Genomic DNA, 144179 nt, shown 5'->3' on the forward strand with positions numbered 1-144179 from the left:
GCACTGGTTGATGAATCATTACCACCTAAATGGTTAATCAGTGTTTGGGAACGTCTTCAAGCCACATGAGGATTCACTGTGGATGGGTTCAAGTCACAGAGAGAATTTGTGTAGGGAATGAACATAAACATAATCTAGTTATAGAGACAAGAGAATTTTGCAGAAATCATGCCTTATGACTATCACGTGATAGGGGTTTGTTGCCAATAAAAACAATTGTACTAAATGAAAGCATGGTCGCAAAAAATTTTCACAATTCATTAATCAAAAACCTATTGACAGATATTTTAATTGCAGACCTGGTTTAGAAAGAAGCTCATGTGCAGTGATGCTGGAGCAAAGCAAAGCAATAAATGTGTGAATATATCAAAATCAGATTATTCAAGGATATTTGCGGGAAAATTATGATGATGTAATCACTGACAAAAACGTCTCCTCTTTCAGTACTTCCGATAGTTTTATTGCAGTTCACAAAAACAGCACGGCTACATTTTTTTTATCCTATAAGCAGTTAAGTGCTATAAAAAGGTCAAAGTTACCAAACAATGTAAAGCACCACTTTCCCTCGTCATAAATGAGAGAACTGTCCTTGTCGTCAGCCTGTGTTGACCTTGGAGGTGTTGCAGACCAGTCCATAAAGTATTGTATGATCTTTTTCCTGTTCTCAGTTCCCCTGACTCCACTCCTCAGTGACCTTCACATTTTACTTCCACCTTAACCTCCTCCATTTTGCTCTAAGCTCATCTATGTGCTCCCACCTTTTTGTGGGCTGCAAACTGTCAGGCTAAGACACTGCCAAAGCCCTGCAGCAGTCATAAAAATCCACCAATCTGGCAATGCCTTTGAAGAGCTTACATAGTGATTTAGTCTTTCTCCCCTGCTATGTGGTGTCAGATCTGACATTTAAAATTTTGCATCAAAAATTCTGCTCCTGGTCAGCACTAGCAACATTTTTCAGGCTAACCTTGGGGCTCTTTTGTACTATTCTCTACAATGACTCCCTGAGCCCAAAATGAAGTCCTAAAATCACATGAGCAGACTTAACTTGTGCCCTTCTGAACCCATCCCTTTCATAGTGGCTTGGACTGTAGAGGCTGATTCCCTCTCCTTCCTGCTTGATTTTATCAACTCTGTCCAGGCATCTGGCTGTGAACATCTGTCTTTGACTCTTTATAGCCCTGGTCTCACAAAAAAAGTCTTCTTGACCACACTGACATCCATTACGTTACTTTCACATTCCCTGCCATGAGCTGCAGTAGTTTGCTGCAGTAGTTTTTAATAAAATCTGGACTCACAGTAATGCTTCATAAACTAAAAGGCTTTTTAGTTACCTTTTTACTAATAAGTTTGTTATGTTCTTTTAAAAATTTACCTCAATCTTTGTCTGCCTCAAAGCATGTGCTCGTCTCGTGAGGAAGGATGGAAAGTGAAACCTTCAAACCAACAGCGTGAGATCTCATGATACCAGACCAACACACATACCTGGATTTTTCATTCAAACGGTGATCATCCTTAAGCTCAGAGAAACCTAGAAGAAACATCAAAGGAGAAAGTAAAAACACATGTGAGAATCTGTATCTCCAAATAGTCTTTCTTTTACATTTTCATCAATATGCTTTAGCCAACAATTTTGTTTCTTTGCTGTGTTCTTGGGGAAAACTTTGCTCTTTGATGATAGTAGTCCAAATCGTACAAAATAAAAGGTAAAAGATTACATTAAACATTTTGCATGGGGCTGAGCAATTAATCAAATGAATAAATAAATTAATAATATTTTCATTAATAATCATGAAATTGAGGATTATTATAAATCCTCAGTTTCAAGTTTAGTCCTGTCTTTCTTAGTTGTAAACCAATGATAATTTGTAATTAAACAACTGACACTGTTATTATTAAAATGAGATACATAGAAGCAGGAGCCATTTTAACCTTTATTTGATGCTTGTTTGTAGAATATCTTTACAAATGTAACTGAAGGGACTTTACTTTTTATATATAACAGGATAGGAATAAAAATGGAAAGATCATCCCGTTTGAAAGACTAACAAGCAGAACTGATTAAAATTGTAATTGTTCGATGTGTGCTAAAAAAAATTGCCATATTGCTGAGCCGTAATTTCATATTAGGAATTTCTTGATAATAGGCCTAGGTTTAGGTAGCGTACAGTTCTATAACCTCAATCCATAAATGTTTTATTTGATGAACAGAGTGTTACTGTATTAATTCACATCAAAACACAGCTGCTACCGTTTCCTACTTTATCTCGGTTTATCCCTCTTTCTATGGAGATTCTGATTTTTCCAACTTCACTTGAAGTCATGATTAATGTCCAACTGCAGTTAAGTTTGAAAGACTTTTCATTGTAATATGTTCTATGACTTCACTACAAATACTAGCCTAAAAAGATAAAATTTCACAGGAGTGATCTACCTTTAATTAAAGCACTATCAGATTTCCAATTCTGGACTTACTGCCCTCCTCCTGCCACCCCCCATTACACCAGTCTAAAAATATTTCATTTATATACATTTGCAGTAACATTCTCTAACCATCAGAAATGAAATAGCATAATTTCCTATCAAGCTACACCACTGACTCACTAACCTCAAACTTGAATAAGAATAAAAAAAATTTAGTCTAACTTATAAAGGTCTAATAGACACTCAAAACAAATACAAGGCTAAAAAAAAATTAAAAAGATCCCAACATGTTAAAGCTGATCAGCAAATAACTTGGAAATCTCGGGCATGCCAATATCCAGAGGTGCTAGAGAAAAGCATGCTTTACCAAGAATGGCAACGATCCCACGGTCCACAACGATCCATTGGTTTCACATGGCCAGTGGCATGAGGTCAAGGTAGGTTTCATCTGCTGTTAAAAAGACAAGCAGAACTGTATGGTGTATTAGGCTAATAAATATTGTACCGTATGCTTTTAACCACTTGGTGTCGTTAGCTTTAGCAGAACAAATATGAACAAAATGTAAGAAGTATAATAAGTATGTAATACATACCAAGTCGAAGTATATCACCTTTACAAATATTTAGAAAATGTAATGCTTAGACCTAATTGTTCGGGGTTATTCTTCCTTTGATCTTTCTCATGGCGTTTGAAATGGAGGGAAACAAAAACAGAGAATAAATCACGCGAGGGTTGTGGGATGGAAAAATATAGCATAATCTTCCCACATAATACCTCTTTCGTGTGGGTTTATTGAGTAAAGAAATAGAAGAGCCGATTATAAACCTAGCCAACCCAGGAGACATAAATGGCCTCACAGCTGTAAATAATCAATTTGAGGAAATTTTATTTGACTTTACGTGCTATTGTAGACTACATACAAGATCTAAATCATATTCAATATTAAGCTTTAATATGCTAGCTCAAAAATCATAACCCAAGAGCAAAACTTTTCAGGATTGGAGTGGGCTACAATAGAAACACGTGCCAATGTACCCCCTGGTGGACGCGCCTCAAAACCCAACATAAAAAATTGTGTTTGACCTACAAACTACAGCAACGTCAGTGATCTGATATTTTTTCGCCTTAATAATCCACGCGATTCTTGGAGATCAGTAAATAGTTTTAAAAGTGCACTATGTAATTTTTCTTGTCTAGGGTGTGTTCCCCGCTTCTCTCCATGGAGATGGGTTCAAAACAAAAGGTGCCTTCATTGAGAATCTACATTGTAAAGAATCATGCAAATAAAGAAGAAACATAAATTAAAAACTGTCCAATCTTTTGACTGGTGTACATTTTAAATTCCATATAGGCTATTAAATGAATAAATAAAAAATATATAGTTTATTCTTATGTAAAATACACCAAACTGTTAGTGTCCCCTGCATTTTTTATGAAAGTAATTACTGTAGAGAGGCCAATTTCTTTACATACTGCCTTATGATGAATTGGTTTAGCGATTTGTTCCACAACTCATATTAAAATGGCATCACATATTGATTACTTTTATTAAGCATTCAGTGTATTTTTGCTGAATGCAGCACTAGAATCTTCCCACACTTTTATAAGCTTCACTGGAGGCCTTAACCCTCTAGCAATCAGCAGTAGCATTTAGTGTTTATTGTGATCTTCTCTGTATTTGTGTTTTGAATATCAACAGACTCATTGATGAGATATCAGGTGAACATAGCAAAGGCACATATGCTTGGCAGGCTCAAGCTGGAGGTTTTAAGTGTTCTGTTTTGAACAGAATGGGCACTGAAATTACAGTGTGAGTGGGCCTTAATCTGCAGAGCTCTGGCCTCATTCCAGTCATTGATTCTCATTCAAGTGAATATTGATTGTCCCCATTTGGAGATTTCAAGCCATTTACAACAGTACCAGTCTGATAACTTCACCAAGTCACTTCACTTGTAAGAGATTCTATAAAACACACATACAGCCTCACCAAATGTAACAAGTGACTTCCATTTTCATATTCATATGTCCTCAAGTGTGTAATGCTGACTGCAGTGCTGTGTGTATTTTCCCATACACTCGAGTGTCACTAGGAGTAGTTCAGAGATAATAAAAAATAATTAAATAAAATACAACATCAGAGCATTGTAATGTCTGTAAAGCTTCTCTTATTACAAAGGAAACAGGAGCTACAGTGCTGCGCATAATTGTAACTATAGTGCCATCTAGTGACAATGTGTAGTGTTGTTTTTATTTGCTCTTTTAATTGTCCGAAAGGGGAATGTATTGAAAACTATAATATAATTATTTAGAAATAGTATGAATATTTTATTTAACAATATTTATATTATAATTATGTCCTGTTGATACTTTGATGATGTCATCAACATTCCCTGGGGCCTTCCCCAGTCTCACCATTTTTGTTGATTATTTTAAAACTTATTTGGCATTGTTTACTAATGTGTGCATTGTGTCACCATGGTAACTGCTGAACAGTGCACCATAGACATACCTGTACCCCCCCAGTGATATGTCACTGCAAAGTATACTTTGCAGTGACATATCACAATTAATAATTTATTGTAAAATTTTATGTCCAAGCAAAATTCCATGGAACTAATTAATAAAATGTATTCACTTGCTTCCTTGTGGGTTAATTGATAACAAGAATATTTATATTTCATCAGACACTTTGACCATGGTCACATAATGTTTATTAAGTTTATTACATTTTCAATAAGATAATAATTCATCTTTGTACTTACGTGTCCCTACCTCTTGACCCATCCTCCCTGTGGCACGTGCTCCACAGAAATGCATTAAAGACACACCTCCACCTGACAAATCCACCGTCACAAGTACCTGGAGACAGAGCCAGACAGGGACAAACCTGCCAGTTCCACATTACTGTCTTGGCCAACTGAAAGGATGTCTCGAGATTACTTTGGATTCTCCTACGTCAAGAATGCTGGAAGAAATGGCACTTATGCTGCGCTTAACAATCCGCCTGATATTTCCGTCATTGTGATTTATTTTGTGGTTGTGCTGGCCGTTGGAGTCTGGGTAAGTCTGTCTGTTGACCATACAATGGGGCCTTGTCTCTGTGAATTGTTAACTTTTTACTCAGTTTCAGGTGTTTGAGTTGCTCTTTTGTACTGTTAAAGTAAAACTAATCAACAGTGTGGTGGTTCATCATTGTATATTTCCACATTTCAATTATATGGCACAGATGTGATTTCAGTTGATTTACTTAAATATAAGGAGACTGAAATTGTGCATTCGCAAATTATTAAGCAAGTCAAGAGCTACCCCTTTCAAAATTATTTTATTGCCCATCAACTTGGAAATGGAAACTATCTGATTAAACATCAAGAAGCTTTTCATAAAGCTAACTTCCAAAATAGATTGAATGTCATAACACTATGTTTGGCTATTCTGTTTTCAGGCTATGGTTCGGACCAACCGATCCACAGTAGGTGGCTTCTTCCTAGCTGGGAGGAGTATGGTTTGGTGGCCGGTGAGTACTGCTTAGAAAATTTGTATGAAAACATGAATATGAAAACATGAATTAATATCTGTTGCATGTGTTCATTTACAGATTGGAGCATCTCTTTTTGCCAGCAATATAGGTAGTGGTCACTTTGTGGGAATCGCAGGCACAGGTGCAGCAGCAGGTATTGCGATTGGTGGATTTGAGTGGAATGTAAGTGTCTTGTGCTATCTAAATTAGTCACTTACACAAATGTTTTTATTACGTGTCACAGATTTAATGACCATGGCTTTAGGACAGACTGGAGAAATAGATACATTATCATATAGGTCACACCATATAAATTTAACACAGATCTACCAACTGTATCCCCACATGACCACTAAGGACTCATTGCTTTGTTTATTGCAGGCTCTTATCGTCGTAGTTATTCTGGGATGGCTGTTTGTACCTATCTACATTAAGGCTGGGGTAAACCACAGTACACATTTAATTTTAATTGAAAAAATATTTAATTGTACAACAAAGTGTGTTGTTTAGGTTGTGACAATGCCTGAGTATCTGAAGAAAAGATTTGGGGGCCAACGTATCCGCATCTATCTGTCTGTACTGTCTCTCTGTCTGTATGTGTTCACCAAGATCTCAGTAAGTCAAATTGTCTGTGGAAGTCTAAGTTTTTACATGCTGTATATTAAGTCGTTCTTTCTTATGTCTCTCTCTTCCAAGGCAGACATGTTCTCTGGGGCCATATTTATCAATCAGGCTCTAGGTCTGAATATCTACATAGCTGTTATTGCGCTGCTTGCAATTACTGCGCTATACACTGTCACAGGTAAATATGTGATCGCTTCCTCTTTCATTGAACTCCTACAAACTGAACTGTATCCAGAAGTCTTATCAGTTTTTATGAAAGGACCCAGGGCTTGGTTAAAGTCTTACCACATCCATTTGTAGAGATGTGTCTTGTTTATTGGCTTAGTGTTATTGTGGTTAATCTTCCGTGACAGTGATAAGCAGGAGCTGGCTTTTCTCTTGCTCTAATGCTTGCAGACATGAATATTACCGTAACAGAGCAGCTATGATATAACTATGTGCACTGAAACACAATGATACAAACCGATTGGCTAACAATAATGAATTAAAAACTGAATTTCACAAGAAAAAAAAACCCTGAATCTTCATTAGAGAAGTTTAAGACGATGATTTATGTCTCTATACAAATCTGAACATGGTGTACTTTTAACACATTTGGCATGTTGCAGCTGCATAAAAAGTAGAAACAGAAAGGGTTATGAATGTTTATATTTTCTTACCACAGTTGTGTTGTGTGTGTTGTATTTTAGGTGGGTTAGCAGCTGTGATCTACACAGACACTTTGCAGACCATCATCATGATAGCTGGATCATTCGTCCTCATGGGATTTGGTAAAATGGCATTTTAATTTGGAACTTTTTGGTTCTTAAAGAAAGTTCTTTTATCTACAAAGGTCTTATTTTATCTTGTGTCAAGCCTTTAATGAGGTGGGAGGCTATGAGCAGTTCCAGCAGAGCTACATGACAGCAGTACCTTCCAACACCTCTAACATCAGTGAGCAGTGCTATCAGCCTCGTGCAGATTCTTTCCACCTTTTCAGAGACGCGGTCACAGGTGACCTGCCATGGCCCGGACTGGTGTTTGGGCTCACCATTCAGGCCACGTGGTATTGGTGCACAGATCAGGTCAGTATGTTAGCATGAGAGCAATACATGTAAGTAAATGATTGGCAGCTGATCCAATTGATTTGGTGATGCTTTTATGCCGTTGCCTAAGTGCACACTGAGTGCTGATTACCTGTGCAGAGAGAGCAGCTATTCACTTAAACCATAATGGTCTGTTGGAGAACATAATAAGACTGGGACCCACTTACAGATAGTTGTAAATGACAAACATATCCATATCTGTATCAGATTCTAATACCAATCCAATATGTGTACAGGTTATTGTGCAGCGTTGCCTTTCTGCCAAAAGCTTGTCCCATGTTAAAGGAGGCTGTATCCTGTGTGGTTATCTGAAGCTGCTGCCCATGTTTCTCATGGTATTCCCTGGCATGATCAGCAGAATCCTTTATCCAGGTACAAGCTCTGTGCGTTGTCTGTATAACATTGTATGACTGTATGACATTGTAAAATTGGTTTTATAATGAAAAATAATTACTCAATTTATATTGCTTCAGATGAAATTGCATGTGTTGTACCAGAAGAATGTGAAAAATATTGTGGGGCCCGGGTGGGCTGCACCAACATTGCATATCCTAAACTAGTGGTGGACCTGATGCCTAATGGTGAGTTGTGTTACAGACTGTATATTTACAATAAAGTGAAAGTATGGTAGAAAAGATAGTCATCTGGACCATCTTTTTAGTATCAAGATGTTTCAGCTGCCATCTGGATGCAGTTGTTAGTCTTAAAGTACTGGTCTGAGGAGCTACAGGGGCACTAGATTAGTTCTGCCCTAGGGGACAACTTTCACCTATAGACTGTATGGTTTTACCCTGAAACATCCTCTGGACATGTTTACCTTCTCTGTATCTGACAGGAAACAATTATGTCTTGTTTAAAAAAAAAATACTATGAACCTCTCCTGCACTGACCAAAGTTTGATGGCACTAACTAATCCTAAGTACTATGTTTTTCTCATTTAAATCTATATATTGCAGGTTTGCGTGGTCTGATGTTGTCTGTTATGCTGGCCTCCCTCATGAGCTCACTCACCTCCATCTTCAACAGCGCCAGTACTCTCTTTACCATGGACATCTACACTAAGATACGCCGCTCCGCCAGTGAGAGGGAGCTCATGATTGCTGGCAGGTAGCTTTGGAGTCTGTGATAATGAATAAAGAAAAGACCTTAACCGAAACAAATTTTTGAAAATTAAACATATCTGCTGTCTGCAGAATTTTCATCTTGGTTCTGATTGGTGTGAGTATTGCTTGGATCCCAGTGGTGCAGAATGCTCAGAGTGGGCAGCTCTTTGACTACATTCAGTCTATCACCAGCTATCTGACTCCTCCAGTGGCAGCCGTCTTCATGCTGGCCATCTTCTGCAAACGTGTTAATGAGCCTGTAAGTAACAGATTTACTAACCTTATCTCTCACTCATTCCTTAGAATGCAGTAAATCAGTAACACTATCTCAGCAAATTATTATGTAATACATTGAAATTATGCCAGTCTCGACTAATAAAATAATTGGTACATTCAAAATGTTAAATACTGGCTTGTATGTTTTGCAATTCAGTAATAAAGACTTATTATGCTCAATTACATCTTTATTGGCTACTAAAACTGCTTTTCGTCACATTGTCACCAATTTGTATTTTATGTTTTAGATCTTAGAACCGTCTATTATAGTGCTATAATGTTGTTATGGTGCTATGAAAGTGGCCCACTAGTTTTACATTTATGTATTTCTTCTGTTTCAGGGTGCATTCTATGGTCTGATGATCGGCCTGGCCATTGGGCTGTCCCGAATGATTGCGGAGTTTGTCTACGGGACTGGCAGCTGTGTAAACCCCAGTAACTGCCCCACCATCATCTGTGGGGTTCACTATCTGTACTTTAGCATCATTTTGTTCACAATATCTTGTATCCTCATTCTGGGAATCTCCCTCATGACCAAACCCATTGATGACAAGCATGTATGTGACCAAACATAACCAGATATTCATTTGAAAATGTTGCCAACAACAAATTAAAATTGATGTTGTGTTTTGTCTTGCCCAGTTGTATCGTCTCTGCTGGACTCTGCGGAACAACACAGAAGAGAGGATTGACATTGAAGTGGATGACTGGATTGACAATCAAGATGACAAGAAAATGGAAATAGAGGAGAAGAAACATGGTAAGTCAGCGGCTTTCTGTTTAGCCCAAATATGCATTCTTCACTTAAGTACTGTACTTGTTAAGTGCATTTGTCTTTTTGTGATGTACAATGAACAGTTTTGTTGCTGTTGGAAGACCCCTTCATGCAAATGAAATGTTTGACTTTATATCTGCTCATAAGCCTCTAATGTAGCCAGTCTTATCAGATTTGCATTAGCGTTGACTTTTGACCTGTGTAGTAACTTTAGTAAGTTATTTCGTTATTTATTATTGTATCATGCTGATAGAGTTAACCATATATACAGAAATATTGTATATTTCTGCATCTGGGTTAATGAATTCATAATTCATAAACTTTCCTATAATTTCCGAGAAATATTTTAATAATAAGACATGGAAAAGTATCTAATTTTGACTTTTCTGACAAGTATGATGATGACAACTGCTAAACTAATACAAGAATCCCACAAATGAAGAAATATGTCGGTAGGTCATAGATTGTATAAAAGGGAAGGGTTAGCAGAGGACAGTAATAATAATACGTTTTTACAGAAGAGAACAAGCCTGGTTTGTGCAAGAGGGCCATATTGTGTTTCTGTGGCCTGGAACAGCAGAAGGAGACTGTAAAACTGACCGCGGAGGAGGAGGAGGAGATGAAGAGGAAACTCACAGACACCACCGAAGTACCACTGTGGAGGAACGTGGTCAATGCCAACGCTCTCATCCTACTTTGTGTCGCAGTCTTCTTCCATGGATTTTATGCATAAAGCCAGTGGATATTACTTTATTTAAATGGTGTTACCTTTAAATGTTAGAAATGGCCACGAAAGGACATTTTAGGAAAAAAATATTTATTCAGTTTTCTAATATTTAGTCAGATCTCCTTTAAGATGTCACAAACTAACCTACTGAATGATTAATTAATAATGTAAATAATACAAATTATTAAAGAAAATGTATATGCTGAAATATTCAAACAAGCGATATATATAAGCGATAAGATATTTAAGGAAACCATATAGGTAAGAGAAGAGCAAAGGACAAAACAGTTTTAAGCTTTTTAAATCAGAATGACATAATGCAAGTGGCTATTGTACACGCTGAAGTTCATTTTCAATTTTTGACCATTTTAAAGGACCATGGTTTACTTTAACTCTGCTGGTGACTTGGGTTCTAAAAGTGGTCAAACATATGCTCTTTATCATAATTATTTTAACATTTAATTGTGCTTTACTTTTAAAATATAGACTTGCCTATTATTTTCCTCTTTTATCAATTATAATTCAAAATTCTATCTTAACAGAGTCGCTTGTACTATTTGCTACCTCATCTGTGTTTCAATCTCAAAGTCCCTGAGCCTCTGTGTAGTTCTAAGTGTTAATGAATAAAGTCATTTTACGAATAAGTTGTGGCATGATACTTCCTGCTTACTAAACACGAGTAGGAAAAATATGTTCTATCTGATTTATATTAATTGTTTAGTATTGCTTTAAAATATTTGCCTGACAATTCAAGTCAGAACCAAATGTGATGATGATATTTTCTTCAGGATAATAAAGTATCTTACTCCAGATGAACAGCGTTTAGTGCTTTACTCACTGATTCTGCAGAAATTATATAGTCACTCTATTTCCCCATCTAATCTTCAATAAAATTGGCATATAAAAATTCTGAGTTAAACAAATTACCAGTGAAACTTTCAGATTTTCACCAACAGGTCCTCCTTTACTGGAAACATAATTTTACTCCTCAAAATAGCCTAGTGTGGAACAATAGGTTCATACTGGTTAGCAAATAAAAACAATTTTCATTTAGGAATGGTTCTCTAAAGGAGTATGGGCTATAGCTCACTTTTTGGATGATGGACTTATTTTACAACATGCTGATTTCTGCCAGAAATGTTTAAATTAGTGTACCAAAAGAAAATATAACCACGTTATAATACATATTAGAACAATAGTCAAGCAGGATGTGTTGTATTCTGAGAGTTCTCCTGGACTGAGACAACTTTGCATTGAAAGTGTTGAACTTTGTGATTCAAAGTGCAATAACACATTTTTGAGATGTTCCTTACTAAATTATTGTTTCCCCAAGTCAGTAAAAAGAGATTACACTCTTAAAAGACATTTTGAAAAGAAAGAAATTAAAATGATTAAAACTAAGTATCTCTTCTGCCCCTGAAATGAAGGAGATAAAATTTAAAATTTTGAATACAATTTATTCAACCAAATGAATTTTTAATACAAAAATTCAAATTTTCAGACAGGTAAATGTGTGTTTTGTTTGTTTTTTGACACAGGGGAGGAGGATTTGGAACATCTTTTCTTTTTATGTGAGTTTTTCTTGCTACAAATTTGGTATGATTTTCAGTCTTGGCTTCAGTCCAACAGGAATTAATTTGCCCCTCTAAGCATAAAGAAAATACAATTTGGTGTATAAATAGATGATAAAAGAGTGGAATTTGGCATCAACAACTTATTGATTTTAGATTTTTTTTTCACAAATGTTTTTTTTTTTTAGATTAAACCAAACATAACACACTTGAAGAATGGCCTGAAACTTTTTGCTAGCTCACTGGGCCTAACTGAAAGAAAAGAGACTGGTTTTCTTATGTCTTTTCTGCAAAAAAATCTGAAAAAAAAAAAAATAAAATAATATATATATATATATATATATATATATATATATATATATATATATATATATATATATATATATATATATATATATATATATAAAACAATAATAATAATAAAAATTGCTGATACTGACCAGACCATGAATGTTCCTGATTTGTGGTAACCAGACATGTATTTACCAAAGACAGTCCAGGGAGACTCATTAGTGACCAGACTCACATTTTAAGTAACCAAAGTAATTTTGGCTCCTAGGCATATAAATGATACTTTATCATGCTTATCTTGTTCTGTACGCTTTGGAAGCATTTATTGGCATTGCCTTGAACTTGTATGGACTAATTAAAATCTAAATTAGTTTATAACAGTTTTATCGCTGGTGTCAGGAATAGTGGCTTCTGATCAAAGCAGTGATTCAGCAGAACAAACAGATGACAAAGGCCACCAAGGAACCTTCTCTTATCTAACCTGTGGAAACTGCTTTTTATTGCAGCAAAAGAATTGTCAGTGAAAATAATATACAGTTTATGGTGGAAATGTGTTTTGTATGGTTATTGACAATATCACATAATAAAATTTAAAAAAAAGTACAAACTATAGTTAGGCCAAAAGCATTGTTTCATGGTAATTATAATATTTTTTCATGACTGGTGGAGAACATGCCTCTGTTACCTATCATTGCTGGAAGAAAATGCACAATGACTTGACTTCAGGATTATTCGAAACAAAATGAAAATAATTTGCTGCTGAGTTCATTTCTGATTTCATAAAACATGTAAAATGTGATTGTGAAATTAACTAAAATAGAAAAATTGCACACAAATCAGCGCCAGAAATGGGGGTAAATAGGGTTAGACAATAATGGAAAGCTTGCCCTCAAGTGGATAGTGCTTGACACTACATGTTTGGGCAAAAATAATAACAGCATCTGCAGTTTTAGAACATACAATATTGTATAATAAATGCATCTATCCTTCAACTTAAGCAAAAGATAAAGGAGATAAAGGCTTTATTTACAAGTATTGTTAGGCATAAGTCATGTGGCCTATGCAAATATTGCAGGCCTACGTATTTTTTGTCCAAGTTCAGAGGTGTCGACGTAGTACGGTGGCATGCAGTAATCAGGAAACCGCACAATTTCTATTCATGTAGTTGCTGCTCAACCCAAATGTGGACATGTAAGTAATACTGATATTATTCAGTTAATAAGTCTGTTGTTTTAAAATATTATGAGAATCGAGGTAGACATAGGGCCTATTTAGTCAATGTAGTCTTGTTAAATGTGCAGGAAGAAATGTTCCTGTTGCTTAAGATGTTATGGCCCCATCTTATCTAGCTTCGCAATTGTTGCCTCTGTGCTTTAGCTTTGAGGACATCTGCGCAATGTAAATGTTAAACGTGCCTAGATGTTGTTGCTTTGTTATGATGAGTTGTCATATTGAGTAAGCTACTGATGGGGGAATGCCATTATAACATGGTTGAAACCTCATGAAAGTCAATTTTGCATAATATGTCACTTTAATGCTGAAAAAGGTTGAATCTTCAGACCAAGCTTTATTTTCAGTTTTGCCTCTATTTTTCCCATTACATGATGCACCACAATTATGTAACATAACCCTCTTAGACTGATTGAAAATTGACATCACAACATGTCTTTTTGGTTTTGATTTGAGGATTAGATATTATGCAACATCCTGCTTATATAGGTATCCAAGCAGGGCTCTTTGTGCTGCCACTGCAGTTTTTTGGACGAATTGACAGTTACTCGGGAACTCAACAATGTTCACTCAATTGTCACTCAAGGTTTTGCTCAAAGTCTAGAAGAGGCCTCCTGAATGTGAGGCAGTGTTATACAATAGGGTCCTTCTTTGAAAATGTGTTACAATATTTTAACATTAAATTTCTTTGATGTTATTGTTATTTAAGGCCTGGCATACTTCATTGTAGCAACTCAGCTGTAATGTACTTCCTCTGTGGTGCGTTGTGGCGGTGCATTGTGGCTCTGCCCATATGTTTGTGCATGTGTTCATTATGATGGTCCAATTTTATGTTTCTACTCTGAAAACAACGTGGAGGTGGTTTGTGTACAGAAACATGTATGAGTCTGCATGCTTAAGATGGGGATGGGGGTGGTGGGGAATATTGGTAATGCGCCTCATTGGTTGAAACAATTCTTCAGCAACTAGAAAATGTGATGCTGTCTGCAGAGGCACTGCAGTGCAGCGGGAGAGGAGGAGTGAGCAAGAGGAAGGGGGAGGGTGACAGGCACAAGCAGCCTGCACATAAGGCTGGGGCCAGAGCACACAGAAACTGTGTGTGTGCGTGTGGAGTGACTGCGCATGTGTGATGCAGGCTGGAGCCCACGGTGGAGGCTGGAGACATGAGCAGCAGCTGAGAAGAGGAAGAGAAGCGGGACAGGCGTGAAGAAGACTGCACTGGGGCTCAGGTATAACACTGACAACTGGATACACTCACCTCTCATGTGAGACTCTGGATGCTGAATGAGGACTGAGGAGCTGAGCAAATGCCGAGGGAGGGACATTACGGCAGCAGACCATCTCACTCCTCACATCCCACATCCACAAAATGACGGCTTCACCTCTGCCTCCATCTTACATCTCCTCCATTTGTGCTCATCCCTGCTGTATGTGGTGGAGCATCCTCACCCACTCACACCAGCCTCACACATGGAGCTGAGCTTTTGTTCTCAGACAGGGGCATGACTGAGGCCAAAGCCCTGGAATGATCTGAACTGCGTGTGTACAGGCAAACAGGTGATTACAAGGCTGCATGCATCACCTTTATTCGTTTATACTGCGTGCATCACTTTTCCTCCTTTATTCTAATTGTGCTATGACACTTAATATTCAAATATTTAAGGTGTGGCTGAAATCTCTTTTTTTTCCCATTCCAGTATAATATATGTATGTGCCTTGCTTTACATGACTGTTGCATCATGAACGTCCATTTTGCTGGCATGAATGGAGACACGCATTCTCATGTATTGTAACTTATGTCTTATGAAAACGTTCTCTAAGCAGGCAGAAACACAGAGTAAAGGTTAACATCATGTCTAAATGCCAATCTTTGTTTGCGTTGTTACCACGGCTCCTATGGCATGACTGATAACCTATGCAAACAATAGTTATATATACGAATAGGTCATGAATGTGCTTGTGTGGAATCAGATTATGACAATAGCTGGACTGTGTGTATAGACAGACTCTAGGTGAAGGGGAGTGAGGTGTGGTGGGGGTGACTGGGACAGTACAAGAACGGTGTGTTCTGTAGGTGTCAGCAGCATTGGGGCATCAGTGGTCGTACAACGTCGCTGCAGTCCGGAGCCGGGGCTGCACACCATGCTCCGATTGCATAACCACCTCTCCTGCATGGATGCACTCCTCCCACAAGCACCAAATCCTCTCCTCTTTTTCTTTTTTCCTTTTTTTTTTTTTTGAACCTGCCCAAATATTTTGTCCACCTCATCTGCTCTTTTCAAAGTCACAACATCAACAGTCCACCTTAAACCTGTGCTGAGGCAGTCACCTTAACAGAAATCAATGTTCTTGATCAATGGAGAGACTGTTGTTATTGAAGACTTGGGTATTTGTCGAGCATTCCACTCATAAATCTTACGTGAGGTCTTCTTATGTGCAAAGGCGACTGCAGTCAAGCTTCTCTTTTAGCAGCGAGTAGCCATGTCAGTCTGATGGGAGCTTACAGAGACAAGAACAAAGAGCACTTGGTTTAAATGAATAGAGAGGCAAAATGGCTGATGGTTGGTGTGATCAAGAGTCAGATGAATTATTTAAAAAATGCACCACCTTCTCTATGTTGGGGGCATAGGAGAGGATAGCCATGGTTTATTTTTTAGAGTCCTTAAAATGTATAAAATATGGATGATGTTTTGTCATTGATTATGAAGCAACACATACACAATACAGATGGACAAACAGAATCAAATTTAGATTTTCTTGTAATACAGGAAGAGATATAGCAATGATAGTTGGGCCAGCATGCTACATCACATATGATCCAAGGAAGATACCTGTTTATGCTTTATTATACACAAAGTTAAATTTGAAGTTTAGTTACAAACTTAGACATTTGTCATACTACAAATGTTATTTTAATGATTTTTAGCATTACAGCAACCATATAAATATCTTGCACTACACTGGCCAATAATCAAACCAAGTCTACTCTGATCAAATAGTACTTAGCTCTACCGTATGAGCCACATAAAACAAATCAATCCACCGTAGTCTCTTCTGTCCTTGCTTCCAGTCTCTATTTTCCAACTGTTACTATATAATTCTGTAATCTAAAATACCGTAAATCTCCGTAAATCTGACAGAGGTCATCCCACGTTAACGTAATCTGGACAAATAATTATATCCCACCCAGGTCGGTGCAGTACGGGATGTGTATAGTGGCTGCGCTTTTTGCCAGCTCAGGCACGAATTTGAATCCCAATCTCAACATAGCTGACATGCCTCACATACTGCCACCATGCTGTAGAGAGGAGCATAGTAAATGAGGTCCTCTGTGCCTTTTACAGAGAGACTTTGTTATTGGAGATTGGATGGAGAAGTTTTCATTGATAGGCGTGTGCATGCTGGTCTATGACTCATTCAGAGAACAGAGCTGTTCCCCTCGTTGTCTGCAGCACAGGTGGTGAGCACAGGCCTGAGAATGGGGAATGTTCTGGATATTTCTGCCTCTTTTGTTTGGCCTTGTTAGTGTGGGTATAATCAGCCCAATAGTAGGGAGACACAGTGATGTTTTGTGTTGGCTGGTATGTGATGAGGGCTGGTAATAGAAATGCATAGAGATGACCAAATGAGAGTGTGGTGTGTGTGCGTGTGTGTGATTGTTTACAAACATACGTAGAATGGATTTCAACTTTAAAATTTTTAAAGGATATAGTGTTCACAAGCCATATGTAGTCTTTGTTCTGCAACCAAGCCCAGTGAGAACGATGTCAAAATCAATATGCAAATCCCTGCACACTCGAAGGAAGACTGAAAATATATCATCCAGTATGTGTTACATTACAGAGCAGAATACTGACATGAAATACTGTACGAGTTTGAGAATTATATAGATATTAAAGTGGCTTCTGTCTGAATATTGTCAACATTATGAATTTATATATTTTCATTATTCTGTTATTCTGTTGTTATGAATCGTCATGTACCTTTTCTGCTTATGGGCTTATTTTGAATAATATTACTCTTTTGAAGTACTCTTCCTCACTCTGTTCAATTGTGAATATAAAGCTGTATAGCTTGAATGGTATGAGGTATAGTTGAGAGGTGGGTCAGTACATGTGGTCAGCTCCCTGCTCTGTCGCTTGTTTGTGATGACAAGGTCAAATGCTTGTCATGATTTCATTAGTGTAATAATTCATGTGTGGGGAGTGCATCCAGTGCTATAAACACGCATGACATCTGAGTCGGTGCACTGTGCTAATATGGCGGCCACCCGGGCCGGAGATGAGCTCCTTACATAAGCATGGAGGGTTCAGTCGATTAGAGGAGGAGGTTAGCCCATCATCAGGCCGCTTGCATCACTTATCAGGCCTTTTCATAGAGCTGTCACCAAATTAGAGGGTAATTTTAGCTACGCCGCCTCCCTGGGGCTCTCACAGATCCTAATGCAGTCTGGATACTTTATCTACTCAACCCCAGTTTCCAACATGTATTTTAAAAAGTTTTTACACACATAGTGTTTAGACCTGGTATATTTGACTGAGAGAGATTATTATGATATGACCATGGGCCACGACTGAGATTACAGTTATTATGTGAAGGATGGGTGTATCTTTTCAGTTTACATATTGGCCACATTGCCCTAAAGATCTACAGGATAATGGTCACTTGTGGAAGAAGTATGTGCCTGCTTTGTAGTTACAGTGTATCACAGTCTGAGGTATTATCATGATTTATTTGTATTTATTTGAGTAAAACTTCTACAAACATGTATTTACATCCTGATAATAAGTGCATTCTCAGTGAGTCAGCAGAGAGCAGCATGAGTCCTTGCGCTTTCTGCTGGCCTTTTGCTTACACAAACAAAAAGGTAAAAAATAAATGTACATGTTTATTTTAAATCATAAGAACAAGACTAAGTTTCCAGATGTAGTTTTAAAGGCCTGAAAAATACAAGACCTTTATTATGTGTTGTTACAGCCCATTAAAAAAAAAAGCCCTAAAAAAAAGCCCTGTCTCTTGTTTATTGTCTTTTGTTGTTGTGCTCTTGTGCCCATTGCTTGTCCAACAAGAATTTCTCCATGAAGAGACAGCAAAGGCTAATCTAATCTAATTAATGTCCCTTAATAATAAGTGTAATACTACCAATCCCTGATTTATCAAATACATAAGCAAAGTGAATATTTGATTTTGTTGTCACTGCAGAGCAAATTTGTGTTCAGATCTTTGCGCCATCATTGTGTAATGCAGTGGACATAATGCTATAGAAACACATGCAGACACGTCTTCCCTTAAATGGACATTAGCACTAAGTCCTGTGTTTTGCCTCTTTCATACCTCCTAACAGCTTGAGCCAGGGAGGATGAGAAAGTGATAAAAAGGCTATTTTGGGGGAAGCGTTGCCATAGTGCAGCTCTCAAGGATCACAGTTGTGAGGATGGAGAGTGATTCAGCTCAAGCTGTCTGAATGTGTTGGAAAAGGAACAAATGTAGGCCCTTGAAAGTGAAGGGCATAGGCAGAGTAAATAAAGAACTGTTGAACAGAGATGGTTGCATTTTACAAAATCAGTCTCAGCTTTGTCCAATCAGTTATCCTCCTTAGCCATTCGGCTCTCTTTTCTCCGGTACTGCACTCTTCTTTCCACTACTCGCCATTCAACCATTGAAAAACAATGGAGAAATTACTTTTTGAAAAGTCAGATAAAGTGTTAAGTATAAGATTGGTTTAAAAACACAATGAAATTAAGTATACAGTACTGATTCCTTTAGCATTTGTGATGGTTTGATCTGTTCTTATATGTTGTTTCAGTTTTACAAAACAAACTGACTTTGCAATTTATCACTTGAATGAAAAAATTTATGAAAAAAATGGAAAGACCTTGGATAAATAACAATAAGAAACAATTAATAACAATATGAATAGACAACCAAATAATTCCTAAGATAGCACCAAAATAGGTATTTTTTGTGTGTTTTCTGACTACCTACGTGCTATGCTATTGTTTAGCCCACGCTGTTTTGTATCAATTAACATAAATGGAACTTAAACCTGATTCACAAGGAAAATGAATGGGTTTGTCTCGTCACAGTAGTATAAATAGAAGTATATTGATCCGTTTTGGTCCAAGCCACACACAGACAGATAAATTGTGTTATTTTGGGGCCCCAACGAGCTGAGCCACTTCCTTTGTCAGGTGCACCTCTGCCTAGGGCTTTTTGAGTTGGGGGTCGGATGCAGGAAAATCACAGAGAAGTGCTTAGATAAACAAACCATAAATAGCACAAGCTTTGTGTCCCTCCTCACATCTCTCCTCCTCTCTCCTCCTCCGAACCATGTAGGTCACCTCTTGGCTGTGTACTGATTCATCAGTGTACTGTGCGCACACTGCCAATGATGTGTCATCCCATTGTGTCATACTAACTCCAAACTCTGGGCTATTCAGTTGTTTGAGCCTAACCCACGCACACTCTCTCAGAATAGCAGCGCTCTGTGCTTACTGCAGCCAGGCCCTACGCATGTCAGGCACATACAGGGGCGCAAGTGACGCCATCACTGCTTCTGTTGACAGGAAGAAGGAAACAAAAGAGACTAAGGCAAAACTATAAATCCTATAAAACCACAGTAACCTGCTCTTGGGACAGGCCACTGTCAGATATAGGGGCTTTTTGTTTATGTCTGGTTTAATTCTAGGCTTGTATTTCTATTTAGTTGAGTAGATTTTAATAGTAATTTTTTTATTGTTATCCAGTTGAGTACATTACTTTTTGATTAGTATTAGGCTGGATTGCAGGCTAGCTTTACACCTGAGTTAAATTGTAGTGAGTTGTACTATATTAACTAAAAGGGCATATTAAATGTCAATGCAACTGTGAAATCGGAAGCATGTATTTTGAGGTCTGTCTGGTCTAATGTTGTTTTTCTTTTTCTTTCAGATAAATGGAGCCAAGAAGAGCAAAGGAAACAGTGAAGCAATGCTCAAATAAGCACAGCTCAAGCAGCTATCAACCCTTGGCTGTTTAGGAGGACTGTCTTCTCCACTCCGTCCAAACAGGAATTTAGAAGCTTTGGACCAAATGAGTCATTCCAGCAGCTCTTTACTACACCTCCCTGTTCTTATCAAGAAGGTTTAGGAGGGTCAGAGGAGGTCAGCTGACCACCCTCAACCCAGCAACCAGAGAAGGAGAAAGCAGTCACCCAGGCTCACCAAAAACAGGAAGTTAAACATTCTTTCATGCAAGAAAGAAGCAGGAGTTTGCCCTGATCGCCAACTGGACACAGTTAAAGACAACATCGTCTGGACATCTGTGGACTGTCAACAGCATACCCCTTCAGACTATAATAACCTCTGTACTGTATGTGTACATGTGAAGTGTGTGCATTGCTTATTCGTGTTATGAGTGAGATGTGCTGAAGTGGTCCTCTTTTTAAATCTCTGCAAATTGCCATCAGAAACTGCACAGACCCTGAACAAGACTACATAGGTACTACCACTGTTATCTATACAAAGTTGGTGCTATTTCTGGTGCTTCAACTGCACTAAACATTAAAAGGACTGAAACATGGACAAAGTCTTGCGCCCTCATGTCCCATCCAATGGCTAACTTCAGAAAAAAAGACATCCTGTGGTCCCTTGAACTCTAAGCTGAGCCAAAAACACTTTCTCTTTAACCACCAACTAAAGACTGCGAATGTCCTGCCTACGGCGCCAGCCGGTCACCATCCCCATGGATACTGTCAAAATCATCCAATCAGAGAAGTTTCCCCGGGAGTGCCCTGTGCCAGTCACCCAACCCCGCTATGCCCCGCCCCCCAGAGTTGCCTGGGACGGTGGTGGAGAGGGGGAGATCATTGTGAATCAGGCCTGCAGTGATCTAACCCTGGACCTAACCGGCTCCCCCAGGCCCATGTTGCCTCCTCCGGCCCCAATGATGCGCAGGGAACACAGCTTCCTGGCGCAGCGAAAATCCAGTGCCAATGAGATCTGCTACCACCAGTTCCACTACAATATGGACGACGTCATAGTGAACCAATACGTGCTGCGCTCCTCCTCCACCTCCTCCTCTACTTCCTCCTCCTGTTCGTCCTCCTCGGGGCCAGTTATGCCGTGTGAACCCCTGGACTGCCCCACCTGTGGGCACACCTACAACTTTGCAGGGAAGCGTCCGCGGATCCTGTCCTGTCTGCACTCAGTGTGTGAGGAGTGCCTGCAGATCCTGTATGAGTCCTGTCCCAAGTACAAGTTCATCTCGTGCCCCACCTGTCGCCGGGAGACGGTGCTGTTCACTGACTATGGCCTGGCTGCTCTGGCCATAAACACCAGCATCCTGAGTCGGCTGCCCACTGACCCAAACGGGCCAGTGCAGTGGGGGGGTGAGGCGGACCGCAGCTGTTATCAGACTGTGCGCCAGTACTGCCAGTCAGCCTGCACTTGCCACATCACCAACCCCCTATCCACCTGTGGCATCATGTAGACACCTACACTGTATGTAAACATGGTCCGAGTGGTACCTGCTCTGATTATTATTGCCCTCTATTCACTTTCTCTGAGCTTTAATATCAAATACAGTATGTAGGAACTAAAATTTATGGAGGATGTCTAGTCACTGGAGGATTAACAGTTTTAACAGTACTTCTGGAAATGTAATCAAAATGTCTTTGATCTGGATATAATTTATTGCAAATATTTCTATGCATAGATTTATGGTAGTCACAAGTGGTAAACAAAAACTGAATGCATTGTAAGCTGATGAACAAAAGCTCTGATTAATCAAGTAAGATGCTTATTTCTATATCTCTCATACTCCAAATAGCAGTATAATGGCAGCTCCTGTAAATACAGAAAATTGCCCTCCTTTGTTAACTAGATGAGACCTGTCACTCTGACCATCTTTATATACAGTGTTGGTGTTTTAACAGTTGGGGGTTCTGCAGGCATGACTCGATGCTGCCCCCTGTGGCCACTCTGATATAAGCTCTCCCCTCACCACCAGTTAATAAGCCCATCCACACGTTATCTTTAATAGCACAGAAGGTTGCTGTGTGGGACAATGGACGTTGCTGCTGGACAAATATTAAGTAAATAAATGTATTTTATGTATGGACTGAAAATTTATTCACCCTCTCTGTTTGGTTGGACGTGTTTGTCATTGACATCTCTTTACATGCGAATGCCAGGGGAAATGTGTCCCCCAATCTAGGTGAATAAAGATATAATATATTATGAATCCTAAATGTGTGGTTATATGTATCAAATTATAATTGAGTTTGCAAGGTAATATTATGAGTGGTTAATAAGCCAACTGGATAAAAGACACAAAGAGCAACTGTTGTATCAAAAATAGTTACAAATTAAACCATGCCAGGAATTAAAGGTATTTTATTTATTTTGCTAAGGATGTCATACAGTCCCCTCCTTTCAATGTGAGATGAGCTAAAACCAAAATATTGACCCTGTTGCCATGGCACCGTCTTTTTTTGCTCCGCATTGGATGGATTTTGTCATGCTTTAACTGTGATAGTTGCTTGCTATTTACTTGATTATATTTTATTAAAGGATAGATTAGTAGAAAAATTACAGATCTGAGTGGAACACAGTTGTGTCTGTTGCAAAGATACAACTGTTCATTTCAATTATATATATATATTTATATATATATATATATATATATATATATACACACACACACATACATTTTTTCATTAATGATCAAAGAAGAAACATTAATTATGTAGAGAAAGTGACATTGTTTTATTATTTTTTGTTTAGCAAAATATTCACGAGACAGTTTTGACTATGTTGTCCACTGTTCAATAACCAAAAGTATCAATATTAATCACACCATTTTGACACGAATTTACCAGTAATTATAAAAAACACTATGGATAATTGGTTTATAAATAAAAGGAACAATAGCCAATCTTCCAAAGACTGCTTTTCTAAATCCTGTAAATTTAAATCCTAAATTTTCAATATCTCCCAATGCTGCCAGAGCCATATAAAAGAATTATGTAGATTTAGAGACAGTCAAATGTATATTTGACAATATTTCAGTAATACATACACTTCCATAGGAAATGTGGAGGATAAATAAGAATCTGTACAGCGCATAATAAATAAATAAAAAAAAATATATATATATATATATATGTGTGTGTGTGTGTGTGTGTGTGCGTGTATGTGTGTGTCATTACTAGCAAGACACAAGACAAACAGTCCATTTAAATAGGTCCCGTTTTCCTTCTTCTCCTGAACAAGTGACTCAGCCTCCTCCGAGTGGCGCTCGGCAGCATCTGTGGGCTTCACAGATAAAACATTCATTAGACACAGAAGAGTCCTGAGGCAGTGTGCACCAAGGACACAGTGTTCATGAAGAACAGATGCATGTGCTCCACAGACTCCTTTTCATCTACTGAGCATTACGCCAGACCCACTGAGCTTGTGGCTGCCTGCCATGGCAGAGCTGCACCATACGTCTTGTAACTGGAAGTAACACTGCCCTCCACTGGTTAAAACCAAGAATCTCACCTCTTTTTCTCATCCACCTTTCTCATGGAACCAAACTTGAATCTCCAGTAGTTTTTAGACTTGTTCAGATCATCTTTCAGACAGTCCTAAAAACATTTACAGGAAATCAAGCCTTAAAACAAGTTTTAGCAGTAACTTGAAAACATTTCTAAATAGGACACAAAATAAACATGTGAATATTTTCCCATTATATTTTAATAAAACAATCAATCAGTACAGTAAAGTCAGTATACTGATCTTGATATTGTTCCTAACACAACACAGAGGGACAAAATCATTTAGATATTTACCTGATTCTCCTGTTCCTCCTCAGCAGCTGTCTCCTGTAGGTCATGAGCGCTTAACTTGTACTCTTCATAGTCAACCTTTAATCGTCCTGAACATACAGATACACATAATAACTAATTATAATATATACTTAATTAAAACATTTATGTGTGCTCTATAGCCCTGACTTCAAATTTAGGAGTTCTTTATTTCTCTCTCTTTCTCTTTCCTCCGTACTAGTTCAGAAACAGAACCATTGGGCGTTATTACAGCGTAATCACTAATACAGCGGAACACAAAGCATTCAAAAAATGGCAGTGTCATCTCGATATGGTCGAGTATGAACTTGTGTGGCCTAAACAGATCTTTCCCCAGCAAAACATATAACTTTTTTGATGCTTTCTTAAGAGCAAGTGCGCGAGACTATTATCTTTCAACGTTCACGTAAAGGGATGCAAGCACCACCATGCGGGGAAAACAGGTATTACAACGAACAAACAAAAAATGAACAAAAATACAAACAGGATTTATATTAATTATTATACTTTCTGCTGTCATGTGTTGTTGAGTAAATATCTAAGCCTTACGTAAATGCAGGGATGCTAAGTTTGTGTCCGAGGCTGATCTTTGCCTGAAGTGGCCAAAGGGTCTCTCTCTTTTCTGTTGAGGCTCACTGGACGAGGGTTCCACTTGTGTTTTCTCCAAATTGCGACACAAGGGCTCTTCCTTTTCGACAGTCTCAAAGTCACACGTCCCTGCAACCTGGTTGAGCCAGGACATAAGAATGACAGTGCTGTTATGACACAGTTATCTATACAGCTCTGAGGCACTGCTGAGAAGTCTTCATCAGTGTGTCAATAGCATGTTAAAATCACCACAAGAGCTCATATAAGTCATTGAGTATTTGTTCATACTTGTTCCTCCTCTATAGCTTCGGTGTGCTGTGTGTTGTGATGCAGTTGCTCTCGGGCGTATTCCTCCAGCATTTGACAAACCTGCTCCAGATACTGCAGGCCTGGACTCAGCTCAGACTTCTCTGTTAGGACCTGTGCAAAATGTATGACACAGTCAGGGGAAGAACAGCACTCAAGTCCTAACCATGTGGTTACCATTCATACTGATCCAATAATTGTCTTGCTGCTGTGGCCAATAACTAATTTGCAATTTTCATATACCAGTATCAAGATTTTTAAAGGACCCATATCGTGCTAAACACCTTCACTAGAATCATTTCAGCCCTGGTATTGCCAATCTCTGCTGAACTAAAGGTAAAAGCTAGCTTTTAGCTTGAAAACTACCACTACATGACAGCACAAGGTAGAACAGAGCATTTTCCTCTTTGGAGTTGTAGATGGCCTAATAAAGATTTAAACAAACTTGTGTAAATGAAACAAAACACAACTCCAGGTATGTTGTGTGGAGGTAATGGCATTATAACATGGCTTAAAGCTCACAAGAGTCAATTTTGCGCAATACAGGACTTTTAAATATGATAAGGTTCATAAGTTGCTATTCAGTTGTAGTAAAGTTGCACACAGTATCCTTTTCACTTTCTTCCTTTGTAAAAAAATAAAAACAACATATATATCAGGAATATGAAATAATTAATTGCATGATTGTAAATATATAGCCATATTTTTATTTCCATTTCATCTCACTAATTAGTTTAAAAAGACACACCCGAGACTGGGGTAGCTTAGAAAAAAATATTGGTGCAAAATATTAGCTAGATTTTCAATATCAGACATATTTTGATATCAGAAAAATCAGCCAGTCAGCCAGCCAATCAGCCCTGTATACGAACTGTTTCTGTCATAGTTAGTTATTATCAAAAAGTGCATTGTTGATAAGATTTCCCATCAGTAAAATGACTAATTAGATGTTTAGATTGTTTTTTCCTGCTGTAAAACTGAGCTGAGTCGTTTTGGCTCCTGCACACATTTTTATTGCCCACTTAAAAGATTATATTTCCTGTGACTCTCAAGTGTCTATTTGAAACCGGTCTCTCACTTGTCATAATAGGCCAATTATTGTTGTTTGCAGGTTTGATTTCTTAAGTGTGCTTTTAGCTGTCTCCTTTAGTAAATCAATGCAAGCACGCCCTTGAACTAAAGAAACTGAATTAACTGGAAGAGTTACAGTTAATCTAGTAGTTTCAACATCTCTTCTGCTTAATGCCTGGCAAAATGCAATTAAATATTGGCAAAGATCTAAAGACGGAAGTAGTGGTTACAAAGCAGCCCTCTACGATAACAATGACAAAATCTAAGATATGAGATTTGGCTTTCGCAACATGTGAAAATTTTGCCCTTCCATTGAAACAACAGAAATTCTTTCAGACCTTCACCTCCAATCCCATGAAGCCGTTGGGTGTATTTTACCTGGGCAGACAGGTTTGTGATGCTGCAGACACCCTCGTGAGCATGAAAGAGATCTCGTGTGACTAAATGACATGCCTGGCCTACTTTGAGCACGACACTGGCTTTGTAGTTGTATGTTGCAACCCTCTAACTAGCTAAAATAGAAGCCCAGGTGCACTCCTAGTGACTTTCTATAGGACTTCCCTGTTAAGTTTATGGTGCTGTCCTGTGCAAGACCATACATGTTAGATTGATCCTTATGTAACGCTTGGAGAGGTCTCAAACTAATATTAATTCTTCAGATAAAGCAGAGGTAGTTTACTCATGTTAAACATTTTTTTAACATGGAAGGCCAATTTTGAAAATGTATGAGCAGTTATCACACACTGTCAATTTGGGTAAGGGTTTTCCAAATTTTCTACTATTTAACTTTACTGGAAAAAATATGTTTTATAGATACTAATTTAAACTGTTTCCATTTCAAATTAGGGATGTGACGGTTGTCGGCTCTTTTGAACAGTTCCTTAATGTGAAAGGTTGGAATCAGATCAAATTTTTGAAAAGAACCAAATCTTTTAGTGTCTAACACTTTTTTTTTTTTTCTTAACACTGATTAACACTGAACCAATGCCAGAATCAGAGAATAATAATAAGAGCATGCAGTACGAGTGAGAACTTTTTACACTGAAAAATGAAAAACATATTTTACATCATGATAACAGTTATTTTTAAAAATTATTATTAGTGTAGTACAACATTTTGTTTAGATTTTGTAGCATTTCAGGGTAAATGCACTCCCACTCTCAGTTTGAACAACTTTAACCAAATCTTTGCCTTGGCCTTTTCTCTTCTCTTTTAATTTGTTGTTAAATTGAGTTCAAACATAGGCTTCTGTCATAATGAATGGCTCTTTAACATAAATGGATCCAAAAGAGTCAAAAGTTCCCATCACAATTTCAACTGTAAAATGAACATAGCTGCTAATGTAACCAGCATTTCAGTAGCATATATATTTTGATATAACTGAATCTAAAATTATATCACAACAAACAAAAGCACAGGCCATTGGTAAAAAATATATATGTACATATTTAAAGGTGCTCTATGTAAATTTTCAGGTGGAGAATCCGCTAATCTTATAATAGGATATCTATGCCTCAAATGTTCCACAGTATGACATCACACTTAGATCATTCAAGTGATACTAAATGATCAAGTTTACAAGTCAGATCTTAGAGAAGCAAGTGAGGTTATTGAGAATATATGTTTTTCAAGGTATTTATAAGTGGTAAAAAAAAAAAAAAAATTCTTCTGTAATATGACTGAGTACACGATATACATTACATTACCTGCATTTAATACAGTCAAAGCATAACAATGGAACATTCTAGGCAAGGGAATAACATCTGCATGGAGACAAGTTTGTGGTGGGCCCTACACCAGAAAAGTTACATGATGCACCATTAACATCAGACATGCTTGTGTATTGTATACCACAATTTGAGAAGCACTAGTCTAGACAAGGGTGTAGTTTTCACAATTTTGAAAAGTGAGCTGTAATATTTTACCATGCCTAGACTACTACTATTAAGGTAAAACATGAAGATAAGCCACAGCAATCGTCAAACATACCTTAAAGAAGACATATTATTACATTTTAGTCATTACATGCAATCTCTCATACAGATGATATATGTCAGATTTTTTAGTCTATGTTTTTGTCTCACCTTTGGTATGTAGTCAAATGTTTCCCTGTCATAAATAGCTGACTGCGGTCTCCTCTGTGCTTCCGACATCTGTCTGACCAATGGGGACGAACTAGACGCTTTTCTGAGCACAATGCTACCTGGCCTCTGACCCCTTGCCAGATCAGATGTGTGTCTCTTGGGCAGCAAAGATGACAGGGGCCTCCTCCTGACCACATCATCCACTGGAGCCTCTTGTCTTTTTTCTCTAAACGACTCAACTCTCAACAGAGCCTGTTCCACTTTAGATCTGTTGGGCATTAGGTACGGTGAGGAAGAGGTGGACGATAAAGGCGCCGGGAATGATAGGACAGGAGACTGGGATGCCAAAGGGGTGAAAGTATCCAAATCCACAGACACAGATGTGGTTGGGAATGAGATGTCCGAGCTGGCAGTCTCCACTCCTGAGTCCACAGATTCAGAGCGAACATTAGTATCCACATCTGATGAAGGCGAAGGGGGGTCTTCCTCATTACGCTCCAACCAGTCCGGCTCCGGTGCTCCCTCTGTCACCCAGACTTCCATAAGATTCCCAAAACTCCTGTACAAATTCATGTCTTCGAACTACATCCAAGTCGTCCACAGAGAAAACTGAGGAATGAAGCACGTTGGGACAGCCCACACAGGCCATAGAGGTAAGCTGGTGATGTAGCATTCAAAACATGCCCTTAGGTCCGCCTCCTCAGGTTCACCACACCTTCAAATCAGTGTGTGTCCTGTCACAGGCCTCCCAGCTGCAGGTTGAGACCCGCATAGTCCTGCCACTAGTTCTGGGAAAAACTCTGACTCAGCTACAATGCTATTTGACAACTTGGATTCATCCAGCAACACCCTACATAAATCCAAAACATGTAATTAAAACAAGCTGTAAAAGTGACTCACAATGTACACTTCTCCAGGATTTAGTGTTGATAAATCTTGAAAATTAGGTTAGCTGTGATGTTTTTCCATGTATTCCTGCAACACAGAAAACATGTTTCAATGGCTTAGGTTAAGTTCAACACAGCTTTTAAAAAAAAACAAAAAAAAAACTTGGTCTTTCAGTTGATTTTTACTCAAGAAAATAAAAGAGTAAATAGTATTTGGAGAAACTATTATTCAAGTGAGAGTACCTGTCTGTAAGTAACATCTAAAGTAGAATAAAATGAAGTTCATTTCATTACAAGGACAGAACCTCAAATGATGCACAAAATATTCATATTTTTACAGGACAGACCAAAAGAATTAGAAAACATATATCTGAATATATAGCTGTGCAATAATATATATATATATATATAATATTGCAATACTGTCAATTATAAGGCCTTTCTGACTTGTTAAAAGAGAAGTAACCAAAACTCAAGTACTGTTATTTCAAACTGAATATTACTCAAGGAGGAATAAAAGTGTGTAATTTGAAATTTACGCAAAGTGTGTTTACTGTAAGTTCTGTCTAATACACTGTGGTTGGTCACCTGGACAGATGAGGATATAGTATGAGAGAGCATGGAGGAATGCGTAGAATGTCTTTGTCTGATAGCATCTACATTCCCCAGGTGAACGACGACAGCTCAGGTCAGCGGACACAGCATGAGTCTCAGTCACTGCAGGAAAAACAAAAGAGTGATTTTGAGGCCGGCCACAGTCTGCTGCTCAAAGAGACTGTACGCTACGCTGACCCCCAGACCCATGCCTCTTTGTTCTGTACCGGCCTATGACTGATGAATGGGGAATGGGAAAAAATTTATTTAATAGTGGTTTATTTTTATTTTGTAATCAAAATATTACTTTAATAGTGAAAGCATAGTCTAAACAAATCAAATCCTGTAAGTAATGTTGTTGTCTTGTTTGTTTGTATTATAAACTCAAATCGCAATAGCTGCATTATATAAATCTGTTTTTCTACAAACACCCAAATATCCTGTAAACATATTTATTTGATATAAATTCAAATAAACAAACACAACTATTTACCCCTGCAGTTCCTTTGTTATACAATTGTTCTTTATGAATTGAACATATATATATATATATAAGGGCAGCAGTAACTCAGTTGGTAGAGCATTCTCCCACTGATCTGAAGGTTGGCGGTTCGATTCCAGCTTTCGACATAAACATCACAGGTTGAGCGGTCAGATCCACTGACCCACAAGTAGGTTGGTGTGATTCCAGCTCCCACAAATGAATGCTGTTGTTGTGTCCTTGGGAAAGACACTTAACCCACCTTGCCCACAGTGTCTGTGTACACTGGTGTATGAATGTGTGTGTGAATGGGTGAGTGGTTCCTTGTTGTAAAGCGCTTTGAGTGCCTTCAAGGTGGAAAAGTGCTATAGAAAAATTTTAATTAATTATATATATATATATATATATATATATATATATATATATATATATATATATATATATATATATATATATATATATATATATAACACTCATTTAACTCATTTAACTTGTGATGTATAGATGGAAAAGTGCTATAGAAAAATTTTACCATATATATATATATATATATATATATATATATATATATATATATATATATATATATATATATATATATATATATATATATATATATATATATATATATATATATATTCAACACTCATTTAACTCATTTAACTTGTGATGTATAGATGTGGACAAAAAATTGTTGGTACCCCTCTGGTAAGGAAAGAAAAATCAACACTGGTCAGTGGTCAATGTTTTTTTTTTTTTTTTTTTTTTTCATGTTTTTGCTGTTATTTTATTTTACTGGTTTTATTTATTATACTCCTCCTTGAACCGTCACCTTATCGTGGTGGAGGGGTTTGAGTGCCCGAATGATCCCAGGAGCTATGTTGTCGGGGGCTTCATGCCCCTGGTAGGGTCACCCAAGGCAAACAGGTCCGGGGGGACGGGTCAGACGAAGAACGGTTCAGAAGCCCCTATGATGAGTGTACCAACAAGGCCAGTTACGTCGCCCGGATTGGCGTCACCGGGGCCTCACCCTGGAGCCAGGCCTGGGGTGGGTGCTCGCCAGCGAGCGCCTGGTGGCCGAGCCTCCCCCACGGGGCTCGACCGGGCTCAGCCCGAAGGAGCGACGTGGGGCCGTCCTCACGTGGGCCCACCACCCGCGGAAGGATCCATATGGGGCCGGTGCAGAGAGATCTGGGCAGCAGTCGACGGCGGGGGCCTCGGCGACCAGATCTCCGGACATGGAGACTAGCTCTGGGGACATGGAATGTCACGTCGCTGGGGGGGAAGGAGCCTGAGCTTGTGCGGGAGGTTGAGCGTTACCGACTAGATATAGTCGGCCTCACCTCCACGCACAGTTTGAGCTCTGGAACCCAACTCCTTGAGAGGGGCTGGACTCTCCATTTCTCTGGCGTTGGCCGCGGGGAGCGGCGGCGGGCTGGTGTGGGCCTGCTCATTGCCCCACAGCTCAGTCGCTGTGTGTTGGAGTTCACCCCGGTGAACGAGAGGGTCGCGTCCCTGCGCCTTCGGGTCGGGGACAGGTCTCTCACTGTGGGGTCGGCCTACGGGCCGAACAGCAGTGCAGAGTACCCGGCCTTCTTGGAGTCCTTGGGAGGGGTACTAGACTGTGCACCGACCGGGGACTCCGTTGTTCTCATGGGGGACTTCAACGCCCACGTGGGCAACGACAGGGACACTTGGAGAGGGGTGATTGGGAGGAACGGCCTCCCCGATCTGAACCCGAGCGGTGTTTTGTTATTGGACTTCTGGGCTAGTCACAGTTTGTCCATAACGAGCACAAGGGTGTCCATCAGTGCACGTGGCACCAGGACACCCTAGGCCGGAGGTCGATGATCGACTTTGTCGTCGTGTCATCTGATCTCCGGCCGCGTGTCTTGGACACTCGGGTGAAGAGAGGGGCTGAGCTGTCAACCGATCACCACCTGGTTGTGAGGTGGGTTCGCTGGCGGAGGAGGAAGCCGGAGGGACCTGGCAGGCCCAAGCGTGTAGTGAGGGTCTGTTGGGAACGTCTGGCGGAGCCCTCTGTCAGAGGGACCTTCAACTCGCACCTCCGGGAGGACTTCTCCCGGATTCCGGGGGAGGCCGGAGATATGGAGTCCGAGTGGGCTTCATTCTCGGCCTCTATTGTCGATGCGGCTGCTCGGAGCTGTGGGCGTAAGGTCTGTGGTGCCTGTCGCGGCGGCAACCCCAGAACCCGGTGGTGGACACCAGAAGTAAGGGATGCTGTCAAGCTGAAGAAGGAGTCCTATCGGGCCTTGCTGGCTCGGGGGACTCCTGAGGCAGCTGACGGGTACCGGCGGGCCAAGCGTGCTGCAGCCCGTGTGGTCGCGGAGGCAAAAACTCGGAGCTGGGAGGAGTTCGGGGAGGCCATGGAGAAGGACTATCGGACGGCCTCAAAGAGATTCTGGCAAACCGTCCGGCGCCTCAGGAGGGGAAAGCAGTTCTTCACCAACACTGTTTACAGTGCGGGGGGAGAGCTGCTGACCTCGACTGGCAAGCTCCTTGGTGGCAAGGCTCCGGGGTTGGATGAGATCCGTCCTGAGTACCTGAAGTCTCTGGATGTTGTGGGGCTGTCTTGGCTGACACGCCTCTTCAACATCGCGTGGCGGTCAGGGACAGTACCTCTGGACTGGCAAACCGGGGTGGTGGTCCCTCTGTATAAGAAGGGGGACCGGAGGGTGTGTTCCAACTATAGGGGGATCACACTTCTCAGCCTTCCCGGTAAGGTCTATGCCAGGGTACTGGAGAGGAGAATCCGGCCAATAGTCGAACCTCGGATCCAGGAGGAGCAGTGTGGTTTTCGTCCTGGCCGTGGAACACTGGACCAGCTCTACACTCTCCATAGGGTGCTCGAGGGTTCATGGGAGTTTGCCCAACCAGTCCACATGTGTTTTGTGGATCTGGAGAAGGCATTTGACCGTGTCCCTCGTGGTGTCCTGTGGGGGGTGCTCTGGGAGTATGGGGTCCGGGGCGCTTTGCTAAGGGCTGTCCGGTCCCTGTATGACCGGAGCAGGAGCTGTGTTCGCATTGCCGGCAGTAAGTCAGACCTGTTCCCGGTGCATGTTGGACTCCGCCAGGGCTGCCCTTTGTCACCGGTTCTGTTCATTGTATTTATGGACAGAATTTCTAGGCGCAGTCAGGGGCCGGAGGGGGTCCGGTTCGGGGACCACAGGATTTCATCTCTGCTGTTTGCGGACGATGTTGCCCTGTTGGCTTCATCGAGCCAGGACCTGCAGTGTGCACTGGGGTGGTTTGCAGCCGAGTGTGAAGTGGCTGGGATGAAGATCAGCTCTTCCAAGTCCGAGGCCATGGTTCTCGACCGGAAAAAGGTGGCTTGCCCTCTCCGGGTGGGTGGGGAGTCTTTGCCTCAAGTGGAGGAGTTCAAGTATCTCGGGGTCTTGTTCACGAGTGAGGGAAGGACGGAACGTGAGATTGACAGGCGGATCGGTGCAGCTTCGGCAGTGATGCGGTCGCTGTATCGGACCGTTGTGGTGAAGAGGGAGCTGAGTCGAAAGGCGAAGCTCTCGATTTACCGGTCAGTCTTCGTTCCTACTCTCACCTATGGTCATGAGCTCTGGGTAGTGACCGAAAGGACGAGATCGCGGATACAAGCGCTCGAAATGAGTTTCCTCTGCAGGGTGGCTGGGCGCTCCCTTAGAGATAGGGTGAGGAGCTCAGTCACACGGGAGGAGCTCGGAGTAGAGCCGCTGCTCCTCCACGTCGAGAGGAGCAGTTGAGGTGGCTCGGGCATCTGTTCCGGATGCCTCCTGGGCGCCTCCCTCGGGAGGTGTTCCGGGCATGTCCCGCCGGGAGGAGGCCCCGGGGAAGACCCAGGACACGCTGGAGGGACTATGTCTCTCGGCTGGCCTGGGAACGCCTCGGGGTCCCCCCGGAGGAGCTGGAGGACGTGTCTGGGGTGAAGGAAGTCTGGGAGTCCCTGCTTAGGCTGCTCCCCCCGCGACCCGGCCCCGGATAAGCGGACGAAAATGGATGGATGGATGGATGGTTCTATTGTTTTAAGACTAGTATGATTACATCTGAGCGCATATTTTATCATTATATTATTATCGTTATTACTATGTATTTGCGTAGCACTTTGGAAACTGTTTATGAAATATGCAATATAAATAAAGTGGATTGGATTGGAGAGTGGCCTATCGACAATGAATTACTGTACCCACCATATGTCCATGGAGTAACGACTAATCATATTAGTTTGTCATATAAGGGGTTTTAATGAACATAGACTATAGCTCCAATCAAGGACAACTTGAGAAATGCGATCCATGGCAGGTCCAAAAGAGTCTCATTAATAGACGTGACACGGTGAGAGTGCGCTTTATGTTACAGGCCTTAATCCCCTGCTCTCCTCTCTGAAGTAGCCCAGCAACTGCCTACCTGGACCTACCTACTCAGTCCATTGTCGTAGTAGAGAAAGTCTGGTGTGACTGTCTTCGATGTGGACTGTTTGTGTTTGATTGTGTAGCAACAGAAGAGACGCGCCGAGGAGCCCCAGCTCCCCCGGAGCGCTCGACATGGACACAACTTACCCTCCCAAGATCAGCAAAGTCCTGCTCACTCCGGACCCTCACTACATCCCGGGGTAAGGGCACAATTTTGGGACCTGTATATAACAACAGACTAAAGTACAAACAGCTTTACAACTCCAGCGTGACCTCATCGCGTCATCCCTTGTTGCAGGAAAGCTATTCATGTAAGCAAACGTTATTTAGTTGAAGTAAACTTAAGCTGCTCGACAGACTTGGATGACACACCCAACTAACACTAAATAGGCCAAACACGTCAGTATCTCGTACGTAGACATAACATGCTGATCCATCAAATGATTAGACAGTAAGATGACAGATCAACCTTTGTGATGTTGTGTTATTGTAGTAACCGAGTGGTTAACGTTACGTAATAACTGCACTTGCCATTAAAGGTGGGCTAGAGCTCAGTTATAGATAAATATTTTAATTAAGCTTATCACGGGAAAATAATTACAATTCCGTAATCATTGTTGCATTGACGTTCAAAACGTGAAATAGAAAAAAGAGGTAATTCATCAGGCAAACTAAAATGAAACATCGATACTGTTATTTATAAGTTTGAAAACACAATGGTTTATTATGTGTTTTTTTTTACAATTATAGCTGTTCATAATTGCCATTTCCTGTTATCTTGTGTTTGGTTGTTGCTGAGTCATCCTTGCAGTGACTCCTATTGTATACCTGTGTGCAGGTATGCAGGCTACTGTCCACAGCTCAAATATAACATTGGGAAGTCATATGGTCAGCTGACGTCTGAGCTGCTGTCCAGTCCTGAGGTCAACCATTCCACTCGCCTCATGGTGTCTGGAGTGACCCACTCATCTGAGGCAGCCCGCACCGGGATTGGCAGGAGCATTTCAGACTGTCATGTCAGGAAGATGATTCCAGGATACACAGGTACAGCATACCTGTGCCCTTAGATAATAGTGTACAATGAAAAAATTGGTAGTGTTTGGTTGGGAAAACAAGCCATACATCATGTGTTTTTTTTATTTTTTATGAGAAGACAGATGCCACATTAACAACAACAAAAGAGCAAGCAGACTAACCTGTGTGTGAACTGCACATGCTTCACTTGACCTATTCATTATTAAGTATGCATCATGCAATTGACTAAACACAATTTAGGTAATGTGGCGAACATTTGCATTTTTCATATTCATACTCTTAAATAAATTACATTTAGAAAATAAAAGCAATTGGGGAGTTTTATTTAATTTCTGTATCAGACCAGGTGGTCTTTGTAAAATGTACCAGTATTACTAAACACACTTCCATTTTCCATATAGTAGACACAACCTCAGGCCTTTGACTGTCTTCTGTGCTGTGCATTAGCTTGTGCATGTGTCATGTTCTTTCCTGTTTAGGTTTCATTCCAAAATGTCGGAGTCACTTTGCCTGCAGCTATGGTGAAATGTGTCGTAAAGCTTTCACTGACTTCTATCAGGAGCAGCAGAAGAGAAGTCAGCAGCAGTCAGCCAAACTGCCAGTTATCCCCAACTACAGCAGCCATCTGTCTGAAGTAAAGTCCATGTGCTCTTCACAGCAGGGCACAATGCTCACTTATTGACACGGCACCTGAGATACAGTTCACTCTTGTTTAATTATCCATGCTGCAGTGTCAATTCACTGTAAGATAATACAGCTGAAAAGCAAGACCAGTCACCTTCCCAATACACACAGTACAGATTGACTTTTTTACAGCTAAGATTCACTCATATTGATGATAAAAATTGACATGACAGATTGTGGACATTTAGTGTTAAACTGCCTATTCACAATATTACACATTATATTGTTCTTAATATTTTTGTGCCCTAGAATCACAGACCATCACCTCCACTGACAGCCATCAACACTGTGATCACCTACAAGCCCTCAGTGCCCTTCATCCCCATGGAAAGGCCATATTTATGGATGATAAAAACCCTCACAAGTATTTTATTTCAGGTAAGAACAGATAAAGGATCCACATTCATCATTTGTCCACTCTACAGAGGGGTCAGATATGGACTGGATAATTCCTATAGATTTATCAAGAATATACTGCTCCTCTGATCAAAGACTAACACATAATGTGATTGTAATAAGATGCAAACAATCGCTTATTTAAGCTGTGATGACTTAATATGTCTTTATTGTAGGATTTACAGGACATGTGCCAAAGGCTCGCTTCCTCATTGGGAAAAGTTACCCCATCACTACAAACCAGGCTCTAGTACAATTTGGAAAACAGCAGCGCAATGAACCCTTCTCTCAAGACACAGCAGAGGGCCAGGACAGCTCTACTCTCCCCACACTATACCACCCAAACAGGGCAGTGGTGCCATCCTTCACAGGGCACATCCCAGGTGTGTGGAAAATGACATCATTCACATGATTATAATCAACAGGTGATATGATAATGCCATTTTATAACTCCATGTGCTGTCATATAGGATACAGATTCTTGTATGGACACACGTTTGGCCAGCTATCTCAGAATGCACTGGAAAAGAGTGGCAGCAAACGGGTTGCCTGGGGAGAGTGTTGATGAAAAAATAAAACTGCAAGGAAGAACAAAGTAAAAACGCATCAGTCTGCATGAACTCTCATAAGTCGTGATTCAGGCACAAACTGCAGGGACTGCACACATTAAAACAACTTTTTTTTATTTTAAGGTTGATTGTCAATTGGCAAAATAGGGTGATTGGCAAATACAACATCTTTAAACATTAAAATACATAATATTTTTATATTTCTTGCAGACACTACTCAAGCCAGCCACTAGATGGCTTCATTGTGCAACGGAACTGAAGACATCGCTGAACCTGACTAATTTTCAGACAGTTACTACTAGAATGTCCTATCTCCTTAACGTTTTATGGTGAAAACAATATGAAGTATGTGATGTGTTCTGATTATGCATGCACCTGTGGTAATAAAAAAAAAAAAAAAAAAATATATATATATATATATATATAATATATATAATATATATATATATATATATATATTATATATATATATATATATATATATAAAAAAGCCTCTTCATGACTGAATTACTGGTGTGTTTTGTAACACAAACACAATGACATTGCATTGCTATTGCTTGCATTGTAATTTGGAGTCATATCATAACAGACATACCAAAGACATTAAAAGTTATCCATAATGTTTATGGCAAAGAAAAAAGGCTTGCTTTTTGGAGATTCTGTAATAACTCAGTACCGTGCCAACTTAATTGGTATTAATTCTGTTTCGTTGCCAGCACAACACATCACCAGTTATATCTGGAAGTTGAAAAACATATTTGACTTTTATGGTTTATCTATTACCTAAAATCTATTATAAGTATCAATATGCACATATCATACTTGTAATCTAATCATAATTGTGCTTTTGTGTGGGGTCTGTGCAGCTTTTAAAGGTGTTTCTGTGCACTCACACATCCCTATTTGTATTGCTCACAGCTACCCCTATAGCTTCATGGACATGAGTGACTGAGCTAAAAGTCCTATTTGGGATCTGTCCAGATGCAGCCACTCTGATGGTCTCTTGGTGAACCTGCAAATAAAAATACTACTGATTACATAATGTAATCATTCGGTTAGCAATTCAATACAACCAACAATTGCTTCTTACCGTCTTCTCGGCTTTTCTGTGTGACTTTGAGAAATCATGACTGCACTTGTGGATAGATCTGCTGCTCCAAACAGTTTGGCCCAGCGTAAACCACTTTCACATTGACTCTCATTTGGGACGGGCACGTTTTTCTGCTCCTCCTGTTTGCTCTCCATACTTATCTGGGACCAGTGATCAGCACCATCCTGGCTACAGTCTTCACCTTCAACCAGACCTTCTCTGGCCCACCATTCTGGAGTAGGAACAGCGCACATGCCGCTGCTCACTTGTGTCTCTTGTTGAGATGATGTTCGGTGCCACTCATGTTCTTGATGTGAATTGCTGATTTGTGCATTGCTGTGGGCATCATGCACCCTGTTAGCTTGCAGGAGTGGCCAGCTGGTGGCTAAGAGACCTGAGGGAGGCGCTGGAGAAGAAGCCCCCTGGTCCTTGGAGCAGAGCTGTCTATTATATAAGAGTCGGGCCTCAAGCAGCAGGTTCAGGTCAAAAGGCAGCGCAGAGAGTGGCTGGAGCAAAAGTAACAGCTCCTGGAACAGTGGCTGACAGTGCCATAGCGTCATGGACAGGAACCCCCATGAGTGATAGTGACTAGTCACCACATCTACCGGAGAGGCAGCAAGTATACAATCATCACACAAAAAGTCAAATGCTAAAATATCAGTAATACTGTTTATTTTAATCTTACCTTTTTGATTATTAAGATGACTAAGCCAGAACTCCAAAGATCTGAGGCTATAGCACAGAAAAACTTAATGTATCTTCATTAAACAAAACGAGTGATTTCTCTGATTAAAAATGTGTAATATATTATATAATGATTGATATTTCGTATATTTTTCGGTGTCACACTTTATACTGTTCACTTAATACAATATAATTACATTAACTAGCTATAACTATCTAACAACTATAATAATTGGAAATCCAGCTGGCCTAATTATTCTTGATTTGGCTAATGAACATATATGATATACAGTATATAAGGATTAAACAAGGAGCAATGCATTTTAACACACATTAGACTAGATGTTAACGTATAATAATGTACCATTACCTTGATATTTCCATTTTTTCATTAATGTATGTGCTTTTTCTTAGACTTACTTGAGTAGTCCCATGATGAAGGCTCTCAGTTTCATATAGTGGTCTGTGAGCTGTGGATATTGTTTGATTTTTGAAACCAGACAGTTGAGAACTTTCGTGGATGGACCTGCAAACAACATTATATATATATATATATATACACACACACACACATATACATATTCATATATATATATATATAGAGAGAGAGAGAGATTACGTGTCTTCTATATTTTTAGTCAAAAGTCCTCAGAATGGCGACTGTAAACTGTAAACCATGAATTACCTGCCCTTGTGGAGACTTCCACGACCCTCCAGGAGTGGGTTGGTCTTTGTCCAATGATTGGATCCAGTTTGTGGTCTTTTAGACCATCTTCCAGAATATTCTGTATTGATGGACACAAATGTTCAAGAACTAAGCCAGCAATGGTTGGACTGCGGGAGCTGTTACCTAGCCGCAACTACAAGACAAAATGTAAACAGTTAGTAATTACAAATAGTAGCTTCCATGTGGAGTTAAGTTGTTAAATGCTACCTTTTCCTCTGGGTCTCTGCTGCTGCCAAAATGTGCCATGATTAAATCCACTGCTCTGCTAACGGCTCTCAGCAAACCTAACATGTGAACACGAAATGTGGTACCATAAAACAATGAAGGTAAAGCAAACGAAACATTTCAGATAAGCAAAAAGAAATCCAAGTATTGAAAAGATATGAAAAATTCATAATTTTTCACATAACTAGGTCAATGCAATGCAATGCAAGAATTTCAGAATTCATTATCAAAGAGCAGAAATGGAGTAGAATTAAGAGTAAAACCCGCAGTCTCTATTCTCAGTGTCTTGCCTGCTTCATTTCCTCACATCGTTCTGATGAGCCTCTGCAAATGTCAGACTAAATTCTTAATGCATGTGGATGCTGCCTGCAGAGCTAACCACACTGTCTTCAACCATGGAGCTTGTACCAGTGTTTAGATGGCTCTCAAAGAGGTATTTTCTGTAGGTAAAGTGGCAATATATAACTACTACAGCAAAACTAATAAATCACTAAATCCTTAGGTTTTGTAAGTACTTGATCTGTTCCTCTGATCCTTGCTTGCACTTGACAAAAGCAAACACACATAGGCTACACAGCACAAGCTCAGCCAATCCCAAGCAGGGAGAGTTAAAAATAGGTCATGTTTGAGAGGAAGCCCCTTCAGGGGACTGAAGGCACCGCTGCAGCACAGTCAGCCTCTACCACTGATCTTCACAGTCCATAATCACATGTGTATGCAATGTGCAATAGTCACAGCCACCATCTCTCTAATCTAGTTTGACACATGTGACAGGATTTGATTGATAGAAATAAAATAATGTCTCTACAGCTCTCCAATGTAGATGAAAAGGAATATAGTTAGAAAAGGAATATAGATGTGTTTGAGCCTGATAAAAAATGAATGTTCTCTAAATAATACAATAAAATAACCAGTATAAAATAACATTTCTAAGGCAGATAAAAATGAGACATGTGATATGCTTCTTTCATATAGCCTATATTTTTGATATGCTGAGTTTAAATCTGTTTTGTAGTTCTTAGTCTCGACCCCAGTGAGAATGAAACTGCTATATCTGCTCCCATACTCACTCATACCTCTCCTCTGAAGACAGCTGATGGACATAGACTCATAGGACGTATCAGGGGACCGGCAGACCTCTATAGATGGCATCCCACTGGGCTGGCCATATCTTCCACTAGTCCCATAGGAAGTCCAGGACCTCAGCAGAGAGGAGAGAGGGGCTGCAGAAGACACTGCTGCTGTCAGGGTGCTGTGCATAAACCTAGGAGCAGGTGAAGAGCAATACTGGGGCAGCTTATTCTGGTCTGATACAGGAGAGGGTGGAGTCACTGACACCTGATTTAGGTGATGGGTGTCATCTGTTAGAGGTAAAGTGGGTGGGGTCATCGTGCATGAACTTTTGGAGCTGCTACATTTAGACTTGTTCAGCTGATTATCTTGCTGCTCTGGGGTAAGGTGGATAAGGTTGCGGTATGTAGGAATTTTCACCAGTGTGGCTTTATTAGGCACTAAAAGTACATCTTTGTCTGAGTAAGGGCTAGTTTGATCATATGTGAGTTTGCTGTTTGGTTGTAGCATGGCAGGACTTGTCCCTGATCGGCTCCATATGTGTCGGAAACAATCAGGACTAGGTGTACAGGTAGAACAAGTGTCTGAGCTGGAGGGAGCCTCAAGAAAGATGGGACATTGGCTGCCCATAGGAGAGAGCTGCATATCAGTAAAGCACTGACTTCTCTTGCCCTTAAAAGTGAAGCTTGGCTGGGAGCTGACTCCTCTACTGTTCTTTTGATGAATGTACTGCTCAAGAAGGCCACCCAGGAGCTGAGACTGAGCAGGAGATTTTTCTGTGGGGACCAGGACAAACGGCTGGATGGGAAGTGAGGTCGGCCTCTGAGCTTTAGTGTGGCGCTCCACAGCGGTATAGCCTGAGCACAGCTCTGTAAGTAAGAGAAGATGAAAGACAAAGTGACATCCACAACTTTTATATTCACAAAATGTCAATTGTTACATTTGTTTACCATACAAATAAATTAATTGCTTGGCAATCATAGCAGATTATCTTCCTCCTAGGAAACAGAGTTAAATTTTTATCTAAGATCCTTAACCCTTTATTGTCTCCCATGGGAGAAATCTTTCTTGGGACAGAGGGTCACATGCTTTAACACAAAAAAGACAACAGTGTTGACAACACCAGTGAATATAAATGAGTAAGAGACCAGGTATAACCATGAATTATACACCATCAGGGACATTTAAGTCACTCTATGCAGGTAAGCCCTTCACAGTCTTCTGTTCTATTAGTAACTGCATATTCCCTTGACCTATGCATAATTATGATTGCACATTCTCTAAGCCTGTATGCAAGAGGTGGCTGCATTGTCACTTGTCTATGATTTATTTTTATTTTTTAACTGCAATCTTGGAGTTTAGCAGATTAATGACTAAAGACACATAAGAATGTTCAAATCTGTTCAATTTACATCTTGGGACCCTATACCTTCTGCCTGATGCATGGGTTGGATCACTGGCCACATCCCCGTTTAGCAGTCTCCTCAAAAATTGATTCAAGTGAACTAGGGGCAATAGTCAAGGTGAACCATGTTGATATATTTTTTATGACTAGGTCTGTTTTTCCAAGTTTCTTTTTTGCCACTACCACTCAACTTACAAAGACACTGAGTGCATGTTTGTCTGAAGATGGTTACCACCCAGTAATAATAGTGATCAGTCCTTACCCCTGTCAGTGGCTTGTTCATCACTGTGATCACAGTCCAAGAGCCCAGATGGCTGAGTCTCCGTGCTTGTACCCTGGCACTTACTGCCTTGTGGGCTGCTCTGGCTGGAGCTCAGGAAACATGCTGTGTGGAGGAGGTGCTTCCTCCAGCATTCCGCTGTGGACGTGGAGGCGACAGGGAACTCTGGTATACAGAAGCACCCATCCGTATGCTGCTCCCCTCTGCCCTGTTAGAGATACACACATCAGAGATTATGTCTGTTCATGGAGGTAGTCCAAATGTACAGTGGCTTTTTAGATGGTGTTTCTACTCCGGAAACTATAGTATGCAAATGGGCAATTATTATTAGCATAATTTCTTTATGTTTAAGTTCTAATAAACAACAGTAAAACAGATAATAATATTCTGGAGCAAAATTTTCCAAAATAATTGTGCTAGACATTTATTTAAATGGCATGTACTTGAACATGACGCTTTTAAATAAGCGCCTACTACATACCTCTTTGGGTTCATTTTGTTGATGATCCCCCCAAGAGGGAGGGCTGCTCTTGCTCTGTCCCACAGGGCAGCTGATGGAGCTGCACAAGGCAGGACTGGGTGTCTGGGAAGAGAGGTCACATGACACAAGCTTATAGTACTTCTGATTGGTTCCCATAGGCAGAGCAGCTCGACTTTGAAAACAGGTGTTTAGATCTGAGGCTTCCAGAGAGGAGAGACCAGCGGGCAGAGGCTCCACACAATAAAGGTTACAGTTGGAGTCCAGGGCATGCGGGGAGAGCACAGTCTCAGCTCGGAGCTCCTGCTGTGGACTGTGTGGTACAGGATGGAGATTTAGGAACACAGAGCCCTGGGCTGACTCCAGTGTGGGACTGTTGAGGTCCAGGGGAGTAGCAGGGTTGTTGCTCCTGTTGTAAATAGTGCAGAAGTTGACCAGGATGCCATCAGAACTGTTACAAGAGGAGTCACTGTGAGGGAACAGCTCAGGAGAGCACTTTTGCAGACTGTGAATACAGCAGGACACGCTGTTCTTAATTCTGTTTGAGCTCTGGGTTACATTGGCCATCAGTGCTATGCTCGCATCATTTATGTGATAGCACTGGCATTTGCCCTGCAGATTGTCCATTTGATTTGGTTGGTCAGAAATCCATTCTTGGTTGAACTCAGAGCCAAACATTGCCCCCTCATTGCCCCAGTCACTATCACTGATTAGATCTCTTATACCATTAGTGACAGGCCAGTTTGTGTTTCCATGCAAAACAAATGAAGAATCCTCACAATATCGATGCAAATTATCCCCATCACTATCTTCATCCTCCTCGTCCTCATCCATTTCTGAGCTGGGGAGGAAGGAGTTGTGAAAGCGCACACAAGTTTTGCCCTGATGGGTGGCTCTCCTGAGCTGAGAGCTGCTGTCTTCTGGGGAGGAGGAGGGCTCGTACCTGCCACTGCTGTCACTGGTGCCCTCCTCCTCTGTGCGCTCTTCTGTCAGACTGCTGTAGCTGCTGGACAAATGTCTGCGCACACCATTAAAAGCATGTTCTCTGTTCAGAGAGTCCCTCTCAGGCAGGGACACAGCCCTGGTCAGTCCTGCTGTGCACAGGCGGTTGGGCCTCTTCTCTGAGCTGTACTGGACAGGAAGCTGCCATGAAGGCAGCTGCACCACTGGGAAATGACATGCTACCAGCGTGTCCCCTGACTGACTAGAAGCACCAATCATAATGGAAAGGACTGTTGGAACGTTGTGATGAATATTTCTCTGAAAGAGAGAGTATACAAAAAAACATAGATTTACAGAAAATAAAGTAAGGGAATATATTAAATTTTGCTGTAAAGGGCACAACATCTGAGTTGTAAAATAATGTAGATTTAGATGTTTTGCACACCAAATGCTTTTATATTCTTGAATATTTTTCTGCCTTTGGACAGACTCTGCCCCTTGTTTTGAACACACTATACTGCTGAAGTCTTTATGTGTTTAAGCTAGTATAATTTAAAGTACAGCTGTAGACTATGTACTGGTCACTGTGTTAAACTACTGTGTTTCTGTGCTGTGGTCCATGGCAGAGCCACGCTCTACGATTCAATCAACTATTAACAGACCCCTCCCCACAGAGCCCCAACCAACCACTGCTGCTCACACTTACTCAGCGCCTCTGTAACTAGGGCAGCTGCACTGCAGTGATGCTCCACCGGCACTAACTACAAAGCCACTGTCAGTCTCTAACCTAACCTCAGGAGTTCAAGTGTGAGCGGAGACAAATTCAACTGAGAAGTTGGAGTACATTTTGCTCATTAATATGATGTCAACTATATTAATAGGCAAACTGTGAGCTGTCACATACACATTTGAATTGCAAATGGTCCATAACGTGAAATATATAAGCACAAAACCGACGTAACAGATTAACACAAAGTGAGCATCCTCACAAATATTGCAGTAAAGTGACAGATATTATAATAACACATACATCAGAACACATATTAAAATGTAAGGCTACACACTGTGTCTGTCATTATTTGTAAACTGCATATGAGAGCTCATGGTGTTTAGTTTTGTTATTTTGTTATTTTTTTCTCAATTTGGTTTAAAAACCTTAACAGCAAAAATAATGAGCCATTACTTAGTCCTTGGCTCCTGGCACAAAAGTTTATTTGTCTGTATACCTGATCCTCATTTGGAAATCATTATGGATGGATTCTGATCCTAAACCAAGTCTCACATTTCTCTGAGCAGCACAATCTTTAGCCCACTTCAAGACATCAGATATATTTATGCAATGTGGTGACCTTAATCCTCAGTCAAAATAAAAATAAAAATTGTGAGTAAAAATAGAATAACTAAAACAGATCCAAAACCATGCACTCCCTTAACCAAATAAAAAACCTGTCAATGAATAGTAACTCAGTTATCGCTTTATTAGGATGAAGTTAATTAAATGATCTATTCTAATATGTTCCAGAGCAGCAGGAGTGGAGACACTGTATTTAGTTTCACTTTATATAACAGGTCAGTATTCCAGTGCTGTCGTGAAGTAGACCATTTTGACTGACTTAATGGAGAAGTTGAAATGTCTCTGCATGTTTATAGAACTGGAAGTTTCCAGGACAAATCTATGCCAGTCCCGTCAGAGTTTTTTTTTTCTTTTTTCTAAGGGTACACGGGCTTTGGTTCATATCCACAGGAGAAGTGGCATACACTGTGGATTAAAGCCAATTTAAAGAAACATCTAGTTCTAGTCAACATAATTTATATGGAAAAGACCATATCGCAATGGCAATAACAAAAATATGTTTAATTAAACCATGGTAGGGCCTACATGACTACGAGTAGCCTACATTAATGCTTTCTTAGGAACTATAGTCTACATTAAACTTTTAGACAAAAATCACAGAAAAAATAGATAATAAATAAAATAAAAACGCCTGTCTTTTTGGTTTCATAATGAACATGCAATAATAGAAAGCTAAGAAAAAACATAATATTAAGATCAAGCTTAAAAGAACATAGAGCAATAAGATGAAAACCAATAAAATAAAACTTCAAACTAATAACGCACCAATGAAGTGGCCTAAACATCGACATTGTGATGAATGAAATGATGTACGTCACTATATGATACTTACTTCAGTCTTTTTTGGTCGTTCTCTCATCCAATGTCCATATTCGTTATCAGCGTCACTTGAAAGGTTTTCAAAAAGAGTCGATAAATCATCAGAAATAGCATGAAATAAATGCTTTATCAAAAGGTGCGGATGAGCGCTGCAACATCCGGCGCTCAAATCTGATAAAAGGGCATTTTTCTTCAGAATTAAATTCTGCTGCCTAAGCAAAAACTGATGTGCACTATTTATAACTGTAGGTTAACATCTGGGTAACACGAGACCGGTCCGACATTGGCTCTGGACAAAGCGGTCCGGCACAGCTTCAGCACCGCGCACAGGCGCTGGACGAGGCGTTGCGTCATTACGCTCTAGTCCAATGAAAACAGAGAATGGGCTGGCAGTCGCCCAATCACTGACACCTTGGAGGATAGGCTAATTCACTCAGGAATTCACTCCTTTCAATATAAAACAGTATCATATGTTTAAGGTAGCTGAGAAAGGTTTTCTTAGAGTCAGGTCAGGATAATACTACAATTGCCCGTTAACTACCTTAACTGTCACAAGTATCGTTTTTTTTTTTTTGCCTTTTCGAAATGCTTTCGAATGGTGTTATTTTGCATTGCAAGTTAGCCCTCTAGTGGTAACTGAAGTCCATTCGATTCCTCCTGTAGTGTTTCACAAATATTATATATATATATATATATATATATATATATATATATATATATATATATATATATATATATATATATATATATATATATAATTTTATTTTTTTTACATACAAAGATCTCCAATAGAAATTTTCAGTTACGAAACGTAGTTGTGTGTTTGAATACCAAATAGGCAATTAAATCCAAAATTATATAGAAAAAGGTTTTATAACAAAAAGTGAGCAGTTATTTACAAATACATTCCTGACATTGGTGTATTTACATGTTTACATGATGCATAAATAGTACAAAAAATCTAAAGCATGTTGTAAGAATTGTTTATATTTTCTTAAGAAAAATACACAGATATCACATCCTCACTAAAGCAGACAAAATGTTGAAGCAGTTTACAACTGTGCTGTTTAGTTCCAGTTCCAGCTTTGTGAGGAAAAAGTCCAGGTTCTACATTCCACTTATGCTCTTGTAACTTCGGCCCATAATTCAAATTTAAGGACAAGGACCAGATGGAGTTGTTTTTGTTGCAGTTTCCATCTCAAGGTGTTTTCCAAAAGGAACATGTATTCTTCCTGTGGAGATCACAAGTTATATTATTGAAATCATAAACCAAAGTACAAAGATCATTTCAAATAACACACAATAATCTGATGATCTAAAAGCTTTAACAATAACAACTAAATACAAAACATGTCCTAAAAGTGGTCCTACCTGCAGAACTGTGTGCCACACTCAGAGTGGTCTCGACAGCTTGCCCCTACGGCCTTCAGGCTGTTCCAGCGCCACAACAGGGACCGCTTTGTTCTCAGGATCACACCAGTCCAGTCATCAGGGACAGGCAATGAATTCACCTGTCAAATAAAAGATAAATAAATTTGAGGATTCAAAAATAGATAAGAAAAAAATAAAAATATAGAAAAATAGTAACTTACTTGGAAAGTAGAGATCAAAATCAGGACAACAGATAGAACAACAATTGTGTGCTGAATTTTGGCCATGCTGAAGAGAGGTGATGAGGTATCCTTCTCTGTGGTGGAAGGGCTCAGCTTTGTATTATAGCTTCTAATTGGGTTTGGGAGGAGTTTCTTATCAAGAGATAATTTTTAAATTAATCTCAATTTATTGACTTGTAGGTTTCAAAACTAGCTTTACACTGGTTCTTATCGGCTTATTATTGACGGTCAAAGGTTGTTTGCCACTGAGTAAATTACACTTGATCTGGGTTATAAAGGACATTCCACGTTGTAAGGTCTGATTTTAAGTGTTCAGTATTTGAGTACTGCTTTGTGTAAAACAGTGAAATAGCCTGTACATTTATATGTACTGTACTATATACATATTATTAAACTATATTATCTGCAAAGAACCTTTTTTAGTTTTAGTTTAGTTTTGAGGATTTTTTTTAGACATAGAATGTAAAAAAAAAAAAAAAAAAAAAGAGTGAAATTCATTACAGCATTATTATTGCAAAATTCAATGTGTTTAATTTATTGTAGGTGCTTTGGAGATACAGATTAAATTAGTCTTTTAGATTTTATTATTCTTAGAATTGGGAAAAGATTGGGTATTTAGGGTCACCGTAAAGCTAAAATTATATTTAAAAAAATATTGACATCAATATCAAGAAAGTTAAAGACAATAAGAAATTTTAATATGTTTACTGAACATATATGATAGTAACGCAATACAGTGTTGATTAGATATTTCACCTATGAACTGTGAAAGTTTATATTTGCAGTCTGCAAAACCTGTAGTGTGGAGTATAAATATATGCAGTACAACCAGCACAATGTCACACAAAACTGCAGCAAATACTGTCTGTGGTTAAGTACAGAAATTAACAAATGTTTTAGGCAAAAGTTACTTCCAGGAACAATCAAATAAAAGTGCAATTATGCTCAATAACATGCATAACTACTCAACTATTCAACTTCAGTGTTTTTGGCAAGATAATCAGACAATATTCTGAGTGAATGGCTTACAGTTTGAGACATTAAAGGATTAAAATATATTATTTAAATCACTCTATCTGTGCCCAGGCACCAGAAATGAATCCCTAATAATGAGCAGTGGTTCCCAAACTCTTTTGAATCATGTACTCCCTAATCCAGTGTATTTGAAGAAAATGTCTGTAAATGCTGTACACATCATATAATATACAGTATAATAGTTAGTAAGATTTTTTTAATTATATTAAAGCATATAAATCACATTTAAAACATTTATATTTGCATGGGAGATCTAAATCACAAAAATTCTTATAAAAATGGCTATTTCCTTTTTTCCCCATCCTCCTCATGTACCCTCTAGGTAAGCATACCCCCAGTTGTACCTGGACCACGGTTTGAGAACCACTGCCTATATATCATATCAATATATATCAATATATATATATTGATATATATATATTGATATACACAACTGTTTTGTTCACTTTGTTGTAAAATCAGAAAATATTATTGATCTATTTGGTCATATTAAATGAAAATAATTAATCATACAATTTGGCCTGTGTGTAATATAGCATTCCCTTTTAATTTACCAGTAAACTTGCTGATAGTGCACCTATATTTACAAAGAAAAAGTCATGTCTATAAATTGTATGAAATGAAGCCAACACTTAGCATTAGTGGTACGAGTTGTACAGGGTGAGCTTTACAAGCTTCTTTGCATTGCTATGATGAAAGAAGAGGCTCTCTTTCAGCAGCAGTACTCTGAAAATCACACAAAGCACAGCAGATAATTAAAATATTTAGATATATTTTACTATGGATAAGTCATGATTACTGTTTCTAGGTAGGTAGGTGTTACCTCTGGAATCTTCTGCCGACACATGAGGAACATATAGAGCAGTCCTATGAGGATGCCCAGGCCAATCAGCATGAATGGAAGATTTACCAAAACAGTCTGCTCCACCATGACCATCTTTAACTTCAGCACTGAGGCGTCGTCAATAACAACACTCTGACATACATCAGGAGACAGACATTACACTGTCAAATTCAAATCACATGTTATCATTCAACTATTGTGCATAAAACCTAATACAAACCTCATTGAGCCACACCACAGGGAAGATCACGGTGGGTACATTCCCAGTTTGACTACAAGAAAGAAACAAACAATTTAACACATACAGACATTTCCAAGAAAATTCAGACAGTTTATGTACTGAGGTGTAGTGTTTACTCATAAGGAAGCTAGCAGTGTTCAAAAGTCTGATTATAATGATGATGATCATCATCATCATGACGACAGTGGCAATTGCTTAGTAAATTATAGATTGTGTCTGACTGTGTTGACTGAATAGCATTAAAGAAGAACAAATGAGAAATGGTGTGAAAACTAATTACCTGAAAACACTCAATTTCTGTACAAAGACATTGATTTGGAGGCGCTTGGCTGCTTGTAGAACAATTCCTGTCAACTACATAAAAAAACAAAAAGAAATTAAAGTATGTATGGTTTCTTAGTCAGTTGTTGTTATGCATTTCAGCTGGCACTAGATATGACCCAAGTGCACTGACACCTAAGGCTTTATGATGAATCATAAAACTTAATCAGACAAGTGTAACCGTAAAGACCAGTAGCTAGTTTACAGGCTTCTATATCACAAGATGAATGGGGATCATTCAAGGGTCAAATATTACAGTTGAAATTATGGACTTCAGTTCTTTATAAACCATAACATAATTCAGCAAGTATTTGCAATAATTTTTCATCTTTGTCAGGTAAAGGTTTAATTACAAAGACACCAGCTCCATTTCCTTGATTATACAGATCTTCCTGGTGTTCACCTATAAACGCTGATAAGACACACTTATCAGTCAGGAGCAGCCTGGTACCATGCACAAATATTTAATTTTTAACCACATCTTGTAAAAGAAGCATGCTTTTGTATGTGTCTGCCATCTAGTGGAGAAGAAAACATACTGGATTTAGATCTATGGCGGTTTGGTGCCATTCCTTTTTAGGCCTCATGCCAAAGACGTCCTGGACAAATTTATCATCAGCTTGGTAGAAGTGGGGGGAGGACATCAAAATTGGTGCCCCTAAATACAAATTCAAAACATAAATGGTGAGACAATGACAATGCTACATTGGAGTCAACACAAGTACAGTTTTACCTTTGCATACACTGACATTGAGCACTCCTGAGCCTAGGCAGTTTCCAGCAGGGACACAGAAACCAGCATTGTCTGGGTTGACTGTCAAATTCGCAAAGACCTTACTGGGAGGACTAAAACGATACCCCGGGATGTCTTTTACTGTAACATCCTCTTCATATTCTGCATATAGAGATCTGGACAAAGGAAAGAATAATCACCAATACTGTAATTATAATAGACCTTTTAAATTAATTCCTTTTATACTGGAACCAATACAGAATGTACCAGTGGTTATCAATGTTACAATGTTTTGTTTTTTTTATTGCTGAGGCCCTTCATCTCTTTTTCAAATGGATCCATGGACTCTTTCTTCAGCAGTGTTATTTTTTGTTTAACAAAAGCTCAATTTAAACAAATACATTCGTAGATATAATGACAGTTAAAACAAGTTTTGAACAGTAAGGCTGTAAGGCGCTACTGACCTTAATTTAGAGTCCTGGCGGGTTAAATAGATATCCTTAATCTATGCAATCCGCATGAAAAAGGCTTAACTGGACTTTCTTAGACTGGCTGAGAATGAGCTGTGTTGAGAAACTGACCCAGACAGAGTTTTGAATTACTTTAATTTACTAACCTGCACAGATCTGAGGAGAACATGTAGAGCACCTCATTTTTAGAGAGAACAGGATGAAAAGAAGCTCCATTGGTGCCATTAATCATGTTGCATTCATCAGTTGTCCACCAATCCAAGGAGCTATATAAACAGAAATAATCTCCTACAGTATGTGGGCTGGTTATAGTTAGTTTAAATATTCAAGCAATAATGAGCAGTTACCTTTTACCATTCCACGTGTCCACCCTTGCAAAGTCTTTGTAATTTTTCAGACCAGTCAAAAAAACATATTCTCCATCATTGGAAGCATTATTCTGAAAAAGGAAATAAACATTGCAAAAATATGTCTATTTTACTATATGAATAGTAAAATACAAAAGGTATGCAAGGTAAAAAAACAAAAAACAAAATACAGAACCTTGTAGAAGAGCCCAAAAACATCATCAATATCCGGTTGAAGCTTCTTGAGTGTTTTAAGTAGTTCATCTTCATACCCCCAGAGAAGTTCCCCAACAGTTTGGGTGGTAAATAGGCCTTCCCCTAAGGACCTCATGTAAGCAGAAATTAAATTGGCGAAAATAGGTTCATTCTTGAATTTGTCCATGACAGTCTGTTTATGCACAAAAGGAGTGATTAGTTGCATATGTACTTTGAATAATATCAAAATAATTAAATCACATCAACTTTATTAAAAATGTGAAGGTCTCACCATTGCAGGGATATTAACAGTCCTGATGAGATCAGTCTCTGGGCCTCTTGACATGTTTGGCTGAAATATGTAAGTCTTAGTGTTGACAGCTGATACTTTGGTTCCATTTTCTAAAAAGCTGACTTCCTCCATTGGTCGATATTCTCTGATGAAAAGATACTTTACAATTAAATGGAATACCAATTTACATTCCAGGAAAGATAAAACATTTTACCAATATTTTATTATACTAGATAGTTGCATGGATTGTGAAGAATTAGGTTAAGAATTAATTGTTATAATCTTTAAAAAAAAATTAAGGGAGAGAAGATTAGGACAGTAGTGACACACTAGGAATTGCAAATGTTATTAACCTATGCTTATAATCTATCCTATTTTATATTCACTAGGCACATAAGTGAATGTGAGCATGGGTATGGTTGAAGCATAATGTGTATAGCATTTTTCTGAGCTGTTACGTGGTAAGATGATGGTGGTTAAAAAAACATGATTAAATGGAGACTGAGTGTTACGTAAAATGGAGTGCGGTGTTCCCCAGGGCTCAATTTTAGGTCCAACCCTTTTTAATCTTTACATGCTGCCACTAGGACAGGTCATCAGGAGACACGGTGTTAACTTTCATAGCTACGCTGATGATTCCCAACTCTATAGCCGTGTCTCCTGGTGACCTGAGCCCGATCGACACCCTTTTTAACTGCATTTTAGATATTAAGTCCTGGATGGCAGCAAACTTCCTGCAGCTCAACCAGGGCTTTTATTACAAATCGTGTTGATTACTGCAATGCTCTCCTTTCTGGTCTTCCAAAGAAATCCACAGCTCCATTGCAGCTCCTCCAAAACTCTGCAGCACGACTGCTGACAAGGACCAGGAAGCGAGAGCACATCACCCCAGTACTGAAGTCTCTGCACTGGCTTCCTGTGAGCTTCAGGATAGATTTTAAAGTTCTTTTATTAGTTTATAAAGCTCTTAATGGTCTTAGTCCTATTTATTTATCTGATCTGCTTTTATCATATGAGCCCTCTCGGACTCTCAGGTCCTCAGGTAGTCTTCTTTTAACTGTCCCAAGAGTCCAGACTAAAACTCACGGTGAGGCCTCATTCAGCTTTTATGGCCCCCGTTTGTGGAACAGTCTGCCTGAGGATCTGAGGTCCGCTGCGAGTGTTCATATTTTTAAAAGTAAGCTCAAAACCTATCTTTTTAATTTAGCTTTTAATTGAAACTTTTATCTGTCTTAACTTAAATTATATTATTATTATTATTATTATTATTATTATATTTATTTATTCTAAATTAAATTATCATTACTGTTTTACTTTGTCTCCATTTGATTTTAGCTCTCCATTTTGATTTTTATAATAACCTTTAGGAGTTTTATGTTTTTGTTTTTATGTTTATGTTTAAATGGTTGTATATATGGATGAAACAAAGGGATGGGATGGGGGGTTGCTCTTGATTTTAATTATTGTATTGTAATTTTTCTGTTGCATGTGAAGCACTTTGTGCTACATTTTAAATGTATGAAAAGTGCTATACAAATAAAGTTTGATTGATTGATTGATTTTTCCTTCCTCACCTGTAAGTGTATGGTCCAATCTCCACAACAGCAGGCCTTTCGCCATCCAGGACCTCCAGTGGATTGGTCAGGTTAAAAAAGTAAAACTGCATGTAGATGGGAGCTGGTGGATTCTCCCAAGCATTAAATGCTTCTGTGCCATTCTTCAAAATGACCTCCTGTTGAATACAAAGGGCAGTGGGTCAGATATTCTCACAGGAAGCCAAAATACGAGTTCTCAGTATAATACGCTGCTGAGTCTGCACTCTGAAAATCATATGACAAAAGCAGTCACTGCACAAAAGCACAATTTACTCAGCTCCAAGAGTGAGTCATTTGTGGTACTTTATCTTTGTGTGCTAACACATTTTTGGACAACCATGAACATGTAGATTATCGACATGATTTAAAAAAATTCTCTCTTAATGTCAAAACTTGGAATACTTTACACTGTATAACACAATCCTATAAAATACCCACTCCAAACAACCCAAACATTTTGTAAATAACATCCACAACACAGATTGAAACGGTCTGTTGTACAATTAGAATAAAACACAATGCATTTCAGTCTTACTACAAAAAACTTAATGATTCAAATGCAGTCTAGCAGTCTTAATGGCAAAAAGCTGTCCACTGAACACAGAAAATATTTTTGTTTACCTTTTTCACCAGCGCCTGAAGGAAATGTGGAAACACGCTAGACAACACCAATGAAATGCCTAAAATAAGAATTAAGATAGAAAATATTCCAGTGCTGTATATGCAACATGATTTCAGCATGATGGCGAGTAAAGACCAATATTCAACAGCTAGCCAAGCTGTAATGTCAGCGCTGTTTGTTTTGATGTGTCTGTATGATGTTACAGATTTAGCACTTCCGCTTTGGCTTATAAGCGACTTCCGGGTAAAAAATAAATAAAACATTTTATTGCTCTAACTCATGTTAACTCTCTTACCGATAGAATTTGGTGATTGTGAAGTCTTAATTAGAAAAGGTTGGAATTGTAGATAGAGTCCTATTTTAATTTAGTTTGATCCGACAATACTATTGAATTAATTATCTTGTCATTATACGCTCTCTGTTTCGTAGTCACATGACAGCAATTGCATCTTAATTGATTAGATTTGAGCTTCCCCTTGATTAATAGTCAACCACTCCAAACCAATAAAAACAATGTTTAATACAAAATATTTGAACAATAATTACCAATACATCTGTTTTATGATTAAGATACTTTTATAAGGTTTTTAGTTGAAACGTATGGATTGGTTAACTGCAAAAAATATATTATTATTATTATTTGTATTATTATGCTTATTATTTTTAACAGGCAACCAACACAGGCATACGTTTGTATTTTATTCATTAATTTTCTGGCCGTAGTCGTAGAAAGATATGCCGCTAGATGACGCCATTACATAGACCAATGCAGATTTTATGGAGGTTCGGCTTCTTTTGATTGCGTTTTGACGTATTGTTCCTTGTGTCCACACACAAACGACTTGTTTGATAAGAAGGGGTAGCATATTTTAACTGTTCATGTGCCTAATTAAGTTCACACCCGAGACCTAGTAGAAGAATGAAATTCACACAAGCTCAAGTTCTTGTTTTGAACTTTTGAGCCCTGTTGAATAATGACTGCATGTAGCATACTTCTAGGTCTAATGCTGCTTCTGAAACAGGGCATTATTTATTTAATGCATTTAGCCAAATATCACAGAACTTGAACTTTTGACTGAAGAATGAATATTAAATGAAAAGACAACATTTACTTCTTCCCTCTAGCAGACTGTGGATATTTGGATTGTGATAACAGCAGAAGCCCCCATGCTCCAGCCAGTGTTCCCAGTGTTCCCAGTGTTGGCCTGAACCTGAAGAATGAGGCACAATGAGCTCGAGTCTGCGCTCACGGAGCAGGGGGAGTGACGACACTGCATTGAAGCGGACAGCCTTTGAGCCCAGAGCAAAGACAGGCAGCTCTGTGAACACCACAACTTTTGATGTTTGCTGCCCGGGAACGGGCACAATCAGCCCGACACTTTTCTTCTTTACGTAGATCGGCTCGACTTTGCTCCGAAGCAACTCGCGGTTTACTCGCCGACACTGCTGCTGCTAATTCTCCCTTCAAGTCAATCTGTGTGCCACTTGTTTTATATGTTTCATTCTGGACTAGTATCAAGGTAAGTGGTGTCCAGTTATTCACAACTTATTTGTTGCGTAAAATCACCGTCTTGGCAGTTCGTGGGTTTAGGTTTTAAATTAAAGAATACTACCCCCGTACAGCTATTGTTTAGCCTCTTGGAGCTGTTAAAAAGCGTACAATCGCACATTCTTGTGTTTTGTGCCCATTGATGCTCGCACAGGGCGCGCATGCTGATCCAGTCTACAATAGGTTGCCAGGTTAATCATTTTTCATAACATCCTATAATGTCAGCTGAACGCACTTCATATGTCGAGTAGCGGCTTCTTCAAATGGTCAGAAACAGTGAGTGAATTATTATAATACTGGAAGAAAACCTTACTGTGCTTCAGCAGAGTTTATCGCTAATGCTCAGTATGTAGAAAAATATCATATTATTTCGTGACATTGTGAAAGTAAAAACAAAGAATAGCCGTAGAGCTGAGAACCTCGATGTAAATAGCAGTTTGACAAAGCAGTTCAGCCTTGACTATCCTTGATACACCCACCAGCAGCCATGCTTTTCACACTGTCCACTGCCTACCCACATACTCCATCTCTTTATTTTCCTACACATTATATGAGATATGCAGAGTGGCTTAGTCATTTCTGTCTGTAACTATTGTCATGAAAGAAAGGTAGTTCTAGAAGGCAGGAATGATTGTTTGAAAAGTCCTGAAGTAGAATATATGTCATGTGTAAATAAGGCCAGGAAAGAGAATGATACCTTTTATAAAACAAAAAACAAAACAGTAACTTGCCCACTGCCGTGCACAGACTCGGGTCCTTAGCTGACATTTACTAATGACCATAACAGTATAATATGGTGGTGGCAGAAAAAAAAAATCTTCAATTCTCATAAGAGTTTATGTCTTGTTTTCCTTGTAGTGATTTAAGAAGTGGGTGACTGCATGGACTGGACTGAACATGAAGAGCCTCAAAGCCAAGTTTAGGAAAACTGATGTAAGTAACACATGTGTGAGGTATCTGCTGCTATGTGTGCTGCACGTGTAGACTGTGCAGACTCTGCAGCTGACTCACAGTCTATGTATGTATAGCTCAAACTACGACTTATGCCACTTTCTCTACCTTGGGGTCAAAGACACTGCATGGCCTAAGAATATTCAACTTAATATGACAATAATTAAATTGTCATTGCCACTTCTTATTAATCAGCACATGCTGCGTTACACAAAATTCACAAATTTATCATGCCTTTGTTTGAATACACTCAAACAGTTCTGAGCCAAAGTTGACCCATATATGTTCCAATTGATTTTACAGGCTCTAAAATGGGTCAAAGCAAGACAAATAGTGGTTTTAGGCTAAGAACTTTGGAGGTCACAGTGAGGTCCTAACACTGCCACAAGAAATGATTGAACATTTCAGAGCTTCCATATGCTTCCCATCAGTGTCCTGGAGATCATATGAAAAGTCAGAGATACAACGGGTTGAAGATTTATGTTGTTGGTATCTGAAACTTAGCCCAGAATCACAACACTTTTTATAAAGAGTCACCTGGGAGGATGAACTCTTTTCAAAGCATGAGGTCCATAGTGTGTGTGGATGTAGCTGTGATCCATGTGCATGTGAATCAAAGGTTTGGGAGTGGTTGCTGTGAGACTGGGTTGGAGTCTACGGTACTTTACTCTAACAGGAAGTGGAGCCTGACTCATGTGCTGTCAGGGTGTTTGGGCTGACAGGAAGGCAGGCAGGGATCCCGGATGAAGGCGCATGTCTTAGGGAGTGTCCACAGGAGTGTGCACAGTGCAGTGGGGGAAATACTGACAAATGAGTGCTTGGTTATGAAGACTGTCTTTAAGAGATTACAGTGTGTGGTGTGGCAGGATGAAAAGCGAAAGATCAAGAGACACAAAGAAGGAATAGTTAGGGCAGAACAACCAGGCTTTTAATTTGGGCTAGGTTTGCTGTTTTCCCCTGCTAATTTTATTAAGTACCTTATCATAACTTTAAAGGTGCAGTATGTAGCTTTTCTGGTGGAAGGTCCGCCACATGCTTGTCTCCATGGAGATTTTACTGCTTTGCAAAGTAATAACAACTATCTCCATGGAGAACCTTCACCAGAAAAAGTTATTGTTATCCTTTAAACCTTTAAAACTAACCGTAATTCACTGTTGACAAAATGCATTTGCTGAACTACGTGATCAGTTCCTAATTATTCAGTTGTGATAAGTTCATACACAACTTTACACACATCATTCATACAAAACTCATTGTTCCAACTCACAGGCAACATGTCTGCTGATGACTGCTAAAACACTGTCATACAACATTTCTACTGGTTGTAAAAACAGCATTAACACATAAATACTACAGAAAAGGCCAGTAATGACACAGACATAAATATTAGTAATGTCTTCATGTGATGAGGTAATAGGAGGTAATTGAGTGAAAATATTGGACAAATACTGAACCAGGAGCAAGGTAGCATAAGGTAACGATTAACAGTCTTTCAAAACAACAGGATAATTGCATTTAGAAACATGTCAAACATCAAAGCATAGTCATAACTTATTTTTCTCATGTGTTTTAAAAACTGACTTTTTTGTCATGGATAGTTTGAGTACATTTTCTAAACATACAACAAGATGTATTCATAATTTGATCCATATGCAACTACATTATGTATCCAGCCCAGGTTTATTCATTATATAAAACAAATCTATTCTTCCCTGACTGGTTTTCAGTTGAACCTCACATAAAGCTTGAACCCAGAGGCCTAATATTAGATAATTATTGCAAATTCATTCAGCTATGTGGAGGGGGACAGAGGAGGTCATTGTCCAGGGGAATATCTGACACAGTTCAAGGACATAGCAGTTTCTCAGTGCTTTTTTACCTCATTGTATCCTTTCGAATCTCATGTTCATCATTGCATCCCAATGATAGGAGAAGTAGACAATTACATTGGATTCCTTATTTACTGAAATAGGCAGCTGTAGGTGTTTGGTGGAATAAACGGAAGAGCTGGATGCGGATGTCGCTTAGAAACCAGACAGGCTTTTATCGTCAGGGTTCTGAAGGTCTTTTCTGACATATGCTGCTGTATTTGCTTTCATCAGCAAAATGACTGGATGTGCCTTTTATGTTGTTAAATTAGCTAATTACGTCCGTTGTTTGTTTATATAGCACTGTCTCACCTTAAGTATGCTATACTAGTTGATATTAACACTAGCATCAAAACTAGATACTCATTTGAGCAGGGATCAAAATGAAAAAAGTCACATTTACAGGACAGAAATTAAATGTTTTCTGAATGTGCCTAGAATAATTCTGAGGCCACATAGATTAGTACATGCCCATGGACTGAGGAAGCTACCTAATTGGCTGAGGAATTACACAGATGTAAAGTAATATAAAATAATTTACTAATACTATGATCTTATGTTGAAAATCACATTTGAGTGTGATACTGTGATATTGGAATCGGTATTGAGTATAGAGTGTATTCCTTAGTATTGAAATTGGGTTTGAAATTTTTGTATAGTGACCACATTACATGCATGCTAAAAACAAATCTTTATTTGAAATGGCAGCGAATGCAATTCTGTCCATTCTACAATGACATTAATATGGGCATTTGGGCATTTTAAAATTCAGAATCTACATGGAGTCAAGAAGGCACTCAAAGCACTTTACCTCAAAAAACCAGTCACTCATTCACACACCAGTGTGTACACTGGGGCTGAGGTGGGTTAGGTGTCTTGCCCAAGGACACAACAACATCTGTGGGAGTTGGAATAGCACCCACAGATGAATGGTGTGGATCTGACCGCTTAACCACTATTTATGGCGAGAGCGGGATTCAAACCGCCAACCTTTGGATCAGTGGACAAACGCTCTACTTGACTGAGCTACTATTACACCTTAAAATGACTCAAAACAATACCCAAAATAGGATTAGCTAAAATAAAATCTCCTTGCTCTATTTTAAGTGGTGTGTGTCAGTAACAGAACACTGGAATGTTTCCCCAACACTAGATCTCCCATTTTAAGACATGCCTTTTTCATGAAGTCATACATTACACAGTGGGTGAATTGTAATTGAATCTATTTTGTTATTCTTACTATTATTTTTATACATCTGTTCATTTAGAGGAGCTCCATCCTAAACAAGCAGCCTGTTCTCTATCTTACTTCCTCAATGTGACAACCTGACACGAAACTGAAAAATGACCAGCACCGCCGAAGACTATGTGTTGTTTCTGTAAGATTAGACAGCAAAGTAAGGGATTAAGTAAACACCATCTGAAATTTAAATCTGTTAGTGGTACCAAAATCTTGACATCAGTTGCTTGTATAACAGTATAATTAAAGACTATTTATTATGAAAATGAGAGCCACTAGCCAAGGTTTTTGTTTATTTTGAGTATTTTTTTGTATTTTACTGTAGAATTTCTTTAGGCTGTGGTACTTTAGTCACTTATTTGATTAACTGGTCAATGGTGCCTTGACCAAAATTTGGGAGTAAATCATGAGTCGCCTGCTTTTTCACATACATTTCCTAGTACTTTTCAATTGGAGTACTTTATTTTGCACCAACTCCTGTGCAGTTGTAGTGTTGTGAGTCTAGTTTGGGTCAGATCAATCATATATATTGAAAAGTTTTAAGAGCTTTTGCCATGCCCCCTTTTTAATCAGCTAATCTTTGACCAAGAATTTCTTTAGTCAACTGCTACTCTACTTTACATTGCCTAGTGAATATTGTATTACATCCTTTTTGTATTTTTTCACAAAACTATATTACGTTTTGATATACATGTAATGGTTATTTTCTAGTTTCACTGTACTGATACAGTTTAAGATTGATGGTCACCTAGTTCACAATATCTCCTGTTGAACCACAATCTAGTCTTACAACACAAGCTAATGTAACATGCATTTCTTTTATTTGTCAAATACGCCCTCACATCCATGGCCCAAAAAGACCTCTCCTACCACAGGATTCTTCTCATTCTTTTGTGGCTTCCTTGTGCGTCTGATTTTTGGGGAAAAAATGTCAAAATACTGTGCAATCTGTCCAGAAGCACGCAGCCCGACCAAGTCAACATTACAGTCTCTATTCTCCAGGTTAACTACAGTTTTAGCACATTCACCACTGCCAATGCTCTGCTCTGTACCTCCTACGCTTTGCTCTTATATCGCCAATCATAATATTAACAGTGACAATACAGGAAATGATTCTTGAAAGCACTATTTGTACGTGTGCCATTTTGGTTCACATTGCATTTGTAATAACCTGGTATTATTTTACATTTTATATTTTATATTTTGGGTGCTCAACTCTTTTTTTTGTTTCTTACACGATTAAACTATGTTATTACATTGCTATTAGGGATACTGGGGAAAGGAATACTGATCAAAATAAATAATTGTTTATGGGGCGATAATTAGATCATATTCATAAAGCAGCTGATCAAAAATCGGTTATAAAATGGATTGCAGGGATAGGTATGGTTCAAGTATTGCACAAAAGAAAGAGCAGAATTATTTTCTTGGAACATTCCATTGTTATTTTTGCAGCTTTTAGACATCTTATATAGACAATGCACAGTATTCTAATCTTGCATATCTTTATTGTAGACAATTTACTGACCACCTCTACGGCCTCAGCTCATATTTTGGATTCAGTCATATATTTGGTGCAATAATAAGGGAGTGATGGTGTATTTCCATGTGAGCAGTGTTTAGGATAGGAAAACACTGTAATCTGGTTTCTGGGAATAGTTTTGGACTACAGCCACACAAATACTTAGACATGATTGTGCTTGGGTTGTCAGAAACACTTGTGCTATGTGCTATGACATACTAATAACCTCATAAACAACAGTTCTCTCTATTTATGTAGTCATGTCATATTTATTTGTCCAAAATAACCGGAGAAGAAGAATGAGGATCAAAAGAGAAATAGTATTTATCTTTCAACGTATTAAAGGAGCTGTATTCAAATCTATTTATGTAAAAAAGTGAAATTTGCTTTACTCCAGTATAGATATATTGTAAAAGCAGCTCTTAGGGTCAAAATAAAACCTCTGTGCGCTGTCTGCATCTAATCAAGCATTTTTATCAGGATGTAATGCAAATGCGCTTTTAGCAGGTAGTTCACATCACTCTGAAGGCAGAAAACTGTGAAAACTGTGAAAACTGTGAAAAGTGCTAATATTTTTTTGGACTGCAGCAAACCATTTAAAAGGAACTACTTTTGTTTGTCCTATTTTTATACAGTAAAGTAATGTACAGTACCTTTAAAGGGATAGCAAACTAAAACAACATTCTAAAAAGATGGTTTAATACTGTTACTGTAGTTGTATTACTACAACTAAACTCACAAACGCTTTTTTCACTGAATTATACAAGATTCCATACATTTGGTTGAGTCATGAAATATAGCATATTATAGAATATTGCAGTTGTTGATGTATGATGCTTTTTGTTTTGTTTTTACCAATATGCCCATTCCATTGTGTTTGGTCAGACCATTTAGCAGATTAGGTCAAAACATGCAACTTTGTCATAAAATCTAAAAATACATTTAAAGCTAGTTTGAGGTTTCTTTATGAAGTCATGCAGTTGAGGCAGCTCCACTGTGAGCTCATTATCAGCTGTGCCCTGCTGTTTTACCAGAGCAACTCTAAATGAGTTAATTTGCTCAGACTAATATCTTATTCTCAGCCCCTTCCTGCCACCCCAAGCACATGAAACCCTCACACACCAGTGGCTGTGGTTTTGACAGTAGTTCTGGCATTAAACCTTCACCAGCTTTATTTACTGTCACACAATTTTAACCAGCCCCCCCCCCCCCCCGGCTGCTAGACTATAAGAAGGATTACCCAAGTCTTCTCCACACACAAAGCCCAGGGTTTTGTTTTTCCCATGGTGCCCCCAACATATGGATAGACATATACCCCCCACTCCTCATCCGCCTCTGTGTCTAATTGATGTGTGGACAGATTATACTGTCTCCTCTCACTGCACACAGCTGCCTGACGGATTCATACTCTTGTCCTCATGACTTGGCTGTGAACTTTCCATTTTCAATAGCTTTTTTCATTCAGGACTTTTTCTTATGAGTCGTTACTATAAATGAAGCTACGCCGAACATCACATGCTGTTCATTATGAAACAGTTCTACAAATGCCTGTTCTGTGTTTGCTTGGAGTCTGAGGCCTTTCTTAGGTTTCTCAGTACAAAAATATGTTATAAGCATTAGTGATTGCAATGTCAGAAATGCATGTGGTATTAACATTAAAATGCGAAAGTGCTTGAGGCTTCTCTTAAATACCTTACACAGCCTGAACACTGAGCACTTGGCTTTGTTTGACTTGGCCCAGCTCAACTCATTTTGGCACAGTGTGGTTTGCTCTGGCTGCTCTGGTGAATGGTATTACTTAGTGACAGTAAAACCCAGACGGACTAACATTAATCTAGGGCTAAGGGGGGTCAGGGGGTATCAGCAGGGACATGGCAGTGGTCTAATGTAATCTGGTTCTCACACACTTGGGTTTTACAGTATATAATATTTACATAGAAAATCATCATTGGAAAAACTCTGGCAACACTGACAACAAGAAAACAGGGTCACAAGTAAGTAGTAATAAATTTGAGCTTCCTCTTGTTCCGGTGGGAGCTGCACAGGTGCTACTGATACACAGTACTAATGGTGTCCAATGGCAACATGGTTCTACTGGGACATGGTTCAACAGAATTCAGCCATTGCATGTTTTATTATTAACACTTGTGCTTTGTGACCTGTCACCTGACTGGCCACTTTAAGATCATTGTACATTGTTCCAGTCAGTTGTAATATGTGTAAGCTCACAAAATGCTATTTAAGAACCTATCAATTTACCTCTCAAAGAGAATATAAAAATATGATTTTAATGTAACACCTCCTAGTTTTGAAGTGAAGGGATATTCCCTATAATTGGCAACCTCTGTTTTAAGCATATACAGAATGGTTCACACTGCCACTTCACAACTTTCAAGGGTGCAATTCTCTGGCCAGACAAATTGGCATGCTGCTTTGTCTGTTAAAGTGTTCCATCCTGATCTCAAACCAGGAAGGAATATTCAACCATGACTAGGGAAATTGACTAATAAAAATTTATGTTGCATCTCAGTGGCTGAACATGTGGTGCATACAGTAGAAGGGGACAACAATTTGACTTTGTGTTGAAGATTTTGTCTCTTTTATAAAAAGTTAGAAAGTCAATTAAACTTATGTTTTACTTTTAAACTATGTATTTAAGCTTAGATGAAATTAGAAGTCTTTATTTCTTATCATTTGTTTACATGAACCACAAGCACACAGCCTGAAATCCTTCCACAGCTCCAAGCACTAGAGGAAGGCAGTAGTGGCTTGTGCATGTGTTTACATGCTTATTTATGTTTACACATGTCTGCATGGGCCTGCCGTTTTGTCTGCTGTGAGTGGGAGGACAATACAAGATTTGTCAAGTGTAAATCATAACGGGGTGATGAAATTCAGTTTTTGCAGCTTTATTAGGTGTGGTGGAAGAGTAAGTAAATTAAACTCTCTTTAAGACAAGAAAGACTGAAGAGGGATTTGTGAGGTCACGGTTCAGATAGAAAATACAAACTCGGGGGAAAATCTGAAATATTGACTGCTGTACTGTAGATTGCTCTATAGATTAAAACGGGACCTAGTCTGACTTGTTTTGAAATATGTAACCGCCCATATAGCTGCAGCCCCACAGACTCCACTTGATAAAATACAGACTGTTGAAATGGGGAAGATAAGGCACAAGGTTCACAGATTATGCAATGTTGTGAAACTAAGAAGGAATTAAAAGACAGCGATAAATGAGACAAGAGTAAATGATTCAGAAGGTATGCATGAGAGACCCTGTGGAGCACTCAGGACCCTCTCTCCATGCGGCTCCAGATGGTTTGTTTAGCTTGGCCAGAGCCACATAACTGAATAACTGAAACAATATTCCTACAACAAGATGGATGAATAAGGGGGAGAAACTGTTCAACCTAAAATGTTTGCAGCTATTTCTATTCAGAGAGTTGGACAAATGTCAGAACCCCAAAGTCCTTATAACGGATCTATCGGGGCACAGTGTGTTCTGTCTAACATGAATATAATTTCTAGTCCACTTTATGAGCAGCCTCTGAGCTCTAATGAGACTGGGGGCTTTCCAAGTAAAGTACAGTTTATTTATGGGTCAGGAAAACCTATTTGTGTAAGGAGGAAGTGCTACATTTGGGCTATTTTTACTTAAGCCGGTCAATACAGACTGGTGAAACATCATCATAAATCCTTTAACAAACTAAATGTTTTGGGTATAAGTTAGATCGCTGCTAGTAACCAAGGCTGCAGTGTGCATGTCATGTGGTGTGGCAGCCAAAGAATCTCATATCTCACAGCAAAATACAAAATACCCAAAACAGGGCTATGACAATAGTCCAACTGAGGTAACAGACTGCAGTTATCACCAGTATTTTATTGATCTTTGCCAATAGTGGCATTAACAGTAGACTGGAGGAATAAAATAGAAACTAGTTGTTTCATGCTACTGGAGTGGAAAGCTACAGTTTAACTGATTTTGAAACTATACTCAAAATTGAAATTGATGAGCATGAATAATAATCATATTGCCCAGCTCTAACAAGCTTGAACTCTGACCTTTGAACTCTGCATTAGTCCTAATGTTATCATATATCACTGACATTTTTCATATGGCTACTAGTGTGGCAATTAAAGCCTTATAAACCAGCACAGTCCAGTCAGGTTGCTGAAGCCCAGCCCAGAGTACCCATCTGGTTTTGGTTGAACAGCCATGTTTTAACCTCTCTTGTTGTGCGCTTGAGTTTCAGGGCCTGCTGAACTATTGTGCCGCATGTGTACATGAATGCAGCATTTTCTGCCACAGAGGGCAGTAAGCGCTTTCAGCTGTGGACCACTCAAAGGACTCATTGTTTGAGGACATCTGAGCATCTGCTTTGTTGGAGATAAGGGGCTCGAAGTTAACCACCGTTTGATCAAAGTTCAGGCACTTTGGAGATGACTTACTTTTACTTTTTGATACTTCATCCTTCCTTCCCTGCTCTGCTTCCTGTATGAACTCCCTTACTCAGACAAAGACAATTGTGCGTCACTGGAGGCTTGTGTCGTTTGCATGTCTCCTCCTCTAACCTACTTTTGTCTCACATTTATTTACATCCATCTTTCATCTCAGCATGTTGGTGGCATGGCTCTGTTTACATGAACATCACAGCTTGTAGTGCTTCATCTTCAAAGGGTTCCCACAGAATATCCACTGTAGTCTAAATACACCACTCTCAGACTAGTGGAAACATGTGCCAGGGTTATGAGTGTAATTCTGCCCTAACACACGCAGTAGATCTAGCTGTCTTCTCATCAGTGGACCTATTATAAGGAGTTCTCTATCAATTGTGTCATACATTTTAGCTGGTCTCAGGCCAAGCTGGCAGTTATGGTTTAACTCTACAAATAGACTGAAGGAGGAAGTTTCCTGATCTTTGTTTGTATTTCCTTGAGAGAACTGTGAAGTCTCAGTAAAGCTTAGCAGCATTTGTCCAAAATCCAGGTCAACAAACACCACTACCACTCAGTGTACTGCCAAAGATGTGCAATTTGTGGGTTGTGCTTGTGCATGGCAGATTTACTGGAGATGTTTTTTTGTTGGAATGTCTATTGATGAAACTCATTGTTCCATTCTGCTTCCAGAATGCTTGTTGCTCATTGATTCTTCCATCCCCTCCTTCTTTTGTCCTTGTCCTTGTCCACTGGCTCTTGTGTGGACAAACAGGAAACACTTAGGGTTATCAGTGAAGCCTTTGTGTGTCAAATGAGTGTCAGGGTAAAGATGGGGGGGGGGGCAAACACACCCTAAACCCTCTGTAAACACACTTATCACAGCTCAGGAGACTACCAGGGCCAGACAGGAAGTCAGATCCATTTCACTTCCTGTAAATGAAATAGGTATAATCACAGGATTTGTGAGCAGTAACCATTTTCTGGAAAAAAACAACTTTGTATGGTGCCACACTGTGTAGTAGATCAATTAATTACTTGATTCATTTATCTACAAATTGAAATGGATCAGGATTTTTGTTTAAAATTTAAATATAGAAAGTCAGTAAGTACAACAAAGGAACAAATGTTGTTGAGTGCCAACTGCAGTTTCATTGGCATTTGCAACAGAGTGTTCAGCTGGACAAGAAAAAAGTTTTTGCTATTATAATGGTAAGCACTGCTGCTGCTTAAGTTAGTCATTCATGAGAGGTTAAATATTCAGCATTCCCCTTTGTCGTGGGGCCATAGTTTCCTACGTCACTTGTAATAAAGTGTGCTGAGCTGATTGTATCCTCGACAGAATTCATTATCCCCTGTGCTGCTGACACACCAGTGAGTGACACTGGTCGGGAATGTGGCCTGAAACTGGAGCAGTGCATTCCGCTCCACTTAAACCTGTCCAATACAATGCAGTCACATTTAGAGCAACGTCACTTCATCACACATTATTTCATGGTGAACACTTGATTGGCTCTTGTACACAGTAATGTTAGCTGAATTGTCAACATTCCAAGAGTTCTAAACTCAAAAATTCTCTCACACGAAATTCTTCTTAAGCAATGTCAAGAGGCTTAACTGTAAATGGGTGATTTGCGACACTAGCTGTGTCAGCAAGTTAAACTTAAGCTGATGTTTTTAAAAGGTATTGTGTGATAACTTAACTACTACAAAATTTACAGAAAGAAGTTGTAATGTCTGCTTATACAAAGTAGTTTACATAGCCACACAGATAACATAAGTCTACTTCTGTTCTGCAAACATATTTTAGGCATAATAAACAAAACAACAATGATGTTTGAAAGCTACAATTAAAGTTTATGGAGTTCATATGAGGTAAAAGCTTTCAAAACATGCACTATTGAACAGTCATCATTTGGGCCTTCCCAGACAAATTTGCCTTTGTCCTCGGCTAACAGGCTAACATAGCAGCAGCATGACCTAAAGTGTTGGGAGGTGAGGGCAGAGTGGCTCCAGTCAAAAGAACAGAAACAGAGTATGGGGCTGATGTTTTAGAGTCCAACCATGACTGACCGCTGGTTCTGTACTCAGCCCTGTCAAACCGCACTGAACATTATTGCACTGAGGTTCCTCTCAGAGGCCTCTTGTAGGTTTGTGTGGTTCACCACTTTTTATAGTGGCTCTGCTCAACTCTTGTGGCTTTTTCTGTAATCTGAGCTTGTAAGAATTGCACTGTATGTCATGATGTCTTTTAAAGAGGCTCTACAAAACAACAATTTAGTGTAAGAACTAAATGGAAGAATGTGATTTACAGATGACATCTAATGCGCCATATGGTGCAGAAATCATATTAATGGACTATTTTTGGTCATATTTCACTTTCTTTTTTTCTGTAATCCCTGACTAAAATGTGATGGTTATGTTAGCAGTCAGGTTCCAGTCTCTATAGTGGTGGTCTGTACGTGTGTCATATATTTGTGCTTGAACGTGGTAACGCATGTAGCAACATGAGATTACCTAGTCTAAACCCTATTAGTTCAACCCATGCATGTATTATTGTTTTATACAAATAGCTCCTAAAATGTCAGGATTGTGGATGTATTTAATAACACTAGCAGTTCCACCCATCCTGTTGTGCATGCTTATCAGAAGATGAAAGGATTAGTGGGCACCAGTGTGAGCCCTAGGCTGGTTGGAGGGCATTTTATTTGTATCTTTCTTTGGGTGCCCCTGATGTCCTGCCTGCTGACTGAACACATGGCTGTCAGTGTGGAAATCATGAGACTTTTCAACTGACCGCATTCTCAACTCTTGAGCTAGAAACTATTACCACTGCAGCATATAATTGTGCCATGTAACCCACCAAACAACCTGCACCCCAAAAATAACATAATCTCTGTATTTTTGGATCCCTCTATTTAAATAGCTGGAGAACCCCTTAAGTTATTCACTTAAGTTCACTTCCACCTACTACAATCCATACAGTAAGATAAATTGATGGTTCCTTCCACATTCGTAGGACCATGACCTCTGATATTTTTAGGCACGTGGCAGTACTTACTGACCTGAAGCATATGGGACACCTGGTGGACGTATGTCTCTGTCAAAAGCTCAGCTAAGCCTTTGTATCCTCTGTGCAGCACCTTCTACTCATCTTACACCTGCTCTAAATAGTTTTTCTGTTTCAGAGCACTGCTTTGAAGCTAGATTACAAGCCATCATGGCTGTCAAATACTGTATGTGGGATTCAGTTTACAACTACATTGGTTTTAAGACAAAACTCTTATTTATTCTGGAACACTTCTTAAAGATCGAGTGAATATATTTGACTGACTTGAGTTTAATGAGCCTCCCACTTCAGGAGTGCACATCCAAGCTGGTCATGTGACCAAAGGGGTTTTTATAGCTCAGCTTTTTCCACCAGCTGTGCAAAATGTATTGCTGTGACTGCATTTGGGTGCGAGCCTCAAAGCTATTTGCACTCAGTATCACTCCTAAAATGGGGTACAGTGTGCCTCAACAGCTATTTGAGGAGTCAGTGATTTTACATCCTTATCATGTGTAGGTCACTGGGCTATCAGGTCAGATTGAACCCATAGTGACAGTGCCACAGGTGTGGCTGTGCTGTGTGAAGTCTCTGCTTACGCTCAACTCATACAAAGTATTGACTTACTGTTTTCTAGAGAAACTGCTTTTAATCACACTTTGTTTCTACACTACAGACATGGACAGGAGGGGTGGATATATTTGTAAAAAATATTATTGCAATTTTTGTGATACGATATTTTAATTTGATTTAATTTGATTTTGTATGTAGTGATAGGTATCGTTGTATTTGGCTATAGTTTCTTTGGTTGATTACTGCTGCTGCCCTAAGGCAGGTTTTTTGTATCAATATGAGATAATAATGTTTTGTATGGGCCAGAGCAACACAGACTCAATACAGTTCAGGTGTCGTGCCATTTTGGCTGCAGCATGCATTACCTCAGTCAATTTGTTGTTTTGAAATGTGGAATTCCAGGTTGGTTAGACTGTAATCTCCCACAGTCATTATTCCCTGTCTGTTTTTCTTCTGTAGACAAATGAGTGGAACAAAAATGATGAGCGTCTCCTGGCTGCTGTTGAACATGGGGAGGTTGACAAGGTGACATCTCTGCTCACAAAGAAGGGTACCAGTGCTGTCAAACTAGACAGTGAAGGCAAATCAGCGTAAGTAGAAACTCCTTTGTATTTCAATCGGCATCTGGGACATAATTGTTGGATTTAATTAGATCAGATCGTTCTTCTTTGTTTCCTTATTGAGAAATTCACAATTTTGTGGTTTATTGCTTAGAGTTTGCCTTTAACATTCAGTGATTTTCTACTGAATAAGGGAAACTATGACGTTGACTCCAGTACTGGTTCAGTATAACACGACTTACCAGTAGTACTCCAAAAGCACACGTTTTAAATTCCATGTTGGATCCAGACAGTGAGTCAAATAATGATTCATTTGTTCTTCTCCTCTTTGATGACTGTTGGATTTATTATCAGTAGTCATGTTGCCAACAGACACAGCTGGCCTCTTGCAATGGCCAAAAGAAATATGGAAAAGTCCTTTACAGATTTACAGACAAACAAATAGTAAAACAGTAAAACTATGACCTTTGAAGGACCAGTGAGTGTTTCTTAGATTATCCACACAAAGCGTATATGTGCTGAGCCAAGACCAAGTGCACAGTATTTGTACTTCTGCAGCACTTTATTTAAAAATGCATCGTTGTTCTAAAAATAAATGTTGCCCTGACTTCTTAATGGATGGCCCAGTGCAGAAACTACCTATTCAGTTGCAGAACTGCACAGGTCCTACTTTGCTCAGTTTTATGTATCAAAACAAAACAAAAAAGCCACTCTTGTGTCCATTAAACAGACAAACAAATTTAGACATGACAAAGTTGAGAAATTTCCAGAAGTCTGAAACTATTTATTTGTACACTTGTGTATGCTCCAGTGGCTCTTTGTGCCACCATTAGTTCACATCTTTGAATGAAGCCTTAGCACTTTTGTTTGGATCTCTCCATTCCATCTTTTCTATAGTATCTATGGTGATAAAACCTGATTGAAAGGCATGTGGCGGAGTTGCATGTGTTTATAGTGTTGGTTTGGCATCAGGACAAGGCTGGCCATGTGTGCCTTTTTCATTGTGCTCACTGAGCTGAAAACAGTCGTATTGATTGCCCACTGCACACATTCACACAAATAGACAGGCCCTAATGACACAAAGGGCACTTTTGCAGCTCCTGTGATATTGACTGAACATTCCTGCTTACAAAGCTTTGCCTTGTGTTAACAAGAAAAATGACTTGACGAGTACTTCACAAAAAAATATCTTCATGTGTTATTTGACACGTTCTAACTTTGACATGATGAAGTTTAATTTTTGCTAAAAGGAACTGAACAGCAAAATTCACATAGGTGAAAACAATAAGAAGATACAGATAAAAGAATGCCAAAAAATATATACTTTAAGCACAAAAAATGTTGGAGACAATCTAATGTATATTTAGATTTGTTAGTCTACTTAGACCAACTAAGATTAATCTGATAATAAAAAATATGAACAACTTATTATTATGCTGTACAACAGATGATATTTTACACAGCACAATTCTATATGCCTGTTAAAAAACACAATTAAAGTAATTTGTAAATCAAAAACTATTTTAATTACACTTTATTCAAGCTTGTTGTTTAATTTCTGATTAAACTTGTGTTCAGCCTCCACGTTGCAGCAGCACGAGGTCAGACGGACTGCCTGGTAGCTATCCTCTCCCATGGAGCTGATCCGTCCATCACAGATGCTACAGGTAAAACCACCTAAAATGTGTTCACAAAAGGGAAGTCCTTGCAATAATTTGCCTTGGTTTTTCATTAGGTTTAAATCCTTTACATCTGGCAGCCAAAAACAATCACGTAGAATGCTGCAAAAAGCTCATTCAGGTAGGTGCTGAATTGTAATAGTTTATAGGTTAAGATACTATAAGGTAAAAGGCTTCAAGTATAGAAATTTCAACAATGTTTTATTAAAACATACCTGTGCTATATCATAAGTTTTAAAAAATATCAGCTCTTTCAATCTTTCAATCATTCTGATCTTCAGAACAAATGTCCAGTAGACACCGTCGACAGCTCGGGAAAGACTGCCCTCCATCATGCAGGTACGGGTTTGTGTCAACAGACTACATTCAGATGGAAAATGTTACAGATGTAACTGTTCTTATTTTTTATCAGCTGCCTGTGGGAGCGTCCAAGCTCTTCAGTTACTCTGTGAACTAAACTCTCCAATCAACATTAGGGATGCAGTAAGTGTTTTCAATTTTACATTCCATAAGTCTAGCATGTCTAGCACAATATTAGAGGTTGCTATGTTTTACAAAGTTGGAAAGCTCTTATTTAAAGCATTGCAAGTCCAGATGAATAATTGCCCTCTTGGTGGCTAACATTTTGATTGATATTGTGAATGTTGTGAGTGTATGACGTGGCAATAGGTCAGTACTGTGGGAACTAGCTCTGAATCTGCAGACATGTGGTCTCCATTGCAGTGCTGCTCCATGCTTGTGGTTTTAGCCAACAGTGAAGTGAGAACATGAGACTCGCTTACAAGAGAAAGTGGGATAATGTTAGAGACTACATTACCCTTTCTTTCTCATATTTTCTCCTGTAGTACTAGGCACACCATCCACATTGCATTTACATGTTCTGAAAGTCTACATATTATGTCTTTCACCATAGAAGAGAAGAGTATAGAAGAATTAATAAAAGCTTCTCAGACCTGCCCCCATATCTTCTAATCTCCACTGAGCAGCTCAATAGCATTTGGAGAGAGACCTACCACTGGGCAGTGATCAAGAGCATGTGTCTCAGAGCTGTACTGACTGCTGGGGTGACTTATAGACACCAGAGTATCCTGTGGTCTGTAAGTGTTCAATGTTGAACCATTTAGCCTGAGGGATACACACATCAACACCTGAATTTTATTATACTGTACTTAAGTAAACGTCAAACAATGAAAAGAACATAGGAACATCTGCCATCTCTTACATAAGCAGGACATTGAATGTAGTGCTTTATATTGTGCTGCAAGGAAAGTATATCTGAAACCAAGCCACATAAAGGAAGCATTGGCTTACTGATATCTGTTTACATTTACATAAACATCTTGACTATTTATGTTATATCATCAATTATTTGGCAAGCAGGTATTTTCTAAAAAACTAAAAATGTGTTATTTACAATGGAATAACAGATTTTTCCAAATTACAACATAAAATTAACTATACTTTTAATAGTAATAGTAGTAAAAAGTAATAGAACAAGTTACAAGTACCTTGTGATAAAATTATCTTACTTTGAAAAGTAAATGTAATTGAGTTAAAGCAACTGGTTACTACTCACTAGCTCTGATAAAATAGACACAGTGTTGCAATTGCTTTAACAATAACAACTTCACTAGTCACTCTGTGTTTTATAGGGGAGTGTACCAACATGTGAGCAAACATGGTAGAACATGTCCAACCTTCTTCTTCAGGAAATAGATACAGGAAAATTTACAGAAAAAAAAAATATATATATATATGCTTTTACCAGGGTAGCAACAGCTGACTGTAAAAAAAAAAAACTGAATGTCTGTGCTGAAAGACTGTTAAAGATATTGGTAAAGCTCAGAGAAACCCACAACATAGTTTGGCCTTACTGTGGTCAGAGTGGAAACAGCAGCCTGGTAATTTAACACACAGCTACACAATGTTCACATATTCAACCTATTCTTTTACCACTATAGTTATTCACAGTGAGCCCTTGCCTGCCTATCTATCTATCTATCTATCTATCTATCTACCTATCTAATCTTGTCTGTCTGTCTGTCTGTCTGCCTTTCTGTCTATAAAACATATATCTCCATAAATCCATAATTATAATTATTATTTCTGCACTAGGATGGGCTCACCCCACTGCTGTTGTCAGCCAGACATGGACATGCTGAAGTGGCCAGTGTGTTGCTGGAGTGTGGGGCTGAAATCAATGCTTCTGACAACAGTGGCAGGTACCAAGCTGTTTTAACTAACTTTACATACTATAGCACCTTGTTATTCACAGGTGCATTATTTTTATGAGCACTTAAGTATGACGATGCAGATGCCTGTGTTTTAGGACAGCAGTAATGCTGGCCTGTGAGAGCAGCTCTGCTGCAGTGGTGGACACTTTGGTTCAGCATGGAGCAGATCTGTCAGCTGTGGACTCACAAGGCCATGGTGTGGGTCACTACAGCAAACTATCCTCCAACTCTGAGATGCAGATGGCTCTAGCTAAGCACCAGGTCACAGGTAAGGTAATCTAAACAGTAGCCCCTTCTACATCACTTAACAGCTATTAAAAAGTAACCAACACTGCCACCTGCAGGTAGTAAATTATATATATATGTATATAATTTACTACCTGCAGGTTGAAAAAGTGACTCTCTCTCTCTCTCTCATATATATATATATATATATATATATATATATATATATATATATATATATATATATATATATATAATGTGTGTGTGTGTGTGTGTGTGTGTATATATGTTTATATATATATGTGTGTGTGTATATATATATGTATATATATATGTGTGTGTGTGTATATATGTATATATATGTGTGTGTGTGTGTGTGTGTGTATGTATAATAAAAGCGTATTCTTCTGTGACAGGTCCAAGACCAATACGAAGCCCCCAGGTAATTTTTTGTTTTATTTTACCTTACTTAGACATAACCAGCAAAAATAAATATCTCGAAAGGGAAAACTCTGTAATTTGTTAATACCCAGAATGTAACAAATGCCACCTTTCATTATACACAGTATAATTTAACATTTTAACTGAAAGCTAGCTGGCCTTTCACTGAATCACTGAGAGTAACACATTCAAAATAAACATGTTTGACACTTCTGTAGTCACCTATGATTTGTAACAAAGTCTAAAGAAATCTAGTCTTGACTGATTCTTTTCAAACTAACCAGCACCAGTCATACTTATCCTTTTCTGTTGCTTCTCTTTTGTCTTTGCTGACTCCTTAGCATGATCAAGTAGCTAAGCTAACTGATGAACGGATCACAACCCCCAAAAAACGAAAAGCACCTCCACCTCCTATTAGCCCACTGCAGGTAAATGCCTGTCCAATTCAGTCTGCTACACTTGCAGCATTTGAGAATGTGTGATTTGACATACAGCTTAGAAGTTGTTGCAGCATAGAAATAGTTTAATACTATATCTTATGTGTGAAAGAACCTTTGGCTGAAAGCAATATGCAAAAATAGTACATTATGATTTTACAAAGAATACAAACTTAAATATTTCCAATTCTGCCCATTAAAAATATTAAAGTAATTAAATTTTTTTCCTTTAGAGCTCTGGACCCTCATCTCCCTCAGCTGCCACCTCCACTGGCACACCTGCCTCTAGCAAAAGTGACACTCCAAAACGATTCAATTACAAGGTAAAAAGGGAACAAATATACAGGCTTTGAAACAGAATACACAAATAACTAATAACCATACCTATGAGCATGTGAAGGAAACATTTTGAAAACATTTTTGTATGGAGGCAAATAATTATTTATTTGTCTTTATTGAATAGTAAAACTAGCATGTAGTATTGTTATTGTTTTTTATTTAAGACATAACATTCTTTCATGGGAACCTAGGGCACACATGTTTATGTGTTAACTATGATATATGACTCGCTAGCACACCAACTATGCTGAATATGGCTTTACCCATTTTTTTCCTTTTCTATTTACCAATCTCGTCCCTTACCTCCACTTGATTCCACTCCTTCTCATTCATCATTTGGCCATACCCCCTCCCACTCCTCTTTCCCGCTCCTTCACTGCCTTCTGTCTTTTTCACAGGAGGATGAGCTCAGAAGAATGGCACAGAAAGAGCTCCAAGAAGAGAAAAATATGTTACTCAGCACTATTGAAGACATGAAACTCACCATGGAACAAACAGGGACAGAATCAGAAAAGGTAAGACCAAGTTAACCATATTTCTATGTGTGTGTGTGTGTGTGTGTGTGTGTGTGTGTGTGCGTGTGCGTGTGCGTGTGCGTGTGCGTGTGTGTGTGTGTGCGTGCGTGTGCGTGTGTGTGTGTGTGCGTGCGTGTGTAGGGGGGGGCGTTTAAGTCACGACTAGTTTATTTCAAAACAAGTGAGGTAAACTAATGTACGTTGCTCTTGCTTTGAAATGCATGCTGGATGCATTGTGTTGCTTTGACTAATTGGACTACTAATCTTTTTGCTATTTCCAGTGTAACCCTTGCTGGGATGTTTGTAGAGTGTTGAACTTTTTCACCTTAGGCATTCTTGTAAAAGTATAACTCAAGCTTAAGACGTGTCATGGCATGTTTTGTTTTGCAGAAGGTAGCTAGTGGTCCTAAACATGGCTTTCATGTCTTTTGTGGGCCTTTGCATGTGAATGTGTTGACAGGATGAGTACAGTCTAACTGCATCTTCAGCTCTGGTTTCTGCTCTGCAAGCAAAGATTACTGCTCTTACTCTGGAAAACCAGCAACTTAAATGCAAGAGTAAAGTAAGTCAGTCACTATATCACCATTTAGTTAACACATAACAACATACAAAGGCATTAATAAACAAAGGTCTGTGAAGTTGAATTGTTTCATTTGATTTCAAACGTTTTGAAAACCCAACCACATTTGCTTCAAGAAATATCACAGGGGGGTGTTCCACGAAGCAAGATAAAGCTAAAACCTGGCTTATTTGGGCAATCCAGGCTTAACAAAGCCTCAGTTCAGTTCCAAGTCACTGACAAGAGGTGGCGCTGAGTTATGTAGTAATAAGCACCCGGAAACAAGCCTGGTCAGGACCATATTAACTGTGAAGATTATTTTAGCTTTGTCTCCAAGAATGCCTAAAGAAACAGTTTAGTCAAAAATTTCAACACGTGCACTCACACACGTGTGTTAGAACACCTGTCTCTGTCTGATACAGTTGAAAAAGTGACTTTTAAAGTCATGTGTGACCCTTTAGACTTTTACAGTCCATGCGCACTCCTACGCACAGGACACACGTGTCTGTGTACGCAGCTGTCATCAAAAAGGCACAAACCATATAAAAGTCTATGGCCATTGTTTCGTTATAATGATCTTACACATGGCTGATGTGAGGGGCAGTGCAGCTTTTACGCTCAGACAGACACTGGTTTGGACTCTGAGGATGAACTGTTTTTTGTGGGTTCTGTCTGTTCGCTCCTTCATCACGCGTGTCTCTTGCTCCCTGTCAAACAGCAAGCACCTTAGCGCGGATTTTATTGTTTCTTCAAGACTACATGTGAAGAGGTCTGTTCCAGCTTCACATTTATGCACAGTGGAACGTAAGCTCTGCACATACTACTGCACATTGGGAAAGGGTCAGGCAAGTTCATTCCCTGGGTGTATTAACCAGGCTCAGCACTCCACAGCCATCCTCCTCTCTACCTGCAGAGCGAACAGGGGAGGAGGGGGGAGTCAGTCGTGCCCCAAATTAAATTCTGCAGGTGCGCACTGTGGCTCCTTTCTCGTTTAGTCAGATCATAAGAAACATCAGATTTTTGGCCCATTTCCCGTAATGTCATTGCTCCATTGCTCTGGCCTTTCTAGGGTCACAGCGAGCACACATGAAGCACAGCTTATACTTCAGGCCTGAATTAGCTTTAGATAGACCCAGGCTTATTTCTGTCATGGAACGACTTGATGCTTAAGATAAAGATGTGGCTAGATTCAGCTCAGGATTTCAAGATAAGTCTGGATTTGTTAAGCCACTTTAATGGAATACCCCCTCAGGTTGATCAGATTTATTTTGTGCATTACTTCATCAAACAAACTCAAGATTGTTCAGTCTAGAACTATAATAATAGGGTTTTAAAAGTGTTCACAGTCTAGAATGACAGCCCATAAAAAAGGGCCATAGTGTTATATGTTCACAGACATAAGACTTAAGTTGTAACATTCTTAATTATTATCCTTCTAAGCAGTTTACAGATGGACTTGGGGTCTAAATATAAGCATTAGAGCTGTGATGCCTTTCTCTTGTTTCAGCCTTATAACAACAATGAACTTCAGAACAGCAGTCGACCCAACAGTCTAACCTCCAACTCATCCTTCCACTCCACCCAGGATGAGTTGGAGGTGTCACTGTCCCATCCAGACAGGCAGACTGAAGAGGGAGACGGTCAGAAAGAAGAAGGAGGGGGCAAAGAGGAGATTCAGCTGCTCCGCCAGGCTTTAGAGAGCGTACAGGTCAAATTATTAGAAACCAGAAAGGAGAACCGCTCCCTTCAAGCACAGCTGCGACCCGAGAGACTGCGGGAAGAGGATGAGGGGGGGAGAGAGAAAGAACGTGAGGCTGAGCTGATGGAGAGCCTGGCTGAGCTTCAGGCCAAACTCACAGACACACAAGAGAGATACCACCAGGCCCTGGAGGAGGTGGAGGAGCTGAGGCTGCTGATTGGACCTGGGGACAGTGATGAGAAACAGGATGTACAGAGAAGAGCACTGATGCAGGAACATGAAGTAAAACAACTCAGGGCTCAGCTCCTGCAGTCTGAAAGCCAAAAAGAGAAGTGTCTTGTACAAATAAAACATCTGGAGGAGGCTCTGAGGAGGACAGAGGACAAGCAAAATGGAAAAGAACAGCAGAACACGCAGATTGAGGAGCTGTACAAAGAGGCTCAAGAGGAGATCAGAATGCTCCAGGTAAGATCAGGATGCTCCAAGATGTGTTTAGTGTACAGTGTTTTAGATGGACTGAATGCATCATTCAAGCCTGTTCTGAAAGATCCTGTTATGTTGTGAGCACAGACTGTATACATAGATTTATACAGACTTATATACAGTCTATGGTGTGAGATTACACATGCAAACTTTACTGACTTCAAGGGTGTGTTGTTGATTGCTTTGTTCAGGAGGCTCTGAGGGGAACAGTTCCTGTAGAAGCTGCTGCTAAAGACTTTGAAGAAATGAAGGGAGAGATGAATGAAGTGATCTCTGGACTACAGAGGCGTCTGCTGGAGCTCTCACACTCATACAGTGAAACTAAAAGCCAGCTTAGTGCTGCACAGAAACAGCTTTCAGATTACAGTGCTTCTTCCTCTCCGACTTCAGAGCAACAGCAAGGACAGACTGAAGTGCTCCAAAGCAGAGTGGAGGAGCTGCAGGCCAGTCTCCAGGAGATGGAGAGCAAGTACTGTGCTGCTCAACAAGAGATCACACAGCTCCAGCAGGAGGCTGAGAGGCAGATGGAAAGTTCAGTGTCTCTCACAGACCACACACAAGTAGTGGCCTCTTTGGGAAATGCCATTAAAGATCTGGAGAAACAACTGGACACACTCAAAGAACAGTTACATCAGAAGACATTGCAGCTGGATGCTCTTCAGAGCGGGTGAGGAGTTATTCAGGCAAATACAAAAGAAAGTAATGAAACTTAAAACTTAAGTTAACTTAAAATTATGTTGATCCTTACAGACTTGTGTCAGATAAATCCTCAGATGACTCAGTGTCTCGTATAGAGCATGAGACCATGAAAGAACAGCTGAAGGGTGAAGTGAGCCACCTGACGCAGCTCCTCCAGGGGGCCCTTCGGAAGCAGGATGAGATGGCCCTAGAGGCTGCTGATGCATGGCAACAAGTACTACACAACTGTTTGAAAATACAATTAGTATGTTTCAGTCAAATATATTTAATATAATTGAACTCCTCAGGCTCGCGATAACCGCGCTGAGAGAGAGGCCCTGCAGGAGCTGGTGATGTCGAGGGAGAAGGAGAACCAGACACTGAGTACCAGGCTGACTGAGTCTCAGGATGCTGTGAGTCAACTAAAGCAGCTGGTGGAGAACCATGTGGCCTCAGAGCGAGAGAAGAACAAACGGGTGAGTGCTACTATATGCAGGCTCATGAGTGGAGAATCCAGGGCTCACTGTGACAACACTGTATGCCTTACAGATAGATGATCTGTCTCGAGAGGTCTGTAAGCTCAAGGATGCTTTAAACAGCCTGTCACTGCTCTCCTACAACTCCAGCTCTCCGTCCAAGAGACAGCAACAAAACCAGCAAGTGGAAACGATGCAGCAGCAAATTAAACAGCTGCAGTATCAGTTAGCAGTAAGTGATTACTTGCATTTTTTATCTTTAATATCTATAGACAGAAAAAAAAACAATTTAATGATTGCCACACATCACTGTTTTTCTGTAGGAGTCAAAGAAACAGCACCATGAGATAGTCTCTGTTTACAGAATGCACCTGCTCTATGCTGTCCAGGTAAATTGATAGCTTATTGCTATTAATATCACAAGTACAGAAATGCTCTGGTATATCGTAGTACAAGATGAAAATTAATTGATATCCTAAATATTAAGGATACAAACATAATCCTGTTTCTTAAATGCATAATCAGTGTCTTACTAGACTCACACATTTAACAGAGAATGGCATTTTTATTGACTGAATGTTTGCAGAAGTGATCATTTTATTGAACAGTTTTAGCAAATGATAATGACGTCTATTGATATAATTAGACCCATGCGCAGCTCTGGAACTTTTCACATAAAGAAGTCAGTCTGAGTATTTACAAGTGTTTCTTTTGAGGAAAGCAAACATTCAACATACTCAAAAGGGGTGACTTCTTTTTTCTGCATCTCCCCTGAACCATGAATATTGTGCTTGCAGGGTCAGATGGATGAAGATGTCCAGAAAGCCTTGAAGCAGATCCTCATGATGTGTAAGATGCCTAGCCAAGCCAAGGAGGCCTGCTGAGAGTTTGGGGCTCATTTCTAAAAGTGTTGTGACCACCCATATTCATGTGCTGTTTGTGTTAAATCCAAGGCAGCATATGGCGCCTCTGGACAAACTCCACATGAGGAAATGTTTACAGTCATACTTCTGCTGCCTTTGCCAATGTCTTCTTTGACCGATCTTCAGGTATCAAGTCATCAGTCATATGGTGAAGATACTTTAGGTAAACTTTAGCCTCCAGATGTTGTTTGAACTTGGAGGCCTTCCTTAATACACCAGCCAAACTTAAAATCAAACACTGTGGATGTGCTAACCCCAAATCAGATGCTGTTGTAAAGGTGCGTGCCAATATGTGTCCACTAATCAGCCTCTTCAATTTTTTACTCTTTGTTTAATCACTTTCAGTTGGATCTATTTTTATGATACACCAGTCGGGGCTGTCTGGTCCAAGTTCATGTCCATAGTCAGCAATTTTCTAAAACAATCACAATTATTTGTGATGTGTTTTTTATGCATGCGCTTCAAGCCAACCCAAAATTTAAGTGTGTGTATTTCTATGAAGAAAATGCATGAGATTGTTTTAATTGCTGTTTTTAGCAAGACTTAAATTAAATATACTATATTTGTCCTTTTCAAGTTACTGTACTATTGTATTATACTGTATCAAACACTGACGAGTGTGTAGTGATTGAATCATGGTCTATTGACATTTCAGTTCACATCTGTATACACAATCTGTAATCTACAATGTTGTTTTGAATTTACCATGCCAATTCAAATTCTTTTGTGAGTGCAAGTACACAAGTTACTGTAAAGGTTCCCTAATGGAACATTTTCTGAACATTTACTTGGACAAATATTTATATGCAATATTTTCCTTACTGTCCACACCTAGCAAAACAGACACTTATTTTGTCTGTACTTTAAAACAATCTGTACTGAAAAGCACATAAACAATCGTATTCTTATCACATTTGTTTATATAAAGCGTTGTGCTTCTACAGGTACTCTAAACAGAGTCTGAAAATACATGCTGACCGCTTTCATATGCTATGCCTTAGCAGAACTCTATTTATTTTTATGGCAACTATTTCCAACTCTCACAAAGCACACTTTCAACAAATAAAGTTTCTGTATAAGAAGCATCTGAGATTAGTACAGCCATCAGGGTGCACACGTACTATGTGCCATTGAACCAAGAAAAGGCATTTGTGATTTTCAGTTTTGTAGAGACAAAAATACTGTTTTATATGGTATTTTATTTTAATAAACTTTTTTTTAAATTGTAACGTGTTCTGTTTATCCTTACATTTCCAGTGTCTTTGGCATCTTGAAAAGAGCTATACAGTTGTTAGGCATAATTAGTGAAGTCTCAAATGAGCATAGATAGATATTTTATGGCAACAGATAAGATTGAGGACAGCAGGCTGAGAAAAGGAATATGATTTGTACAGCCACTAGAGGGCAATGTTTGTCAAATAGAGCCCCTTTTTGCGTCTATTGAGAGGCAATGTATGTTTACCACCTGAGATGTGAGCATCTCACTTAATAACTTAGAAAACTAATTTTCCCCTTAAAACCTCAGACTAATGCTAAAACAACTAATTGTGGTTTAAAGGTGTACTACAAAACTTTTCTGGTGGAGGTTCTGAAACCATAGAAATGTTAATGCTTAGAATGTTTCATAGTATAGGATTAAACTTATCTTTCTTGCATTTATTGATTTACATGTGGAGAAGCATTGTTTACTTTGCTCTTGGCTTATGCACGGCATCCTTCATGTCAACACACAGGATCCACTGAGTGTACCCTCTCAGAAGTGCTGCCAGCCTAACTCTGGGTCATTTATTTGAAGCTCTGTTTCCTCTGACCTGTGGCAGCGCTTCCTGCCCTGGCTCTGAGACCCACTAACCAAACATACAGCACATCTGAGCACACGCTAACTTGCTTTTACACACCAACTACATGTCAATACATCTGTCCCAGTGGCTCTTGCCTGGGCCTCAGGAGTGTGCACACAGATCTAACGCTGTGATCCTAATCCAGCCAGGACCTGTGCCCAGCATCCTGACGACTTTGAGTGGCAGGGGGAATCCTGCTGCGCTACATGAAAGTAAGAGCATTCATATAGGAGTCATTACCAAGTTAGTGTTTGGGCTAATATTTCAGGACTGGTATCTGCGGTCTTTTTTCTTCTGATCTATTTTCTTTAGGCCAAACAATTTGAGTCAGTACTATTGCTTCAAAAGGGCTTCACAAAATAATTTTAAAGAAGTAATATTATTTTGTCTGTACTGCTTTTAAATAGCTATTTTAAACATGTTTTTTTTTAAAGATTTCTGTGATTACATTTAGAGGTGCATCGTGTAACTTTTCTGGTGGATGATCCGTCAAATTCTTTACTCCATGATGTTATTGCTTTATCTGGAACGTTTCATAATATGGTATTAAACCTTTCTATCCTCAAGGAGTCCGACCAGTACAAGTTACAGGTGAGGTCTGTGGAGAGGCAACCCACTCTCAGACAGAATGCCTGTTTTTCTAGGTACTTTTGAGCTATAAAACCACCTATAATTGAATAAATGTAAAGTAGAGCTGTTTAATGTCATACTGTGGAACATTCCAGGTAGATGACAATGACATATCCATAGAAACAAGAAGGTGATGGACCCCCAACCAAAACATAGTGCACCTTTAAAATATGATTTTGGTAACAACACCATGAATGGAAAATGGGGAAAAAAATAAATAAATTACTGCTACTATAAGAAACAGGATTGTTAGTGTATGTCATAAGTATGAATCTGGATAGTTCCAACATTGAAGAAGTTGTAACAGAAGGTCAAAACACAGCAGAGAACCAGGCCTGAAGGAGTCCATTTGAGAGGAAATGAGAAAAGACTGGAGCCAAAGAGAAGAAAAAAATACAATAACACCAAGTCAGGTCCTACTAGATGACCCGAGATTAATATGAGAAAGAGCTTTTTACATTAATAATACTTGACCATTAATTAAAATGTTGGCTGCATATATTCAAAGGTAAAATAATGAAATTCACAGGACAACTAAACCTCAATCCGACAACAAGAGAACATAAAAAGGGAAAATTCTAACATAAACATAAATACTGGAGATGTGTACAAAAAGATTTGTGGATCACACTGCACTCAGAGCTTAGACTCTCTTGTGTTGATATTACATTTGCTTGTTATGATGTGATATCCAAAGCAATTAAAAAGGCCTAAAAATGCCACTGCACAGACAATTTGTTTACATTTCCGAATATTTCCCAATCTGTGTACTGAGTAAATAGAGTTTTATGGCTGCTCAGTGATGTGCGTCACTGGCCAAGATCCCACTCTGAGTAAGCAGACGTATCTGTGCTGGTGTTATTCTGCCAATGGGGCTCCACCAACAGTGTGTTTGTGTAACTGCAGAAGAAATCTTTTGGTGTTTCCTATGTTTGGCAGGTGTGAAAGATATCCAGGGGAGCTGAGGGAGGTAGGACTGATAGATACCATTATTAAAATTCATCAATATAACACAAGACAGTAGTATTCTTCTTTTTGAATGTGGTTTTACAATAGTATTAATGTTTTGTTTACTCAGGATGCTTGGTATTGGCTCTGTGATCCCATATGTATGGTATTGTGATTACGTCCTTGAAGTCATTGTCCCATCTGGCTATGTTGTTTCTTAGCCTTCTTTTGTTTATTTATTTATAAAAATGTATTTGTTTTAAACCTGCTGTTTTCCCTTTTATATAGCCCACCTAGGGTATAAGCAGTTTTCATAGTAGTGCCACATACAAAACTAAGACAGGTACTGGTGCCCCTGAAGGGCAAAATACAACAGGATCAAAAATGCACTATATACCATCCATCCATCCATCCATTTTCATCCGATTATCCGGGGCCAGGTCACGGGGACAGCAGCCTAAGCAGGGACTTCCAGACTTCCTTCACCCCAGACATGTCCTCCAGCTCCTCCGGGGGACCCCGAGGCGTTCCCAGGCCAGCAGAGAGACATAGTCCCTCCAGCGTGTCCTGGGTCTTCCCCGGGGCCTCCTCCCGGTGGGACATGCAAAGAACACCTCCCGAGGGAGGCGTCCAGGAGGCATCCGGAACAGATGCCCGAGCCACCTCAACTGGCTCCTCTCGACGTGGAGGAGCAGCGGCTCTACTCTGAGCTCCTCCCGTGTGACTGAGCTCCTCACCCTATCTCTAAGGGAGCGCCCAGTCACCCTGCGGAGGAAACTCATTTCAAGCGCTTGTATCCGCGATCTCGACCTTTCGGTCACTACCCAGAGCTCATGACCATAGGTGAGAGTAGGAACGAAGACTGACCGGTAAATCGAGAGCTTCGCCTTTCGGCTCAGCTCCCTCTTCACCACAACGGTCCGATACAGCGACCGCATCACTGCCGAAGCTGCACCGATCCGCCTGTCAATCTCACGTTCTGTCCTCCCCTCACTCGTGAACAAGACCCCGAGATACTTGAACTCCTCCACTTGAGGCAGGGACTCTCCACCCACCCGGAGAGGGCAAGCCACCTTTTTCCGGTCGAGAACCATGGCCTCAGACTTAGAAGAGCTGATCTTCATCCCAGCCGCTTCACACTCGGCTGCAAACCGCCCCAGTGCACATTGCAGGTCCTGGTTCGATGAAGCCAACAGGACAACATCGTCTGCAAACAGCAGGGATGAAATCCTGTGGTCCCCAAACCAGATATATACCATGCAAAATATTAAATAATTCATACATCGGGGGAAACAGGTAGACATTTCAGTACATCAAAAGGAAAGGAAAAACAAACCACCAGATGACTCAAAAAGGCAGAAAGAAAGAACGCACACCAGGAAAATCTCAATTCAGCAATAGGACCAGAGGACCACTGCAAATGTGAAAATCATATTATGGAATGGGAAAACCAAAAAATTTATTGAAATGAAAGGACACAGATACAAACACTGGATATGGGCAATTGAAATTAGAAAATGGGGAAAAAACACTGTAAACACAGATGAAGGAACATTTATGCTCCCACACGTCTGGGATGTGGAGATCACCAGGCAGCAGGGAGTGTGGCCTCAGACCTGTCTGATCTGTCAGGCTGGCCACATCAGACCAGCTGATCAGTGACGCAGCAGTCGGATGATGCTTCTAAGGAAGAGGGCAGATGCTCACCTAAACATGTCAAGGTAAAAACAATCCTTTTTATCTTTAAAAAAGGACTGGTAGATACCTACTCTGGTAAAGAAAATGTGTGCTTATCTTTTTTATGTGTGGGTGATAATACTGTTTATACAGGTAAACTGTGATTTCTAATAACATTGCAGAAACACCAGTGTGTACTAAGCAGATTTTGACTAGGCCTATTTGTGTTGTCATGTGCATTTTGACTCTGCATTGAGAACGGGCCTTCTTGATCTTGGCACAGCTCTGAAACCACAGAAGTGCTCACACATTTTGATGTGATTGTAATGAATGCTCAGACAGTAAATGAAGGCAACAGAAACGTAAATCACAGACAAATATGGCTGCAGATTCAACAGAGAGAGAAGTATAAAAAATAAAAACATTTGAAAAATGTGTGCAACATGCTGTTGCTACGTTGAGTCGTGTTCACCAATGCTGTCAGTTTGTCTAGTGTGATCCGGCCTTGAAACCAGAGCCTGCACTGGACCAGTGGAGGGGCGTAAGAGACGCATGCAGCTTAATTGCTGCAAGATGTAACTTGGCCTCCAGCCTACTGCGGCCTGCAACGCACATCAGAGCGGGCGCTTGAAAGCTTGTGAAGACACACATAAAAAACAACACACTCAAGTGTAAGCATGTCATTTATGCAAGAAAATAGAATAGATAAATAGAAATGAAATGCTCACTATACAAACATTTATATTTTGAAGATACTCCTAATAATAGATTAGATAAATACAGTAGAGTAACATGCAATGAATCAAATCAGATGATTGAACATCCATTTCCTTCTCAGAGTAGAATTTCTTCTTTTTAAATTGCAACAAAGATATCCCCAAGATTCTCTGACTGCATTTGTATTGATTCAGACTAAGGTTTTTATAAGAGATGTTTTACATTTTTGGAAACGTTTCACATTAGTTTGTCTGATCTTGATTGTCGCTCCTGGCATATCACCAAGTTGACCTCACAAATTACTGACTTCTCTGGTTTCACGCTTTGGGAGGATATTGTAGTTAAATGATTTTGAGGGAGCCATTATAGCAAGTTTTCCCATTATCCCAGTAAGACTTTTAGCATTGTGGCATTGTGGCATTGTGGCATTGTGGAATTGAGAACAGCTCTACAGGGGGCTGTATTTTGGGAAACTGTAAAAGAAACACCTTTTAACAATCATAATGATAATAAGTCCAATACAAATTTGATATTGAGTATATTATGGCAGGTTAAACCAAACACCAGTGAGCCTTAAGTAGTCTTTCATTGAAACAAATTACTTTTAGAATCTACACTCCAAATGCATTATCCAGTGTGTGGCATCGCAGCTGTGTACCCAAACCACTCTGTAAAGTGTGGGATCTGAACTGAGGCTTTTGGCTGTGGACTCAAACCCCAGAGATGTTTATTTCTGCATTTGATTTAGCACAGAATGATTGCAGCAACCCGTCTGGAGGTGGGGTAATAGCAGTGGGTAGAACAAGGCCTTTGATCACAATATTTTCATGTTTTGTTTTACATTATGGCATCTTACAAATATGTTAATAGTGTTGTCAGTTCAGACGTGTCCCAGGGCACCTACTTTGTACAACAATCAGTGAAGACAATGTAATTATATTGGAGAATATGTGCATGTAAACATTTGGCCCATAGCCACAGGGCAAAGAAACACAGAGGAGACAAAACATGGGAAAGTGGCAACAGCTCAAAAACGACTTCATTCCCTCTTCTACACACTTCTCATGTGCTCCTATAAACTTTCAGCAAACTCACTCACAGACGTATGCAGTATATGTACATGTGTGCAGTATATGTACACTACCTGAGTACTGAAGTGCTCTTGAGATTTCATTAGCGTTCCCATTGCAGACCAGGCTTCCCAGTTCAGGCTGCCCTCTTTCCCGCCAGCCCCACATCAGGTTCTGATGAGCCTAACTACAAACACGTGCTGCGCGCTGCTCCCCCAACAGATGGGACAATATCACATTATTAATGACAGAGACCACGCAAAGGGGGAGAGCCAGGGAAGGGAAAGTCTGTCTGCTCAAAGGCCACTCTCTTAAAGAGCTCAACACTGAGCCACCACCGCTGCTGCTCAGGAAGTTATTATAGAAAGGAGAGCGTCTGTGTTTGCACTCGGAATATCCCCTCAATCTAACTCAATAGTCACAGGCTTAGCTCCATGTCGGCCTCTTAAAGCCTCTGAACTCTGGAGCACAGTTCAGTCTGCACACCACCTTAGAGACTCTTATCTAAATGAGACATAGAGGAGAGATCTTACAGAGTATGTATAAATACAGAACATGTAGCATGTGATTGTAGATATTAAAGCTTCTTAAATATTAAAAATTTACATGTTACCAAGACATTGCCTTTTATACTTTGAAAGTTGCACCAAACAAATTACAGATTGCACTCCAGTTAGAACTGCGCAACACATATTCATTTTGAAACACAATGTCTGGACTTAAATATATAGCCAGTGGTGCTTTAAATAATTTATTTAGATTTGTGAGATTATTTCATGATTTAATTAACTTTTTTTTTCTTAAGATAATGTGCAGCAATACAAATAATGTAAACATAGTCCACACAACTTTACCATCCTGTAGAAAGCTGTTGAGATTATGAATATATTTTAATGAACCTGTTCCTCTAAAAGAAGGTGAGTGTGGTGGTCTTTTGTACTAATAGCTCTCTCACCCCACACTCTGACTGATTCACTCTGTATCAAAGCAGCGGAAACTCCATTTACTCTGAGTCACTGGTGAAGCCCACTCCCCCTTATCTGTGCGCACACATGTACTGTACTCTACCGAAGAAGGGGGTCTCCAAGTTCACAGCCAAGTGACAAAGAATTTACAAGCCTGCTGCGAAGACTTGTCCAGCTAAGTGTGCGTGTGACAAAGTGTGTGTGATAGACACAGAAGAAAGCCTGGGACACTTGTCTATGTGTGCCTTATTAAAAAGGTGAGAAGTGAGTGCGCTGTCTGGTGGAGGGCCTTAATTGTACACTTAAAAGAGTACTTCAAAGAGACACTGGTGTCAGGGCTGAGGGGCATGAGACGCACAGACGATGAAGGACGGCCAGCAGGAGGAAGAGGAGGAAGAGAAGGAAGAGGAGGATGGACATACTGTAACAAATGCTGACACCACACTGAGCCAGGTGACTGCTGCTGTAGTATACATCAGAATCACATGAAATCTACATTTACTGAAAGATTTATCACAATCATGTTAAAATAACAGTTTGAATGAAGTTAGCAAATGTTTAGAGCACAAACAAAGTACAAAAATAAGTGGGTGACAGATTTCAATTAATGTTTTATATGTGAGATTAAGAGTTCCCTTTTATCAGAAGTTTGGCAAATAGAAATGAACTGAGAAAAAGTACAAGGGCCCACGCATGGGCCCTCAGAATGGTAAGGGGTTTTGCTCAGAATTACCTTGAAAACATAATTCCTTACTGTGAGTGGGGTTGCATCTCTTACATTTAGTTTAGCGGTTTCTCATGAAGGTGAATGTTTCCAGACAAATGTAAACTATGCATCTTGAATGGTAAAACATCTTAAACTTAAAGCATAACCAATTTAATTGTTATGGCAATGCTTGTCAGAAAAATCACAATTCAAGAACAGGTGTGACTGTTAGTAAACAATGTATTACACAATTGATGCTTTTTATTCAGTTGTTTTTATTCAACCTTAAAATACACACAAATACACACAAATACACCAAATCTAATTTTACAGTCCCATTGTTTTGTTTTTTTGTTTTGTTTAGGTTTTTTGTTTATTTGTTTTTTGTTTTTCACTTTCAAAACTCACAGTAAGAATAAAAGCTATATGAGGGAGAGGAGATATTATCATTGTTCTGATTAGAATAGGCAGCTGTATCACAGATGGTGCAGCTCTCAGACTAAACACGAGAATGGGAGGACTACAAGTATTCAACTCTGATAACTTTGACCAGGGAAAAATCGCCAGTGTCTTATAATAAACCCAAAGAGTAAACATGTGCTTGGAGCTCATTATTACCGGCAAAGTTAAATAGAGAATGAAAGAAGTGAGGCGTGCATATGGTGTGAAATTAATTACAACAGGAATTTTAAGGATTTACACCAAACTGCAGCAGGATCACTCACTGACAGCTTGGATTAGTCCAGTATATAGTGATAACTATAAAGATTTGTGTGAGAAAGCTAGTTTGGGGAAAAGACCACCTCATCAAGAAGAAAAGTGTCAAAGAGACTGTACCATTCATTGATAAAAATGTGTTTAATCATTTTACCAACAATCTTTAAAAGTGCCCTGTGTAACTTTGCTGGTGGAGGGTCTGCTACCTGCTTGTCTCCTTGGAGATGTTATTGTTTTCCCTGGAATGTTCCATGGTATGACATTAAACATTTCCATCTAGCATTTATTCATTACATGTGTTTGTATTGCTCAAAAATACAGTAATTCCTTCTATGAATAGGGGTGACTCTCCACAGATCTGAAATGTAATATTGTGTAGTGCTGTGACCTGCTGATCTCCCTCATGATATATTTATTGTGTACTGCAGAACATTCTAGACAAAGCAATAACATTTCTATAGAGACAAGCAGGTAGCGGACCCTTCACCAGAAAAGTTGTGAGGTGCATCTTTAAGTAATAGCATTTTGTTATTTAAAGTACTTGATTTTTTTTAATGCACTATGTATTTTTTCTAGTGACTGTAATGTTCCACAGTATGGCATTAAGTGTATCTGCCATTTAATTGTAGGTGCTTTGTGTTCAAAATACTTGAGCAAAAACATGCATTCTTACTGTGAATGGGGTCACCTTTCCAAATATCTGACCTGTAACTTGGCCTGATGACATCATCTGCATGTCTCCACAGAGAAAGTTAAGTTTAATTAACTTATCTAATGTTACCGTGGAACATTCCAGGCTAAGCAATAACATCTCCATGGAGACAAGCAGGTGGCATATACACTCAAGAAAAGTTACATAGTGTACTTTTAAAGGATCCATATTATGCTGATTTATATTATTATGTTGTTTCATCATCAAAACATACTTGGAGATTTGTGTTTCATTCAGACATGTTTAACACACAAACCAGACAAATTTAGGCTGTGTTCTTCTCTCAAACGGAAAACACTCTGTTGTGATGTCATGCAGTAATACAGGAAGTGCTCCACTGTGTTTTTAAACTCCATACATCTTCAGTAGAATCATTTGGATAATTTCAACCCCAGAATTGCCAATCTCCACTAAACAAAAGGTAAAAGTTAACTGTTAACTTGAAAACTACCACTTTGTGATACAAGGTGGAACAGAGCATTTTGAGCATTGGAGATGTAGACAGACTAATAATAAAGGGTTACTCAAGTTATGTTTTTCATTTTGCATTATAATATAACAAGGCATTATAACATGGCTCAAAGTTCACAAAAGTCAATATTGCGTAGTACAGGACCTTAAAGATTGACTGATTGTGATTGTTAGGTGTGAAGAGGTTGAATAATGTGAAAAGTGACATTAAGCAAATTTCAACCATACTAAAATTTGAAAAAAACAACAAAAAAACAACAGTACAATACCACTGACTGTCCATTGTACACAGACTAATATCTGGAGAGGATTATCCGAATAAGCCTGAAAAGTGCATAAAAGTGTTTACACAACCACCTCGTCTCTTGTCTAAACTGTGAACCCTTGGAGACGGGGGCTACAAAAACCCCATGTGCGTATAGGCCTCAAACTGTCAAACTCCACGAGAATACTGTGACGGCTGAAACCCTCCAAGTGAATCTGATATGTGATGTAAAAAGCTCTTACGAAGACGCTTCAATTACACCTCCATTAGAGTCCAAATCAGGGCTAAAGACTTCCATACCCAACGTCTGTGATTCATGATTGGCCCGTGTTATTTCACCTGACACTGATTACTTTCCTTTATGACAGATGGTTTTACAGTCGATCGAAGTTATTTAACCACAAGGGGGAAAAAAATGAAAATATGATTTGTAGCGGGATCACTTTGGCCTGTAAGTGTCTTTTCCGTTCCAGAGTAAGTAGTTCACCGCTGCTGCTGCACTTTGGTTTTGCTGTGATATTAGCAGGTATGGCATAACGTCTGGCGAAGAAATTACCCAAACTTCGAGTGGGTTCCACATGTTCAATGTCTGTTTACATCTCTCATTTATTTCCTGAGAAATACAGCATAGAAACTTGCTAGCTAAGTTGGTATTGGCGTTAACATTTGAGTAATTTAATGGTGCACTTTGTAACTTTTCTAGTGAAGGGTAAGTCAGTCTCTATAGAGATGTTATTGCTCAGCCTAGAATGTGGTTAGTATAGAATTAATTTCATCAATTACAGGTGTTTTATTGCGAAGTAAATAAATCAATCAATAAATAACACCCTTAATACATACTTCCTCGATACTTTACAAAGAGTGTAGTCTCCTCTGAATCCCCACTTTTCAGATGGGTGTGATTGCCAATCAGGGACATACATGATCTGTTCGTATCAAAATAAATATGGCTGTTTATGAGGAGAAAAGCAGGGGGAAAAAAACTGCCGCAAGGGACTGAAAAACATTGCAGCAGAATCAATGAGTGAAGCACTAACCTCTGGTTCCTGGTTAATCTGGTGAGAGAATTGTAATTTTGTTTGTAAATGATAGATAACCAATGAGCTCCTTTGTTTCACCTGCTTCACCAGAAAAAACAAAACAAAACAACAATCTGATCTGGCTTGAGATGCAGTGGCATGGGGACTAGACTGTTATCCGTCTGAATAAAGAGATATTATTCTGGATGTGGCAATTACAACACCTTCTTGTCACTTGAATAATTCAATCCAAAAATAAAATACATGTTTGTTTGCAAGTCTCAAAACACTTTGTAATTCACTATGGTTTTACTTGGACAGCATTTTTTATAAAAAAAAAAAAAAAAATTATGATACAAAAAGAAAGAACTGGCCACAAACCCTACTGTAAATTCTCCCAGACAATATGTTTTAGATAACCATGTGTTAAGTAAGCGTTTTTTGGCTGAAAACATTGATTGTACTAGATCCATGGAGTGAGTGATGGGCAAACAAAGCTAACTAACGCACTTGGGACAGGATTAAAAGTACTGGCATGTGATGTTAGCCGCCGAGGTGCTCGTCTGACAGTAATTACAATGATTCATTTGGTTTTATTGTGCTACAGACATGGCTGTGTGTGTGTGTCTTTGCCTTGGGGGACCTGAGCATGTGTAAGTGACGGCTCTGTAATTACCAGCACAAACAAAACACACCGTGTACATATGTTGTGGTTTACAGTAATGAGGGAATCACCAACATGAAAACAACATATTACAAGAGATATCAGATTTATCATCTCTCTTTCTCTTATCCACTATAAAGCAATCATCATTAGAGGGGTTCAGTAATCTAATCTACCTACAGCATATTACTTTGATCCATTATGTAGACTATGGAGTTAGCCTGTCTGGCCCTGAGAGGGAATTCTCATCAAGTGCATGTGTTTCTGATAAATGATCATTTCTCTGGACCAAGTCAAACTACCAACACTAGTCTGGGCTCCTTCATCTGATCTTTCAGATTGAATGAGCCATGCTAATATGATAAGGTTCAAGAGAAGGTGCAAACAATAAACAACTACTGTTAACAGTAAATGCTCATCTTCACATAGATGGTTTCACAGTTTGTCAGTATGATTTGTATTTTACATAAAATGTTGATCTAGTCACAGCTTTATTTATGTAGGGAACAGCCAGAGCTGAGCTGCTCTAGGCCCTTTTGGGGTATTTTTCTTGCCTGTATATTATCAGTTTTAGTGTGCTCTCAGATATCAGTGAGTGACCAGCACCATGAGTCGCTGTGAGTAATGTTTAGCCTTTGGATGTCTCTCACATGGAGCAACGTCAGAGCCTGTTAGTGAATGATTAATCAACACTTAGCCCAATTATTTGGGCTAATGCACTCCAATAGTATATTTCCTGGAACCTCTGGAATTTGTCTTCACAGCTGGATTTTTACAAGATCTTAGCTCTGAAAGGGAGTCGCAAAAAGACGCGGAGGAGTGGCTCAGTGTTGCAACACCATGCAAAGAGAGATTTGGGCTAGAGAAAATAAGCTGTTACATAATTTATCAATGAGGCCATGCATAATATTAGCACTACACAAAGTGACTACAAAGAACCATAGTGGTTCTTCAAAGACATGCACTGACCATATTAACTCATAACTTATATTAATAATTCTGAAAAATATACAAGATTCCTCATGTGTAATTGCTGACGTGTTTACACGAGTTGCATTATGCAATATCACCTTTAAAACATTTAGCTTTCAGCTAAAACAATATTTGATGTGAAATGCCTTCAGAAATGTCACAAAAGAGTTTATTGACCTTCCCAGTGTTACCAGCATCCCCACATTGAGTAGGCTCCTGGTAATTTCACGCTCCTGGCTGGATATGCTGGATGCTGGAGACAGACATATATAACGTCAGGCACACTGACAGATTTACCACCCCAAGGATCATTCAAGGATTACATCTGCTTGGTAAATGTGCTAACACAGACAACACTGGGAATGGGCTTCTTGGAATATAACAGTTTAACCAATATTTCCAAAGCACTGTGTAACATCCGTTATAGTATTTAAAATCATAGACAAATGTTACTTTCACTATTGATTCTAACGTGACCCATGACTTGCTTAAAACTAATCATTAATATACTTTTCATATAAAAACAAAACAAAACAAAACACAATTTATTGTTAAAAGTACTATCCTGACAGATGTTAAATGTATTCTAAAGCAAACAAAAAAACAGAACAAAAAAACAAACAAAAAAACAACACATGCACATGATTTTATACAGAAGCTATTGAGAGAATATTTCAAAGTGGTCTTCCCCACAGTCCCTCCTCTTCAACTTTAACCTTGCTTCTGGAAAAGTCCACTCCACCCAGCTACACTTAGAATAACCATACACGTATGACGCAATAAATCTGTGGCACATTTGCAAACAGTCACATAGTATTGTTATTAATGTTCTAATAATATTAAACATCTCAAGTGTTGCTTAACTGCCTTATATACAAAATATTAATCTCTTGCTTGACAGGTCAAACTTTCAAACAAGCTTGATCCAAGTAAGTCCTTCCTTTGGAGTTAGCAGGTGTCTTGTCCTGCAGACCAGTCAGAACATCAGACTTGTGATTTGTCCTTATAATAAGCTTTCAAACTGAGACTGCGCTGAGAAAATGCACTAGAATCCCCATAAGTGCCACCTCCAGAGCTCATTCAATCATATGTGTTTATGTGAGGAACCCTGTGAACTGAGTGCTGTCTTTAAAGGATGACTACGGCCACCATATATATGTATATATGTATATGTGTGTGTGTGTGTGTGTGTGTATATATATATATATATATATATATATATATATATATATATATATATATATATATATATATATATATACACACACACAAAGAGTGGGTACAAAGCCCTCTTATGATTTTAATGGTGCACTATGTAACTTATGTGGTAACTTATGCGGCCTGTCACCTTTTATACATGGAGATGTGTTTGTTTTGCACACCATGGCTTTAAACTTGTATATTTTTCATTTATATAAAATTTTTTCCTCAAAATTCATTAAAAACATGCCTGCTTACATGCTTACAGTGAGCTAGGCAAAAGAAAAACACTTAAAAATGTCTTCATAAATAATGACATGTCAAAATTTGAACAATGAAAGTGGGAATGCATTTGGTAGCACACATTTTCAAATAGTTTCTTCTTCAGAAGACAAAACGATCTCAGGTCAGAGGCATTAATGCCTGACAGTTACAAATGACTGTACCATGTACAGGACTTGAGGAGCTGCTTCTGTGAAAGATTGAAATTTGGTTTTGTACTGAATGTATCTGGAAGTGGCAACATAATACTGTAAGCCTTTTCCCCAATTGCAGGAAACACAGTTTCTAATAGGTTTGGTCTCTCTAAATGGAGGCAGTTATTTAAATATCACAGGAACCGTTTGTCCACGACAGCAGCAGGTGGTTAATGTGTCTAATGACATACTTTCATTCTGTAGCAGATGCAGCTGCCTCTCTTTGTCACTCAGAGCAGCTAACAAAGTAGCACCACAATTAGCTCATTAGTCCCAGTGTATCTTGTACATGTAGCAATGTAGTAGCACACTGTGAAAGGCCACACAGCTAACATGCTCAATTGTGATCCTGTCAGAGTATCCAGAGTAAAAAAAACACTTAAGGTATTCTGCTTCATACAGGACCAATTGCCTGCACTGGCTCTGATATTCGTGACTTCATGGGGAAGTGACCGAATATAAATAAAACACCCCTTTACAAACAAAAGATGCTTCTGTATAAACATGTTAGCTGTCACAGACATTTGGGTTAAGTAAGTTCAAAAATCCCTTTTCAGAGGAAGCTCTACTGTGGCCACATCACTCCTCACCACCACAGGCACCAGAAGCAATCAGAACCACAATCCAAACAAGGCTGACTGCCTGTTTGTTGTGGCTCAAGTTCACAACCTATAACGCACTAACGCTTGTTAATCCACTTCTGCTCTATTAGACATTAATCATGTCTTTGGGAAACATGTGGGCTTTGCTGGCTCCAACTCGTCAACATCAAAGTTTAGCTCTGCTTCCATATGAGCAAGTTGGCCTTCAATCTCTCTGCAGCAAGGTACCAGACAGTTAGCACAGGCACATATAGACATTTCCCTTTGCCCTTTAATAATGCAATATGTAAAGGGGGCTGTTACACCACAAATCTATTTGTACTTATTTGAATGATCCAAAACAGAATTTGTAATGCTGTTTCCGTTGACTTCATATGACTTGGCCTCAAAATGACACACATGGAAAGGCCACTGGACACCATATGAAAAGATGGTTGAAACTGAAGACACTTGAAAGGTCTTATGACCGTTTAACTGTGCATTGCAGCATTCTGTGGCACATTGCATGAAAGAAATAATCATAAAGGAGGATGGCCTCAGACAAAAAAAAAAATCTGGACTGTAAGGTGTAAGCAAGCCTTCAGGAGATGACTTGTGCAGCTTTCTGGCAGAAGTAAGCACACACGTCTGCATTCTCAGCTCCATCCAGGATAAAGCACTTATCAAGACCTGGTGGTGCCCTCATACCACTCCACCAGGATAGAAGAAGACACGCTAGCTAGCTCTGTGCTGGCTCTCCAGCATCAAAGCTCTAACAGCTTTATTTTACTCAATTTGAATGCTTTCTTGTGAATTTTATGTGTCTGTTGAAAAGGAGGATGGGGTCCTCGTAGCTATAGCTACAGAGATAGCAGTTTTTGTAGTAAACATAATAAAATAAAAATGCCATGAGTCCATTGGCATACATCCCATTTAGTATGTAACTACAGTTGGAACAAGCTCCAAGGTGCCCACCTCAAGTGGAAACCCCTGAAAGGTAGATGCGCTGAGGGGTTAGTGCGAATGTGCAGCCTGTGCCTAGATGCTAGCAGGAGCAAGTATTTGGCAGGGCATTATGGTGGCCTTCTATTGTTCACATGTGGAGTGGAGTGGTCAGACGGCTTCCCCACATCACAGGCTTTTGTCTGCAACAGTTTGTTCTTTTAGAAGAGACACGCATAACTGCTTTTCAACTTTTGTTGGCCTCTCTGCGGGGAACCAGGGTCAGGGGACTTTTCATCATATAAGACTCGTGCAGGTAATGTGGTCACCTGCTAAAAGGCAGGAGGCACTGGCCCATTTTAATATGACACCTGAAATCCAAGCTCATACATGACTTGGTCCATCGCTGGAACCAAACACCTGTCACTGTGTGTGTGTGTGTGTGTGTGTGTGTGGGTGTGTGTGCGTGTGTGTGTGTGTGTGTGTGTGTGTGTGTGTGTGTGTGTGTGTGTGTGTGTGTGTGTGTGTGTGTGTGTGTGTGTGTGTGTGTGTGTGTGTGTGTGTGTGTGTGTGTGTGTGTGTGTGTGTGTGTGTGTGTGTGTGTGTGTGTGTGTGCGTGTGTGCGTGTGTGTGTTGGGGTGTGTGTGTGTGCGGGTGTGTGTGTGTGTGAGTGTTACAAAAGCCGGTAACTTTAGCACAGAGCTGATAGAACTTCCCATGTCTCACTCTTTCCTCTGACCTCTCACCCTCAGCTGACCCCTATGCAAATGGTGTAGTAGGTGTAGCTGAGTCCTAAAATGTAACAACTGATGCAGAAGCTGTATTCTCTATGTACTAAGGGTTCCTTCTAACTAAATGTGGTGGAACATTTAAAGCAGGATGTTTCAGGCTTTAATGGTCTGGGAGTAGTTTGAACAAATAAGCTTGGGCACTCACTGATACACACACCTGGCCTCCATTTTACCTCCGTCTGACGCAACCCTCTACGTCAGCGTGCAGTGTAGACTCTTCACTTACACTGAAACTTGAATGAGGACAAACAAAATACATTGTACAAATTTAGCCATTTTATATTTAATAACCCTATGATAAAGTCGCTATATCTAAAATCTGTTTCCTAATAGACCAAAGTAAGTTATTTAGTTCCTTCATTCATTCCAGTTACAAAAACTACTTTTCCCTTGCTATTTTTCCCTTGTGTTGCCAACTTTCTGACAATTCTGTATTTTCGTGAAGTGGTATTAGATTCGTTTTGGAAACAGTTTTTAAAGATGACCACATTGATTGGTTGCAGACGTCCTTGGCTTTCCGCTTATAACTTTGTGAAATACACAAGAAAGCAATGACGCTCATCAATCTTCAAAGACAATAATCTGACTGCTCTGGCTCACTGCTTTTTCTATTGCCCTATGTACCTCACAGGTCTGGACTGTGGCACATGGGCTAGTTTACACTTTATGTCAAACTTAATTAGAGTAACAATACAAGGAACTCATTAGAGTTCTGTAGCATTAAGAACTCACTCATGTCTGTCACATCCTCATGGCTAAGGAAAGCTTCTATACTCATTATGCCATAGATCAAGCAAGCACAAAAAGAAATCTCAAAATAGTTTCTTGTATAATAATGTTCTGTGACTTGGGTATGGCAAATAATTTGCCACTACTTTGTCATGTTCACGGATGGAACGCATACTTAATTTATCCAATGCTTGCTTTCTCTGAAACTCAAACTAGTCCACCTGTTGAATTATTCACCCGGAACCAACACTGCAGACATAAATATTGCAATAGAGGCTATGCACCTCTGCTGCCTTTACCCAAAGTGAGAAAGAACAATTGGACTTTTTTCATTATCTCTATTCAGGGATGTGATGATGACACATGATGTTTTAGAAGTAACATCATATAAATCATGCTAGATATTTAGAAATACATATATAAGACATATGACATTTAAAAAGTGAAACAAGTTACTTACATTTAAATATGTGACACAAATTTCATTCAGAAAATGTGTGGACACATATTATAGAATTTCCATCCATCCATCCATTTTCGTCTGCTTATCCGGGGCCAGGTCGTGGGGGCAGCAGCCTAAGCAGGGACTCCCAGACTTCCTTCACCCCAGACACTTCCTCCAGCTCCTCCGGGGGAACCCCGAGGCGTACCCAGGCCAGCTGAGAGACATAGTCCTGGCGTCCCTGATATTATAGAATACATAGAGCTTATTCCATGTGATGTGAATAATTATAACATTGTGATGTTTCTTTTCACAATAATCTTGACATGATTGTTGCTAATGTATTGCTGAAAATGTCTATGTAAACAATTCAGTTTGCAATGTTGAGAAAATACTGATATATGTTAATATTGATAATGAGAAGGCTGAAAGGCTTAATAATGATGTTATCTGAACAAAAGCGTGACAACATCCACAGCAGTCTTGAATAAAGTGGACACCTGCTGCACACACTTGGGATGTCCTCTGAAGTTTATGTTTAGAGTTTATGTGAATGTAAGCTTCATTATGGCACAAGGAAGTTGCTGAAACACACCGATCTGTACGGCAGATGTCAATGGGTCATGTCTGCTAAACATCTGCTAACTTAAGCATTGAAATTGAAAATAGTACAACACATTTTCCCCAAAAAGTACAGTCAGCTCGAGAATGACTACATAATGAGTACTGATTCTAAACATACAGTTGGATATAAAAGACACAGTCCCAGTGACAAAAGATGAGGACAGTTGTAGCTGAAAAAGAACAGCAGCCAGGTCTAGACTTGCCTGTGTTGCTTGTTTCTATTGGAAATGACCTTTGAGCCAGCCAATTTTAAAGTCTATTTATCCGCTCGGCATCCAACACCTAAGAAACATTTCCAAAGATAATCATCCAAACCTGACATCAGTGACACCAAACATAGCTGTGTGACTCCATCTGGGCCTTTATTTCCAACATTCAAAGATTCGTGTCAACAACAGAAACCAGATCAGTGAGGTGATATTAACAAGTTCACTTCAATGATGTGAAGACAGCATTATCGGGGTTTGTTCTTTGTAGTTCTACAAAATACGTGTGGGTAATTATAATCCTGTTCTTTACATAAACAACATGAGGTGAGTGGTGCAAATGCAGTGATGTGACGATTTTCCATTTCACTCTCTCTTTGTTTGTGTCATTTCACTCAACACGTATAACCATTATAAGAACATGATAAGAAGAATCTAGATGGAGCTCAGTAACAAATTGATGCTTTGACATTGCCATGCTGATTTTAACCAGAAGACTTTATGAAACCAAACCTTACAAGTCAAGTGTAGAAAAGATTGAATCTCTGTCCTGATCCATTTACCTTTTTTATTTCTATTGCATTGACTCAGTCTGTCTTTAAATAAATGAATGTATTTCTATCTGTATATAATACACTTATATTTATTGTCAAATGAAGCCAGTGCCTGAAATAATGTGTTCCTTTACAAACCTATAAGGACTAAGTAGCTTGACCAATCAGAGTTGTAGTAGATCAGCAAGTTAGCTTATCGTAAGATCTCTAAGTGCTTAAATGTGTCTGTAATTAAACTTAACTGCCAGGGCCATTTTTGCACAACTGTTTCGAAGACTATAATGTGTTCAGTGCCACCAGTTCAACCCCAATGAAACAATTAGAATAACTGGGCCAAAATACAGGTCCCCAGAGGCCCATTGCTTTAGGCATGGGCACTCAGGAAACTTGCATCCATTTATAGGAATGTGAATCACAAGTTTTGTCACGATATATGTATCAATTCAAGACTGATATATTTAAATTAGTCTTGAAAAGACTCTGAACTGTGAAGTAGAGCTGGGCAAAAAATCAATTAAACTGATCAGTTAAATCACATTTTAAATCAATTTGTGGGGAAAAGAATCTGTTTTATTTGCCCCACTTTCTGGCATTATAAATTGCTTTGGAAATGCAGGAAAGGCTGCCCAGTTCAGTTACAGGGACCAAAGTTTTTCCTTGGTGTGAAGAGGAAGCAAAGCAAAGGAGTTTAGCACATAGCCATGCAGCGCTGACTGCCTTGACTTTAAAATAAATGTTGTGAAAGAGCAAATCTTTTGTTTTAAGCAGCCTACATGCAGGGCTGGGTACATTCAGCCACAACACTGTTAGGATTAATCTGTTTTATCTCAAATGCTTAATGCATTACAACTTCAAAAATTACATTTTTGGAGAATAACAAGGACAATAATCACAAAATCGCCCAGCCCCGGCCATGAAGAATTTGAAATAAAATTACAGACAACAGTCAGTTCAAATGCATATGGTGTGTCTTCAGTGATCAATTGGACAGATCATAACTATTCAAAACTGAGAGTTTGTGGTGTTGGAAATTTGATTTTTAATGTGTTATTTCTGTAAAAAAGTAAATGAAACAGTGGTGTGGATTAGAGAGTAAGGGCCATGGAGTTCAGTATGTGTTATTGCAAGATTTAACAAATACATTTCTGATTTGCAAGATGCTACCCAAAAAGAACACATATCATAGTTACAGCAAATCAATTACAAAGCCATTCTAAGGGAAACCGCCTACTTAAAAAAAAAAAAAATGGAAGTGAATCCAAAAACTTGTTTTCTAGTGTGACGAAATATTTTTCCTCTCATGGGTGACTTCTAACATCTGAATCTTGTTAGCAGTCTTAAACAGAGCACCAAGCTGCAAGTAGTGCAGATCAATATTACTGATCAGTGAGTGATAATTTGCCCAAACGTGCTTCCTCACAGAGAACAGACAAATGCATCTTTCACCAAGCAGATTTTTCAAGGAGATTATTGGAGCCGAAGAAATGGATTGTTTGTTGTATGAAGCTGTTTGACACCCTAAAGTTAAGCCACATGCCACTGACCAGATGTGTTCCCTGTCTGCCTCTGCCTTTCATCAGCATTATTTTCAGACACAAAGGGATTTCCTACTTTCAGTGTCATTACTGACTTGGATTTTGGGTTTGTAATATTGTAAGGGTATCTTACATAAAAATTTGCAGACAGATAATATTTCAGAATAAATAATAATTACCTTTTACGTCTTTTACAACTAAATGATGCCTAGGAGTTTTTTTAAAAAGTGTGCATTCTAAATGTTCTAAATAGGTAATTACTAATGACAGGTCTTTCATTAACACGTCTTAAGCACAGGTCTTAAGTGCTGTCCGTGGTGCTGAATGTGTCATGGTGTTAAAATGCAACTGCTATTAGCACCTGTCATTACCTTCATTTAGCCTTACCTGTTCACATCCACATTTTTAATGAAATAACAGTTTACAAAATTAACTTTTTACAATAACAGATTTTTTTTTAATTTATTTAATATGGTAGTTGGCCCAAAATGTTTTTGTCAAATGAATCTTTACCACCCCCAAGGTTGTTCGTTTTGTTTTAAGATTCAACTAGTGCCCCCCAGAGCAAGTCCTCTCAGCCACCAGCCCTATGTATGAATGTGGTGTTTGAGTGACTGAGTGAGTGTTGGTGGAGGTCGGAGGGCAGATTGGCAGCCTTACTCCTGTCTGTCTGCCAGAGGGCTGCTGTGGCTACAGTTGCAGCTTGTGAGAGTGAATGAATAATGACTACAGTGTAGTGCTTTGAGAAACTTTGGCAAGTTTGTAAAGCGCAAAATAAATGCAAGGCAATATTATTATTATAAGACAGAATGAGGACAAGACTAATAGGGTAACTGATGAAGACCACAGAAATGACCAGGAAACAGGAGCAGGCAAATGAAAATAGGCAGAGGAGATATGGCTTTTGTCTGACAATGTGAAAAGGAAATTAAACAATTCTGAAACCAGACAGTACCTGAATTCTTCAACAGTGTGCATTGAGTAACACAGATAAAGAGACACATCCTTTCATCCAAGCACAGAGATGTTTATCTAAAGATTAGGCTTAAAGAATACAGATGGCAATTGCGATGGTTTCTGCCTCAACAACGTGGGGGACTTTCTCTAAAAAGCTGTGTATTAGAGCACTAAGACTGGCCACATATACATTCCTTTCACTGATATGACTAAAGTAAAGTTGTGTTATGCCAAAGTGAAACAACTGACTTCCTGTGTTTTTTTACTTATTGAAGTAACATTTATCACCTATTATTAAAAGACATTAGCTCTGTATTGCACCTATGGACTGAAAATGAGCTCAAATTAGCTCAAATCAGCTAAAATATTACCATTGTATGTACCCTTTTCAAATAAATAAATACATAAATAAACCTCCTTGACTACCCTTTTTAGTGTATAACCAAAAGCTAAACTTAAAGACTAAACTTTGCATCTAGTATTACAAGATGCACATTACAATCAAAGTCTGCTTTCAATATATGTTTTAAAGCTATCTTCTTTGCAGCTTGGGAGTTGACATTAACAGTAAAAATAGCATGCCAGCTGATTTATTTTGAGTGAAGGTGGTATTTAATTGTTTTATTTTTGTATAATTCTGTATAATTCTTCATATTATATATTGGTGCAAGAAAAACTGTGTCATATAAGATTGACAGAGTTTAGCTAATAAGTCATTTAGAGTAAAGATGATTTGCCATTTAAAAGAGAGTCCACAAGTCTTGGGTTAGACTAGGTACAAAGTAAAGGTTTTCTTCTCTCTTCTCTTCAGACGTGCTCAGATCAACTGGTGGGCTTTAGTCTGGGAATGGGAGGAGACAGAGAAAGGGGGTAAACGAGAGGGAGGGAATGAGAAAAGCGGGGAGGGACAGAACCCCACGGAATACACACAATAAGACATGCACACATTAGTTTACATGGTACTTCAAAAACAACTGCTTTTGATAATCACAGAAACTACACCAACAAATAGATATGTGGAAAACTCTTGTAGATATGTATCGTGGAAAGAATGACAAGACCTGGTCACCTCGGAGAAAGTGCAGATAAGCAGACAGTGGTCCAAAATCTTATAGAGACGGGAGAGAGGAGAGGGAGAGGTGGGAGGGGGGAGCCACACCAGAAGAGAGGCAACCGCACGGATCTGGCGCTCACACTCCAAGAGGCAAGCACACAAGCAGCCAGGCAGGCAGGCAGCTCACTTACACTAGAGCAACTTCAGCCCTGCGCAGATAAAACTACTGCAACAAAGACATCAGACTGCATCCGACGAGAAAGAGAGAGAGACTGGATTGGGAAACTTTTTGAGGATTCCTTTGGACATTGCATCATAACTTGTGTTTTTTATTTATTTTTGTTCATCAGATTTTGCCTGCTTTTTAAAATCAGTCTGGCTGGATGAGGATTTTTGAATACATGTGAATAGATTCCATTTTAGAGCGAGAACGCACTAAACTCCCAAGCCATATTTGACGCAAGTGTGAGAGCCATCAGGATCAGAGAGCAGCTGCCTGTTGGAGGAGAGGGAGGAGGTGGCGAGAGATCTTCGAGGCAAGCTCCCAGTTGTTCCCGCGAGGTGATCTGAGTTATGGATGTGGACACATTCTTGCGCCGCTACTGAGGAATAAACAGCTAGAGGGAAGGGAAATACGTACCCCTCCGCTCATTTCCACGGCACTCCATTTAAAACTCATCTCTGTGCAGTCCAGAGGTCCCAGGAGGGTGGCTGTCAGGAGCGGACTGAGGAGTTGTGGCTCGCTCCCTCCCGGCATCAACTCAGCATGCCCCAGCCCCTGAGCACCTCCACAGCTCTGTCAGCTCCACTACCATGTGTAGATGGACAGTGACCCAGGGTGCAGCAGCAGTTGCCTGGTTGTCCTCCTGCCCCGGCTGCAGACTTGTGTTCCTCTTGTTCTTCCTCCTGCTCAGACCCTCCTCCTCATCCCCACTCCCGTCCCCAGTGTCCACAGACTCCACAGACAAACAGAATGCACCTCATCTGTTTTTCTCACACCTGCCTCCCTCACCCGTCCCACTGCATGTATCTTCTGCAAGGTTGCCACGGGCGACCAACGTGTCCTCGGCTACAGTTGTTGGGCGACACGTGCGGAGCAGCTACACACATTTGCAAGGAGATGTCCGCAGGCGAAAACTGTTCTCCTACCAAAAATTCTTCCTTCGCATTGACAAGAAGGGAAAAGTTAATGGAACCAAGATTGAGGATGATCCTTACAGTAAGTGAAATTCAACTATTAATATGAAAACTACACTTATTTTATGAGAAGTATAATGACCCAAAAAATGTGAAAAGTTACTTATTTGATCTAAAGAATGGACTTAGATTCATTTATAGGAAGTTATGAACAGGTGGATGAGCAAGAGAAAAATAGCAAGGATCCATGTTTCAAGTCATTTCAAGTCTGTGCGTAGATGGTCATATTTGCCAAAGTACCACGAGTTTGGGAAAGAGCATTACAAGTGAAAAGAGGGGAAAAACAAATGGGTAAGCCAGACACACACACAGAGAGAATCCACTGGAAGCAATTAGATATTGCCCAGAGAAAGTTCTTAGACTGTGGGAATACAGCACGTATCTAAACGTCAAAAGGACATACATATATTCTTACATACATACCCTTTTCTTTGTTTAAACTTTGTTTAAACTTGTTGAACAGACATTGATTGGATTTTTACTCAGCAATAAAATATATATATATTTTTAAAAAGCTACAGTACACAGTACACACACAAGTCATGTGGATACATTCAGAAATTTCCTTGTAACTGAGAGCATACATGCTACCAACATGCTTTAACATTACACATCAGTGGGACAGCTGCTTATAAAGCAGTACAAAAGCACCCCCTCTTTAAGCTACCACCAGAGGTTCCTATAACATAAGGGTCATCATAATAATTAATGAGCATGGTGAACAGGGAATCAGCTGCTATATAATGATATAATCCATGTTTTATCTTCTAGTTAAACACATCTGGAAGTTCTTCCATATTCCCAAGCCTCTGAGTGCCTTAAATAAGATGCACTGTGCCAACAGCACTAGCAGTAGTTGGTGAGAGAGAAAAGAACATTTTGTAATGAAATTCCTAAACTTACCTGTTTAGTTTCATTGCCATTTTAGATCTATAAGGATATATCAAGTGGTTAGTTTTAAAGACAAACCCAAGCTATGTGATGCTGTAACAGTCTCCAGTAAAGCATGTACTGCACAGAGGTTATAACTTGTGCAGATGCGTTTTTAAATGGGCCTTATAGTTGAGATTGCAGAGCAAAGGTGTGTCATGTGCACATCACTCTTATGTGACATTAGCCTCAGTCTGGAGATCTCTCTCTACTGTACATAGTACCTCTCCCGCAGAGGCACACGCGCACACTCTCCTGCACAGAGAGGCCAGTCTTGCACATGGCCTCCATATGGCAAAGCCCACTTTTATTAGGGCCAGGGCCAGTGTGAATATGTGTGTACATGTGCGTGTGCCACTCAGACACCACGGCTCTGCCAGACATGGCTGAAGGAATTTCAATTAGCGGCTCTTCCTCCCTCCCTCTAGCCTGCAGTCCTAGCACACATGCACATAAAGCACTCCACCATTAGGGTGCAACGTGTCACTAGCTGAAATGACATCAGGTCACGGCCTTATTGGCACAACACATCCATTTCAGAACCACTGAACCACTGTCACTTATATAAGATGGTTTGTTGCTGGTCCAAACTCTTGGAGCCTTGGTTTGTTAGTTATGGGGAGTATTGTAGTGAACAACTGGTATATTAAGGTTGCAGAGGTCTACTGAGACTGTACTAGCACCAATAACTTGTGTGTGCAGCAAACAAATTGAATTTGAGGAGTCATTTTGGGGGGGTTATTTTATTATCTTACCTTTATTATATTTTTACTCAAACTAGTCCTTTTGTTTGTATAATTATATTTACAAACTTGTCATTATTAGTACAAGGGATACTACAAAATGCATCAAGACACTGAATTAAAACAGGTGAATAATTGGTAAAAATATATACATTTCTGGACCAGCAGCAGCACCGCTGTATTACAAATGGTGCCATCACTCACAGCTGGAGAGTTAGAATTTTATGGCTGCCCACGCAGTCGGGGCTGTCACACATACTTATTGCTTACATTAATCACAGCAGACGCAGTGCCTACTGACATGTAAATCCAACAGAACACAATTTATGGAGAACCTAATAAACCTGATGTTTTATCTTTCTCAGATTTAAACAAGCAATGATGTTATGTCCAGGCTAATTACTCAGAGGAGCCCCCTGATTTGACCTCTACCTATTGACCCAAGGCAGGAAGCTTAGTAAATGGACAAGTCAAAGCTATATGCAGGAGGCAATCACTTGGGACAGCAGTTTCACAAAGATTGGGAATAGTGAAACTTCTAGGTACAAGTAAATGCAAGGATTTATACTCATGAACCCATTAACCCAGTGTTACGTTACATTACGACAAATTTCAGAAATGCTTGATGTAAATAGGTCAAATGCATCAATATTATAAACAGGAGCAGTAACATCTTCAAAAAATTAGTCTCAGTCGTTGCTTTGATTTACTCAGCCTGTTTCTCCCAGTTCTTGGACTGATGAGTGCGTTTAGGGTTCTCGTGGGAAAAGGTAACAGTGTGGCCCATAAAAAAGAGTTATGGGGAGTCATTGGATGCATCAGAGTTTAGTGTCAGTGTTGCTTCTCATTCAGTTACTTTGACATCTTCATAGACTTTCCTCTCTAGCAGCAGTAAATTATAGAAATGCTATTGCACGAAACATTGCAGCCATAAGTGAATCCCTACTCTCAAGTGCCAGAGGCTGCCCCACTGATGGCCCTGAGCTGTACTGTGAAAACAGACAACAAATACAGCCAACCGGTGTTATTCTACCACTTACCGCTGAACTGACTTGAGTCTTCAAATGTGCTTCTTCCTCATTTACTAACATGTCAGTGATTTGCATAAAGCTGCATAAAGTTTACATCATTACATTTTATTAGAGTTGCCAAATATAAATATTTTTGTGACTTTACTTTATGCACTTGTAGATTAAATATAATACACTTTACTATATACACTTCTGGTACAAATATAATATATTAGACTAGTCAGCACTACTGGTATACTGACAGTTATTACAGAGAAACTGAAAACACTTAATTGAGTATAATAGTATAATAATGCTTGTTTTGAAAATCCTCTGTTTTCTGTAATACTCCCAATAGATTGATCTCCCTCTGCCAGAGGATTGTTGGTGTGGGGGCTTCAGATGAATGAATCCCCTTTGACCCCATTGCACAGTATATAGGGTCATTCACAGAGCACCTCTGTGCGCATGCTGAGAATGTGCTTACATTACTTACTTAGGTCTCATCACACCAGCAAGGGCCATGATCAATGATGAGCATCTTTGAGCTATGTTATTAGGAGTGTGGAGTGCTCATGTCAGTGCCATCTGCTCTGGCTCTTCCTGTCTGTCGCATGTCGTTTGGCTCAAGTGTCCATGAAGCAACATATTATAGTTTTTATCTATAGGAGGAGTTAAGTATCCATGACACAGTATATTATAGTCTTTCTCTTTCTCTTTAAATGTTCCAGCTGCATTATCTCTTCATGAACTTGCAAAAACTTTCCAGTGTTTGTAACACAGTATAGATTGTGTACTGGGTGGGGTCAGCAGGGAAACAGTGCTTTGCATCCCTCCAAAAAAGTTTTCAGAACTTCAGAACTTTTATGATTGTCATTTCATTTATATATTTTTGGAATTACTTCTCATCATAGACAGTACACATAAATGGGCATAGCTAACCTGCTATCTGCTGCATTCCAAATAGATAGTGCACTTCATTTCACTTTGTATTGAAAAACCATTGCCCCTCTTTTTGTAACGGCTTGTCATTTAGGTCCTAAAATGTTCATATTAACAAACTCCTACATGATTCTGGTATTATTTGGCTATTTTGTCCGTAAATTAAAATATGAGTATTAATAACAGTCAAATCAGTTGCTTTTATCCCAGGTTTCCCCAAGTTGACAGTGTCAAGCACCCGCTCCCTGCTAAACCAGCGATGTGGGTGGGAAGGGGTGTGTACCTTCAATAGTATTGCTTGTGATAAGGTCTTTAGTTGCAATGATACTCGCGGCTGATTTCCAAATAAGGAGCTCAACTTCAAATTCACGCCTATACCTGCAAGCCTCAGTGAACTTCGTTTGGCTGGAGCCAAACACTATGAGCGATGTCACACTCACTTGGTCCACTTCTTTATAAAGTCTGCTTCCAATCCAGATACAACACAGATAATACTCTTGAGGCACCAACCATTTGTTCCTCTATGACCCCTTGTGGAGTGGATAGTATAATGTGTTATATCTCAATGATAAATAAATGCACCAAAATGTTTTAGATTATTAACCTTTTAAAATGTATAATTTAGAAGTTATAATTTACTTTTTTTCCAAAACCAAACCTTTTCTGATTTTTTAAAATCAAATCTTACAAACAGACTGAAAAATAAACAGTACATTTTGATTAATTGTGGTGTCCCAAAGTGTGATATAAAAATGAAGGCAAAGCAGCCATTTCCACTACCTGTCTTTGTAATAAAAGTGTATTAAAGGCCCACAACTGAAAGTGTCAGTCCAATGTTAGCCTGGTGCATGTGAGCAGGCAGGATTCATGACCAGTAAAGCAGCAGGGGGTGAAGAATAGCATCTGTGACAGATAACATCCAGGTCTGCTGCAGCCTGATAGACATCAGTGCTGTTGGAAAAGCCCCCACCATGTTCTAGCCCATGCCAGACTTTCTCATTCACCCCTAACCCTGCTGCAGTCACACAGCCTCAGAGCCCACAAGCATTAAAGTGAGCCTCTTAATGGAGCCATCAAAGGTAGGCCTATAGCGCCAAGCTCATTTCAGTGAGGCATCTGGACAAGCTGCTGCTGCGACAGAACTGCCACGAATGCCAGCTAATTACAATTATTTGTGTGTGTGTGTGTGTGTGTGTGTGTGCGTGTGTGTGTGTATAGAGTATAGAACAAGTGTAAAACATGTACAAGGCAAGTGAGGCTAGTCCCAAACACAAACCCAGCAGAGCTGAATCATGAATATGCATACATGCGCAATATTAGTGATGCAGACAATACTGGTACATAAATGTAAATTTAAAATGTGCGACAACAATCTCCCATAGGACACCATGAGGTGTCTCGTCTGTACAATGTGTGTGATTTGGAACAGTATTGTTTATTATACTATAGAATGTCATTGTATATTCTATGTATGTTCTATACATCTGTGTGATAAGAAATCTTTAAGTATTGTGAACATTATAAAGAGTGAGTTTGTTTATCTTATGTCAATTTTAAAACCACATTCAGTAGTTGTTCAGTTGATACATTTGCTGTCAACACCTCAAACCTGTTTCAATTAAAAGCCCTAGACCTCTGCAGCATTCAGATACAGATTGTATTGTACAGTACAGTATTTTTTTCCTAACCCATAATGTTTCAGAAATTTGAGAGTAAAAGTGAAAGCCATAGGAAGAATGATAAGAGATAAATTGAGTTATTGAGTTTCATTCATGCATTTGAACAATCCTATATGTTGTGTTGTTGCTTTTCTCACAAACCACTCAAGGAAAGGCTGCACACAAAAATACCTAATGCTGTTCCCTATTTACAGTGTGTTTTTCCTATATTGTCTGCATCAGTATAATTCAAAATACATGATTTACCAAAATGTCCATCCAACATTTTGAGTGACAAAATTCTTCATAGTTGAAGTGACAAAGAGTGAGCCTGAAGGGAATAGCCAACAGTATATTACTCACAGCTGGTCGTCATGTCGAGGTCACAATGTGAACAACCACAGTATAATCTTCAAAAAGCCTTTAGATAAACAGTGGAACATTTTCACAACCTTCTTTAACCCCTGGGTCCAGCAGGAGTCTTTTAGAGTACTGTTTTTCTCCATACTGTTGCAGCAAAAATGATCATTTATAATACATTTAAAATCCACAATTGAGCTTTGCAACTGCCAGCCATAAACTATTCTCTTTTCTTTTAAGACTTTAGTAGTTGTCTGTCCTTACAAGCCAGCACACCACTTCTGGTAACTGGTAACAAGGCCATAAAAGGGCCCTGTGCTTTGGTTTTCCACAAACCACATCACACACGGGAAGAGAAAGAGTTCAAACAGGTGGCTAACACTAATACTCTGCCCTCAGGTTCCATTGAATGATCATTGGTCGAAACATTTTAGGGCAAATATATACATTAGAGAGCAAATAGATTACAGTTAAAGAATCTTCATAAAAATTGTACATGTCAATCTCTCAGAGAAAAACTGTACAAAATGAGTAGAACTAGCACTTGAACTGGCAAGATATTTTTTGACAACCACAGCTTAATCACAAGTTTGGCTGCCAGAAATCAGTGACCGCTTGCTCACGCTCTGCTAAAAACAAACAAACTGAAAAATTCCCATGTTTTTCTCTTTTACCTGGCTCACACTTTGGTTCCAGGGCACCTGGCCCATATATGAACCAGCAGATGAAAAGGGAAACTTCAATACTTTATGGTGCTACAATTCTCAATATCAGCAAATTTTCTATGATAAGCATGAAGCCTTTAGACCAGTGGGTCTGTCTTTTGAATAGCAACACTGATAATGTTTGATTACTTACTTATGCCCTAAAAGCTTACATGATGAGAAACTCAATAAAACAGGGTCAGTCTGACCAAGGCACAGCACTGATATTGGTATTTGTTTGTTTCAGGTATTCTTGAGATCAAGTCTGTGGATGTTGGAGTGGTTGCCATCAGAGGTCTCAGCAGCAACTACTATCTGGCTATCAGCAAGAAGGGGGAGCTATACGGAGCAGTAAGTATTGTTGTTTAGACTGAATAGTACTGCATGATACCAAGCTAGCATCTTATTTACATCCTTGTTTTGAAAAATAATGCAAGTAATGGATGATGGCTGTTTTATTACAGTTTGTAATCTGTTGACAATCGTACATTTCAGAAACAGACACCACTTGTAGTGGAGGTGAGACTAGTCTCCACTAGCTCTCAGGTCCATTCAGAAACAGGAAATACAATCCTTGAGTTGCCTATTCTGCCCTGGTCCCTCTGGGCTGAGCAGCCCTTGTTTCATCTATTTTCTCTTTCTTCTTTTCTTCATCTCATCTTTACTGCCTTTTTCTCCTTTGCAACTTTGAAAAGCAAACTTTCAGCATGTCTCTCTAGAGCCACACCACAGATGAAATGACACACGGTAGAAAAGAAAGAGGCATTCTGTTGCATGGCCTGAAACTGAATTCCCATTACGTCGTCCTGATGCTGCAACACAAGCTTCAGCGGCGTGGTGGTGGGGCTTGCATTACACTTGATGGCTGTACACAGTGACTTCTTTATCCTCTTCTAATCAAGTGGAATCATTGTTAATGTGCATTTTCAGATTAATGAGAAAGAAATTACTTATGTGGTGTTTTTAGTGGTTCTGCACAGAAAACAAGACTTATTAACTCATAAACTATGTGAATACTGCACATTTGTTTGTAGCAGACAGCAGCCTTTTTCTCAAGATGTGAGTCATAGATTTTAGTTTTGCTTTAGGAACATCTAGTTTGAGTTCAGTTCTGGATCTGAACAGCTGTGGCAGAAAGAATGAATTATATTGTGGATACACACATCTGTTCACATGCTTTTGTGCATTCTGGACATGACCTTACAAATATTAAATGTATCCATGTGGTTGTCTGTAAGAAACATTGCCCTGAAGTAAACTGACTTATTTCTAACAATAATGCATTCGATTCATATAATACTTTTTTGGACACTCAAAAATACTTAACAATGCATTGGCCTTTCTGACCACCAACAATCACTCATGCTTACACCACTTTCAGAAATAGGTTTGGTGAGAGAAGTGTCTTGCCTAAGGACACAATGACATTATGCACTAGTCCAAACCAAGCTCAACCACTGACCATTCAGGAACATGTTTCTATGTACTGCTGTGCAATTAATAACATTTTAAATTTCAGTCATTTCTAATTTCTACAGTTATATGCTTATGTAATTTTAGGTGAGAAGATATAACCAATCTCCTGTGCTCAAATTTTTGAAAAGGAAATAGACAATTTTTTTGAAAAATGAGGAAGGAGTTTATGTTTATGAATGAAGAAAAACATTTTTTTTTGGCATATTACCTATTTCTACAGTCACTGTAGATATCCAAGTTATAAAGGTATAACTCTGAAATTCCAAAAATGGAGTTAGGGTTATTAAGAGATAGAGGAAGGACAATCCAGTTTTCCTGACATGTTTGTTTGTATTTGTTGTGTGCAGAGTGAGTTTGGTCCGGACTGTCGCCTGATCGAACGCATTGAAGAAAACAAATACAATACCTACGCTTCAGCTGAATGGCGGAACAAAAAAAAGCACATGTTTGTTGGACTTAATCCCAATGGCAAGCCAATGAGAGGAAAGAAGACTCGAAGGAAAAATACAGCAACGCACTTCCTGCCTATTATGGTCCTACCACGGTGATGTGACACCCAGGAGAGAGGTGGACACTTTGAAGCTCCTCTAAAAACTATACTGAAGAGTCTATGTGATGCACTGAGATGGAAAAGTTGCAAAATGATAAATATTTCTGTGTTGAAAAATACGTTTATTTTAAGATAAAGAAATGAGATATATTGGTATACAATGTATATTTTATTTTGCTTTAAGTTATAAATGTTGGCACAGCAGAAAACATGAAAAAGAATGGACTTCTGTGCCAAAAATATCTAATTTGTGTTGATCTGAGCTAAAGGAATACAGAGCGACCAAAAGCTAGATAGTTAGGGAAAAGTTGAAAAGGGAACTTTATAGTTGTGAGAGGAAGAAGCAGTGATGCAACAGCAAGTCTAATACTATGACATTTTCTTTAAATTTATTTATTTTGTGTAATATTTAACGAAAAGAAAACCCGAAAAGGACAAGACTTGTTTTTTTTGTTTTTTACCATTTATGTTTCTCTTTTAAAATACTTACCATTTAAACTTCAAATAAATATATTTGTCTTTTATTTGTTTGCAATGTGTTTGTTAAGACTTCTAAAAGGCAATAGTGATTCAGTGCAGAACAGACACTATGACAATCATGGATATTAACAATGTCTGATAAACACACTGTAATAAGTAACACATGCCAAACATGCATGGTGGGGTTCAAATCTGGACTCTGTGCTGGTCATCCCTGGAAATATCACTCTTTTTCATTTGATGCCCGAGTCCATTGTCATTTTACACGTATGCTTTCAAGGAAGAAACAATACATGATGAATTAACTGGTCCTGGTATATTCAAATGTACAGCTGATCTTGTTTGGGTAACATATATATTCTAGGCCCAGGCTCTGTATATTTAAATGTGTATTATAGTAACTTTCCAACCCAGTTTGGTAATAAAACATAGGTGGGTTACATAATAGGGAATTTATTGTTGCTAATTTCTCCCATGTAGGTCTTTCATTTGAGATGATTTAGTCATGTTACAATTTCAAAGGTCAGGTCACTTTCTTCTTTAAAGTATCTTCGACATCTTCCTCCAACTAATCAGGGCTCTAACAAACTACAAATAAGTAAACTGAGTCCTTCTCCGGCAGACATTTCAAAATCTGTAAGTAATTACGCTCCTCAACCTGGCTGATGAGTTCTGGGGTTTTCAGTTCTCAGTGCAAAAACTTCCCTCTTACAAATACAACATGGCAAACACGGCTTTGTGGAGGATAAACACAGTGTTTTATGTGATAATGACAAAGCGGCACCAGGCTTTAGACAGAGCCGAGACACACCGACATGTGGTGGGCTGGCTGCAGAGGAGTGTGTGCCTCAGTGTGGTCGATAGCAGCTGGGAAAGGCCTCCTCCTTGACCTTACTTGTCTGAAATCTGTTGCTGTGCCCCCGAGAAAGAGAGACACATGTAGCAGGGCATATGGTGTAACGTAAATATCACTCTGTGTTTATCACCTGACTCTAATTAACTATGATGTCATGTTTTCTTTATTCCTTTGGCTTCATCTCTTGCTTTTACTTGGACTTGGCTTGTGTTTTAAGGGTCTGTCTCCTATGATATCTTCACGCATAAGAATCTGGATTGGCATTGGTGAAAAGTATTAACAAAACAAAATCAAAAAACAATCAACTTATCAATAACTTGGGAGGTTATCAAATGTTTAACAAAAGTTTTAAAAAAAAGTTCATTTTCCATCTGCTCTGTGTGTAGAACAGTATTTTTAGATATCTTCTGTCCTGCTGTGTTTATTACAAAAAGGTCTTGGATCTTCTTTTAATGCAGTGGAGTACTCAGCATAGTCCTCATGTCAAAACGTGAGTAAGTATGATGCATCAGAGGGAGATTCAGATTTCCTTTCATCCTCCCGGGGCATCTAGTCCTTTGTTTATACGATTACTTGGGTGTTCTGTAAACGACATATCAAGTACAATTACACTGAAATGTGTTCAAGACACTGATCCCCCCTCCTCTACCCTTTTCCCTCCCTCATAAAGTTCAAGGGCTGGCATTCCTAAGCAAACATGTCTTTATATATTGGTGGCAAAAAAAAGTCTACATATGTAGGTGCGGAGGCCTTAGTCAAAAATACAATGATGCATTTATGTTTAAATGATTGCAGTTATGATAGAAACTTATCGTGAGCTCTTGAAATAGTTCATGTATTTTTATTGCAACTCAAACATGACTTAATACAGCCTTGCCTTTAGCTATAATGCATAACAAGGCCACACTTAAAAAGCGGTGCATTTATGTAAGACAGATGTTACATGCTCATTATCAACGCGAGGGACATTAGCATCTGTCAGTTCAGCGGCTTCAAGCCACGCATCATTTCTCCTATTTCACTGTCCACCAAACTGGTTTCAAAAGCTGTTTGCCAATCTCATTTTAACTGTTGTGCTTGGATTTGCTTGGTTAGTGTTTGGTTTGTTGAGGCATGTGGTGAAGCCCAGTATGCGGTTTCTGTTTTGACTACATCAGGATCTATCGGACCTGTGTCGGACCTCAAATGAAACATACACCATTGGCTTCACACGTTCACAGTTTCTCTGTTTGCGCAGAAAGTCCTGTGGCCGCACGACCCGACCGCAGCAGCAGCTGTGAATATTTTACATCCCGGGGAGAGGGGGAGTGAGGCAGAGATGGCGAAGGGGAGCGAGAGTGTAAGTTGGAGCTTTTAAACAGAGTGGATTTTGTAAACGTGAAAAACTGAAAGACCCACAGTCCTGGGGGCTTTCACAGCAGCCGAGGGGGTAGGAAGCAGGCCATGAGAGAGACCGGGGGAGGAGGGGTATTTGCAGAGAGGGCAGCAGTTCAGATGCAGATCTAAGAAGAGGTGACCAGCACATAGTTGCTGTTAACTTTGGGTTTGAAGTGCTGGTTTTGAAAAGATACTTGCCAGATAAAAAACAATTACTTGCTCTTATGGTTAACCAATACAACTGTATAACCCCAAACACACGTAAAACTGGCCACATCACCTGTTATATTTAAAACAAGACACAAATAGAGTACAGCAGCAAAAGCACTGGATGACATTTACAGGCAGTACAAGTCTGATCAATGAGAAATTCAGAATTTAGGAGATGCTGCTGAAAATGCTGCTAAATGATGAAATCAGAAAATATTTTATTAAATCTTTAGTGCTAAATAAACAGCACCAACAATGTCACATCTGTCTCTGAGTGACCATACCATTTTCCCATATTATGTTATGTTATTATGTTATGTATGTATGCTTAAATGCTCAGGTACAAAGCCCAGCACCACTGCAGCGCCCAGCACCAGCACTCCACTCACTAATGACTAATGAGTCTATTTCCCCAGCAGCAGTGCACCCAAACAGACATGGACCAGTGTTTATCCAGCAGTGGCTCTTCCAGGATTAGACAGAATGCATCAAGTCCATGTTCATAAACTAACCATGTGGCAGCATTTGTGCAAACCCAAACCTATTAAATTACACAGAAAGTGACCATCTTACACAATCTAGAGCGGATTATTTCTTTTTGCATCAAACATTTAGCCAAACACTCCAAACAGTGTTTTAGGCCCGACCTGATTAAAAGGTGGACACTCATTTTTGTCCAATTGAGTGTGTGTTTTTAATCTTGTGCACACTGTGTTTCTCAGCTTCTGTTCTGTTCTCCTCCACAGCGACTTGAATCTGGAGCAGAGCCTGAGTTACAGCTCCATCTTTACATCTCCAGAGAGCTTCAGGTTTCCTGCAACAGGTGGCTCAAACATTTGCCTTGGCCAGTGCTGAGCTGAGGCCTGTGTTTATCAATGCAGAAGTCAGAAGACCAACAAGGACATGGCACACAGATATACAGCATTTAACTGATGGATGTCAACACATGTGGAAAATGCAATGTCATTTGTATTGTGCTGGCTTTTAATTAACACATTTTCTTTACATGGCTAAAATATATATATTTTATTTACTTCTAACAAACACACATACACATACACACTTTTTTTTTTCCACGCACTCTCTCCGGAGGAATAAAACTGCAGTCTAAATGAAAATATATTTGTTGCTTATGTTGGCTCTGCCCTATGTAACTCCTCTAGTGTGAGTTAGCCTTAGACCCAGGGTCGCTGGGCAGACGAAAAGCCTCTATTAGTCCTTGATCACTGGCTGCCTGACAGCAGAGTCAACATACCAGGCATTAGGGCCTGACATAGGGTCAAATATAGACAAATTTATAGGGCACTTACCTTGCCTTGTACTGTCAAGTATTAACATAGATTTAGTATATATATATATATATATATATATATATATATATATATATATATATATATATATATATATATATATATATATATATATATATATATTATATATGTGTGTGTGTGTGTGTGTGTGTGTGTGTGTATTAGGGATGGGCATTCGGTGAAATTTTCTTAATCGATCATCGGAAGAATTAACGATCGATTATCGATTAATCATTAACGTTTTTATATTAAAATTATCAGCATTATTATTACTATCTGCACTACTAATCTGCATAAATAAATTCAACTTTACGACATATAAACTGTAACGACTCTAGAGCCACATCAATCCGTTTGAAATTATAATGTGTTTAATTCAGTTTTGCGCAACTCTCACAGAAACGAAACTTAAAACCGCATCGCTAATTTGCATAAACTAAGCGAAGATAAAACTACAGCTCTTGTGTCGCTGATGCGGTCAATTTCTGTCGGATTAAAAGAGACGACTCAGCGGATTACAGGTTAGTGTGACCATATTTGCGTTTGTCAAAACCAGGACACAGTACGAGAGGCGGGAGGTGGGGACTCGTCATCGACATTGCGCGACTCTCACCTGGCAAAGCTTTTTCCCACTGGACACCGAAACATATGTGCTGCTTTATACACTGTGCACATGGACTCACACTTGTCCCGAACGGAAAGCGTGGACTTTCTTGTACAAGTCATCGTTGCACATCATTCATATTTGCACTTCAGTACGCTGCAGACTGACCGACTGTTTGTGTCTCGCTCCTTCTGAGTGCAGAGAGCTACACGTACTGACCTTGTTTGGTCACTCTACGCTACGCACAGCAACCTACATTCAGTAGACCTTGGGGTCTCCAGTCGATTCTCTGCACAGATGTTTCTGTACACTATGCCCGCCACTTGGTTATGTCGCACCATGTATGCTTTCCCTTTCCCTGCTTTTCCCCTTTCCCATCTTACACCTACAGTTATGTGCTGGACTGTCTCAGGAGCTTCTTTGCACAGCCTACACCGTGGTTCTTGTCTGGTGTGGTAGATCTGGGCCTCTATTGCTCGAGTGCCCAGGGCCTACTCCTGTGCAGCCAGGGTGAGTGCCTCTGTGCTGTCCTTCAGACCAGCCCTCTCAAGCCATTGGTAGGATTTCTTGATATCAGCCACTTCAGTTATGTTCCGGTGGTACACGCCCCATGTAGGGGCTTGTCCTGCCATGATGGTCCCTCCAGCACCTCTTCCTCTAGACCCCACTGTCTGAGACATTCTCTGAGCACCTCATCTGTCGGGGCCTTGTCCTTGATGTACTCAAGGAGCTTGGATGTTTCATCCTGGACTGTGGTTCCCACACTCACTAGTCCTCGGCCAACTTCCTTCCGGCCTGCGTACAGTCTCAGGGTGCTGGATCTGGGATGGAACCCTCCATGTATGGTCAGGAGATTTTGTGTCTTAACATCTGTGGTCTGTATCTCCTTCTTTGGCCAATGTATAATTCATTGGCAGGGCATATATGTGTGTGTGTAGATACATGTGTATATACAAAGACAAAGGTGGGTAGAAAGGTAACATATATATAGGATGCATATTATATATACAAAGCTAAAACAAATAAACAATGTTGGTTGGTTAGTATTTTATATAATTGGTGTAATTTATATAATTGGTTAGTATTTTACTAATATCCAGTGTTTTAAGCAGATGGAGGTAATTAGAACAGAGGGTATGCACACATGGATTTGATGTGGTGCCCCTTGTTGTGACCATGTTGAGATTTAGCAGCAAAACAAAAAGACACATAAGTGTCCTTAGTTTCTTAGGTTAGAAAAAACTATGATGCATAATGGACCATCTTGACGGACTATACTGACAAACCATGCTGACGAACCAGACTGACAGACCAGCCTGATTGCCTATGTTGACTGACCAGACTGACTAATCATGCTGACGGACCAGATTGACTGACTATGCTGATGGTCCAGACTGACGGCTCATGCTGACGGCCCCACCTACAATGACCAGCAGCAGGCATTTTTGTTCCAAAATTTCATACCATGGAACACAAGCAAACAACAATAACCTCCATGGTAGCATAAAGTTACATAGTGCACACTTAAACATGTAAAGGACATTGTTGTTCTAAACGCAGTAATATTAAGCATGATTTGTTTTTCATGCTGAATATACTGATTGAGGTGTACTGTTCCCATGAGATGGGTGCTGGGAACAATGTCAACAGTTGTGTTTCAAAGACTTTCACCTCTGATGCCAAACAAACTATCAAGAGCCAACTATCAAGTGAGTTGGTATAATCACTTCACTAAATAACACACTGTAGCTATAAATAAAGTCAATCAAATAATCTCAGTAATCTTTTCATTAAAAATAAGAGTACAATTATGTGAACTCAAAATGGAAATTAAATTGATTTGAGGCAGCTTTAGTTTTCAGCACTCAATAGCAAACTAACAGAATTCGATTTAAAAAGGACATTGTGGGTATGCATATTACTGTAAAAATTCCCTTGTCAAATGTAAAACACATGCTGGCTCCATATGAAAGTAATATACCACTTCTGGCCCAATGTCCCCAACTCCAGCCAACATAGAGGGTGAGTCCATGATCATGGCTACACAAAATACCCTTATTGCATTTAATTATGTGTGGGACTTTCTAGCCCCCTGGGCTGAATAAGGAACAGTTTTTTGCCATTTATTGAAGAGTTCAAAGCCCTGATTCAAGGTATGGACAAAGTTTAATTCAAGGAACTAGTGATCTAGTCATTAAGCTATCGCACTGAAAACATTACTGCTTACAACAATTTAAACTGAAAATTGAAAATTGCATAATGCACTTTGCACAACTACTGGCAATATATTTAACACTGCTTTGTAAAAAAAAAAAAAAAGGCCAAATAATTAGTTTCCTGTAACACGGTACCATTACCCGCTCTACAAACACACAATGCACATGTTCTATCAACTCCAGCTGTGAATAGCTGTGTTATATCAAGACAACAATTAATGTGGAGAAGAGGTAGGGCATGCTGACCTACAAAACAAACTACAATGGAAAGTGACACTCAAGAAGCAGGTGAAGAACAAGAAAAAATGTGTCTAAGGATTAGCAATGTTGACAAAACTCCCAGTGGAGTTATTCAGATGACATTATAGTAAAGCAATCCATCAGAAATTACATAAACCATACATAAACTCTTGTTTAGAACATTACATACAAATTTCTGATAACTTTTCTATTGTCCCTTTGCTTGTTTGCAGCCTTTTTAAATAGATTTTGGCAATATAGTCAAATTAACACTATTTGTGCAATGCTTCCATTTTTCCAATCATCACGTGTGTGTGTGTATGTGTGTGTGTGTGTGTGTGTGTGTGTGTGTGTGTGTGTGTGTGTGTGTGTGTGTGAGAGCATGTGTGCGTGTGTGTTAAGACTAATTACACTATCATAACATATGAAATTGAATTATCTTGTTATTCTACATACTAGTGTACAAATATAACAAAAGGTAAAACAGCTGCAGGGCATAAACATGTGGCTATTTAGTAATGCACACTGTGTAAAGCAAACAAATAATGCAATAATCACCTCCCAACAAACACTTAAGAGCTGAAGTCAACCACATCGCAGCAGCTGGTCAAATGTGGTCTTGCATTAATATGACTGCTGGCAAGCACACTAAAACCTGAAGTGCCTTTATAGACTCACATGGTACAAACAGGCAGGCAGCTCAGAGGCCACCCAAGGATCCTTATGGTAATAAAGATTTTGGATATTAGCTAAAGTGAAGTGGCTGTGCCTAAAAGCAGCTCTAGAGTAAAAGCCTTTCTAATCATATGGTTTGAATTGATATTTTTAAGGTACCACTCACTAGATCTTAACAGCTTTCCAGCAGTCTTGACAGCTGGACAATTCTCAACCTCTCAGACAACCATCACCTTCATTTCTATCATGTTTGGCAAGTATCAGGCAAATTAAACCAAACCACCACAACAACAGCCACAGCATTCTCCCAGCAGCTTTTCAACTTTCCTCTCTGTCATTTTATTTGATTATAAAAGAAATATAGCTGCAAGCGGCAATGATCGGACCTTACCAGTGCCAACGACCACGCACTGCTCCACAAGAGACGGGGCATTACTGCTGCCTCAATTTCCCTCTTTATGTTACCCCCACCCGTTTGAATTTTGAGCAAATTTTCATGTGTTTTCATCATTGTTCACTGGGTGACAAATTTGTTGTTTTGTCACATCATGGTGAGGGGCCCTGGTCACAGATGGACTGATGCACTCATCATCCCCCCATGAAGTACTTAGCATTATAAGGTGGTCCATTTCACCTACTCAGGTCAGAGAAGTGAGAAGGGGAGGTGCTGAGTTACCCCAGCCACCATTATACTTTGTTTGGAATAAGAAAAAAATATAGTTAAAGTGGAAGTAATAGGGGGTACACACATACACGCACGTACGCGCACACACACACCCACCCACCCACACACACTCACACACACACACACACACACACACACACTCACACACACACACACACACACACACACACACACACACACACACACACACACCCACACCCACACACAATCTCTACTTTTACTATAGAGAAAGCCTGAAACCAGCACAAGAGTTGGTGTGCCTATTGGTGGTCCATTTTCCCACAATTCCCATTGTTGATTCAATGGTTTAGGTAGGAGTGAGATCAGAGCAGCATGTACTTGGCTTTTCTGAGACATGAACATGAAAATTACAGAGAATCAAAGCAGTCAGAAAAAGTACAAAAAGAATAGAAGACAAATTTGTAGAGAAAAAAAATGGGACTGAAGAGACACAGAAGCAAGACAGGGGATAGCTGGTGGTCCAGTGGCCTGTTTAAAGCCATACTTAATTACCAAGTAGGAGTAAGTTCAGCTCTCCAGATGATCAGTAGTAGGAGTAGCAAGCTTTCATCAAAGCAGAAGTCAGTGCTTATTAGAATATTATTACAGAACAGGCACAGTCGTCCAGTGGGCTGATTACTGACTGGGTCCAATGGGAGGCCTCATTTGACTGGAATGTATGGAGGCTGAAAAGGACATGAGGGAAGCACAGAAATAGAAAATGGAATTAGAATCACAAGAGCTTTTATTTTGTAGAATCTGGTGTCATATATATTTTTATTATTTTTTATTTATTTTTATTTTATGGATCTTGTCAAAATTTCAAATTATACTAATCTATTTTCGAATCTTGAAAGTGGGTTATAGAAAGTTTGAAACATTACCCCCAATCCTAACTCTCACAGATACTGTGGCACATTGCTAGCATTCATATTTTTTTGTACACAGGTTTTTTATTGTTCAGTGTTTTTATTGAGCATTCCATTAGATATACAATTTCAAACACATTACAATGATATTTTTTACGGCCAAACCCCAGAACAAACTCGCCCTGTTGCACCATAAAAAATATACAAATAGCATTAGTCACTGAAGAAATAGTACTATTACTCCTGTGAAATAAGTGAGGGATTTTGGGTATTTAGATCATACTCAAAACAGGTTCTTTGATCATACTCAAACGTATTGCTACAGCCGCTTAAAGAAAACCTGATTTTCTCTAATATTAGATGGTGTATAACATCAGCAAGCCACAATCTAAAGACTGGAGGCTGTTTGTCTTTCCACTTGAGCAATATTAGTCTTTGAGCCAGGAGCGTGACAAAGCAATTATATTTTTATATTTCTTATGAGAATCTGCAAATATAACGATATCCCAAATATTGCGGTTGTGGGCTCAGGTTCAACATTAGCCCCTAATGCATCTGAAAGAAAATTGAAAATTGAGCTTAAAGTAAAACCAAGACATGCAGACGTGGACAAAATTGTTAGCACACCACTGGCAATGAAATAAAAATCAACAATCGTCACGGAAATAACTTGAAACTGAGAAAAATAAAAATTTACTGAAAATTGTCCAACATAAATCAAACATTGCTTTGCACCTGTGGTTCAACAGAATCATTAGAAAAAACAAAAATAATGAAACTGGCCTGGACAAAAATTATGTTACCCTTAACTTAATATTTCGTTGCACAACATTTTGAGGGAAACTCTGCAATCAGACAATTTCTGTAACTGTCAATGAGTCTTCTGCACTGGTCAACTAGTATTTTGACCCATTTCTCATGAGCAAACTGTTCTAGTTGTTTCAGGTTTGAAGGATGCCTTCTTCAGACAGCATGTTTCAGCTCCTTTCACAGATGTTCAGTAGAATTGAAATCTGGGCTCACAGAAGGCCACCTCAGGACAGTCCAAAGTTTTGTTCTTAGCCATTCTTGAGTGTTTTAGCTGTGTGTTTTGGGTCATTATCCTGTTGGAAGACCCATGACCTATGACTGAATCCAAGCTTTCTGACACTAGACAACACATTTCATTCCCAAATACCTTAATAGTTTTGAGATTTCATTGTATCTTACTCAGATTCAAGACACCCTGTGCCAGATGCAGCGAAACAGCCCCAGAACATGACCAAGCCTCCTCCGTGCTTCAGAGTAGGAGTAGTGTTGTTTTCTTGGTGTGCTTCATTTTTGTGTCTGTGAACATAGAGCTGGTGTGCCTTGCCAAAGAGCTCCTGTTTTGTCTCATCTGTCCAAAAGATATTCACCCAGAAGCTTGTCAATATGGAGTGTGGGAAATTCCAGTCTCACTTTTTTATGATTACTTTCAGCAGTGGTGTCCTCGCATGAAGTCCACTTTGGCTCAAACAGTGATGGATGGTGTGATCTGACCCTGATGTACCTTGCCCTTTAAGTTCAAATTTCATTTGTTTGGAGGCTGTTCGGGGCTCTTTGGTTACCATTCGTATGATCCATCTTTTCAATTTGTCATTAATTTTCCTCTTGCGGCCACGTCCAGGGAGGTTGGCTACAGTCCTGTGGACCTTAAACTTCTGGTCCTGTGGACCTTAAACACCTGAATAACATGTGCAGCTGTAATCACAGGAACATCAAGTTGCTTGGAGACGGTCTTATAGCCTTTATCTTTAACCTGTTTTTTCTGTCATTTTCTTTCTAGTCTCCTAAAACAGTTCTCTTCTTCGCTTTCTCTGGTTCATATTCACTGTCCACCATGTCAGCAAACAGCACAATGACAACATGTCTCCCTTTAAACAGGCAGACTGACTAAGGACAGGTTTAAAAACACCTGTGATGCAGATTAGAGGACACACTGAAGTTTAACATGTCCCTATTGTCCAATTACTTACAATCTTTTCTAGGGGTACCATCATTTTTGTCCAGGCCAGTTTCATTAGTTTGTTTTTAAAATTATTCTGTTGAACAGCAATTCAAAAACAGTGTCTAATTTTCATAATGTCCCAAGTTCAGTGCACAACAATCACAGTTAACATTAAGTTCTGGTCTGATCTTGGCAAGTTTGACTTTGGACCAATGTAGTCTGTGAACAACCTTAAATTGTATAAGTCTTTGTCTTAAGCAGATTGAGGACAAATTCATATTATCTAAATCAGATTGCCATAAATCTTCAGAGGGTTCTGTATCCAGTTCCTCTTACCAGTTCAATTTAACATGAGTCAGAGGTTCCATAATATACAAGTTGATTCAAGCATAAACTTTACCAATCATTCCATAAGAGTGTGGATTTAAGTCCTAAATGTTTTCAGGAAGTGCAAATTTACCTTCAATAAACATGTCCTTCAGTGTCCTTAGACCATTTGTAGCCCAAAATATGAAAGAGTGAAGGTTTAAACTTGTTTTTTCACAGTTGGGGCGTATAATGATATTTTTGAACAGTGTTGGGAATAATGGCATTTAAGTATAACAGTGCTACTAATGGTGCTACATTTTCGATAATGGAGTAATCTAATTAATTACACTCCCCATCGTTACAATGCTGTTATTGTTACCGGGAAAACAAAGTGGCATGTTATAATTGGGTTGAACTGTGCCCTGGGAAAAAATCGTCACATACTAACACACCTCTCACTGCTGTTCACTCCGAGCCCCAGTGCAGTTAGTGTCAGCTCTATCCAAGATGGATACGGAGCCACTGCATTAAAGCCAAACTCGATTTTTTGAGCAGTAGTACATAACATAAAAAATAACTGGATAATTACTTTGCTAAGTAATTATTTTTACAACCTGGTAACTGAGTTACTAATTACTTTATGGGGTAAGAAATGTGTAACTAATAACAGTCAAATAAAAATGCCCAACACTGTTTTTGAGACCAAATTCCTCCTGAATTGTGCCCAGATTTTAAATAAATGTAAACCACTGAATTAAAAGAAAATGTAGATAATGATTGAGATAAAGGTAGATTTGAACAAAGTAAAGAATGTAAAGACTGGAAGACAGGAAGACTGACATGACATATCCTCGAGGTTAAACCATTTAATTAATTAATTAATTAATCACTGCATTCATATAGCGCCTTTCAAGATACCTAAAGCACTTTTCAGTTCATTGTTCATTCTCTCCACACTCAGTGGTGGCAAGCCACAGCTGCCCTGGGCAGCCTGATGGAAGTGAGGCCACCAATCTGCACCTTCGGCCCCACTAACCACCTCTTACCTCATGACATAACTGGTGCCCCACTGTGGCACCTGGAATTCCCAGTGGTCTCCCATACAAGTATTATCCAGGCCCGGCGTGGGTACTAGCTAGTGATAATATTAAAAATTAGGTAGCGACAATCTTCCATGATCTCTATGGTGTTATAAAATATGTTTGCGGATACAAGCATTCCCTGTAAATGATGATACCAGTTTTTCTAAATTTGAGAAAAAAAATTTTTTCTGAAATATATGGACACACTGAAAAATATACAGAAATTTGAGGAAATTTCTATATCTTTTTCATGTCATTTAAATAAGTCATAATGCCCTGCCCTGTTACATGCAAGCATTTATGTTGGTTTGTGTATTGAATCCGTGTATCATTCGTTCATTCGTTTTTCAATATAAAACCAAAAATAAGAAAACGAAAAAACAACAGTTTTCTTCGTTATTTGTCTCCAAAACCAAAATGAAAAAACAGATAACGATTCGTTTTTTCAGTTTTCGATTTTGTGTTTAAATGAAGAATCGTTTACATGACTTCCGTGACTGCGATGCCGGACTTTTGCACCGCATACGGACTGAATCAGGACGGATCCAGGTCCGAGACCAGACCGGGACCAGAGCGGGACTGAGACCGGGACCAGACCGGGACCAGAGCGGGACTGAGACCGGGACCAGACCAAGACTAGAGCGGGGCTGAGACCGGGACCAGACCGGGACCAGACCGGGACCAGGGCGGACTCTGAGCTTTGACTCCGAGCCTCCACGGGGTCCGAGCCTCAGCCTTAGAGCTCCGGCCCTGCCTTGGGCTCTGAGCCTCCGGTCTCGTCCCGGTCTGGTCCTGGTCTTGTCTCGGTCTCGGTCTCAGGCCCGCTCTGGTCCCGGTCTGGTCCCAGTCTCACCGCATACGGACTGAATCAGGACGGATCCAGGTCCGAGACCAGACCGAGACCAGAGCAGGACTGAGACCGGGACAGAGCTGCTCTGGTCCTCCGCGCTCAAGAACCGCGGCTGGTTCCGAGGTGGTGCAAAGCCTCCGACTGACGCTTTCACACCAATGAAAATGAATCGAACTAAGAGCTTTTGGTTCAAATGGACCAGGTCCGGGACCAGACTGGGACCAGAGCGCTACTGAGACTGGGACCAGACCGGGACCAGAGCGGGCCTGAGACCGAGACCGAGACAAGACCAGGACCAGACCGGGACCAGACCGGAGGCTCAGAGCCCACGGCAGGGCCGGAGCTCGAAGCTGAGGCTCGGACCCCGTGGAGGCTCGGAGTCAAAGCTCGGAGTCCGCCCTGGTCCCGGTCTGGTCCTGGTCTTGTCTCAGTCTCGGTCTCAGGCCCGCTCTGGTCCCGGTCTGGTCCCAGTCTCAGTAGCGCTCTGGTCCCGGTGTAGGACACGCTGGAGGGATTATGTCTCTTGGCTGGCCTGGGAACACCTCAGGGTCCCCCCGGAGGAGCTGGAGGTGAAGGAAGTCTGAGAGTCCCTGCTCAGACTGCTGCCCCCACGACCCGGGCCCAGATAAGTCGAATAAAATGGATGGATGGATGTTGAACCGAGTCTTGCTGTGCTGTGATTTGGTCTGAGCATCCTGAGAGCCCTTGCTCCACATCAGATATTGAGGAGTGGATTGCATCCAACTACGTGTAAAAAGTTGCTGTGGTGCTATTTCAGATCTAGTTGCACCATCTCTGTTTTAACATCATTGAACTCATATGCAAGCTCACTTTGAAAAAGCGCAGCCATCTTGGTCTTAAGAGAAGATAATATCTAAGTCTTTAAATCCAACATGACCGGCACAGGCTGCTCAGTCATCTCCGTTGGCTCGGTTAGCTCCTCCAACAGCTTGCTAGGTGTATCAGAGCTCCTTTCACTAGCAGCAGAGGTAGCGGCAGTAGCTTTGCCTGTATATCTGTATTTGCACAGGTTACTCACCATTTACACCCATGCATGCAAGTCCAAATGATGTATCAAAGTTTTAGATTGCACAAATGTATTAGAATTTCAGTCAAAAATGTCAGTGAAATTTCAGTGAAACACCTTAAACTTCCAACCTACTCCATTGCCTGCTCACTAGCGCCCCTGTACCAAGTTCTTTTAGACAACGGAAGAAGTGAAGCAGGATGGACTGCCTTCAATCCATTCAATATACAAAATATATCATCTATATATCAGACTCCTTCTCCCGGGTTTGCGATCAATAAAATGATTTACAATAAGATGAAGGCAGGCTACAGTGGTCTGATTTTGTGCTACTTTGACAACCTGGCTCACTATAGACTGATATGCTTGCACTTTGGGACAGCTCTCGCTGAAAGCAATTGGTAAACAGGGAACGTCATGATGACTATTTGAATCTGATCGGTCGAGGCGTCACACCAGTGGACATCTTCCCAGTGTACAAATGCATAAAGTGCTTACCTTCTGCAAGCTTTTCAAAAACTTAATAGTCCATATTGATGCTAAAATAGGCTGAAGTACATCCCACCCAATTAACTGTACCGCTCCAAGATGGATTCTTGAGAGTTTGTGAACTCCCAAATATTGCAAGAATCCATTGTGCTGTGCATGGTTAATTTTGACAATATTTGTCTTGCAATTTATTTATTTTAAAAGATAGATAGACCAGCCTTAACTAGGTTCAATCTTGACTTTTAATTGCATTCCTACTTCTTGAAACTAAAGGAAGAAGTGGCATGCCCTCTATAAAATGGTAACAGGTTATCTGCCTCCAAAGCACTGAGGATCTTGTGTGGTCCATGCATTTGACCACTGTGACACAAAATACAGGGAGCATAAACAACAAGGAACAGAAAGAGAAAAATGTTATGGGAGTGAAGCCAACTAGGTCAAAATAAGAAATGCTTGCATAATAAACATTTTGCAGGGAGAATTAGCACATTAACACTTCAAATGAGATATATTATACAAAATCAGCTTTTAAGAGCTTTTAAGCATGTATGATTGGTTGAGTTAATGAGGGGAAAGTTGCATTTTGTCATTGCCATTACTCTGAAAATTCCCATTTTCTCCTATCATTGTTTGTTGCTGAAAAACTACTATGGCACACCTTCCACCTATGTCAGTGAAATCATATGAAAACTATATTTAAAAATGTTTAACAAATTATTGACTTCTAGGCAAACCATTCAGAGACCATGATTACATCAATATTGTTTGTTTAAATCTAAGGCTAGAGACACACTAGAGTATTTTAAAATTTATCAGCAGTTTTAATCTGCAATACAGAGCCATACAACATTTTACAACAATTATATAGCTTAGACATCAAGAGTCTTTTTTCAGGAAACATAAGCAGCACACAGAGGACAACTAAAAGCAAGACCTGGTCAAATGTGCTTTTAGGATCAAAATTAACACAAAAATATGAGACGGCATTAGCACTCTTTTGCAGCAATAAACAAACAAACAAACAAACAAAAATCTGCTTTGATAAATGATTGTTTCTGTGTCTGTATCTGGCTGCTCAGATTGGTGCAAGTGTACTTATCAAATTTGATACTAAAGGATTTAAATTTTGGAGACTGCAACCTGACAAATTGTTGGAACACCATCGCAATGACACAAGGAGTGCCACACCCACAACCCATTATTATGTGTGAGAAGCGCTGTACAGCCCATACAGGCTTTACGTGCAATCACTCTTACGTCCAGGAGAAGCTCACATTAAGAAAGGTTTCATATCAGCCTCAAAATCGGCTAGTCCAATATTCCAAATGAATTTAATAAATAGTTATGTCAATATTAAATATTAAAAATAAACTAAAACATGAGTGCTACAATGTAAAAATGTTTTGCTTTTGCTTCTTAAATCCTATTCATTTGATTTACTCACAAAGTTCCCACACAGTCAGATGCCTTTTGAAAGCTATATCCACAGTGCATTATCATATGCCTCTATCCCACATGTTTCTTTCTTTTCTTAACGCACCCATTTGTCACATTCTTCCCATTAAAAAAAACATATTCCCTTTTTCACTCCTACCTGTCATCTTTGCTATCACTCCAACAAACTCACATCAGTGCTTTTTTAAGTTCAGGTTTGTATATCCATTAGCCTGTGTAATCATCATGTCAACAGTTCTATTTCAAATATTTATAACAGACCCTGGTGGGGAAAGGGGAGACATCCAGCAAATAGGATGATTCACCCTTTTGTTAACACAAGCATCCCAAAGCTTCTCTGTACCAAGAATTATTGCAAAAAAAACATCCAAAGTTACTGTCAGGTTTTATCTCACGTTCATCCATTTTCTTATCTTCTTAAGTCAGCTGTTCCTTTGCAGTCAGCAAGCCAGCCATAATTGTAAACATTATTTATCAGCGTCATCAGTATCAATAGTAGGTTTAATACAGCTATTGCTAGATTCGTTCACATTAGTGTAATGTCAGTAAAACACAATGAATAATTTCTTTTTAATTGATATTTGATATTAAGACAGGGCTGTGGGTGTGGACATAAAACTGTATACTGTGTAATTCAGTGGGGCAAAAAGACATCAAAGGTATTTTTGTTTTTGATGCTCTGAGTCTCCCCTTCCTTGGCTCTCTGCGCTAAGTCACTCCCCCTCCAGTGCTATCACAACACAATCAGTGCGCATCTCGCTAATGAAATTACTGTATATCTCATCATTTTTGTCAAGTTGTTTTGTACAGTTTTGTATCATACTTTTGTATATTTATGGAGAATTGTCGTGTTGGGGCATGAATGATGTAGGGTTGTGGGCCTAGCATTGAACAGAATTTTACAGCTAACTGTAAGGAAGGTTTGAATACAGTACAGTGTAAATTACTGAAACATGTATAGATCATACATCTAAACCCTCTGCAGGCATGCTTTTGATGAGAAAACAACACAATAGAAGGCTCAAAAATAGATGCAAAATCTCTGCATCCTTCAAATTTGATAGAATGATTAAAAAGATGATGGACCTGAAAATGTGCACATTTGCAGTCTACCAGTGGCTGAAGACAACACAAAATAAAACAGTGTTGAAAGATACAGCAGCAGTGGCAGATAGGCCACCCCAGACAAACCACACTTGGATATGTATACACCACAACACTTCTACTTTGGGACACCCACAGAAAATGTATACAAAAGGTGGAAATGACTAAATATTGTGAAAGTACATACAAAAGTGCACGTGTCACTGGTAAACGTGAGCTGAAGTCTACATACACATATACAAACTGACAACAATTTATCCAGCAAGTCTCCAGTAAACATGTTTAGTGCCTAAATGTTTATTTGGCTGTCTCATGGCTCTTAACTGTCTATTTAAATAAATAAAAGTCTGTCATGATGTGAGGCAACAGACAACAGTCTGTACTACTATTGCAAATGAAATATTGAATATGTAGGAGCAACAATGCCACTAGTGAGCCAGTATCACAATAAGAGCCAATATCATGGTTGGGCCTGCAAATAGATAAATTGATGTAATAAGACCATTTCCTTGTCAATATTAATATGTTTAACTGCTATACAGAACTGCTGTGTAATTACTTGAATAAGTAATAACAGAAATAGTAACATTAACAGTTTGATAAAACAGCACTAGGGTTACTTTTTCTCGATCTTTTGACCTGGGTAATCACAATTATCAAGTGATTCATTAATCTTGAAATTCCTGTATGGAGCTCAACAGTGACTGCCCACCACAGATAAAAGTTTTATGAAATGTTTGAAAACATGCTTCTATTAAAATATTAAAATATGCTAAGGCTTATCATTGAGGAAAACTTTTAAATGTGGTTGTGCATGTAACCACCTTTACTCACAGTCTCACTCAGTTTTTAATCCTTTCATTACCTTAAACAATGTGTATTTAGATCTTAAAAAGGAGATGGACAAAAAGCATCTTAAAAGGACCCACTCTCACAGTGTTTATAATCCCCAGCTGGTAGCAAAGACACTGCACAGTAAAGAATAGTGACACTGTGTCACTGTGTCCACATGTATCTCTTCTTAGGGCACTTTAGTGCCTTGTAGTCCAGTGTTTATGAATATCTTTCAGTTGTTGGGTATCAAAAGTTAGAAAGTCTGATAACAGAGACATAAAGTAGATATGTAAGAGATGGTATTACACATACATAGGGTATTCATTTTTAACATATAATTTAGACCATCATGGCATATTTTATTGATAGTATTGTTAGTGTTGTTAGACCTAGACTTAGACAAACTGATTCACAAGAGAAATTATTTGGGCACAGTAGCTCAGACATCACAATATGTTATAATAGCAAAACAGAAATTGTAATAGTAAATTCTAAATAAACAGAAAAAAATAGCAAGAGACATTGTATAAATGTACAGCATATGTACAAGTAAAAATAAAATAAAATATGGAAATAAATAAATAAAAATATATCTCAGCAATATACAAGAGATTATAAGGACAATCAGTGGAAAGATGATATGATGATTGACAGAACATAGGGCTATTGTTGTACAGTTGTATGGAGTATGAATGTAGTCCTGTATCTCTTACAGCGGAGCTGTAGGAGCCTGTTAGAGAATGAGCACCTGTGTCACTCTATAGACTGGTGGAGAGCAGTTTGTCCAATGTCGTCCTGTCCCTCACTGTAACAAATGTCTCCAGCTCACAGCTGATCACATGACAAGCTTTATGTAGCATAGTTTCAAGTCTTCGCTCCCCTTCGCTCACAGGTAAAGTTATTCCCCCTTAATAACAAGACAATCAGCATGCATTAACTAACTAAAATTATGTGTGGATGATTAACTATATGCAACAAGAATGAATAAACAAAACACGTGCAGCCAGCTTGGTGGCAAAGATGCAGCTTAGAGTGAGAAGTTTCTGCATTCCTGTGCATGGTGGGGCCTTTCTGTGTGGAGTTTGGGTATTCCCGTTTCCCTCATCAACACCAAAATATCAACATAGGCTAATCCGCCAGCTCTGTAAGCCTGACAAAGATCTGGGATCAAGTAAGGCTGGGTATAAATGGCTCAAAGTTACCAAAATCTACACACAATATTATCTTAGCGTGAACTGGGAAGCACATCTGACCAGTAGCTTAGCCTGGTGGCATCACGTGCTTGTCCTAAAGATAAATTTTTTGCTAAACTGTAGAATATTGTAGGTACATCAACAAGATCCCAATGAAGACAAGAAGGTCCTCCACCCTCAAAGCTATATGGTGCACTTTTAAATTGACAAAAATATTCTTGGCAGACCTATTTCTTTATTGAGAATATCATTGTGACATTCTACAACTAAACTCACGTTTCTCACCAGGATAGTTTTCCACATTCCATCAAGTATGGAGAAAAACAAAAAAGACTATGAGAATATATGAGAATAAGAATATGGAGTTGAACAAAGAACAGGTTAATCGCCATTCATGGCAGGTGCAACTTGTTGTTATTTTGATCTATTGTTTAATGTAATTTGAGGTCATTTGTGTCAACGGTGCTCGAGAAAATGATGAGAATTAAGTTGCCAATTACTTGCTTTTATAGTTTGACACATAACACATAAAAATGGCAGCTGCTGTCGCTTAGTAAAATAGATTTCCTGACTTGAGGCCTGTACTGTGAAGCTGGATTAGATGGTTACGTCATATGTTGGATCACTTTCAGGGTATTTCTACTGACAGGTTAAATTGCCCAAATAAGATAATATGATGACTCTTTTACCAGTCTGAGATGCAAATCCTGCTGTGATCCTAACAAGCAGCCGGTGTGTTAGCGAGAGAGAAAGGAGAAATGAGGAAATGTATAAGCAACTAACCACATTCTGTGCACACAATGTAGAATTCTACATTTCAGTTTATGCATTTCATGTCTAGAATGAATATGCAAATGTTTCTCAGTGGCGTAACTTGGGTTTGACTCCAGGTAAACACAGCAACCTTTTTTCCTTTTTTAAAAATGCCTTGTTGTATACTTTACGAATATATTTGACAGTTAGTCAAATAGTGCTTTTCCTTCAGAAAACACGGTATGGTATCGCATTGATCACATGATTTATGTACTCATAGAAATGCCCACCTGCCCACCTGACAAAACAAGACATTACCTTGTCTTGTAAAGAGCAGAGAAGTTGAAGTTGAAAGGAATCCTGCTTTTCCAAACCAATGTGTAGAGATTCCTTGGAGTTGCTCCAACACGAGTCATCATTTCGATCTCTTTTTGCAGAACCACAATATTAATGACCTTGGAAAAATAGTACAAAGAAGATTTTTATTTGCAATCCATTTGAACTAAATTAAAATGTGTTAAATGGGAATAAAAACTTCATGGTAATGTTTATGAAATGCTGTCCATTGAATGGGTATTACCTCACATGAAACAGATTTGGATGAAAAAAATGGAAATACAGGGGAAACTTGAACAACTAGGCAAAATGTTAGTTTTCGTACCTATATATCGTACTTTTTTTTTTGTGTGTGTGTGCACTGAAAAATGCCACATAATTAACCTAACTTTAAAAGTATGTAGGAAATTTATATTTGTGATCCATGTAGGTTATGCTGCCTCCATGTGCTATCGAGATTTCCAAAGCAAAGTTAAACTGTTTTTCTGGACAAATGGAGCTAGCGTAAATTCAGCCTAACTTCACTCCCGACTCCCTCATTGCTCCTCTGAGTTTACCTGCTCCTCAGCTTTCATCACCTCACCACAAATCCCTGCTGCTATATTTTACACATATATTTCATATTTTCAGACTGTATATAATCTTCTAATGTATAAATATATATATATTGTCTATGGTTCACACTTTGGGCCAAACCTTGCTGGTGAGTCACAAGGCATTCTGGGAAATTGCTCATACCCCTCCGTTTGGAGTGTGCCTCTGAAAAATGTTCATTTGGAGGGACATATAGCCCTACCACTTTCCTTTACCTCTCTGCCATAACGGTAAATGGGACATCCCTACCCCTACACGTGAACGCACAAAACGGAGGGGTAGGGAAAAGTGGTATGGTCAAGGGGTGTAATAGGGGATTATCACACTTCCAGGTTTTGTGGGCGGGGTTTGTCGAGTTTGTGCACTTCCACTTCTGGCACAACCACAACAATGGCTCAAACGACGGCTAGATGTCACTGCTCTTTTTAAATTATGAATTAATCGACACGATCAATGCATATTCTTTGTAAATACTTTGTAATAGCTTTATAATTGGCAAAAGAAGTTACTGGGACCAGTTAAAGCCCACAGCGGGAGCAGGACAAATGTAACAGACACAAAAACGAGGAAAAAAGTCCTCTTCAAACAGGTGTTCTCGCTCTGTCTTTTTTATTTTCTCATAGCATCGTGAAGTCCACTGAAGTCCGAAACATCACAGTGCTTTGAGAAAACAAAGCACCGAGAAAGCCTGGTTAAAGCTGACTTTTTTCTCCTTTAAGTGCTAGCAAAAGAGACACTCGTATGCCGACGTTAGCTGACTGAAACTGAGAGGCGAACGTTCTTCCTCTCAGAATACAAATGACATGGGTGAATTTACTTAGCATCATTTAAAAATTAATACTCTTGCTTTTGTTTGGGTATGTTGGATAAATGCCTTATATCCATACACCAAACTGACATTAGCATAAGATAACCTACCTCTTCTAAAGCAGGCATGTCCAAACTATGGCCCGGGGGCCAAATGTGGCCCTCAGACACATTTTTCTTGGCCCTCAGGCTTCCAGGTGAAATGGCCCAAATTACCTTGGATCAAATAAAAATATTTTTTTTACTGAAAGTTTTCTGAAAATCTACCTTGATAAAGATAATATTTAATATTTAGTGTGTGGTTTTAAGGATCTAAGCACGAATAAAGACAATGCACATATTTCATTTATTCACTGTACTGAGCTCCAGTCTACGGCCCTCGATCAGCCCTCTGCTTCATCTGTGTTTAGATATGTGGCCCTTGATGAAAAAAGTTTGGACACCCCTGTTCTAAAGCATAGGCAACCCCAATCCCTACATATCGTCACTCCAACAGACCCCCGCTCCGACATACCGTCATTTCGACAACCCTCCACCCCGATATGCCCCCATTCTGACACTTTTTGATGCCCCCATTCCGACACCGATGAACCAGGACTAAACCAGGACTAATCTTGAACGAAAGAGAGAAAGAGAGAGAGAACCGCCATCCCGTATTGGAGGGTATCTGCTCTGTTGGCACGAGAGGGGGCCACATACGCCTGACCTCCCTGCAGGTGAGAGCGCGTGGAGGTGCCAGGTTAATGAGTGCATAAAAGTCCGCAACTTTAAGTGCGTGCACGAGGAGAATGAGCGCTGCGGCTGCCTCTTGATAAACTTTTATGACTTTATAAGGGACCGACGCAGGGACTTATTCATGAAAATATTCAGATTCCTAAATCATTGATCTTTTTAGTGCCTCTATCTGACTGCGAGCCCGGCACCGCTTCACTCCCGCAACACACTGAGCTTCACAGCGCATTCTCGTGCACCCTAGTCTTTGGTGACAGGTAATGAATGTCTACTGCTCTTGTCCATTCACAAAAATGTCCAAATTGTCACACAATTAAGTTTTTTGTAGTTTCTCTGCTTGGCCGTATCATTGCGCCTTGAGCCAAATGCGTGTCACCGCGAGCCTCCATCTGCAGTGTCAGGTAACGCCTAACAGTGGTGCGCCTTCAATAATAGGATTCCGCCACTCCGACCAAAGGAAAAAGAAATGTCGGAGTGCAGGGACGTTTGATAAAAAATGGAAATGCTGCTACTCTGACAATAACACGTCAACATCGGAGTGACGGTATGTCGGAATGGCAACTGTGAAGTTATGTTAGCTAGTAGCCACTCACCTTTATAGTTGTAGGTGAAATTTTCAAAAAATAAACTGTATCCATTGTCCACTTTGGAGCGGGCTGTGATTGAAAGTTGATCAGTGAGACGATCCACATTGGAAAAGGGTATTTTCGGTAAATTTATAAGGGATGTAGTATATGTAAACAACTTTGGTTCGTCCATCATGAGTTCAATCACCAGAGTGACAATTCACCGGAAGTAGGCGTGCACAAAGATCACTGAATGTGGAAGTACTACGTATCAGCATAATAATAGTCTATGGCACAGGTGTCAAACATCCGGCCCAGGGGCCAGATCCGGCCCTCCAAGACCTTTAATGTGGCCCTTGGGTGATTTTCTACTAAAATATTTTAATTATATTTTTTTATAAAATATTGGTAATTTTCTGCGGTGCTTAGCATAGTAGCATCTCCAGCGTCTCTGTGCATGGCCCCTCCCAACAGAGCAGCACAAATGAAGACTTTTCTCTTTCCAAACGCTTTTAAAGGACGATCGTTTTGTCTGCTGACCGTGACACCCTCATCAGCAAAATGTCCAAAATGAGAAAAGTGGACAAAGAGTGCAGGATTTTCCAAGAAAAAATTACTTATTTCTGTTTACATACAGGTTAATGTTAAAACATTGTGTTGAAATTGAATTTTTCTTAAAGTTTCAGGTTGTTCATAATATTATAAGATTATAATAAGAAAGAGTTCATCAATTAAAAAAGATTTCTGTAATAGGTTTGTGTTTCTCTGCACAAATATTTGAACTTATTGTTATTTTTGGGGTTTATATGACATGAGTTTTCTGATCCGGCCCCTTTGGGATCAAAGTAGGTTGGATACGGCCCCCGGACCAAAATGAGTTTGACACCCCCCCCCCCCCCCCCCCCCCATCTGTCCACTTGAGTTGACATTGAATTTTCTTTTGCTATGGATCTTACTTAGACAACTGCAGGACTACACAGACTGCTTTTTAAACTTCTAAAGACAATATAAGTAAGGATAATAAATAATGTACATTTTCTTCATTCACTGCTGTCCTCCACAGTGAGAGGTCAAAGTTTATTTTCATCTGGGAATCTCTGGCACATTCTGTGCTCGGCCATCAAACATACATAGCCTACCAGTTATCTAGGAGAAAACATGACATGAGCGGTCATTCACGTTTACATGGCATGGCGTTTACATTTATTTATTTTATTTATATATTTTTTTTAAATAGTCATGGTGGTTTTCCAATACAAAATAGATTTCAGTTTGGCGGCTGTTGCTCAGGTGACATTATCTAGCGCATCTTGAATGACGAACATAGTGTTAAAAAGGTTAAACATCTAATATGCTTATGTAATAGACATTAAAAAAAAAAAAACTTACCTCAATATATAAATACTGTACGGCAGAAAAATATGCACTCAGAGGTGTCCTGACCGCGCCCAGAGGCTGTAAATTACAGTTAGCTCTGCAATGGACATTTTTCATTACAGCCGCGATTTACGTCCCTAATGTTATCTGTGGAAATGTCTCGCGTTTTTTCCACCAGCTTCATAAATCTGCTTATCCATCACCAAATCTTCAACCGACAAGGTCCACAAAGGGCATATTCTGTCCATGAAGAATTTATCCACAGCTATCAAGGTAAGAAAGACGAAAACGTAGAGGCTAACAATGAACGACTACTCCTGAGCAAAACTAACATTATGGTCATGAATAAAACAAATAATTCCTTAAAAAGTAACTTGTAAACTCAAGATTGATTCTAGAATTAAAATAAAAAATCGATTTCATGATGTAGATATTAGCATAGACACAGAGATTTGGGAAGGTCGAATGTCTATGCTAATGTCTACATCATGAAATCGATTTTTTATTTTAATTCTAGAATCAGTCTGAGTTTACAAGTTAATTATATTTAATTCATGATCATAATGTTAGTTTTGCTCAGGAGTAGTTCACTAATGATAGTCGTTGTTAGCCTTTACGTTTTTATCTTTCTTACCTTGATAGTTGGTAAATGGTCACATTTTTCTATAGCGCTTTTCCACCTTCAAGGCACTCAAAGCGCTTTACAACAAGGAACCACTCACCCATTCACACACATTCATACACCAGTGTACGCAGACACTGTGGGCTTGCCCAAGGACACAACGACAACATTCATCTGTGGGAGCTGGAATCACACCAGCCAACCTGTGGGTCAGTGGATCTGACCACTCAACCTGTGATGTTTTATGTTGAGAGCTGGATTCGAACCGCCAACCTTCAGATCAGTGGGCGAATGCTCTACCAACTGAACTACTGCCGCCCACAGTTGTGGATAAATTCTTTGGTGGACCTTGTTGGATAAGATTTGGTGATGGGAAGGCAGATTTATGAAACTGGGGGAAAATACGTGAGATATTTCAACAGATATTTTGCCATAGAAAAGCATTAACGTAAGTGATGTTTACCCTACATTGTGGCACTTCTGGCTGTTGAGAAAAAGGTCTATTGGACTACCAAATATTTGCAGTGAACAGTATGTAGCCATGATGTAGCCTGTGTAGCTGGTGCTTTTGGAAAATGGAGGGAAGGACATAATCGTTTCTCAACATACTTGGCTATGTGTAAACATAGCCTTAGGTCAACAATCACAACTGAGCCTATTTTACCCGTACCTAAACCTGCAGATAGATTACAGTTTTTCTTAATGTATGGAAAGGCCCCCAGAATTCCCTCACTGAGCTACAGAGGCTGCATTAGCACTGATTCATCATTAGCTGCAGTGGCTGCAGTTGAGGTAGTGACCATTCAGCTCAGAGGCATTAGGTTTAAAGAAACTGGATTTCAGAATTGAAACTGGCAGCTGAAATGAGACTCGTTTGAGGCGCAACATTCTGCTTTTTGCTTTCTGATAATAGTCTGCAGAAACAATGCACTAAATTATAACATAAATTAATAAGGCATCATGTCCAAAGCGTTAGAGCCATAGAATGTTAGCAGTAAAAGCTATATCTGGATGCACAGACAGTCAAGTTTGTTAAATTTAAAATCTGAAGAGTTCCTTTATGGCAACTAATTTATGTTTTAAATGTGTTTTTGCAAAATAAGATAATAAAATAATGTGGAACATAGTGTGTGAAGAACAACACTGTTCAAGTGTGTTAAGAAGACTGATGATGGTAGACACTGTCATACATCTACTCTATAGCCATGTCATTTTTTCTATACTGGCACCAAACCATGCACACACCTAGTTGAGCTGACTCTTGAAGTTGTAGTGTTTGAGTGATAACAGCTCACAAACCACTATTTACTGTTCAAAACTCAGGAGACGTGTGAGCCCTAGGCTGTGATCGTGAAATTGACAATTTTGTTCTTTATTAAAGTTGTTTGCATGTCACTTAGCTGTTCTAAATACAGTGGTTTGAGTTCTGTTTAATTATACATTTGATTTTATCCTTTACACATGGAGCTCAACTGGTCTACACACTTATTTTTAACAAATACCAACACTGAAGGGCTTTCACTGAACCCAGGTTGACCTGTGTGAATAGCATCAATATTTTAACCTTTTAACTAATAAGCAAAAGTGGGTTTAGTAGAAATTGTAGTCTACTCAAAATTATGCTACTTAAGAAGCCTAAGGGTTCAAGTGATATATAGCCTAGTCCCTTCACTGAGAGTTTACATTTAATGATGATACAAGCAGTTTTGGTACATGAATTGAAATGTATTCAAATATGAAACAAGGGCAACATCTGGTGTAACACATTTATTGTGGATGAGCAAGTTCTGTGACAGATGAAAACCATTCACAGTAGAAATCAAGGGGCTATGTTGGACTGAGAAGAGTTATCAATCAGTTCCCTTCACTTGAGAAGTTACACTCCAAGTTACCAGACAAAAATGACACAGGCTGCTTGCTCTGTGTGGAAAAATACCAAAACAGAAACCTAATTGAAACTCACTACAGCATCAAAAATACAGCAGCTTGATTGTTACAAGAACAGAAAAGAAGTTAAACTTAAATATGCACTGGGGAATTAAATCCATTTTATGTCAGAAAGCAAAGGGAAAGAAAAGGTCCTATCAATATATGTAGAGGTAGGGTAGTTGCCCAGGTCAACTTCAAGGGGTCCCAGTAAGTTTAACACACAGCACATTACAGTAACTGCTTCCCAGCTCACTGTAATTGTTAGTACAGACAATGATTGCAATTATTGTTCCCTAAACCCTTGGAAAGATTTTCATTATGTTGTAACTTTTAATACTCTGAATAAAACAACAAACAGCCGAAAATGTGTATTGGTATGCGTTTTTTTTTTTTTTTTTTTTTTTAATCGATGGAAAGTCTAAAATTAAAAAACTAAAAAAAAAATCATAACACTATGCTTTTATGGATTAATAAGAAGAACAGGTACAATCCAGCCTCTTATGAATAACATTCCTTCTTTTACTAATGAGCAGTAATGAGGATACACACTAGAGTGGTTGAGAAGATTGGAATAAATATACTGCACTTCTGGGCTAAGTGGACCTCTACTAAGTCAAAATACTGTTACAAGTCTTTAGATGACCTCATACGTAAAGATGCCAAGTGCTTAAGCCTCATTGTTTAGTGTAGTTCGATTATGTGATTTGTAATGTAATTTGTAAATTAATGAAGTTGCTGTGAAAAAACATTTCTCAATAAAGACGAATTTTCTGAAATGTGAAAAAAATGGGCCACAGTCACACCTCAGGAAAAACTCTACTGTCAATGTTTTGTTACTATCTATTTACTATTATTAAAAAACAACAGTGGAAATAAGAGTATCTAAAACGTTCATAAAATGCATTTACATTAAGGAGGTAACAGAACACATTTTAAGTTGTTCCCTATATAACAGCATCTTTATGGAATCTCCCCATCTGAACACACATTATTGAGGTTTGTATGTAATTTCATTAGATTCATACAGTTTCAGAAGGATTCAGAACATGTATTCTAATGATTAAAAGTTATCAATCTGCTTGTGAGGTATACAAGTAAGTTAAAATGTTGACATAAAAGACAAAAAAGTCTAACATCTTCCAAGTTTCCCTACAGTCCCTGTGCTTTGAGTGGATTTTTAAAGCACTCCTGCATTAAAGGCTCAGGTTTTCGCGAACCTTGGCTTGCAAAGCATCACAAGTCTTCTTGGCGTCTCCTAGCAACATCGCACTGTTGGGCTTGTAGAAGATGGGGTTGTCAACAGCTGCATATCCCACACCCAATGAACGTTTCATCACAATCACCTGAATAAAGAGGATTTGGTTACATACAGCTCAATTAAAGAAGAATCACCTAATTTTATTGTACAGAGTAGTGATGCCCAGGTCAGTTTTTTTTTTTTTGGGGGGGGGGATTTCAAAGTTCAGGCCTTGGGGGGAAAAAATTCTAATGGAAATGTATATTCAGAAGCCATTATTGACAGTCTTCATCTCTTTCTAAGAGTGCAGCAACAATAACTGTTCATGCATATGGATGTGTGTGGACCACACAGTATGCTTGTTGCAATCCTACACTCTAAATGATTCAAACTTAACACTGTCTCAAATAATTCATAATGTAATTAATAAGAATTAGGAGTATTTATTTGGTGACCCTGTGTCCACCTGGGCCCCTATCCTTGAAAATTCAAACTAGGGCCCGACTGATATATCGGCTGGCCGATATTGACAAACTGGGCACTTTGAGACATATCGGCTGTTGGCCTAAATCTTGCAGATATGGCCAGATAGTCTACATGAGCTTTATATCTCCTTATAAAGCCCACAGTCTTTATATTACATCCACTGAATGCAATTTACAGACAGATAAATGTCCCAATATGTGGTGCTGCATCAGTATTTATCTGCAGAGTAATTTGTCTGTGTGCATGACGTCATACTGCCCCTGAATGCACCCCCTGGGGTCAAGTCACTCATATGATCTTGTGGCCTGAGCCACGATACTGACTATAAATAATAGTGAACTTCAGCACAGTTTAGGCCAGCAACAAAACTACTGCTTGTTTTTGTCAAACTTATTTGAGAAGACTTGTGATCTGAGAGGTGCCTGTGTGAGCGATCAGTGTTGCAAATGTGCCAATTTTGAAGTTTCTTTTCATTCTTTCTCACTGGTTAGC

General features: G+C 39.3%; 9 protein-coding genes across 14 annotated transcripts in view; 5 read left to right on the forward strand and 4 right to left on the reverse strand.

Moving 5' to 3' along the window:
• The first annotated feature begins 5378 nt into the window (after positions 1-5378).
• slc5a1 (solute carrier family 5 member 1) lies at positions 5379-10535 on the forward strand. Its single transcript, XM_020940203.2, has 15 exons — positions 5379-5482; positions 5865-5936; positions 6018-6122; positions 6321-6380; positions 6450-6554; positions 6636-6741; positions 7253-7333; positions 7419-7627; positions 7885-8020; positions 8122-8229; positions 8605-8755; positions 8842-9010; positions 9369-9584; positions 9670-9787; positions 10324-10535. The coding sequence occupies exons 2-15, from the start codon at positions 5868-5870 to the stop codon at positions 10533-10535; spliced, it is 1845 nt and encodes a 614-aa protein (XP_020795862.2). The 5' UTR covers positions 5379-5482; positions 5865-5867.
• Positions 10536-13503: 2968 nt separating this feature from the next.
• rnf208 (ring finger protein 208) lies at positions 13504-22788 on the forward strand. 3 transcript variants are annotated; one of them, XM_055153750.1, is made up of 2 exons: positions 13504-13582; positions 20552-22788. In XM_055153750.1, exon 2 carries the CDS (start codon positions 21308-21310, stop codon positions 22088-22090), a length of 783 nt encoding a protein of 260 aa, XP_055009725.1. In that variant the 5' UTR covers positions 13504-13582; positions 20552-21307; the 3' UTR covers positions 22091-22788. The 3 variants fall into 3 exon arrangements, with proteins under 3 accessions (XP_055009725.1, XP_020795935.1, XP_055009726.1); XM_020940276.2 differs by lacking the exon at positions 13504-13582 and adding an exon at positions 14673-14850; XM_055153751.1 differs by lacking the exon at positions 13504-13582 and adding an exon at positions 15150-15178.
• A 214-nt stretch (positions 22789-23002) lies between these two features.
• On the reverse strand, positions 23003-29123 carry si:dkey-106l3.7 (uncharacterized). The gene is made up of 6 exons (XM_020940264.2): positions 28499-29123; positions 25326-25457; positions 24999-25173; positions 24435-24520; positions 24145-24230; positions 23003-23916 (listed from the first exon to the last, which is right to left on the reverse strand). Exons 1-6 carry the CDS (start codon positions 29069-29071, stop codon positions 23838-23840), a joined length of 1131 nt encoding a protein of 376 aa, XP_020795923.1. The 5' UTR covers positions 29072-29123; the 3' UTR covers positions 23003-23837.
• Positions 29124-35013: 5890 nt separating this feature from the next.
• On the forward strand, positions 35014-37561 carry fam166b (family with sequence similarity 166 member B). The gene is made up of 6 exons (XM_055153185.1): positions 35014-35081; positions 35720-35925; positions 36396-36578; positions 36850-36978; positions 37173-37379; positions 37467-37561. Exons 1-6 carry the CDS (start codon positions 35014-35016, stop codon positions 37559-37561), a joined length of 888 nt encoding a protein of 295 aa, XP_055009160.1.
• Positions 37562-47555: 9994 nt separating this feature from the next.
• LOC110174123 (liver-expressed antimicrobial peptide 2) lies at positions 47556-48790 on the reverse strand. The gene is made up of 3 exons (XM_020940177.2): positions 48233-48790; positions 48012-48151; positions 47556-47872 (listed from the first exon to the last, which is right to left on the reverse strand). Exons 1-3 carry the CDS (start codon positions 48296-48298, stop codon positions 47839-47841), a joined length of 240 nt encoding a protein of 79 aa, XP_020795836.1. The 5' UTR covers positions 48299-48790; the 3' UTR covers positions 47556-47838.
• Positions 48791-48920: 130 nt separating this feature from the next.
• On the reverse strand, positions 48921-55146 carry scarb2c (scavenger receptor class B, member 2c). Its single transcript, XM_020940202.2, has 12 exons — positions 54948-55146; positions 54306-54463; positions 52732-52876; positions 52441-52632; positions 52245-52336; positions 52044-52163; positions 51428-51603; positions 51234-51352; positions 50654-50727; positions 50353-50404; positions 50112-50264; positions 48921-50014 (listed from the first exon to the last, which is right to left on the reverse strand). Exons 1-12 carry the CDS (start codon positions 55065-55067, stop codon positions 49976-49978), a joined length of 1440 nt encoding a protein of 479 aa, XP_020795861.1. The 5' UTR covers positions 55068-55146; the 3' UTR covers positions 48921-49975.
• Positions 55147-56165: 1019 nt separating this feature from the next.
• rai14 (retinoic acid induced 14) lies at positions 56166-82608 on the forward strand. Of its 4 annotated transcripts, none has more exons than XM_020940242.2 (21): positions 56166-56468; positions 57356-57430; positions 70591-70721; positions 72270-72358; positions 72427-72491; positions 72652-72709; positions 72783-72853; positions 74486-74592; positions 74700-74872; positions 75246-75271; positions 75612-75698; positions 75941-76030; positions 76445-76561; positions 77022-77123; positions 78628-79284; positions 79494-79969; positions 80053-80215; positions 80289-80456; positions 80530-80688; positions 80780-80845; positions 81254-82608. In XM_020940242.2, exons 2-21 carry the CDS (start codon positions 57395-57397, stop codon positions 81338-81340), a joined length of 2928 nt encoding a protein of 975 aa, XP_020795901.1. In that variant the 5' UTR covers positions 56166-56468; positions 57356-57394; the 3' UTR covers positions 81341-82608. The 4 variants fall into 4 exon arrangements, with proteins under 4 accessions (XP_020795901.1, XP_055010038.1, XP_055010039.1 ...); XM_055154063.1 differs by having other exon boundaries at positions 78706-79284; XM_055154064.1 differs by lacking the exon at positions 77022-77123.
• Positions 82609-89590: 6982 nt separating this feature from the next.
• LOC110174172 (fibroblast growth factor 10-like) lies at positions 89591-114412 on the forward strand. The gene is made up of 4 exons (XM_020940229.1): positions 89591-89680; positions 105610-106063; positions 112636-112739; positions 114212-114412. Exons 1-4 carry the CDS (start codon positions 89591-89593, stop codon positions 114410-114412), a joined length of 849 nt encoding a protein of 282 aa, XP_020795888.1.
• A 27377-nt stretch (positions 114413-141789) lies between these two features.
• LOC110174151 (NAD(P) transhydrogenase, mitochondrial-like) overlaps positions 141790-144179 on the reverse strand; it is a 19783-nt gene continuing 17393 nt past the window's right edge. The window contains 1 exon segment of the mRNA XM_055153916.1: positions 141790-143307. Coding sequence (XP_055009891.1) covers positions 143158-143307 — 150 coding nt within the window. The 3' untranslated portion in view covers positions 141790-143157.

This window comes from Boleophthalmus pectinirostris, unplaced genomic scaffold (genome assembly GCF_026225935.1).
Source record: "Boleophthalmus pectinirostris isolate CB_2022bp ecotype Guang Dong unplaced genomic scaffold, ASM2622593v1 HiC_scaffold_18, whole genome shotgun sequence".
Lineage (NCBI taxonomy): Eukaryota > Metazoa > Chordata > Actinopteri > Gobiiformes > Gobiidae > Boleophthalmus > Boleophthalmus pectinirostris.

Coding starts and splice junctions, on each gene's coding strand:
- slc5a1 (XM_020940203.2), top strand. CDS start 5,868: ATGGTTCGGACCAACCGATCCACAGTAGGTGGCTTCTTCCTAGCTGGG. Junction 6,381..6,449: donor CTATCTACATTAAGGCTGGG/GTAAACCACAGT, acceptor TGTGTTGTTTAG/GTTGTGACAATGCCTGAGTA. Junction 9,788..10,323: donor AATAGAGGAGAAGAAACATG/GTAAGTCAGCGG, acceptor TTTTTACAGAAG/AGAACAAGCCTGGTTTGTGC.
- rnf208 (XM_055153750.1), top strand. CDS start 21,308: ATGTCCTGCCTACGGCGCCAGCCGGTCACCATCCCCATGGATACTGTC.
- si:dkey-106l3.7 (XM_020940264.2), bottom strand. CDS start 29,071: ATGAATTTGTACAGGAGTTTTGGGAATCTTATGGAAGTCTGGGTGACA. Junction 25,458..28,498: donor CATTTGACTACATACCAAAG/GTGAGACAAAAA, acceptor CATTTTGCACAG/GTCCTAACAGAGAAGTCTGA. Junction 23,917..24,144: donor AAGGTGGATGAGAAAAAGAG/GTGAGATTCTTG, acceptor TTATCTGTGAAG/CCCACAGATGCTGCCGAGCG.
- fam166b (XM_055153185.1), top strand. CDS start 35,014: ATGGACACAACTTACCCTCCCAAGATCAGCAAAGTCCTGCTCACTCCG. Junction 35,926..36,395: donor GATGATTCCAGGATACACAG/GTACAGCATACC, acceptor TTTCCTGTTTAG/GTTTCATTCCAAAATGTCGG. Junction 36,979..37,172: donor TCACAAGTATTTTATTTCAG/GTAAGAACAGAT, acceptor TCTTTATTGTAG/GATTTACAGGACATGTGCCA.
- LOC110174123 (XM_020940177.2), bottom strand. CDS start 48,298: ATGGCCAAAATTCAGCACACAATTGTTGTTCTATCTGTTGTCCTGATT. Junction 48,152..48,232: donor TTTTGATCTCTACTTTCCAA/GTAAGTTACTAT, acceptor TTTATTTGACAG/GTGAATTCATTGCCTGTCCC. Junction 47,873..48,011: donor TGTGGCACACAGTTCTGCAG/GTAGGACCACTT, acceptor TGATCTCCACAG/GAAGAATACATGTTCCTTTT.
- scarb2c (XM_020940202.2), bottom strand. CDS start 55,067: ATGCTGAAATCATGTTGCATATACAGCACTGGAATATTTTCTATCTTA. Junction 52,337..52,440: donor TTTTTGGGCTCTTCTACAAG/GTTCTGTATTTT, acceptor TTCCTTTTTCAG/AATAATGCTTCCAATGATGG. Junction 52,164..52,244: donor GACACGTGGAATGGTAAAAG/GTAACTGCTCAT, acceptor CTGTTTATATAG/CTCCTTGGATTGGTGGACAA.
- rai14 (XM_020940242.2), top strand. CDS start 57,395: ATGAAGAGCCTCAAAGCCAAGTTTAGGAAAACTGAT. Junction 57,431..70,590: donor CCAAGTTTAGGAAAACTGAT/GTAAGTAACACA, acceptor TTTCTTCTGTAG/ACAAATGAGTGGAACAAAAA. Junction 72,359..72,426: donor GTCCATCACAGATGCTACAG/GTAAAACCACCT, acceptor GTTTTTCATTAG/GTTTAAATCCTTTACATCTG.
- LOC110174172 (XM_020940229.1), top strand. CDS start 89,591: ATGAAGGACGGCCAGCAGGAGGAAGAGGAGGAAGAGAAGGAAGAGGAG. Junction 89,681..105,609: donor CTGACACCACACTGAGCCAG/GTGACTGCTGCT, acceptor GCATCAACTCAG/CATGCCCCAGCCCCTGAGCA. Junction 106,064..112,635: donor GATTGAGGATGATCCTTACA/GTAAGTGAAATT, acceptor TGTTTGTTTCAG/GTATTCTTGAGATCAAGTCT.